At 36.1% G+C, this 139,073-nt stretch overlaps 1 protein-coding gene across 1 annotated transcript; it reads right to left on the bottom strand.

The window, feature by feature from the left end:
- Positions 1–25,672: 25,672 nt before the first annotated feature.
- Positions 25,673–124,537, bottom strand: LOC145676062 (CD63 antigen-like). The gene is made up of 5 exons (XM_081746924.1): positions 124,131–124,537; positions 57,929–58,117; positions 48,241–48,411; positions 36,912–37,112; positions 25,673–26,147 (listed from the first exon to the last, which is right to left on the bottom strand). The coding sequence occupies exons 1-5, from the start codon at positions 124,191–124,193 to the stop codon at positions 26,076–26,078; spliced, it is 696 nt and encodes a 231-aa protein (XP_081603050.1). The 5' UTR covers positions 124,194–124,537; the 3' UTR covers positions 25,673–26,075.
- Positions 124,538–139,073: the final 14,536 nt, after the last annotated feature.

Below are 139,073 nucleotides of genomic sequence, written 5' to 3'. Positions count from 1 at the left end.
AAACAAGTTCACTGCATTACATAAACAAAACAGCACACCAAAGGTCAATAAAACAAAAATGACTAGTGAGCCCATTTCAGTAAAAAATGTCTACTATTAGGGGTCCTAGAAATAATATTTATTCGTATGGTTTTGAGATTACTCAATATTTTCCCCTTAATTAGTCATGTACGGAACGGGCCCAGGGGCGTGCAGGAGGGCCCACAAAGAATAAGAGAAACATGAAAAGAAGGGGCCTATTTCGAATTTTCCGTTAGGGCCCAAAACAACTTTTTTCCAGGAGTACCAAATATTAATGCTTGCCCTCCTAGAAAAATATCTTAGTTATGGCGCTGTATGCGATCAATTATACAAAATTGAAAGTCGCTATGTTTGTGATTTAATAATTCTTGAACCCACCAGACCGATCTCGACCAAATATTCAACATAGATGAAATTCGGGCCTGACACGCTGGCGCAAATCCCGGGGAAATGAGGGGGACGTCCCCCAACCTTGGAACTGGGGGGACTGCCCCCCTCAATAATCCGATTTGAAATGTAGTTTTTGCCTAAGTAGAAACATACCAATTATAAATATGCATGTGTTCAGATTTCAGAATGTGTTCACGGCTCTGATTTGTAATACTGACATGTACGGTCATGTCCAAAATTATTGTCGCATGTTTATAAATATGTTATTGAAGGAATATAATTTGATAACGAATTCGCCCGGTATTTCTTATAATGTTAGTATGTGTATGTGTACAGAGACATGTATGTGGCAAATTTCATGTCAAAAGAACAGTAAATAAAAACAATAAAACAAAAATAAAACACTCTTGTGCATTTAGCAACATTTTGTATTACTTATTCTAATTTTCGTATTTATAATTCTTTTCCTATGAAATTTACCACAAATATACATTTCCCGATTATACACATAGTATCAGTATTAAAAGTATCCTGCAAAATCATTATCAAATTTTGTTCATACAAGAACACAGTTATAGATATGCGACAATCATTTTGGATATAAGTGTACCACAACTTCATCAATATCGCCTGATATATAATATATGGTAGATAAATCTAATTTCTGAGATGAACCTGAGTCTCATTCCCCCTCCCCCCAGAATAAGCCTTAAATCTGCAAGCTTCCCAATGTTGAAGACAACTCTGCTCTCCTGATCCTCTACAAGATTGTTTTTCAACTTCATAAATGTTTTGAACATCGCTTAAAAAAAAGGATTATGGGAACGGTCTTATCTCCCCCCAATTTTGAAGACAGATTTGCGCCAATGTCCTGAGATTGTTTTTGTCATTTCACCTTGACGCTGCAACTTAGGGGAGAGTGGGATATTTAAAAATGATTGCATATTAGTGTCGAATCCATAATTTTCGGGGTCGCTGAGATGAACAGTGACACTTCCGATGCCGTTTAAAACCAAATTCTATTCCGCAACTTGGGAGAGAGGGAAGATCGCATATAGTAATTTTATATCATCCGCATTTAGTAATTTTTCATCGTCATTAATGCAGTCAGAGAAGTCATATCGAAAACAACCGATGTTAGTGCCGGATGCATAGTTTTTGGGGTGACTGAGACTAACAGTGACACTTCTGGTGCCGTTTAAATCCGAATACATCCCACATTGCCCTTTATGTCCAAAATGAAACGCATTCTCTTCGTGCGAAGAACGGGCAATCTGCAAGTATGTAATTATTTGTTTTCCTTTTTTTTTTTTTCAAAGATACTTATCAGTTTGACATGTATGCAGGGTTGGATCCAGGATTTTCTGAGGGAGGGTGCACCAAATAACAGCCAGTACATTTGAATTAAATTTGAGTTTTTTAAATGCCTTTGGGCATCTGTGGTATGAAAGAGGAATTGCCCTGGAAATGCTAAGTATCTGCTCTCGATGAATCCTTTTCCTTCAACCTTCAGAAAATTGACTGAAACTGTTGATTTTTGCAAAACTCACTGCCAGCTTCTCACTTTAGGTAGCGTATATTTACAACGAAGGGGGTAGCGTATATTTATATTTGCACGTGCACCTTTGCACCCCCCTAAATCCGGCTCTGCATGTATGTATGTACGTTTCTGATTATACCGAGAACCATTGGTCATAATTCGGTGTATTTTTCACTAACTGAACAAGCTATTCTAAAGTACTACTTTTATGTATAAAATATTTGAGTTTTTTAATAGTTAATGAATTATAATAAAAAAATAAATAATTCCTGCAACAGCTGATAAAAAATCTTATGAAAGCTCCGTTGTGGCTATATTGATAGCCTACTAGCCTTTTGTGTGGGAGATCCGGGTTCGATTTCCGATAGGAGCTCATCTGGTTCGAATCCCACCCTAAACTTTAGGTCCACGTCTCAATATAGCCCTGTTGCTGAACGGGATGCTAAACTCAAATTTAACTATATAATAACAAAGATATTTTTTCCTAAAATATGCGGTAACCAGACAGTCAACAAAGTAAGGCAGGTTGCATAGATGCAAGGGGTTAATACCTTTTTGAAGCCTGCTATCTGCAAATATTCATTAGTGAAAATAAAATTAAATCTCAGTTTAACGCCTCACGTTTTTTATGTCCGTTAGGCTAAGGGAGACATGATTAAAGCAACTGAAGAATTGGTGGAATGAGAAAGTGGGAGGAGTACACTGAGAAAAGCCACAGACACGATGTTGTCCACCACAAACTTACTCGGCTGGGGATCAAACTAGGAACCCCACGTACCAGAGGTAAGCGCTCTACCACCGTGTGACCTGTTGAAACAACACGCTAAAATGGTTAGATTTAATTTGACTTTGTGTTTAGCGTTATTTTCATCGAAGAGATTGTATAAGACGTGGATCTACAGCTTAATACGGGATCCAAACCACTGAGGTTGCGGCAAGAAATCGAACCCATGTCTCCCGCACCAAAAGCACGTACGCTAACCGCTGAGCCACAAAGGAGCTCACTAAAATGATTAGGGACTCAGGCTTTGTAGGGAATTAGAAGGATATGTGGCGGAAAGCGCGAAAGAATTTTGAACATACTTCAAGAAGAAAGAAGAAGCTAGTGTTTGTTTTAACATAATGTACCGAACAAGGATCTTATAAAATAGAGGATCTGCCCATATGTATCTTCATCCTATAAGATAAATGAAGCCAAAAAAACAACCGAGCATCGGCACGTCTGATTGGCTACTCTCGTTTCCGACATCGTCTCATTGGCTACTTTCGTTTCCGCTATGATTGTTGGCTCAAAACATTGCGACCCTATTGGGCGGGGTGGCGAAACTGTAACGTATGGATTCAAGATTTTGTTGTAAGGGCAGATCCTATATTTTATAACATCCTTGGTACCGAATTGAATATATGCTGTGGGTTAGTCTCGGTAGGCTCCAATCATGCCAAATTTCATCATTCTAATCATACCGGAAGTGCCTAAACATTTTGGGGTGTAGAAGATGTCCCATATAAATAACATGGGACAGATTTTTCTGTTCCCGTAAAACCACTCTACAATAGGAATTTTTTATTTGCGTAACACGAACGAAAACGTGGAAGCATGACGAATTTCAAGTTTTTATTTCAATTCCAAGTATCTAAAATATGGGATTACAAGAAAAAAAAAAAAGATCATTTAAATAACATAGTGAATTTCGTCATTGTTCCTTTAGACCCTCTAAAAATTAAAAATATTCATTTTTGGCAATTTTCCTGTCGGTTAGTCCCGAAAAGCTACAATCATCATAAATTTAAACTTTCCACGTCAACCGGAAGTACCCCTTTATTTTATGTCAGTTCGTGTAGTTTTATACAGGGTGGCCCAAAAATAGGTATACATCCCTGCATTGATCACGTATAACATTCTAGCTTATAGGTTCATTTGCTTCGGCTCTTCCGAGCTTAAGATATAAGAAAAAGACATTAAGAAGAAGTAACATAAAAACTAAGTCTGCCTGACGGATAACCATAAGAAATTATATAAAAAGCAATGAGTTGATCAGCACAGGACTGTATACCTGCTTTTGGGCCACCCTATACATAATTCTCTTAATCATATAGTTTAGTTCTCTAATCAGGATTGTAAATGAGCGCGCTCGTTTTTCCTGATTTTTATCATTACCTAACTCGTTTTGAAAAAAAAAAAGTGAGCATGGGCTGAGTTTAACTCGAAATATAGGTGAGTTTGAACGTGAGTTAACTCATTTTTTACACTCTGAAGATTGAGCTGAGCTAAGCTCGTTTCAAAAGTGAGCGTTTACAACTCTGGTTAAAATCGTTCTCAATCAAAAATTTTAATTATTATTAACATTTAACAAATTTACTTAGTTTGATTTTGTTCTCAATCCACTCCATACTCTTTAGCATGGTTTTTAAAGCAATTATTACATAGACTTTCTTATACACAATAATCCCGCAGCTTGCGATATCTATTAGCGTTAGACAAGTAGTTGATAGCGCACTTAGTGACATCTACTGGCGTGACTGTTTACTATTAGGAATAAGAATGCCACACTGAGACATTTTTCCATTTATTATCAGCCCTTTTCTTTCTACAATCATTATTACACATCAGTTATGCAAGGCTTCAGTGGCGGATTTAAGGGGGGCTATAGGAGCTATAGCTCCCCCCCTTGACGCTCAGGTATACACTGGATAAAATGGACTTCAATCCTGCTTTACACTGGATAAAACAGCAAAATATGGTTTAGCCCCTCCCTTGATCATATCCTGGATCCGCCCCTGCAAGGCTTTATAACATTTCAAGATAACCTAACGCAGAGACTAACATTTTTTCCTTTTATAATTACGACTCTGTTGAAGGTGGATACAAAATTTGAATTCTTATGTTTTGTTAAAAAAAAATCAAAATTGCACGTCTGTTTACCCCTTTTGTGTTAATATCTAGGATTGTGTGTACACCGAGAAAACTCCGTTATCCGGACAGCGGTATATTGTAGAAGTATACGGAATCCACATGTTTACTACGAAAATATGTACAGAGCATACGTTATCCATAAACTACAAACGTAGTGCCCTTTTCCCGCTTAGATTATACATCATCCCACTGAAGGATGTCTGACATCTAACAGTCCTCTGTGTATATATATATATAAACGTATACGTATGTTAGATACTTCAGTTACATTGTTATACTAGTTGAATATACCCATTCTTCGCACGCGGGCTGTATTTGGAAGTCAACGCCTGTGGGAGTATCACCATTAATCTCAGCGACCGCGAAAAGTATAGATTTGATACTAATATCGGTCATTTTGGGTTATTTTTTACATGTCTCGGTTTCAACCTCCCACCCCCACCCGCTGACTCCCGACCCACATACAATTATAACTCAATTTGCAAGTCATCACTAATGGAAGTGTCACCATTGATTTCAGAGACCGCGAAAACTATGAATTCAACACTAATATTGGTCATTTTCTACTACTTTTACATGTCCCGGTAAACGCTCCCCTGAGACTCCCCTGGTTCGAATTTTGACAAAAACGTTTAATTCTGGTCTGGAGCCTGGACCAAGGTATTCGTGACTAAAATTTGGTAACTCTCGGTCAATTTGTCTGATTCCCAAGCCGGTTTCGGTAAACGCCCCGCCCCCTGAGACCCGCTGGTTCGAAATTTAAAAAAAAAACGCTTCGTCTTGATCTGGGGCCTGGGCTAAGGTACCCCTGACCAAAATTTGGTAACTGTCGGTTCACTCGTCTGGTCCCCAGGCCACACGCAGACAGACAGACAGACAAACACACAAACAAACTATTTTATTTTATTTATATTAGAAGATGTGTACGTCCAGCTATATGTGAGATCCTGACCCCCCTATATACACCTCTTTCTTTCGCACGTAAAGTACGTCTATTTGGAATACATATATGGAAAGTACAATAAAACACATTTTCAGTTATACGTATGCTGCGGAATGTTATATATGGTGGTACATTTAGTCCAAAAATTACAGGATTTACGGGTTTCTCAGTGAAGATATTTGATTGGTTTTTTGGTTGATTGGGATCCTAGCATACCATTTAGTACCGAGGCTATATAAGACATGGCCATGTACCTTAACGTGGGATCCGAGCCACATGAACTCCGACCGGGAATTGAACCCTGGTCTACCACTCGTAGATATTTGTAAGATGCGGATGTATCTTTATCTCTTTATTTATTTTTATTATGTGTCGTCACCTTCAGATATACATTCAGTTATTCTTTTATGTATTTTAATAATTTATTTTAAATTCTTTTGTACTTTGGTTCATTAAAACTGTAATTAATCATAGCCGAATTTACACACTTTAGTGTCCTAGACTGTACTTCCGGGCCTCTCCCCTCATCATCACCAAGAAAATGCAGTTCTAGTGTGGTCATTATTATTATTTATACATATTTCTGGCCTTAAGCCCATTACATATGATGGATGACGCACCTCGGTGAGTACACCATCCGGGAAAGTGGGAGGAAGGAACACGCCTGGAACTTATACGTTAGGTACCATTCCGGCATTTGTCTAATGTGAATGTGGAAAACACATGAAAAACCTTAGTCAGGATGAGTGGCTTGCAAAGGCCATTACATCTTTTCGACCGAGTTTCCCCACCGGGAATCGAATTTGGGACCGCTCGCGGTTGTGATGTAGAAAATTACAATTATCAAATTGTCATCGACAGTGGATCCAACTCTCAGTCGTGACTACACAAAATCTCATTGCTGAATACATTTATAAGACAGGATCACTTGAAAAGAGAAAAACATCTGTGGCCCAAAAGTAGGTATACACCCCTCCATTGATCAAGTATAACATTCTAGTTTAGAGTTTATTTCCTTCGGCTCTTCTGAGCTTAAGATGTAAGTAAAAAAACACATTAAGAACAAATAATAAAGAAACTAAGTTTTCCTGATGGATAACAATAATAAATGATAGAAAATGCAGTACAGTACTGTATACCTACTTTTGGGCTACCCTATATAATACAAAATGTGTAATATTATAAATTAATTAATTCCGCAATATATATTAAGCTCAGGAGAAGGAACCAAATATGCCGCCCTAGGCTCGGGAGAAGGAGTCAAATGTGCCACCCTAAGCTCAGAAAAAGCAGCCAAATATGCCACCCTAAGCTTGGGAGAAGGAGCCAAATATGCCGCCTTAAGCTCGGGAAAAGGAGCCAAATATGCCACCCTAGGAGCCAAATGTACAGCCTAAAGTTCGGGAGAAAGAGCCAAATATACCGCTCTAGGCTTGGGAAAAAGGGCCAAATATGCCACTCTAGGCTCGGGAAAACAAGCCAAATATACCGCTTTAAGCTCAGGAGAAGGAGCCAAATATACAATCTTAGGCTACTCAAGCTAGACGGTAATCCGAATCTGGACTACGGAAAATAAAAGTTCTGAAATAGTCGGTCGTGGTCAGGAGTCAAAAGTAGGGAAATGGCATACAGTGTCAAAGCTTAAGCCTTGTTTACATTGGTAGAGTAAATGAACGAGTATATGAAAGAATAGCGATTCTGCCATTGACCCATAAAAAAGAATAACACTGCACACCTCAGGGGTAGATCCAAGACGGACTTCTGGGGGGCGGTGGGTTGTAATACTGCTACTTAGAGCTACATTTAAGAGCCCCAAACTCTGGGATGGGTTTCATTTATATGTAAAATAAGAAAGTTTCCTCTTCTGGGGGGGGGAGGCGATCGCCCCCTCCTGGATCTGCCCCTGGCACACTTCCTAATTGGATTAATGTTCAAGTCGATACGCCATCTTTAAATTGCTTTAGATAACAAGAGGGTCCACGTAGAAGACTGTAATTGCCGTCAGCATCCTTTCATCTTGGTGTCTGAAAAGTACAAAAAATAAATAAATAAATAAATAAATAAATAATAATAATAATAATAATAATAATAATAATAATAATAATAATAATAATAATAATAATAATAATAATAATAATAATAATAATAATAATAATAATTAGCTACACAAAAAAGAACTATAGGTTTTGGAGACAAATTCACTTTATTTTTTGATACACCTTTGTATATTTCATTGTTATGTTTAAGATGTCTTCAGTAGACTTGTTGATGATGTCCCATTTTTTATCTAAAATACCGTTGTTCAAATTTGTTTTAAACTTGATTTATTTACTTTATTATTTATTTTTTTAATATTACCTCCTTGAATTTGTAGAAAATAATTTATTAGCTCTGAAATATATTCTTAGATTAAATTTACCCTTATTCGTTTTGCATTTAAGAATGTAATAATGATTCTAATAGAATTGAATAATGATTTAAGGTAATAGGCCTACATTTGTTCTATTTGCTTTAAATGATTTACATTCAAATAATATGGCATTAATACAGTGGCGGCTCGTACTGTCATTAACAAAGCGTGCTACAATATATATATATGTGTGTGTGTGTGTGTGTGTATTTACCCACTGAAGGCGGAAGTTGATATCTATCCTTCATGCTGGCAAACTTTTCTATCACCCTGGAGTTGAAATCTAGCATGTTGTTGATCAAACTTTTTTCTATCGAGAGCATGGCAAGGGCAGTTAGCCTTCCTAACCTACGGAAATTCCTCACGAATGTCTTAATTCTTTTTAGAGACGAAAAGCATCTCTCAGGCTCTGCTGTGGACATTGGTATGGTCACTATTATTTGCAAAAAAGTTGCTATTTCGCTAAAATTGTCCTGTAAGTTGTTTTTAAAGATAAGCTGACAGAACCAAAAGCTCAGTGCGAAGTCACTGCTTACCTAACATTGAGTAGCTTTCAACCGCAGTGTCCAGAATATGTTCCGGAAAAATCATTAAAATTTGCAGAATCCAGAAGTTTGGCGGCATCCAAATGGCTTCTTTTCTCAAATCGATTTCGCGCATCCGCAGAAATACCATCACATACTTCTTTGGCATTGGGTACTCTGCAAGATATAATCCGCCCACACTTGTTTTCACCAACTGTTGGAAGAAACATATCACTTGTCCTCATATTGTCTGTGTCATTCCGAATTTTCTGAATGGCTTCAATGAAATATTTAAGTGCTGTTTGTACTTTAATGGTACGCCTACACTAAATTTGATTATAGAAAATATTCACATGCGGCATTATTTTGTGAAAGAATTCTAACCAAAACACGAATTCCCTGTGTTGGATTTCTCTAGTTCTGAAAAGCACTCTTTCGAAACATTTTAATTTTCATAGACGAAATTGACGGTTCGTGACTTGAAATTCCATTGAGCAGCTGACCCACTCGGAATACGTCGTACAGCCACTTTTTCCAAAACAGATACACGCTGTGGGGAGCAGGAGGAAAAATGTGGAAAATCCTGAAAGACTACAGCAAAAAAACCCTTGACTGATGTTGAAATGCAGTTCTTTCCATTATCAAATTTAATTGGTTAACAATGGACGTAGTGTACCAAAGGAAAGTGTTCTTTAATTTTAGATTGTACGCCATTAATTGATCCCTTATTACCGATGCCGCATTAAATGTATGTGCTATAATTTTGCTACGATCTGAATGTGTCAAAAATGTTCAATTCATTTAATATACACTCCCGACAATTCTGGGCTCCCGGACCTTTAGGATTAAAGAAAATAAGAAAGAGGAGAAAAGAGAGAACCGAGCAGCGAGCGCCGCCAGTAAGCAAAAGAAGAAAGCGAGAAAGAGGAATACTTGGCGCTTGCGCAGAATGTCTTCGGGCTCAACCTAACTCAGCACGGTGGAAGCTATTCTGGGTGTAAAAAAAGGAAAGTGGACAAGGCATATTGAGATCTTTGCTCCATGCTAGAGATATATTTGTTGAGTAGGCTTGTATAGTTCAAGCGGGCTCCATTCAGTACAGCCCTCTCGGTTCGTTAGTACAACTTCCACACTGCTGAAGGCGCTGATAATCGCGCTCCACGTTTGAAAAAGAAGATCGTCATGGGAAAGTTCTGTATTTTGTTAATTAACGAACAGTTTAAACAAATGAATAGATGAAAAATTTTTGAACTAAAATTAGTCTCACAAATACACAAACATAGGAAGCATGCTGTAGCCCTACGCCAGAAACCGCTACTGCATTAATAGTGTCAATTTCTTTATGTATATATATATTTTTATTATTATTTGAAATAATTTAGAAGGAGTAAGTGCTGTTCCGAATAGTATTCTCTAGTACATAATAATTTCTGCTCTGGATCAATTAGTAATATAATTTATTAAAATTGTGTAGGCGCATGAGAGGATAATTCAAAGTCACAAGAAATAATTGTTATTTACCAATAAATCCTCCGGAGGGAAAACGAAATATTCTCCAGACGTATAGGAACAAGAAGCTGGATCCGTCTTCACTCTTCAGTGGTAAGGTAATATATATATGGTGTTAGAACAGGAATACATATAACTAAATGAACGTAACGTTAAAAAAGAAAAGAATGGATACTGAAATGAACAAGCAAAGTACAGTGGAAGAAAGAGATGGAAAGAATTGTGGTGTCTAAACCATGTCACTGGTGCCACAACCAAAATGCACATTAAAAGTAGGTAGCCAGATTTTATCAGTATTGCCAAAATCCAGATTTAGAATCCTTTTGTATTTATGAATAAAGAGTAATTCTTTAATCTCTCTTTGTTGTTTTGCTTTTCCTGAACCTTTTACATTAACCTGTTTTATATTATGTGTGTAATGCTTTAGGTGAAGTGGCAATCCCGATATACCTTCTTCTTGTGATTCTTTTCATTGTCTAATGTGTTCTTTAATATTGCGCTTGGTTTGATCTATATACATGAAGGGTCACATTCACACTGAGCACGATAAATAACTGGTTAGCTATCTTCGATATGTATTTTGATTCTGGAAACAGTGACGTAGCATAGACATCCATGCTTCTTTCAATCTCTTTTTAAATTCCACGGTGCTTTGCCTGCTCGTTTCATTACCTATTTATTTATTTTTATTTTATTCATTTATTTATTTATTCATTACGTTCATTTGGTGGTATGTATTCCTGTTCCCATACCATATTTCCCTTTCTTATCCTTGTTACCTTGCCACTGAAAACGAAACTAAGTTAGGTTGTTGTTCCGATACGTTTGGAGAATATTTAGTTTTCTCACGGGAGGATGTATTGGTCTTTTTTTTTTTTTTTTTTTTTTTTTTTTTTTTTTTTGTAAAATATAATTTCTTATTTAAAATATTTTATTTTTAGTTACTGACCAGTAGAATATGGCAGGATGGTTTGATTTTTTTTTTTTTTTTTTTTTTTGTTCTTACATTATCTTACATAAGATTAAGATGCTTATCTAAATCAAAAATCAAACAATGAAGATCAAAGAATTCTTCACTACCTGGAAAACTCTATTGGGAAATTCATGGAAACAATACTGCAATCTTCTCCAAAAACCTATCTTCCTGGACTAGACGAGAAGTGATAATATATTATTGCATGTTATTTAACACCGCACTAACTCCCTCTAAGTTATTTCAAATAAAAAGAAAGGATACTTATCATTGTTGGTGCGATAAAGGTATCGGCACCCTGAATCACTTAATATTTGAATGCGAACTATTTAAACCACACCGAACTAATCTACTCCAACAAGTGAACTCTACTCTGGGATATGGACCTTTTTCTTACAAACTGGTTTTGGCATCTAACAACTGGAAAGGAATGAAAGCAATTATACAATATATAGTGAAGTCAGGACTTGATAATTTAAAAAAAAAAAAAAAAAAACAAAAAAAAAAAAAAAACCTTACTACCTTCCTTTTAACTTATTTTCATTTCAAACTATCTTATACAAGGAAGTAATATGCATACCTTGACAAATAAATAAATAAAAATAAAAAAAAAACTTTACAATTAACTCGTAATAACCAACAGAAGACACAAGGAAAATAAGTCTAACATATTACTTCCAAGGAAAAATTAAATAACAATAACGAAATATATATATATCTATATATAAATCTTCCCTTATTAACATTTGTTGCACAATAATAGGAGGGTGCAAAAGTGATGAAACACCTATAAATGGGGAAGAAGACAAGAAGAGAAGATACGTACAAAGTGCTAATATGTCAGCAAACTGTCACCATGAAAAACCACTACCAACTTGTACTAGGCTGCCAATAAAATGCACGACTGGAACCAGTTCATTAAAACGGAGCCCTAAAGACTTAATTCGTTATCATACGACGTCAATTACTTACAAAAAACTATTATAAAAAAAAACGAGCTAAATACCAGTAAAAACCACAAATGCACCCAGTTCGCTGCAGTTGAACACCGAAGGGCAATACGTTATTATCCGATATTTGTATATCATATCTCTCATCTGCACCATTATTCACAGTACCGCCAAGAATATAAGTTTATATATATATATATATATATATATATATATATATATATATATATATATATATATATATATATATATATATATATATATATTTCTGTTACTAATATTACTATTTATGTATGCTATATGCATTGTTTATAATATTTGAGTTAAAGGTTACTCGCCTACATATGTTAGTTCCCTAAATATTATTTACCTTTTGTGAATTAACGCATTTTACCTGTAAAGTTTGCAAAAAGAGGTTCCCATATTTCATATCTACTCCAACTTGATTACAGACTACTATTGGCAACCTTATGAAGAATAATACTTGATACATTCATCCATTCATTGAAGAAGAAAGACGAGATTGGGAACCTTTAGTTTCTACTGATTAATTTGTGCTATTTGACTACAAATCACTTAACAGAAACACTACCTCAATATTGTGCAAATACAAGCTTGATACTGGCACTGGAGTATAATATATTTAAGCTAAATTACTTACGTAGGTATCAAAATTCAACAAAATACAGATTTCAAGTTAAAAGATTATCTTCATTTAGGATCTCTTGCAGAAATATACATATTTCGTTTCCTTCTAGGAATATATTATGAACTAAATTATGTTTTATTAAAACATACACAATCCAGATATAGATACATTTGGGTGCAGATTTACTGTACGGATCTACATAATTCTACAGTTTACAGAAAAAATGTAGTAACATTTTAATAGAACAGTGTGTAAATAATAGAAATATGTCATGTTCTTATCTGTAAAATGCGTATTCATGTAGATATTCATTAATGAAAGTGTAACCTATTATTCGCGGATTCGCCCATAAAGTAGCCATTAACCACAGTATTCCAAGTGAAATGAAGTAAAGTATCTAAAAGTCCGTGTGCTAACTCATGACGCGTAATCATAGTAACGTCCGAGAGTAAAAGGATCAACATATTTGTGAAATTTACGTAAGTAATGTGTTATGTTATTTTGGAACAGAAATGTGCAGGCAATGAAAACATATCGGCATAGCATCTATAACGTCCTTCGTAACGTACAAATACATAATCCAACACTTCATGTATTTTATACCATATATTGTTTTCCACTATCCTGGTTTAAATGTATATCCAACGTTGCTGACGCATCTGTTCTCAATGGATTCACCCCCACGCTATGCTCACACTGATTCGGTTAGGTAGCATTTGTACCTTTTTAGTGTCCACCTAGCCCAAGTTGGTCAGTGTATTTTGCACAATAGTTCTTATTGTATATGTACACTGAAGCCCACCTAAAGTAAATCTGTACACAAGAATGCAAGTCTACACTCCAAAAATGATTGTGTAAGATACACAGTGTCGATTTACTGAAAACATTGTGTATATGCAATGAATCTATGTATGTACGGATCCGTATAATAAATCTGCACCTACATTTGTATTAATTTCAATTCTCGGACTTATTTTCAGCCTAAAATAATATTAAGAAGAAATATTTACAAGTAAATAAATACATGATTTCGACATTCTACATATTTGTCAATAACCTATATACAGATATATAATTCTTTATTTGTCAACCGGAGAAGCATTAGAAAGAATAAAAACATTAATATCTTAATTCACATTTATAGGTACTTGAACAGCTGACAAATTTTACGATTGCTAAATCAAATAGAAAATCTAAACCCAATTCGCACGAACAAAATGATTGTATTACAAGAGTTTGTTACAAACCGTTCTATAAGTTCCCATAATTTTGCATAGTGTAGTTTGGAAGTCTAAAAACTGTTGAGAAAATCTGTTCGAAAACAAAATCTAATGAAACGCTTACAACTTTGGACTTAACTCAGTTTTTCCGTCACGCTCTAGATATGAGCAACAAACAAAATTAAGCTTATCCACTCTTTATTAATACCGGATATCGTTTGTCATTCAAATATTTTCTGCGTAGAATATTCTAAATGTAGATAATTACTACTGAAGCCGAAATATATTTCTCCATCAACAAGAAAGGAAAATAAAGGAGCAAAATATAATTTGAAAGTTGTAGCTTACGAAGACTCCAAGTCTGGAGCAAATTGTTTTCACCGCTGATGGTTTGAAAGAAAGATATTAGAAGAAAATCAAGAGCTGTTAATGTCGTCATAGAAAACATTCTAAATTTTCCAGCCATGGATGTCGATAATATTGCTTATAAAAAACCATTTGCTTTAGTAAAGATTTTAAGAAACAAAATCGCAAGACAGCTTATAAATATAATTGAACAATTTGAACCTTCTGTGAAAACTGGGAAATTGGAACCTGATGTACAGAGTATTAGAAATTACCTTCAACAGTTACCAAGAAATGTTTCTCAAGAGTTGCTGGAAACAACAATTATATTACAACATGAACGTCATTATGAAAAAAATAGGTGGTCTCTTCAATCCTTTCCAAATCATGGAGTCTTTTATATTGCTTTCTCATTATTCTCATCGTATATGGACAAAATATATTTTCCTTGCTACGACAAGCTTCAAGTTCCATTAGTAGATTTGGAAGAAATTCTGCAACTGTTGGTTGATTTACAATTAGGAAACGTAAATTCAATGGTTCTTCCTGCCATAGAATGGCATGAAAGACCAAATTGGTGTGAAACAGGAAGAGTGAAACCTAATACTGAAAAAAAGTGTGAGAGAAGTGTTTTGCTACTACAATGTCTACTTCAGAGAAACATTTCCTTGACGTTTCTTAACCTGAACACGATTACTACAAATGATATCTTATGGACAATTGGAAGAACTTGTCACCATCTTCAGTACTTGAATATATCAAATTCCTTCATAAACGACCATGGTATCTGTTATCTAACGAGAGTTTGGGATTGTCCTAAGTACACTTTCGTCGAGATAAAAGACGCCGAAGAAAAATTTTCTATGAAAGATTTCATCTCACATGTTATAAATATATCGCAATATGGCACAAAAGAATATGCAAGTGATGGCATCATATTCGGTATTCAAAATCACGAATCGAATCTTTGTTCAACATTAAAAACACTTGACTTGTATGGTACTTGTCTATCATCTGAATGTTTACTTATGATACTAGTTGTTTTAAGAAACCTGGAACAGTTGAAATGTGTAATGGATAAAGCTGTAGAATATTTGTCCAAACGTTACAAGGAAAGTGGTGGGAGCTTTCAGTATCCAATCTTCAATCTGAAGTCTATACATCTGACATTTCTATTACCAGAATATTTGGATTTGCTGAAATCTATTTGTCCCAATATAAGTGAATTAAAGATAAACCGTTTTTGTGAGGAAGGGATGAAATGGAATGGACAATTTGAGCAGTATATAAGTGATATTGGAATTAATTTAAGAAGCTTGCGTATGGAAGAAGGATTACCATCGTATGATTTGTGGTTTTATTTGAAACATTGTCCTAATTTGGAAGAATTATCAATTGAGATTAGTATAGGTAGTACCGGTAAATTAATTTGGAGTAAAATGCATGAACTGGTACCACATCCAAAACTAAGAAAAGCTCAGATCGGAGGCATCGTCTGGACAAATATAGCACAACTATTTCTCGAAAGTGCATCTTCATTAGAAAAAGTTTTACTTGAGAATATTATCGAAAGTGATTTCTTTCCATCTCTTTGTGTTAGTAACATATCAAAGAACTTAACACAACTCTACGCTCTCACGAGAACTAATCCAAAAGATGTCGCAATGTTTTGGCAACTCAACCAACAAGTTAAAGTTATGGGTCTTTTCAATTTTAAAGTCGAAGATTTGAATTTGGGCAAAAATATCGACCTTGTTTTTGAAAATTCAATTAATGTAAATGACTTTTGAATGAAATGCATTATCTTTTGTTATAAATTAAGGAATAACGTCTGTTGGAAGGATTCCTATTGTGATTGGACAGTTTAGAATAGTAATTTTAGTTTTCAAAAAGGAATTCAGCAGTGCTTTAAAAAGCATATAAAAATTCAGTTATAGAAATGGTTGACAAATCCTTTGAAATATTTTCATCTATTAGGTAATTGCAATATATGTAGCTCATACAAGAACTTTTCACTCTTACGGTATAAACCATGCTAAGGTCCTTGCCTTAAAGTCCTTAAGGGGTTAAGGTAACCAATTCGTGACTAATTTGGGGGATATATGGTCAGCACATCCCGATCCTCCATTGAAATTTCTTCTAATTTTCTTAACTGTAGTTAGATACTTCTTTTATAGAAGTACATCCTTATTTCGATTTACGATCCTGAGCGAATACATAACACTCAGCCTTGTCAACACTATCTGGTCTTCCCAACGATAACTCATTCAAATATTGCGTAGACTCGGCACTCTTGCTTTTCATGAGTTCCTGAGCAGTTAGTGCGTTTTTTCCATACAATTCTATGTCATATTTTAAGAAATAAGAGCATTGGAACTTCCGCTAATGCAAGTGTTACGTTCCAGATTGGCCCGTCACAATCTGTGGTTATCATGTAGAAAATATTTCATATACGATATATTTCCTATACGGAAGAAAACAGGGAAAGAGGCTTTACCTGTTCTAACGAATGGACGATTGATAGTTGGACGATACAGACGAGGAAATAAAACATATAGATATATATTTATAGTGCAATTTAGTAGATAGGATGGTAGTTCATTTATTTGTTATTTCAAATAGTCGTTTAGTTTTGTTGCATAGAATAGGTTATAATTTTTGGAGTTCAAATATTTTACCTCTCTGGAGGGAAAAGAAAAAGGATGGTTGAGTTTCGTCAAAAGAAATCATCATTTTGGTATATTCAGTGGGTTAACATCTTCAGTAAAAGTACCTTTCATGGATAGCCTTGTTAGCCAAATAAAATTATTTCCTGTGTTTTAATTCTTTCATTATATAATCTTTAAATCATATCCTTTGGGGAGGAATTTTATTCTAATCACACTCATATTTATTTATCACATGTATTTTGAAAGCTATTAATGTAAATTCTTCAAAATCCTCACCTAACGTGTTTGGAAGTATTTTCCTGTTAAAGAATATAGATAATTTGATATTTTGGACCTCCTAAAGTTCAATATTTCCTCTTGGACTAAGTATTTTGCTGTTTATATTTAAATTATTTTGTTTTCAACCTAAGAGTTTCGCTAAGGCACTATTTTCAATTGACAAACCTAGAGATTCGTGATTGCGCATAAGCAAAGTATAGAGCAGTCTATTTTCATTTTATCTTATTGATTATGCAGAAAGTGAGTTTGTTACGAAGCTTGGTTGCCACTTCGACAACTTGAGAACGATTAATTAAGTACAAATAACTGAATAAAATATAAATAAAGAAATGTGATAAGAATACCTTGAGGTTTACATTACAGATGCCTCTATGCTTGTTGCGGTTTCATATAAGTAAATGTTGTTCTAGGTACAGAACATGATATTTTGTGTAGTATTATATCTTTTGTAGTGTTAATTAAATATATTAAATGCATTCTGTTGACTTCATGTGTTGTAAGTAATCATGATTCCGTAAACACATGTCTAAGTAAGATAAAGGATACCCAATATTGTGTTCCATAATTTAGTTTTGTAGTAGGAAAGCATTAGTATAATAATGCTATGAAGAAACCATTTGACACTGACATTTTGTAGTTCCTATTTCTCTATACATTTGAAAGTATACATGTGAATATGTGTGACACGAAGCAAGTAAGATATTGTAGCATGTTGCTTGATGAAAACTTAGTGCATAATTTGTTTTTGTCTGTTTTCCATCTTATTCGCATATGTTATTTCGCAAACTATAAATCCTTTGTCAAAATATCTTTTTTTGGAAATCAATAAAAGTAGAAAAGGTATATATTTATTTTAATTTAACTGATGAACATTGTTTAATATAAATAAGGAAATTGCACTCTAGAACCTGAAGTGCACATCGAATATCGATAAGTTGAACATGAATCAGTAGTGCAAGGGGTGATGTTTGAGAAACGTGAAGAGCAACTTTTGGCTGTTGCTTTTGATAATGTATCTTATTCCATATATAACACAAATTTCACACAGAAATTAAGAAATATTTAAATGGTGATTTTCATTATTACTGGCCACAAAAACATACTGTTATAAAAACTTCAGAATCTTCTTCAGTCTTGGAAAGGAATTTATTTTAATTTCCCAGCTTTCTAGATCGAAGTAAATGTTGATATAGGATGTGGCACAAATATTATATATATATATATATATATATATACGTAATTGTATTGGAAAATTTATTGATTGTCGTTTCATTACAATTGTAGAAGATGAAAATAGTAAAAGCACTTAGGCTGTTTTAGATTACAAGATGGTGTGTAAGGACGTATGGGTGAAGCGTGGGTTTTAATTTTTTACGTTTTATAAGGATTTCGATATGTTTTCATCCAATTTTATCATAATTCATCTAACCAACAATTAATTTTAATATAATTACGAAACATACTATCTAATTATACAGTGGTGCCCCCCCCTTATGTCCATGACGCACCCCCCCAATTGTCTATCCGTAGGTGTTCTTCCATGAAAAAAAATCTTCTTTTCGATTAATTTTACACCCCCTCAAACATATTTATATAGATTTTTACCCCCCCCAATATTTCAATGACGCAGTTTGCGTCATAGCCCCCCTCTGTGGGCACCCCTGAACTATATATAAAAACTTAAAAGCAAGCAAAATGTATAATCAAACCAAAGCACTTAGCGTAACAGCACTTTTGTGGGCCTGAGCCACTCCAACGCCATCTGTTGACAACCGGCTGAACTACGTCAGCCTAGCGACAAACAGATGACCAACGCGTTGCGTCGCCCTGTCTCTTAACAGGCGTGTCAGGAGGTTTCTAGACCTATTGGCTGTCACATCTTTTATACACGTAACTCTCGAGTTTTCCCTCACGACGTTGGGTGGACGCCAAAAATTGGGAAGCACCGGTCGGGACCACGCCAGTCGACTACCGTGTCCTCTAATCTATAATCAACAAAGAATACGTTTATGAAAGGCTAAGAAAAATTTAAAATCCGAAAAACAAGGACTATGAAGACTTGAAAATATTAACTACTTATAACAGAAGTGCCATACGTAGTTACAATGATTTCAAGTATGCTTTCCTCGTGAATTTTGAGAATGATTTTGTATTAGCAAACCAAGATACACAAATCTGAAAGCATCAATACGATTCCAGAGTTGATATATAAGTATTACTAATTACCTAATTCGAGAACACAAAGATTTAGAATTACTTTATGCTTCTCAACCCAATTTACAAATAAAATAGCATCTATTCAGATCTTGACATTGTATAAGCTGCACCAAATATTACTTTCATTGGAATGTAAGAATTTTAGTCGTTTATTGGTAATACTATGATGCAGATATAATCTGGCACATTTGCGTTAACAAAATACATTTACAGGAACTCTACATCATCACCATCATCATAGGTATTCTGCCATTATTGGCAGGTCACTTTCCACAATCGAGAAGCTTGCATGCTTAACGGTCTTCCGCTAACCTGTTCATCTTTACGTACGATTTTCTGTTTTGATATTACGAGTCTTTTTCTCAACTCTTCATTCAAGGTCCTACAAATAGTATTTTCTTCCTCCTAAAGACTTCTTTTGCCATTCCTATCCTTGCTTTTATTTCACGTTCTCACTTGATATCATCATTAATAATATTACCCAGGTATCGAAAACTATTCACTTGTTCTACGGCATTTTCTCCCCCCCCCCCCCTATACTTGACACTGACTTTCCTTTACTTCTATATTTGACAGCGACCACTTCATTCTCTGAGAATCCTAAAATGAACATCATATTCTTAATATGATTTCGATAACCAATCCTCTTACGAGGAGCGGATCCAGGACCGACTTCTGGGGGGGGGGTTGTCATACTACTACTTAGAGATACTTTTAACAGCTTCAAACTCTGGGATGAGTTTTATTTATATGTATAAAATAAGAAAGTTTCCTCTTCGGGAGAGGGGGGACGATCGCCCCCCCCCCCTGGATCCGCCACTGCCTCTTACCTTGAACAGCTAGACAGTAATGAGGAGATTTGGCTTCACAAATATTTTTAAATTTTATTCTACTTGTTTTTTCAGAGGAAACACTAAAATCAGCAACAAGTTTTGGAAATGTTGGTGAACACAACACTAACTCAGAACTTAGCGGTACAAATATTTATTTATTTATTCATAAAGTTTCATACAGCACTAGGCCAATCAGCTGAAACTGTCCAACATAAAAACAAAAAGAAAAAGAAAACAAAAAAGAAAATACAGAAAAAAAGGTTCAGCTCTCAATATACAAGGTTCTCATCAATTGAAAAAATGGAATGAAATCTTTAAGTTTTACGTCCCACGGTTATGGCGGTTAGGCTAAAGGAGACTGTGATGACGAAAGATGAGTGATATGCTGGAATGAAGAAAGAGGGAGGAAACGGGAGAACCCAGAGAAAACCCACGAGCACGGTGTTTGTCCACCACAAAGTCCACACGGCGCGAGCTGGGATCGAACCAGGGACCCCAAGCACTGGAGGTGAGCGCTTTACCACTGAGCCACCGCGCCCCCTTCTCATCAATTGAGTTGTAAAGTTTCTCTCCGAGGTAAGAATGTTATATCGTGTTAACAATGTATTGTAATCGTGCGCGTGTCTGTAAAACAAGGAGCGCTTTTACAATTGATACCTTAGGTGTCTCATAAGTTAGCAAATTGAGAGAGCGAGTTCGCCGTAGAGGTACACGCAAGTTAATTTGCGATAGTTAAAATTCAAGAGTTAATTTCACCATTGACGATCTTATACAGGTAAAGTACATCAGCTCCGCGGGACCGTTTGTCAGGGAAACATAAGTTCATTAAAGACATTAGTTCTTGTTTCGAGTAATTACGTAACTCGGGAATTCTAAATCTAACTATGGCAAGAAAAAAAAAAGTTTAGTAGGTACTGCCATGTTCCATACAGGTGCACAATAGTCAATGATCGGATAAATACAAGCCCTATAAAACATCGTAAGAGCAGGGAGACTTTGTATTTCAGGAAATACAATATAAAAGTAATTTGAGATGTTAATATTTACACACGCTTCATAATAATTTAATTTTCCATCATTTCAATTCAGTTGCTTTCTTCTTCCTCTCGGAATGCTTCCTTTCGGAGTTACAGGCTACCGAAAACATGAAAAAATTAAATTTAAAGACTCATATAGCTCCAAAACTATGGGACCTACCGCAGTCGGATCAAGACTTCACTTAGAAACTAGTATGTGCACTATTCAAAAATCCATGTTTCAGAATCCTAAGGTACTCACGCAATAATTTTTATAGAGACAGTTTGCCTATGGACATATAACTTGAAGTACTCTTCAAATTACCTCTATAAAAGTTGTTGCGGAAGTACCGTAAGATTCCGAAGTATGGATATTTGGTTTTGGAACTATGGACCTTCAAAGTTCATTTTTTTCATGTTTTCGGCAGCCTATAACTCCGAAAGGAAGCATTTATGCACCCAGGTTGGTCTATACTTTTTGTCTTATCTTGGTGTCAGGAATCACCTCCCAAACGTTGTCACTGTTGTTTTGAAATACCCTGTATAAAGCTCTTCTTGCAGGAACATTCTTGAATAAATTGTACGAAGAACGCAAAAACTTGGCAATATCCCAATCTACTGCGAGCATACCAACTTTAAAAGCATTATTTAATGTATGCAAGTCTGAGTCGTATTCTTCTGATTTCAGAAGTGTATTAAACTCCTACAGAAACTTTACATTCACCGTGAGTTCATCCTTAGAAACATGTATGATATTTTTGACATCAACGGGTATCGCAGAGTCCATGAATGCTCTTAGAAGATCTGAGGCTCCACTTCATCCAAGGAAAGCAGAAGTCAGGTAACAAGTACAAACCTCTCCCTTAGTAGTATCCCAAACTCTGACGTCGACGTCCATTTGATTTTTTTTTTCTGAGACCCTTTGTTAAGTGACTCATATCGAACCCAATAACAAATGGATTGTTACAGCATTCTCTGTGTATTATGTTAAGAAGTTCCCTTTTAAAATGTAATGTTAATGCAAATAAAATGATGTAACCTATGTAGAACTGTCTGGGGATAAGTAGGGAAATAATTGTACATCTTTCTTCGCAGAACGGAAAGACTGTGTGTGTTAATTACTTGTGAACACCATTTAATTTCCGCACTAGTAATATTGTTTAACATATACTTCTAGAAGACACTTCAGTGAAGATCAGATCCAATATTATTACTGCTGCCAATCACAGAAAACGCTTGACAAGGAATATGAACAAGAAAGTGATAGTTTCTAGCCTTTTTACACCTAACGAGAATGCTGAACACGAAACGAGTATTACAGGGTGTCTACTAAAATTCTAAAATGAAATTTTGTGACTTTTTCGTGATCTTTTCTTCACCAAATCATAAAATTTCCTAACATTTTCAAGAGCGAATTAGGCCGAATTTTCATCCATGCGATAGAAACTAACTTCGCTTACGATTTGGTAGCGTCTAAAGCCGACCATAGACATTTTTGGAGGTGAATTTTGACGTTTTATAGAACGAAATTTTCCAATCTGTACTTACATTTGTACAGTTAAAAAATCGTGACCCAAAAGCTAAATTTCGTGACGTTTTCGTGACTTTCATGACCGTTTTCTGATTTCGTGACCGAAAGACACCCTGTATTAGTTTCTCGGCTTTTCTCTCCGGATGAAGAAGCTGAACTAGGTGTTTGTAGGTCTTCTTATAAATGTGTGAAGTTGGGCGAATCACAGGCTTTCTTCTTCTCTGTGTGTTTTTTTCCCTGCATATGGCTAATTAACGTTTGGCGTCCCATACTGACAACCGAAATAATAGCCTGAGTGAAAAGCGGCAACCTGCGCTATAATCATCTCTTTCATGTTTGACTAGCCAATCTCGGAGGAGTGGGTCCTGGAGCTAACCTTCTTGAAACGAAGTCTTACTATGGCATTGGAACCTTTTGATGTTCTTCCTAACATCATGAACCTCGAAAAAGTATGTTATACATACCTACTACAAAATCAGTTTACAGAACAATAAAGACTTTCTTTTTGTGTCAAAAATAGGAAACGATTCTAAATATTTGTCCTTGTACCTAATGTACCTAACAAAGAAATTTACTTCAACCAAGGCAGTGTCTGTAAAATATTCCAAAATATTAATAAAACCTCAAATTTGTCGTTTAGTTTATTCTTTAAAAATTGAAGGATCTATAGATAAATTCACGCACTTTTCCAGTTTTTTTTTTTCAAGGTTTTAAAAATTCACGCATAGTTCCCGCTTTTCCCGAAATTCCCGACGCGTGGCCACCTTGTGGCTAAGTAGACCACTACTTACTCCTGTTGTTACGGGGGATTAGTTTGATCTCTGAATTTCACGTGATTGGATAACGTCATGTGAGTGTTTTTTTTTCTCAGCCTAAAGAACATAACATGGGACTTAAATTACTAAATTTTAATTTCTCATTTCAATGTATTTTTTAAATAAAATTTTCATATATTCATAAAGAAAACTAAGGAATTAAAAAAAAAAAATCTTTTATTACATTAAATGATACAAACATACAATATATTCGGTAAAACTGAATTTAAATTTTTTCCAAATATAGTTTACAAAATTGCCTTTTTAAAGTCTAAAAATCTACTTACACAAACTTTATTTCATTATATACTGTATATAATACATTCTTCCTTTTGAGGTTTAAAAACGAAACCGTTGCGACACTTATTCGTACAACAAGATAATGGTTCTAAATTCAGATCGTTGTTTTAAGGTTCGGTTCGCAAAAATTTCGTACACAGAAATAATATTTTCTTATTCAAAGGAACTTGGTTTCAATTAATGGCAAAAACTTGGTCCCTTTTTTTTCTCCCCTCAACTCCCAATTTTATTATATAAAAGAAAAACACTGTTGAATCTTTTTATCTAACATGTTCAAACTTGCATTATGATACAAATGCATTACAAGCTTATCAAAAAAATTCAATATACAATATAATATACAGAACGAAATAAATCACTATAAACACTCTGAAGACAACTGGCCAGATGCTTTTGCTTAAATTTTGTTACAAAAAAAGAAATAAAAAATACAACGCAATTTATATGTGCACTTTATCTGACAACTTTACAATTAAAAATTTATTTTTATTGTCAAACTAACGAGTGTACGTACTCTTGTACGAAAGGCACAGTAATGTTGTACTAAATTATATAATTAGAGAAACATGTAGTAATGTACCGAGAATATGGAAGATTACCAAAAATTATACCTATTCCACATTTTATGTTGCTTCCCAGCAACAGGAAGTGTATTTCCCACTTCTTAAATACAGAATCCACGATGTGCATGAATTAATACAAGAGAATTTCTGTAACACTAATTCTGTTACAAATTTGTGGTACTGGCCAATAACATTAAAAATTTAAATGTTATATTAACTAGTGTATGGAAAAAAAATGATCCTATTTCACTCACTCGACTAAGTATTAACAGATTTCGGTGTTATTTTTTTCTTAAATCCCATACCTGAATATACATCATACCATCATACGTAAGAATATACCATTCTGTTAATTTTGTCGAGAGTCGAGTACGGCGAAAATCAAATTGAAAACTAATAATTTTGTTATATAAAAAGAAAAAGAGAATTTTCCAAAAAAAAAAATACATCTTATTTCAAGGCTGTTATAAAATAGAGGATCTGCCTATATGTATCTTCATCGTATTAAATTAATGAAAGCAAATAACAACCGAGCATCGGCAAGTCTGATTCGCTACTTTCGTTTGCGCCATGGGGTGGCAAAACTGACGTATGGCTTCAAGATTTCGTTGTAAGGGCATATCCTCTATTTTATAAGATCCTTGTCTTATTTCATAAGTATTTAAAGGTTTTCTAGCGCCGACAATTAAATTTGCTATCCTCAGCTTAGATCCAGATTATTAACACTAACGGTAATTATAATTATTGTAAATATTCATATAGAACATCACATACTTCCATTTTCTAAAACAAATATACATCTATTTTTAATGTAGACTAATATTTCTATTAAAGTACAAAATCGATTCTCAAGCACAAAGAATATTTTGAAATATATCGTTGTTTTTATCAGAAAAAAAAATCGTACAGTATAAGATGATCTGTATTTCTTCAATTTTCGTTAATTACAGAGTAGTATAAAAAAAAAGTACAGTTAACAACACAGTGCTTTGGAAACAGACAAATGTAATCAGAAAAATACAAAAGTTAAAACATATACTAATATTTTCGTTTTTTTACACACACACACACATACATACATACATAACAATTAAAAAGCTGAGATCCAGAGTATGCCATCTCCATTTTTGTGAAAACACAAATTTAAGGATTTTTTAAATTGCTCTTGTACAGTGAAAATATATATATATAACGTAAGAATTTTTTCTACGTTAATATTATAAAGCTTTAATGGGCAACAGACTCTGTCAGAACCACTACCCACATAGTATCTCAATTTTGCTTGCCAAATAGAGGTAACTTTCTCTGACTCTCAACCTTTTAATATTTACTATACACCTACTGCACAGGTGTTAGAAAATAGATTTTGTTTTTGTTTCTGACGAACCAAGATTCACTTATACTTTTCTTGTCTTGATTAAATCATCTGTTCTTGTGTTTGGGATTTATAATCTGAATGACTCCTTATCGGTATCTCCTCTTGTATTCACTGTGTATAGCACTAGCCAGGCAGCAGGCAATAATGATGCCAACCAACTGTAAATAAAATAAAAAAAATCACATTTAATTATTTGTTTCTTGATCAGGGAAGGCTCTCCCATATGTGCAACACATGCATTTGGACGGGGCGATAAGTTTCCAGGGGCGGAAAATATGTCACAACTATATTATTTAAAATGAACATTTCTTGTAGGAAACAGACTTCATGATGATGGTAGTTAAATTTACTAAGATGACCTAAGTCAATGGGCAAATGGTCAAACAAATCCCAGTACGAATTGCTTGATTGTTCTCAAATAAAAGAACTGAATTCTCGAACAGTAGCGAACACTTGTTCCATTTAGTTAATTATCACAGTTTTGATATGAAAACTAGTTTTGTCTTTGTCACAAACAAGTTCCTTATTATTGGTGGAAACATTTTTTAAATTTTTTTAAACATATGTAAGAGGAAAATCAAGAAATAAATATAAAAGAGCTAGTTGCACTGGAATTGCAACTGATACATTAGGATTGATTTTGATTTGATTTTTAGTTTAGCGTGTCGTTCAGCAGCGAGGCTATATGAGACGTGGACCTACTGTTTAACGTGGAATCCGAACTACATGAGCTCCCGCCGGCAATCGAACCCGGGTCTCCCACGCCAAAGGCGCGTACGCTAACCGCTTAGCCACGAAAGAGCTCTATATTAGGATTGAATTCTATAAAAAGGATTACCATCTTTCCTTTGCAGGTGTGTGTGCGCGCTTTATCTTTCACTAACATAATAAATTATTATTTAAAGAAAGAAAAAAAAAAACAGAGACTGTATTTGTAATGTTTAGGTCTTCTGACTGCGAGTGCACTTTCCCTCCCCTTCGTTGTTCATGGTGGAGTACAATACTTAAAATTGTGCTCTTTAAGATTTGTTCTTTCTGGAGAAAGGGGGCGTAAATCATGTCATGGTACGGGGACGCAACTGAAGTATTGAAAAAAAAAAAAAAAAGTATTGAAGGAACTTTACAGACATATCGTATTATTATTAATTCAATCAAAGTGTGCTGACATCTTTGTGAAGTCAACTTCATATCTTCACAGATTTTTTATGTTTAAATTCTACAACTAGCATAAAAATTAATTATAGCTATGACGAAAATTATTCCAATTTTTACTTACAGGAAGAACAAATTTAAAGAGTAATAAGAAAAAAAATGCCGTGCATCGTACTTTTTCCCAAGATTACTGGTTTGTTACAGTTCTGAGAAGCGAGGTAAACACTCCTCTCAGAAAGGTTCTACCAGAAGACAGGAAGCTTTATATATAGTTCCAGTTTAGCAATATTTAAAAGTTACCGACAAAATTGTCAGAGCACACAGAAGCAGTTTGATTAAAAGTTCCAAATACTTCCTGATACAAAGTAAAGAGTTCATATTTGAGTTATTCAAAACTAATATTTTGAATCAAACTAACTGTAAGATATTGAATCATAAACTAATATATTGAGTCATAAACTAATTTATGAGAGCTGTCCAGAAAATAGCAAACGTTTTGGCCTATCGCGGTAATAGACGGGGCTAGTCGCCATCTTGATGTCAGAAGGTTGCCACACTCAGTACGCATCCAGAAGCGTGAGGACTGTAAATGACGTGTTACAATGTGCGCTTCAATAGAAAATCCCAAATCTTCTGAGGTGGCGTTTGGCGTTCTGTGATTATGTTTCTGTTGGCAAGAAAACCACAACCCAACTGAAATTCATCGCCAACTGTGTGAGGTGTACGGACATGAAATAACGAGTAAAGGCCGAATGAGGCAATGCCACACACGGCCAGGCGTACCCGAGAACTCTTTGATTGTTTTGGATGGGATGTGTTCGATCACACCCCATACAGCCCGGATTTGGCGTCACCTCTTCCCAACGACGAAGATATGGCTCGCTACATAACGCTTTAATACTCACGACGAACTGCATGCCGGTATAAGCCAGTCGTTGAAATCGCAGACGGCAGGTTTCTACCGCGACAGTATTGAGAAACTTGTGCCACGGCATGATAAGTGCCTTAATTTGCATGGCAATTACGTAGAAAAATAGCTTAAGAGTGCACCTTTCAAATGTATGAAATACGATTTGGCTTGTTCATTCTGTTATTCTTATTTCAAAACGTCTGTTACTTTGTGAACAGCCCTCGTATTAACAATACAAAAACGTAGAGGTGAGTTTTTGGGGTAGGTGAACAAGTTTCTTATAAAAGTTAAATATTTATTTGAACATATATAAGTAATAGTGTCACAAAGACGCATATTGATAGTGTAAAAATTGTACATCGTAAGAAACTGTTACAATTTTGCTGATGAATGCAGAGCCGGTTCTAGACATTTCTTAAGTTTAAGCAAACAATATTTCGGCGCCCCTCGAAAATGATAATAAAAAGATTAGAAAGTTGTAATGGCAAAAAAAATACTTCAATCTATTGTTACAATTGTACTGTAATAACTGTAGTATCCCTACGAATATTAACGAAAAATTGCGAAATTATAATTAATTTACTGTAGAAAATTCTAATTAACTGAACAAAAGTTGCAATTTTAATAATCAATAGCATTTTCTTACTTAAATAAGCACAAGACACAACTAAGATATATACCTAAATGTATTTTGACAAGTACAATTGAAACCTGTAAGTCGAAACAGAATAAAACTCATGAGCTTAGTGTCTAATATTAATACATGTTTGATTTTGACAAAGAGATACGCTGTTTTGGTTCATTACGTGCATATTTACGAAGTATTTTCTAGAGGTATGATTATGATAATTAGCTTAATTTCTCATTTTCTTTGTTATTGTAAAGTCCTGTTATAAAGACACTTTTCTGGCTTTCAATTTGGGAAAATCTCTTATTATATCATTATCCATTGCATTGAGTATGTAATTTTCAATGGCTATCAAAGCTACTCTATTGAATCGTTCTTCAGATATAGTTGACCTCAAATAAATCTATTTTAGCTGAACTTGTTTAATACACAACGAATCACAAAAGTGTGTGCCTTAATCGATATTTATCTTCCACGCTGCAGCAGCAGACCTTCAAAATCAAATCCCTCGCAAAAATTCTTTTCAGGACTCCTTATGCATATAAAACAATTCAGTTGTCTCATGTCTCTTTCGAAATCAGTTCTTTCATGTCTCTTTCGAAATCAGTTCTTTCATGTCTATTTTAAAATCAGTTCTTTCATGTCTATTTTAAAATCAGTTCTTTCATGTCTATTTTAAAATCAGTTCTTTCATGTCTATTTTAAAATCAGTTCTTTCATGTCTATTTTAAAATCAGTTCTTTCATGTCTCTTTCGAAATCAGTTCTTTCATGTCTCTTTCGAAATCAGTTCTTTCATGTCTCTTTCGAAATCAGTTCTTTCATGTCTCTTTCGAAATCAGTTCTTTCATGTCTCTTTCGAAATCAGTTTTCATGTCTCTTTCGAAATCAGTTCTTTCATGTCTCTTTCGAAATCAGTTCTTTCATGTCTCTTTCGAAATCAGTTCTTTCATGTTTCTTTCGAAATCAGGCAATGAGTATCACAATGTAAACAGAAGTAGTGGCGCACCCAATATTTTTCTTCTGGGTTCAAAGATTTTTCGGAGTAGCCTACAAAATGCGAATAATTTTGTGTATTTGCCCCCCTGAAATTGTGCTAATTTTCTTAAAAATTGAAAGTCCTAGGGGATCCAGACTCTCGGACCACCTTGTTGGTTCATCCCTGAACACAAGTTAACTAATAATCAAAACTATACTTTGCATTAGAACTATTACCAAATGTTTAAAACATCGCTCGATCTGAATTTAACACGAGAGAATGGATTAATAATAATTGTTACAGTTATAATACAACGAGCATATGTATACGCTACTGTGAGTTCGAAAAAAAAAAAGAAGAAGAAGAAGAAGTGTTATTTATAGTCCTAATGACCTTTCGATTACAGTTTCGATTTTGATTACAGTTATCCTTTGGAGTTTTATACGCATATACTGCGTGAAAACTAATTATTTTCGAACAAATTTTGAAATTCATTAAGGGTCTTCACTACAGCGAAATTAAACTACCGCTAATTTTAGAGTTTTTCTGTAATATCTTCAAAACAAATAAAAATATTCGAAAAGCGGAAACGTAGTGAACTAGATATAACGATTTTGCGTGTGATACCGTTATCACAACTCATCTATCTGCTTTCGATTTGCAACTGTAGATAGACTTAACATTTTTTTGCGGATTCTGTAAAAAGCGGAATAGCAAAAGCAGATAGGCGAATTGTGGTAAAGATATCACATGCAAAATCGTGTTGTCTAGTTCACTACGTTTCCGCTTTTCGAATATTTTTATTTGTTTTGAAGATATTACAGAACAACTCTAAAATTAACGGTAGTTTAATTTCGCTGTAGTCAAGACCCTTAAATTTAACTCAGACCCGTAATCGAAGAGGCCGTACCCATTCCATTTTAATTTAACAATTAAATTACTCTAATCAAGTAAAATAAACTTAGTTTCAAAAATATGTCGAGTTACAGATGCTCTGTTAACAGTAACTGGTATTGATAACTCCGCCACTTCAACACTAGTATGATTATCGGTTTCGAGATTTTGCCCAGAAGTTGAAAGACAATTTCTCTCTTCGTTTCGTTTACCTCTCATCTTTCAAGTTTCGTAGCTTTCTTTTCCCATAAAATGGTCCACCTTTTTTATCGTTGCCCATCATTATTACATGAGAAACAAATTGAGTTGAGTTGATTTTAGTTTAGCGTCCCTTTCAGCAGCGAGGCTATATGAGACGTGGACCTACTGATTAACGTGGAATCCGAACCACATGAGCTCCCGCCGGGAATCACATGAGAAACAAAATACTATTGAAATAATATATTAAAAAAAAAAAACTCAGGGTAGAATCAAAAATGTTGAATGACAAATGGACTAACAGGCATTAGCAAAGCGAGCATTAGGCAGTGGGCAGCGTTTGTGAGCCAGTGATATTAGAAACTTAGGTTAAAATTTCTCGTAGCAATGATAAAAAGTTCTAGTTTTTTCTTAGTATTTGCCCCCGTCCCTGAACCAATAGACAACAAAAGTCTAATCGCTTGAACTTGGATAATGTGCATTTCATTTACGTTGATCTTTCTCAACCCTTAACTGTGGTCATTGAACCGAAGTATTATGCGAGGTACTGTTTACGACAAGGCGGAGCACCCTTGAAGATATTTCTACTGTAATAATGCTACCCAATCCATAAGCAACACGTGCAGTTGACTTCCTTTTGTTTGTTGATCCATTCTCATTTCAAAGACATATTTGGCAACGTTATTCTCTAGCCTGTCTAGCATATGATGGAATTGTGGAAAGTACGCCGTCTTTAATCGTACAGCCGTAGTGCTTACTGTAATATCTATTGAAAGGATTGATTTCCCTTCATTTTATCTGATACTCGTCCAAAAGAGCCCAGAAAGTTAAATTTTAGTTCCAGCTTATTGTGTTTTCATTTAACTTACATCGATTTAATAGATTTGTAAAATGTCCGAGTATAATACTCGAGACAACAGCTTGACTGTTGATTCATTTTACACATATGCACATCCTAATACAATTCCAAAAATATTATGATTTGCAGTTATTGTAAGACTATAAAAATATATCAAGCAGGCTACTCTCAAATTATTTAACAATCAAATACTAATTAGTTTGGTGTTTTATCTTGTACTAAAAATTAAATTATGTACTGCAATTTTGAAATCAATCCTAACTACTTAAAGGAAAAATTGAATAGAAGAATTACTGAGATATCAATATCAGGTGTAGTCGGGGAGTGATTTGTTTTGGTTTCTCGGAGAGGCAGGGGGGCGCTAGAGCAAGTTCTTGCCCCAGGCGACAACTGGCTTAGTTGCGTTGCTGAGAATCACACCTTTCTATTTATATAGAATTCCACATGACTTGGATGTGATCGGTAAGGCCTCTATCTTGGATTTCAATAGTGTCGCTTTGTATTTTGCATTTATGTCCACTTATGTCCCAAAATGACGCGTCCTACGGAAAGTTCTTATCTGAACAAAATTTAATGAAATTAAGTTCACACCAATTTTTCTGTACCAATATATACCCACTTTTCATTTTCTGAATATAAATGAGCTGTCTTGCAACGAAGGTAATTTCTTTAAGTAATAATATGTGTCAATCATGTCTGATGCATTTGTTTGTGATCCTTGTGTCCCGGGTTCATAGCCTCATTTACTTAACATGAACAAACCGCAATAAGAGTTCTACTGAGACGTCTCCAAAACGGAAAATATGAGATCAAAGATCTATCAAAGTGTATTGTCAGCTGAAGAAGAAAAGGACACCAACTTGTGAAGACGAAAAGGGCGGAAAAGAGTGTGTGAGCACTTCCGATTGCCTTAGAAACAACCTTCTGTACTTATTACTCGTCAACAATCGGAATTTGTGTATCATATGGCGTGTTATCGACCGTACGTACTAAAAGGTGAGTACAGCTAGAGTGAAAGAAAGTACAACAAATGAAGCAGTTCTAAAATAGCGAAGGAATATGTTGCCGGTGACAGTCCCGTACATTGGATATTGAGGGGAAGAACCCAATGTGCGTCATCTGCAATCAACCCATTATCTGTAGTCTTCATCCACAAAGGTTTTGAAACATTCAGTATAAGGAGACAAGTGATCCGTTTACGGAATTGACGTTTTTCTGTGTTTCACTTGCATATTTGGAATCAACAGATGAATTCAGTAGGGCAACTGAAAGCTGCCAGTTATTTCATTATCGCTGAATTTTTGTTTAACAAATGCTAACCATTGTAAGCACAGTTGCTTCTGATAAAATACTGAAACCACTCAACCCTCGTGAATAATGCGTTCCACTTAGAATACTCTTTACAATGTGTGGTCCAAATGTTTCAGTCAACAAAATATGCTTAAGGTAGTCACCAAGACAGATCATGATTTCATCTGTGAAGCGGAAACCTTCCAAACCAATGACGATATTTTTACATTTGTCCAGTAAGAGCTAAATTTCTTTAGCGATTCTGTAGACGCCTTCATCACACCAAAAAGATACGCACTGCTGGTTTGTTTGAACCACACATGCCTGGAAGTTCGCCATGCATAGCATCGCACTGTCTCTGGATGAGGGATAAGAGTAAAATGCTACTTTTGTAAGTATCGGAGTCCCTAACAAAGTGTGAAATGCACTCCAAGACGGTACTAGAGGGCTTGTCTGAATTGTGTATTTTGGTGGTGTTATCTAAGCTGTGATGGAAGTGGACAAAAGGCACTCAAAGTCGGTGTATAGCATAGTGGATGTCATTACATTATTAGGTCTTGGCAATGGACTGAAATCTTCGGGTATCTGACATCTGATACCTGGAGTTTTGTATGACAGCCATTCTTGTCATGGAATAGAATCAAAAAGATGCGACGTCAGTTAACTTCTGAACGTAACATCTCTTCACTTCTTTAGTAGTCCAAATCTGGCAACACTTTTGGTGGAGAATAATCATCCTGTGAAGAAAGAAAAGAAAAAAAAAATTGTCGTGACTGCTGCCAATCCTTGACAGCGTGTCCTCTTCATGATCGAAATTATCCATTGCTGCTCGGATGGAAAAATTTGATGTTTTGTGTCAGGGAAAGGAACACGGTGTAGTTCACTTTGAGAAAGAATTCAATTAGCTGTCATGTCTTTCCAGCGAATCGTAACTCATGCGCAACTCCACGCAGTTGAGCATTTGGATGAGAGTCTTACAATGGGTCATCTCGGATATAGCCTGTGCAATGCTGACATGAATTGGATTTTCATTTTTCCATTATGAATAATGCACGATCTAGAAGATGGCATTACATTTCCGTTTAACTGCTAATGACTTGCAATACGATGGGAATATAATTGAGAAGCCAACAGTCCAAGCTTAAGAACGAGAGCTTTGGTACTGAGTAGAGATTATGATAAACTTTCTGCATCATAGAAGGAATCACTGAGCTGGAAATTGAAATTTTTACACTTCCCGGAGTCTTTCGCCATACGCTTTGTATTCCATGGTCGCTCAGCTAACCCACTTACATTGATGTCATCATTTATGATTCTGATTTATGTTTTCCATATGTGAAACTCTTTTTCGCCGAATTCACCTACCAACATAGCATTTAACTTTCGGTTTGATACATATTAGTCAGGTGATAAACCTTCATTGAATTGAGCGTGTAAGGATGATATTGCATATCCTTTATTTTCAATCTGGCGAGTAGAAACCATTTTTAAATGTGTTTGAAAAAGTTTTCATTGTGATCGTCTTAGTAATCGATTTTATTATGTTCTTCATTGTTCCACATTTACTTTCTAATGCAGTTCTTCCGGAACATAACACAAGTAGTAAACACCTTGTACGCTCCGTTCATAGTCCACACTCGATCAAATATTGCAGCTTGATAATATCGAGCCGCTTTTAAAAGACAGCACGAAACTCTTTACAAATATGATATAAGTGCTCTTTTTTTTTTTTTTAATTTTTTTTTCTGTGGCTTGTTTGCAGATGACGCACATTGGGCTCTTCCCCTTAATATCTGCTGTATGGGAACTGTGTCGCCGGGAACATGATGCACTTTCTTCGTTCTTTTCGATGGTACTAACTGCTTTATTTGTTGTACTTCCGTTTACTCTAGTTCTCTTATGTTTTAGTATGTACGGTCGATAACACGCCATATGATACACCAGGGTGTCTACTAAAATTCCACAATGAAATTTCGTGACTTTTTCGTGACCTTTTCTTTACCAAATCATAAAATTTCCTAACATTTTCAAGAGCGAATTTGGGTGCGAATTAGGCCGAATTTTCATCCATGCGATACAAACGTACTTTGCTTGCGATTTGGTAGCGTCTAAAGTCGACCATCGACATTTTTGGTGGTGAATTTTGATGTTTTATAAAACAAAATTTTCCAATCTGTACTTACATTTGCACGAGATAAAAAAAAATCGTGACCCAAAAGCTAAATTTCGAGACTTTTTCGTGACCTTCATGACCGTTTTCTGATTTCGTGACATTCGTGACCGATAGACACCCTGTACGCAAATGGATTCCGATCGCTGACGAGTAGTGAGTATAGAATATTGTCCTCAAAGCACTCGGAAGCCTCGCACACTTTATTCCACTTGTTTTCATCTCCTTTTCTTCTTCAGCTGACAAATAACCACATTGATAGATCTTTTCTTTTTGCGGGGACTTCTCAGTAGAACTTTTAATGTGGTTTGTTCATGTTAAGTCACTGAGACGGCTACGAATCGGGAGAAAAAAAAACAAACAAATGCCTTAGACACGATTGACACTTATATTACTTAAAGACGTTAACTTTGTTCCAAACAGCTTATTTACATTCAGAAAATAAATATTTAAAAAAAGTAAGTATTGGTATAGTAAAGTTGGTGTAAATTTCATTTCCTTCAGTTTTGTTCAAATGGGAACTTTCTGTAAAACCAGTCATTTTGTGACAAAGTGGATAAAAGCAAAACATACAGGGTAACAGAGTGGAATCCACGATAGCGGACTTACTGACTACACCCAAATCATGTGACCAGTTATTATTATTATTATTATTATTATTATTATTATTATTATTATTATTATTATTATTATTATTTTAAAGAAGTGAACCACCCCAAACATGAATCTGAATTCAAACAGAGAGGATTATTCAATCCACATGGGATCAAGCCAAACTCAACTAAATGATCCGTAGTGATGCTTTCGCCTCGACGAGAAAGACATGATGGGTCAACCCCGATTTAATGATCCACAGAGGTGGTTTCGCTTTGACGGAGGAAGAAATGATGGATCAACCCCGATGTAATGATCCACAGAGATGGTTTCGCTTTGACGGAGGAAGACATGATGGGTCAACCCCGATGTAATGATCCACAGAGGTGGTTTCGCTTTGACGGAGGAAGAAATGATGGATCAACCCCGATGTAATGATCCACAGAGATGGTTTCGCTTTGACGGAGAAAGACATGATGGATCAACCCCGATTTAATGATCCACAGAGGTGGTTTCGCTTTGACGGAGAAAGACATGATGGATCAACCCCAATGTAATGATCCATAGAGGTGGTTTCGCTTTGACGGAGGAAGACATGATGGATCAACCCCGATGTAATGACCCACAGAGGTGGCTTCCCTTTGACGGAGAAAGACATGATGGATCAACCCCGATTTAATGATCCACAGAGGTGGTTTCGCTTTGACGGAGGAAGACATGATGGGTCAACCCCGGTGTAATGATCCACAAAGGTGGTTTTGCTTTGACGGAGGAAGACATCATGGATCAACCCCATTGTAATGGTCTACAGATATGTGCATTCGGAGTACCCGACTCTGTCTGCTGGATGTGTACAGAGTTTGTGATATTAGACGCATGATCCTAGCCCATCCCTGTGTAGTGTTGCTGAGGACAGTTTTTACGTCAGATGTCAAACGGACATTTCATACGCACCAACGCAGTAATAGTAGTTGTCTCCCCACCTTGCTATGCAAACTAACACTCACTCCCAACTCTGTATTGAATGGTTGCTATATTTAACAATAAATTCCAATTTCATTGCTTGCCAAATGGTCAAGTTTTGGAGAATTTATTCTGAGGGTCACCATTAATTAGAGAAGTCTTTACTTACATATATCGTCATCAATATTATGCGAAATTATGGAAAACTAAGAAGTTTCGTTCTCGAGGTATAAATAACTTAACAAGAAACCAAATGAACCCCTAAGTATCTTCTATTTTTACTTACTTCCACGAAGGCAAGGCCGATTGCAACGCCACCAGAAAGAACAAGATATTCAGCAACTCGTTCTACGCATCCTGTTTCATACTGGTTAAGTGCTGTACAAGCAATACCCAAGAAATTTCCGCTACTGTCGCAGCAAGAAGGTGGAGTTACGACGCCCAAGGTCTGCCAATCGGAGGGACCAGAAACACCGCAACATTTGAGCTGAAATAATGAAAGAAAAGACATTTTCAATGATTATCTATACTAGGCATTCGTTAATTAAAAAAAAAATCGAGCTTCATGTTAAATTGCTTTTGGATTTCTGAATAAAAATGAAAAAAAAAATGACCAAAGCAAGATATTTATTATTAAGTTTGTTAGTTTCGTCAACATATTACCATCATCAGATCTTGGTGATTTTACTATATATTATATATACACACACACACACTACCTCTCAAAATTTTCCAACACACCGAATTTTTGTAAGCATTTACTGTGATCCTATTATTTTGGCACGAGAACTTTACAACCTTGCATCAGATGTACTCCTGTCTAAAGCATAGAATTTGACGACAATTGAATTGAGCTCTGAGAGGTACTACAGATAATATGTCAACTTATAATTCTTTAAATTGAAACCAAAAAACACATTTTGATGTATATATTGCATAGTATAAACAAAAGTGTGGAAGGTGGGGCAAGATATTAGTTTTGTTTGGAAAGTGTAGACAGAGCCTCAATGCAGTGACAAAAATTTGAAAGAAACTAGTTTTCCAAATTTTGCAGTTATCTATACCTTATGGATAGGGACGTGAAGTTTTCGTTTAACGATTACATCAAAAACTTGAAAAAGGCAAAGTATATAGATATACCTAAATATATGATAGAAGGCCGTTTTTGGTGTTTTTAAACAGCGAAATAACGCAAATTTGGTACTTTTTCCAAAATAACACCGAAATGCACTGCATAAAGCGATAGATTCGCGAAATCGCCATGTTGGCCGAAAATACTAATAAAATAACAATGATCCATTAATATTTTTGCAAACGAAGCATCTCTTTGTTCGGACTGTCTACTTTTTAGAAAGAGCAAATGATACCTCGTGTGCAAGGTCCATTACGGACACAATACAAAAGTATGAAATACAACATGACAATATACCGTGCATTACATGATGTCTCAGATTCCGCGCATTACATGACGAAGTGTATTAAGTCGCTTCGAGTTCTTTTGGGGGATCACATACTTCATGTGCAGTGCTGGGCTCAAACTAAATTTAGCTGCCAATCTGTTGGGAAAAGAAACAGACAAACTGAATGAAGTTGTGGTGAAAATGAATTCCGCATTCTTGAATACACGAAAAAGGAAGCTTTTTGCATTTTCAGTTCCTCCAGGAGAAATACTAGATTGAAGAAAAAGCTCGTTTTTACTAGCCCCGTCCAGACAAGATGGAATTCGTGGTTTTGTGCTGTTTTTTCTTTGGCAACTTACATAGAAGATTCTGTGGAATTCTTCCAAAGAGAGGACATGAGATGTATTTCAAATACTGGAATGGATTTTCTTTCCAATCTGAGCCCGGAAGAAGTGAGTTCGGTGAAAGCTTCAGCAATTTTTGTGCAGGATCATACCTCAGATCTAATTCAGACCATTGAATTTCTAGAAGGATCGACGTACGCCACTGCCCACCTTCTTCTGGTCAGTAAGCTTCAGGACCTTAAATATGGCTTCCGTTCCGTTAGAGATGGAATCTTCTCCGATTTAACGACTTTAGCATTGTCGAATTTGCCACAATGTGAGAAAGGATCTTATAAGAATATTTACGAGTGTGGGTCTGGTGTTATTGAAGATGAAACTGGAAGATCTCATGGAAACTGACCCTTCTAAAGACACGTACCAGTTGCTACATCAAGTGTTCAATCCTCAGTGTACTCTTAAAAATAGTGTGACACCTGAAAAAATGAAATGAAATCTTTGAGTTTTACGTCCCACGGTTATGCCGGTTAGGCTAAAGGAGACGGTGATGATGAATAATGAATGAAATGGTGGAATGAAGAAAGTGTGAGGAAACGGGAGAACCTCGAGAAAACCCACGCACACAGGGTTTGTCCACCACAAAGTTCACTTGGCGGGAGCTGGGATCGAACCCGGGTGAACGCTCTACCACTGAGCCACCGCGGCCCAGTGTGACACCTGAGTTTTCAAAGCAACTGAAACGTGTAAACGGGTTGAATAAACCGTCACCTCCGCTAAAGCATACTTATTTTTGAAAGCTAGCGTGAGAAGATCTGTAGATAACGGGAAAGAAGTGAACCTCCAGGAAACCCTCCTTGTACTGCAAAGTGGACACAAAGATTTTGCTGCCTGTGCTCTTGAAACAATATTTTTGGCAGCTTCCAACGTTGATTCTGAAATATATTTTTCAGAATACAACTCCGTAGTGAACGGTTAGGAGGCAAAACCTTACAGACAAAAATGTGGAAATATTAACAATTTTCTCCTCTGAAAAATAAGAAACGTTGAAGAAACTATAAATTCGCCATTAAGTGAAAATAAGTGTTGATAATGATATGAATTATACTTTAAGTGAATTGATTTATTTTCTTATTTATTTAAGTGAAGAAAATGTAAAGAAACACTGCAGTGTGTTTTTTAGTCGATAAATGCATTCAAATCATACATCAAATAAATCCAAGTTTAGGAGGGGTATCGAGCCATTTTTTCTCAGATAATAAGTCCAAAAATATAATTTATTGTTTTAATATAATTTATTTTTTAAAATTTAAGATATCAAAATTTAAAACTATTCGTTTAACTTTAAAATTATATTTATTTTAATTAGCTTTCACAGACCATTTTCTCTATCTTTATAATATACTTGCTTTTCCCAACCATTACTCAAAATAAAGCAAATAAACCCCTATTTGCTTGTAGGAAATGGGAAAAATAACAGACTTTGGGCAAAAATAACACCGATTTCAGGGATAAAATAAAAGGAAAACTTCAAATCCCTACTTGTAGATATGCTGGCTTTAAAAGAGCTAGAAACGCAATTCTCTGAAAAAATGTTTACGACGGTCAATATACATTATCCTCTGCTCAATTGTCGCTCAGTAGAAGCGTATATGTTATGCTTGCTGTTACTATTTCAACGAGCAGCAATGAAGCATACGAAACCATCGTAAGCACTTTTCAAAGTATGGAATTTTTGACGTTTTAAACGTAAGCATATCAACAAACCATAAAAACCTGCAAATTTGGAAAATTAGTTTCTTTCAAATTTTTGTCATTGCATTGAGCCTCTGTCTACACTTTCCAAACAAAACTAATATCTTGCCCAACCTTCCACACTTTTGTTTATACTATGCAATATCTATCAAATTGTCTTTTTTGCTTTCAATTTTAAGAATTATGATTCGACATATCATCTGCAGTACCTCTCAGACCTGGATTCAACTGTCGTTAAATTTGATGCTATAGGTAGGAGTCTCTCTCATGCAGGGTGGTCAAGTTCTCGTGCCAAAATAATACGATCACAGTAGATGCTTACAGAAATCAGGTGTTCGAAAACTTTTGAGCGGTACTGTATTATAGGGAGCTAGCTTGTTTACCAGCGGGGGCTGAGGTAAAGGGGGAAAAAATTCAACAATCTTTCTGCCTGACTCTTGCAATACTCCCTTACCCTCCTTCTATATGTCAGCGTTGCCAGGGTTAAAAATTTGTTACATGAATGTCATTCTGAAGAGCTAGTGTGAGTTGGTTATTTGCTGTGTGCTGTTGTGGTTGCGGTTTTGTTGGTTATTAATCATTTGACAAACGCTTCACAGCGTAAGAGGGGGCAAACTATACACAGCGAAGCTAGAGAAGTAATAAGGAAGGCCATAGTGCAGTGCGACGAAGAAGCGAGGGGGAAAAAAACTGAAGCATTCGTTATCACAGCCTAATTTGCGTGTGTCCACGTATACAAAGATCTTCGATAGAGATTGCATAATTGCATAAACTCTTTCAATTAAGTGCGTATTAGCTGACTTTTTTCACGACGCACTGGCAACCCTGCCCAGGACCGTCGAGTGACCGTTTCTTGGCGACGGGGTGGGGAACCTGCCAATCAACTCTGAATTCCTCAGCCTCGCATTAAAGCTAGCTCCCTATAATACATACATTATATATTATACTGTATACACATTATATATAGACGTAAAGACTAGAATATCCATTCCTTTTTAATATATAGGTGAATATACACTTTTCCTGGCAACTGTACTATTTCAGTTCCTTCTTCCTTCTAATGTGACATGACTCACTGAATACACTCAGTTGCTAATGCGATGACGTCAATCAAGATTATTACGATAGCCTTGCCTCAACACCCACGTTACTTAATATACTCACTTGCCTAAGATTTTTCATGCGATTATAATTCTCATATTTCTACGAATGATAAGAGGTGTCCTTACAAGCGGGAAGATATTATAAAACGTTTTTCGTATAAGTGTATTTTCATTTCTAAAAACTTATTTTCATTAGCTTAAATTTCGATGATGAACAAATTCAATGAAAATGTTAAAAGACCCCGTACAACGTGGTTTACAGGCAGTGAACGTTTGTTGAAATCAATTAACTGCGTTCCGTAAGGTATTCCTGTATACTATCACGTGACCCTTTATTTAAGAAACTACGCCCATCCGGACGTTTCACAGATAATTTTGATCTTTACTTTTTGTTTCCTTTTCTCTTTACTTTGCCTCTTCTACCTGATGAAGCGTTTAACGAAAGCGCTTATGTTGAACTGTAAATGCTACAAATTATTGGACATGTCCAATTAGCCAGACATTGTTAAAACAATAGTTTATGGACAGCGAATCAAACAAAAATATTTTTCATTACATCGCTAGATAGCTGAGATGTGACAATACACTCTCCAAATTGCTCCACTTTTCGGATATTCTGCATGACAAATTATTATTTGACATATTTTGTTTTCCTTGGGTTCGGTTGGTAACGCGGTGTCCTGATTGTCTAAAACCATGAATTCCAACTATATTAGATTGGATATAGTGTTTAATTCTTTCAGTTGTTCTGGATCAATGAGTGAATTTTCTGCAAAATAGTTTCTACCAAAAAAAAAAAAAAAAAAAGTCTGATAAATGTTACATATTATATTGACTGACCCATGCAAATAGTTTTTACGTCATGCCGAACAAGCTCTTCTCTTGTGTTGTAATTCTCAAAATGCATGAGTCTCGGTTAGGTGATGACCAACGAAGAAGAATCTAAACGCTTGACAGTTAAGTTCTGTATTTACTGAAAAGAATCCTTGAAAGCTGAATTGTTAGGATTTAGATTTCTGGACTTTCGGCATTTATGGCCATGTTTTCCCGTCACGTATGAGGGATGACATTCCTCAGTGAGCACACTATCCGGGGAAAAGGAAAGAAGCGGTCTAGGACCTATAAGTTAGGTACTACCACGGCCGGGATCCAGGTAAATGAGGAAAATTCAGGAAAACCTCACTCAAGTTGGCTAGCCTGAAAAGGCTTTTACACTTTTTCGACCGAATGTCCCCACTGGGAATCGAACCCGCAACCACTCGCACCAAAGGCGAGAGCGTTGCTGACTACGCTACGCGGGACCACCGAAGGCTGAATTGTGTTCACATCACTGAACGATGAAGTCTCTTACGATCTGAGCTGATGTTCTGTACTCTCTATCGATTCAGCAATCTCAGGAGCTTTTCTAAACATTACATCCCTGGCATTTAATAATTTTCTCCAATTTCAGTATTGTCCTTACAGTGAATGGCTATTTTGACATGTACAGTAATTTGTAACCCTTACTGTCTAACATTTTTAGTGTGTTGCTGTGCTGTGCAGGTTTTGTTAATTTCTCGAAAATTACGCATGAGTAGTGTTGTAAATAGAAAAAAAACCGTTCGTTTTTTTTCAGAAATGTACGTTTTTTTTTAAAAAAAAACATTGCCTCTCGTTTTTTTTCTAAATTTCGTTTTTTTTCAAATCGTCATTTCTAATGCATCTTACGTCTATTTAAGTATTAAATATTTTTATGTAGGTATAATCACCGTAAAATGCAACATAAATTAAACGCTAGATACTGATACGCTACAAATATTTTACAATTTACATGAATACCATACCTATTAACAATTCGGGTTTCAGCCGTTTTCATCAATATCAACTAAGAAATAAAAGTAGAAATGAAATTTTGTTTTTTCGTGAAAGCAGGTCTTTAATAAGTACGAAAATAATGTCACGAACAGTATAAAATTCATATAACTTGTCTAAAGATAAAAACTAATACTAATTTGCCTAATAGTATTTTTCTAAATGTCATATATAAATAATTTGTCGACTAGATACATATGATATGCAGAGCCGGCTCTACCATATATGCAAAATGTGCATTTGCATGGAGTGGCAAGTTTGGATGGTTCGGCAAAATCTGTCATAAGTATATTATTTAAATTAAATATTTCTTGTTGGAAACAGACTTTATGATGATGGTAGTTACATTTACTAAGCTGACCTTCTATTTGAATACTACATTCATAAATTATGTTTAGGATGCAATAGTTTAAGGCCACATGGACAATGCTAAAGCAAATAGTCGAATAAATCCGAGCACAAATTGCTTGATTGTTGCCAAATGCAAGAATTCAATTCTCGAATAGTAGTGAATATCTGTTCCATTTAGTAAGTTATCACAGTTTTGATATGACAACTAGTCTTGTTTTTGTCAGAAACATGTTCCTTATCATTGAAGATAGAAACAAGTTTTTTTTTTTTTTTTTTTTTTTTTTTTTTTTTTTTTTTAGAAAATGTTAACAGATATAGAAGAGAAATCAAGAAATAAAGATAAAAGAACTAGTTGCACTGGAATTGCAAACTAATACGTCGAGATTGAAGCTCGATAGTGAATTCTATAAAAAGGATTACCATCTATCCTCTGCAGGTGTGTTTGCTTTATGTTTCACTAACATAATAGATTAATATTTAAAAAACACACACACACAACGGGATTGCATTTTTAGTGAGTATTTAACCCTTATCCGGGCAACCGGGGCCTCCCAGGCCCAGTAGCTTCATTTTTCTAAAATTTCTCAATAACCATACATATTTAGAAGACATAAATACTGAATTCTTCTATCTTTCGTCGAAGTTAAAATTATGAACATATCGAGTTGGTAAAGCTTTTTTTTTTTTTTTTAAATTTGAAAATATTTTCCTGACGTAACCGGGCAACCGGCGCCTAGGAGGCCCCGTATAACTTTAGTGAAATTCCTGTCAAATATTAGATCAAATTGTCACATAATTATATATTGAACACGTGACTATTGTAACCTTTAGTCGGAACAGTATGCGGCAACAGACATTGAATTTTGAGTGTTCTGCACTTAAAATATATACTGGGCCTGACAGGCCCCGGTTGCCCGTTTACGTTACAAAAATGTCTGGACCGGATACCGGCTTACAAAAACGTGACACGAAGTTTCGCTACTTGACAAAAATATATACTGGTACATTCTAGACTAGTCTGAACAGTAAGTAACAATAGGCATTGATTTTGTGTATTCTGCACTTAAAATATATACTGGGCCTCACAGGCCCCGGTTGCCCGTTTACGTTACAAAAATGTCTTGCCCGGATAAGGGTTAAGCCTTTCTGAGTGCAACTGCACTTACCCTCACCTTTGTTGTTCATGCTGGAGTAGCATACTTAAAATCATGACTTTTAAGATTTGTTCTTTCTGGAGAAAGGGGGAGGCGGCAAATTATGCCATTGCATGGGGCGACAAATTGACTAGGACCGGCCCTGATGATATGTATATAAAAAGACACGAATATAGGATGACTCAAATTGAAGCAATGCAGGATGTTTCAAAATTAATATTAGGGTTTTGAAACTTTGTAGTATCTATTACAATTAACTTACAATTATAAATATTATATAAAATGAAAGAGCAACTCAAACAGTTTTGTACGCACACATGTACATGCATTGTTTCTTCTGTCTGCCGTTAGAAACAGCAAGCAGCAAAGATGTAAACTGGAGAGCAGAAAGTTTTTTGTGTTTTAATAAAGACTGAATCTGTACAGTGCAACGGTCTGTGTGAAGAATATTAAGGAGACGCTTGCAACTACATCCTTATCGTTTGCAGTTGCTACAGGTCTAAAGTCTACAGACTACGGTTTACATGCCAATTTCGCAAGTGAAATATTGCTGCATAACAATGAAGATTTTCTGGATCGTGTCGTCTTCAGTGGTAAATCGACATTTCACCTAAGAGCTAATGTGAACACTCATAATGTTTGTATCTGGCCGTCAGCAAATCCTCAGGAGATGGTACACTTGAAACGAGACTCTCCTAAATTGAATGTGTTTTGTGCCATATGGCAGAAAGTTTATGGGCCTTTCTCGCCTATCAACTAGATGTGTGCCGTGTGACGAATGAATCTCACATTGAACACTTGTAGCAAAGGCTGTTTGAGGTGCTCTTTTACTTGATGCATTGTTTATAATTGTACGTAAAATGTAATAAGTACTACGAAGACTTAAAACCCCAAAATTCATTTTGAAACACCCTTTCTCACCAACAGTGTTGGAACTAAGATGTAAAAAGAAGAAAATTTTCCTTATAAAGTTATTGTTTACAACTACGATAGTATTATTAGTCGAGACTATAACTACAACAACAACACGAGTTAGTAGTAAAACAAAATGTAATCAAATGTATACTCAGTGGCCCAGGTGGCCAAAGTGGCACACACGGGTGTGTCATTTGTTTAATCCACTCCTGTGTGGACACTAATTAAGATATCGGGATATTATTCTTGCAAAATATGGTTGGACTATAGTTTATTATATTAATTTTTTCTTCTGGTGTCGAATTTCCTTCTCAAATTTCACCCCAGTCAAAAATGCGAGAATTTTCTGATTACAAATTTCTTTTACTACTTTTTTCCCTGTAGCTTCCTTCGTTGTAGAAAGACCTCCTTAAGACTTGCCAAGTAGATACCTCGGATGGATACCTAACTGATGACATCAATTGGACGGGCCTGCGCGCAGTGTTGCCAATTAGGGAAATTAAAATTTTCCTAAATTTGGGCAAAAATTAGAAATTTTTATTTATAAATCCGTACCTATACGTCCGAGTGCAAGTCAACTTACGCCAATCGAACATTTGTCCTTACTTAAGAAACGCAAGTTCAGATCGTTACAATGGGATAATTAGGGAACGCACGAAGAATTCATATTTAGGTTCTAACCCTTCATTTTTCTAATTTTTCCCTACTTTTCTGTTTACCGTAATATATTTTTGGTAATTACAAGTTTTGTTTCTTAAATATCGTCATAACACTTGTAGAATATATTAGTGGTGTACCAATGTTTAATTTAGGATAGTTTACGTCTATCTGGTAGCATTATTACCAGATACAGAAAATTTTAATTCCAGATTTTAGGGGGAAATTTTGGAAAAAATTCCCTTTTTTATTTCTATTATTTCCTTCTTGTTGGCTACATTCGAACAAACGTAGCAGTGTCTAGGAGCCTCATTCTTAGCCTAAGCAGTGCACCATCAAAAGTTTCACTAGAATAATTAGGGAAAGTACAGTTGAGGTTTATAATAAACCATGTTCTGTAAGTGGTAAGAAAATGGTGAATTTCTGAGGTAGAATGAGATTTTTTTTAAAATTTCATGCTTACTTTGTTATATATCGCCATGATACTTGTAGGATATATTCTTGGAGTAATAAGGTTTATTTCTAGATAGTTTTCGTCTGTCTGATGGCAGTGTTTCCAGCCAAAACAATTAATTCCCGCTTTTAGGTGAAAAATTCGGAAAAAAATCCCTTTTCCCCTCTAATATTACCCTCTTACTGGCTACATTGAAACCTGACAGCTTCCTCTTTGCCCTACAGAACGCATCATAAAAAGTTTCAATAGGATAATTAGAGAAGTTGTAGCCCAGGCATATTTGATTTTTGCTTGTGAGGCGTAAAAAGTGTCAAAATTTCATGTGTATGACAGAATTTTTTCTTTCTCTCTTTGGATGGAAGCAAGCGACTACAGGATTTCACTGTACCTTGTCAACACACCAAAGATTCTTTTTGGTGATTTGAACCCATATAGCAGGAGTGGTACTAGAAACAAACAAAATTGAAATTAGGTTAGGGATTTTTTTGTAAATTTTCACCCCTACATTTCCCTCAATAATTTCCTACCCATTGGCAACACTACAATGCAACTTACACCAAAAAATAGTCACATCTATTTTCTAAAAACAAGGCCTTAACCATATCAATCGAATGAATGGTTTTTGAGCAATAAGTCACTAACTGGAAATGTAGGAAAACGCCAAAAATGACCTGGGGCCGAAAGGGATAATCATACAATTTTGCTAGTATATAAGTATAAAGAAACAAAAGATTTGTAAGTTACGAGGCCTTCGACTCAAGTTCTGTTGATTATTTCAATAATCTGCAACGTAAATCAATAAATAATAGTTGCCAGAAAAAAAACAGACATTTGAAAAAAAACATGAAAAAGAACGATGTTTTTTATTGAAAAAAAACTTCACAGAAAAAAAACCGTTTTTTTACAACACTACGCATGAGAATTTATCCTTAAGCATATAATTTTGTTCAGTTTGATATCATCTATCTTTGGACAATGTTATAGTTAAACAAAACTTAAAAAGTTCACTAGATGCTCAAAATTTTGAGCTACACGTCATTAGCAATACTGTATAATGTCATTTTGCTTTTCCCACAATTAAAAGCTTATTTAAGGTATAATTCATATCATTTTCACATAAATAGATGGCGTGATTGTCGTACAGCATCAAATTTTAGATTTGTTGAATTTCTCGAAAAATTACGCGTGATGATATACTTTAAAAAAAAAAAAAAAAAATACTGCCTCAATAAGAACCATAGATTGGTCTCATCTTTAGACACAACCTTTCCTGTTAAACTGTAATAATATTCTAGAAGGGGGCACTTGTCGTTCAGTGGGGGAACTCTTTAACTCTGATGAATGAGATTCCTGGTTCGGTTGCTATTCAAGTAAGTTATGGTGGACATCATGTCCGTGGGTTTTCTCGGAGTACCTTCTACATTTTCATTCCACCAATGCTTCCATCATTCACTTGCTTTATCATCATCATCTCTCTTAGCCCAACAGGCATAATCGTTTCAGATTATTGTACGTATTAAGTTATTTTTATTTATTTATTTATTTATTTATAACTTTTAAAACATTAAAATGGCAACCAAACCCAGTTTATTTGTAATCCCTAAGATCTTAAGGGAACAACTAAACCAAAAACTTACATTCTGTTGAAGAGTATCCCAAGTTTCTTTGTAGGTTTCGTCATTCTGGTACTTGGTGTATGAAAGTTTGATTTTTCCTTCCAAGGTTTCTCTGATACTGTCCTTATTCACAACAACAATGATACCCAACACAAGCTCAACCAAGAAGATCAACAACAGGAGAACAGCGTACTAAGAAAGAAAAAAAGTACAAACAAATATAAATAACTGATCAAGTTCACTTATGAACACTATAGGATCCATATTAAACAACCGAGTAACAATGTTATCTTCTTACGAGTTTAAAAATGAAAATACGTTAAATCTTTTCGACATACACTGATGTCTTCATCGGTAACACACTGTCTAGTAACATAAAACTTTTTGAAAACAAAAACAAATAAAACTTTCTCGTGTGAGAATCTTGAAGAAATAGTTTATACAAAATTTCCTGTTACTTTTTCAGATAGGTTTCCATACCACACAGTTCTTAAGTTGTTCCAATCATTATTCAAAGTATATAAAGAGGAAAAACTATTTTATTCTACTACCCACAACAGACAAGCAGTGTATTTATTTAGATCCATCCGGGCTGTTCTGGGTAGCATAAGAAAAATAATTTTTCGTCTATATCCATTACGACAATGACTCGTTTCATTAAGTAACAACGAGAGAACTTAAAACCAGTGTAGTATGGAAATTTTTTCTGAAAAACAAGTACTTTAGAATGATCCCGAAAAATGCATCAAAAGACTGCGATTTTCGCCAATAATTAGGTTTTGGATCAGGGGCCACAAAATTTTTGAACGGTCCCTAAATCGAGTTATTGTATTTGCTACGGTATAAGCATACAATACTGAGTTAAGTGATAGTTTGGGTCTGGCTATATGTAGTTCTCCAGATATAAGACGGACAAGAAAATTTTTGATTGAAATATTTTGGTTTTAATATCACACAGTTCTTTAGTTTCAGTCGTTGCTCTAATGATGCATATAGATGAAAAACTATTTTATTCTGCTATCCAAAACAGATAAGCATAGTATTATTTAAATCCCTCCAGTCTATTGTGAGTAGCATAAAAAATAAAATGATTTTTCGTTTACATGCATTAGAACAATAACTCGTTTAGTTTAGAAAACAATGAAAGAACAACTTAAACCTGTGTGGTATGGAAATCTTTCTGAAAAAGAAGCAGAAGAAATTTTGTTTTTGACGTATACTTTTTTGTATTTCTGGAGTTACCTTCTTAATAGCCTTCCTCAACTTATATCTTCATAATGTAAATTTTGGCACCCAAATTAATTTACCAATTGTTCATTAGTAGTTCTTTTCATGCAAACTGTTGAAGCGCACAAGAAATATCGCGTACACTCCAAGGAATTTTTCAAGGAGTCTGATTTAACTAGGTTATCTGTTACCGAAGAGGTTACAGAATGTCAGAGAAAAGATTTAATCATATTTTCAATTTTAAACGGATATACTGAGATAAGAACATTTTTAATTGGCATGTAGAACCTTTTCTTCTACATACCAATTTTAAGATTTCTTGATCGCTGAAAAAACTGGAAACTACACATGAATCAGTCATTGCGAAAAGGTCATATCCATCCCCACCACATATTAATTTTAATGCAAATTCGAGAGGTACGCGAAGAAACGCACATTCCCTGTGAAAAGATGAATTGTATGATCACATTATGTTACATATCCTACACTATTTCCTCAACATTATGGATGCAATTGTACACGTCGAGTTTGCAATCCAAAGTTCTTTTTCTTTCTTTCTTTCTTTCTCTTTAACAATTTACTTTGGTGCATATATGGCCTTTTCGAAATTACTGATTCAAATATACTAACACGCAAAGATTAAAGTTTCTGAAGATACGAGCGTTGCACTGGAAGTTTCGGGACTCACGTACTGGGAACAATGTAATCTGTTAAATTTTGTTATAGTTATAAATGTCATCATTGTTCACTCTAAATGTAAAACCGTACGCAGCTCGGAATCTTTGTCTTTGCAGGGCACTAAACCCTGTTCGGCCTAAGCTCTAAACTGCGATAAACAAAGCCACGCGAAACTAAATCTCGCTGATTTGCTGTTGGCCTACCGACACTTGTAGTCCTCCGCAAAATAGTTCATATGATTTGATTATTACTTTCACTAATGATAAAAAATATAATACGGATCATCTAATAATACTGCAATCGAGTGTGGTTAATGAAACAATAGAAATAAACACTAAGCATGCGCAGTAATTATGGCGCCAATTTAACTATGGAAGCGTGTTCTGCTTTTAAGTCTAAAAGATGGATCACATGAATCCCGGTTCCGCGAGTGTTGTGGTGAAACACCAACACAGGAAACCTTTACTCAGTAAGCAACAACTGCTTACCAGCTAAATTTATGTCATTTTTCTAAAATTTTCGAGTTTTTTCTTTCTTTTCTGCTGCTGCCCTAAGTATCTGGACAACACGACACAGTATTGTGAAAATACACGTGTATAATTTGCTCCTCCTCGTGGGAAGTGGGGGTGATACATCACTAGCCAATCGTATTTGTGACAAGCGGAAGGATACAAATATTTTGCTTACCGGAGTTTAGAACTTACGCTGAACAGGATATAGTTTGAAGTGAGATAGTGGTGATCAAAAACGGACCTAACAAGAGAACACTTTCGTGTCATGATTTATTACGACTTTCGCCAGGGGTTAACACAGTGTGTTCGTCAGACGACAATTTACAGATGGTTTCAGGTATTCAGATGAGGTCGGGTCAGCCTGAGTAATTAGAATCGTGCACGTTGTCCATCGACAGCCATTGTGCCCAAAACCATTGAATCTGTTCGTGTATTAATTAACACTGATTGACGTGACTTATCGCGAAATTCAGGGGACCTTTGGTATTAACATGAGCCAAATACAAAAAATATTGCATGATCATTTAGGTGTGAAAGATCTTTGCACTCGTTGAATCCCACACAATTTAACTCAAGCACAAAAAGAAGCCCGTGTGAAGTGGTACAAAGCTATGACGAAACGGTTCACGTCTGGATCATCTAATTTGGAGTTTTAACATTGTAACAGGTGATGAAACGTGGATTTATGCATACGAACCGGAAACAAAACGACAATCTGCTGTGTAGTGGAAGTTCCACGATGAACCTAAAGCAACCAAAGTTGTTCATGCGCATAGTCTTCCAACAGATTATTGCATCATTTTTTGGTAAATCATGTTATATTGTAACTGTCCCACTGAAGAATCTTAGAACAGTCAATGCAGAAGGTACACAACCATATGTCCACCAGAAGTACTGAATGGGAGTACACAGTCCAATCCCAACTGTCGAATCATTCTGCTCACGACAATGCCAGTTCGCACACAGCAGCTGCCACGAGTGATTTTCTGGACCAGGAAAACGAAGTCATGACAAATCCCACTTATTTCCCCGATTTAGCTCCCAGTAATTTCTTTTTGTTCCAACAATCAAGAATACGTTGCATGGGAAGTGGTTTTGGACTCCAAAAGAAGCCATCGAAGCATACAAACTACATGTTTCAGAGGTATCTACTTCGAAGTACCGTAACTGTTTCAAGATGTGGTTCTATCGCATAAAACAATGCATTGCTGCACACGGAAAGGACTTTGAAAAGCAATTTTTTTAAAAAAAAAATGTGCTTTGATGTTCTTGCGTTCTATCATTTCCCCGAAACTTTCAGTGCAACTCTCATAAAAATATTTAAACAACTATAAAAGAATACAGTAGAAACAAAAATATAAACGTAACAACTAAAAAGAAAAGAAAAACCTAACAATTAAAAACGAAAATATCTATTTTTAAAAAAATCTTAAATACTTACCAAGTCGTAAAATATACTCTAACAACCAAAGACACGAAAAAAATAAAAACAATAAATCACTTCAGTTTTAAAAAAGGTACGTGGTAAACACAAAAATGCTCTAAATCCTTGACAACAAGATTTAAAACAGCAAGAGTAAAGGAAGTTACCCTAATAACTAAAGAAAAAAATCCTAAAGATCAAGATACTCACCAGAATGTTACGAAATATCAAAAGTAGATAAACTAAATAACAATTAATTTACTCCAGATAAAACTTATAATTATTGCATTTACAATATGTAATGCATCAGTTTTAATAAGCTAATGAATCTTCACTATTTCTGCACTACATCAACTCTCCGTGGTCCATATGCACATTCATTATAAAATACATAGACAAATCGATACATAATTTGTCGACACTGGGTATCGATACTGATCGAAGTCAGAATATAACTACATATGATCATGGGTGCCTGAAGGGGGAGCAGGCCCCCTCTGTCTCACGAAATAACGGGCACTAGGAAAGTTTTGCAATACGACCTTATATCTTATGCTTTTTCAAAGTACTCTCCACCACACATTACACATTTTTCCATTCTTCGAAACCAGTCGTCGAAGAAACTCTGCCATCTTTTGGCAGAGATCTGGGTACACTCATCGTGCCAAGTCTTTAGTAGGGCGTCATCGCTTGTAAAACGCCTTCCTTTCAGTCTGGTCTTCACATGGGGGAACAGCACAAAGTCACAGGGAACGAGATCTAGACTGGACTACGGAGGGTCAGTGGTAGCCAAATACTCTGAGCAAATTTTCGAACGATGCGCTGGAGCGTTATCGTGCTGAAGAGACCATGTGGTAATCCATGCGTTCGGGCGCAACTGTTTGAGCTGTGAAAACTTTAGCCACACTTTCCTCGGTATACCACTTCCCTATGACTGTCATCTGTGTTTCAAAGACAACTCGCTCGAAAATTCCTCGCACACTAAAAAAAATAGCGCCACCATTCTCTTTTTTACTGATGTGGACTTTCGAACTGCCACGGAGGTCTCCTTATCTTCGAACATCCACACTTTGTCTTGATCCTTGGTCGGGACGTCATAGTAATAGAGCCAAGTTTCGTCACCTGTCACAATACTGTTCACAGAGGCAGATTTTTTAATTTAAATTTTTCAACATTTCACGGCACCATGAAACACGGTTTGCAATCTGCTCGTCGGTCAAGTCATGTGGTACCCAAAGGGTACAAAGCTTTCAAACTGGAAGGTCATCGCGGAGAACAGCATGAAGAATACCTTTAACTGATGATATGTAACCCGTCTATCTATCTCAAGCATTTTCCTTACTGTAGCAATGTTTTGTTCAGTCACAGATGAAGATGGCCGACCTGATCTTGGAGCGTCCTTAAGGCTAAAATTTCCTTTTCGAAACTCTCGGTACCACCTAAATATCCTTGTACGATGAGGACAATTCTCTCCAAGCACAGGAGTCATTTCCTCTAAATACTGATTAACACTTAAACTACGTGCAAAATTGTAGCGCAAAATTGCCTGCTATTCAGTTTTTGACCACGACATCTCCGCCTCTTTTCACTAACACAGCTGAAAATTAACTGACACTGAGACAATGACTAGACTGCAGGTTTGGACATGTCTAAACACGCGCCAAGTTGCAAAGTCCTGTGATGATCCGCTCTGTTCTATTGCAGAACTTTGCTAGTGTCCTTTTATACGTAATACAGCAAACCACGCATATTAAATACTAGAAATACCAGACGTAATATAGTAACCATGGAGACGACCCTCCCCAGAAAATTTTCTTCGGGCGCCCATCCACATGACGTAACATGAATATTTCAGTGTTTTACAATAACGAAGAAAAACTGTGCATGTAACATAACTTCACATACACAGCATGTTGAACTGAGTGTACCCTCTGGTTGTGAAAGTGTCTGTTTTGACTAAGATTATGGAAGTTTGCGATGAATAGGCTTGTCATACGTTCCGGTTTGGCCGGGACAGTCCCGGTTTCAGTGTAATCCCGGTGTTCCGTCCGGTTGCGGAAATGTCTCGGTCAGTGCAGGGAAACCGGAAGTGGGAACATGGGAAAGAGAAGAGAAAGAAAAGGACAAAAAGCTATCTAGTGAGGAAAAATGGATGCAACTTTTGAGCCATGCTGAGCAAAATGACATCCCATTGTGCAATCTTCAGCTGATAGTTGAGTGCATCTTTTGCCTTCCCGGAACATTAGCTCCAGTAAGGAGAGCTTTCTCATTAATCAATAACGCTTGGACAGATGACAGAGGTTTGATGCATCAATCAACAGTATGTGCATTGATGCTGTGTAAAGTAAATTTTGGACTTACTTGTAATGAGTTTTATAGCAAAAACAAAAAGGGACATTGAGAATGATACAGTCAAGTGAAAAATATAAGTGGCTTAAAAAACAATCTTAATAGCACTGCTCTAAGTTATTGCGTATCTGTAACCAACAGACAGATAGTCTGCTGCAAGCTTGCTTAAATTTGGCCAAATGGCTGGCAAGCTCTTTGGAATTAGCTTTAATTGGAGATCATATTATATAGATGTACCCAACGCTGTAATGGAAAAAAAAGTAGCAATTTTATAAACAATGTGGGGTATTTTAATCCTCCCCCCTTTTAGTGTCCCGGTTAGTCAACAAAAAAATATGGCAAGCCTAGCGATGAACGTCATGTGATAAGATTTTTTTGGCAACTGTTCCTTTTCTCGATATCTTGATTCATTCCATCAATTCTTTCATTTATTTACATCTACCATTTAACCGTTTAGCATATAGGACACAACCCGGGATATTACAAATCTTAACATTCAATTTGTAAAGTATCTATTGACGCTTTTTAATTTGTAGTTTTATATGCTGCAAAGTGTTTAGTGGACAGAAAGAAAAAGAAAAAGAAAACTATATGCAATAAAATTACCTTTAACAGGGTGTGTATTAAAATTCGAAAAATGGAATTTCGTGATTTTTTTCTTTACCAAACAAACTTTCGTAACATTCGAAAACTAATAACATCTATATTTTTTAATGCTTATCTTCATTTTATCTCTACTTTCAAAGGCTGTTTCCTGGAGAGAGAAAAACTCTTGTGTCTTTTCACATCACTTTTAGTATATTAACTGTATATAGTCTGTTTCCTTCTGTAACTAACCAACAGCAAACACTTACAAATCCACTAATCTTAAAATTACATATCTAAATACACACAAATTGACAAATCCTTAGCAACTCTTTAAAAATGTTACACTGTAAATAGTTGTACTGATAGATTCTATTTCTCTTTTAAGTTGGCCAATATTGTTTTACCCTTTCTTGAGCAATTTTCGATCTCCTTCTGAAGTGCTCCAACTTCCTCTTCGGTCTACTGCAACAATTTCCTTTTCTTTTCCTTCAACTCTTTAAGGTATTCTGCTTCCATCTTAATTTTGTTTTGTCTTTCGTGTTCCTCATTTAATTTTTCATGCATGCGACAAAAGCGTGTTTTGCTTGCGATTTGGTAGCGTCTAAAACCGACCATAAAACATTTCTAGCGGTAAATTTTGCAGTTTCATAGGACAAAATTTTCCAGTCTCTACTTGTATTTGTGAACATTTTTTAAAAATCGTGACATTTTCTTGACTTTCTTGACCGTTTTCTGATTTCGTGACCGATAAGACACCCTGTATTAAGGTTAGGTTACGGTGGATCGCTGCTGTAATCTGAGAGTGGCTCAAGCCCTATCCTCTCTTCCCTGAAACCTTCAAAAAGTTAATATTGTAAAATGAGAAGTTATTCCTTAAAAAAAGAAAGTTAGAATATCTACCAATAAATTGTTCGAAATAAAAGAACACCAGATGTGGTATTTTATACTAAGATTTTGCCTAGAAAAACACGCGATCAAAGTGTGAATTAAGAGGAGGTATGCAGGATAAGAAATCAACATAATCGAACGGAGAGAAAACTCTTCTGAGTGGAATGTTTCGACAGACAGACAGCTCACATACTTGTCCTCTCATAATTATAAACTATTGAAAATCAGGAATACGGCTAATCACGAATTAACCAATTACTCTGAAATACATATTAATTGCATACGAAGTGCTGTAATTACTCTGCGAACTCATCACAGTAGTATCAGTTTATTCACCCTTCCCCCACTAAGCTGTTAGTGAGGGCAAGTTTCTTCCGAAAGTAGGTGAATTCGATATATACACAGTATATCTGACTATATATTAGTAGTCCCCCGATACGGAATAAGTGTGTAGGTCCATGTTAAATTCACACTCCTGCTGTCTTAAGCTTGTGTTGACAGAGAGCTAGTATTATTTTTTTCTGATGTAAAAGAAAACCCCGTTTTATTCAGGCATGTAGAAAATTTTCGCCACTTTCGATGACGCCATGAGTTTATTTACAAAATAATGGAGAGATCTAACAACGCTATCTGTGTCAAAGCCAGATTAAACTGTTGATTATTTAAATATTAAAAGCTCTGAAGAAAAATTAAATTTTAAAAGAACTTTTTCTTGTATAACGGAACCAATCCACACACTAACAAAAGCTCAGAAAAGGAACAAAAACCTCTAAAATTTACATTACACGTGCAGTAAAACTTTCCTTGACCAATTTCCAAAGTCTGTAGCAACTTTCGCTATTAAGAATGGATGACAAGACAACGCGAAAATAGTGTTTATTGATTTGAAAGAAATCACATGGTACCTTTTCTTTTCGTAGGCGACAGAAATTTACTCATGGACCTTACGCAGTCTTATACATTAGTCAGTACCACATATTTTCTGTGTTAAGTGCTTTCACTCAAAACTTATATGTCCGGAAATGTTTTACTTTCGAAGCTAGAAAACTTCGACATGTGGAGTTCCAACTTCCTTAAATACAATGAGGCTAAAGTAGAAGATATTGAATGACTGGCAAACCTCGTAACAAATTTAAGTATATCGGAGGAGTCAGTAACAAACTGACCACTTAACCTCAAAAATACTCATAATATACTACACATTGAAGGCATGCACAAATTACATTTTCTTTTATGAGGGTTTTTGCAACACTGAATATTGTATATGTTAACTAAGTTAATATCATGTTATATTTCATAAACAGAAAAATGGAGACTACTTCTAAAACGTTCTTCATAAGATAATACTCTATACGAAAATATAAAATTTTCTGACTTCAACAGGCTTATAACATTCCCTGACTTCCAGAAAGTTTTAAAACGTTTCCTGACTTATCAAGCTAATAGAGAATTCCTCGACTTTCTATAACTAATTTTAAATTTCCCGACTTTATCAGACTAATATAAAATTTTTAACTTCATCAGGCTATACAAAAGTCCCCGACCTTTTAAATCTATTGTATTTTTTTTTACTTAATCAGGCTAATATATATATTTTTTTGATTTAATGAGACTAATATATTTTTTTATTTAATCACGCTACTATATTGTTTATTTAATCAGGCTAATATTTTTTTTATTTAATCACGCTAATATTTTTTTATTTAATCAGGCTGTATTTTTTATTTAATCAGGCTAAAATTCTTTGATTTAATCAGGCTAATATATTTTTTATTTAATCAGGCCAAAATTCTTTGATTTAATCAGGTTAATATCTTTTTTTTTTTATTTAATTAGGCTAATATAAAATTTCCTCACATCCAAAGCTAATATAAAGCTCACTGATATTCTGGACCTAATACAAAATTCCTTAGCGTTATCAAGGTAATATAGTTCCCTGACTTTCTAAACCTAACTACAATTTCCTAACGTAGTCAGACAAATATAAACTTTGATTCGAATATATCCGGAACAAATTTATAATAATAATACAGCTAATACTTACTGTGATAAGCATACAATACGACTCCTGAATAGCACCACAGCAACCGAAGAAGGCAATGATAAATACAATGGCACCCAAAACCATCAGCGCTACTGGCGGAGCGTAGACTGATCCAATCATGAAATCTTCATTCCCTGACATATGATGGAACGCATAAGCTCCAACACCAATAAGAGCTGCTCCAGAAATCTGGAAAGAGCGATGGTAGAATTATCACACTAGTCAAGAACTTACATTACTTACAACAGTTTGCAAGTAGAACAGTAGAACTTACATTACTAGCAAATACATGAATGTACTTATGACAGAAAAAAAATATGGAGGATACACGAAATGTACAAATGTTACAGAACTAATGCTAATGCCCCTCGTAAAAAGTGCTCACACATGAATAAATTTCTAATTGTACTTTTTATACTAATTAAGGATATTGAATTCAGTTGTTAGATTACACTCTTTCATGTGAAATAGATATATGTGAAGCAGATATGAATCTGTGGATTACTCAACTGTAAACCTGGGTATCTTAGGTATATTGAACCAAATAAAACGCCGGACACTAAGGGATTCCCACAAAAAGAATTCTTTCCTTTTAAAGTAACTCCTATTGGGCCAAATCCAAATTCTTATATCGTCCGGCTTTCCGGAATTGTCATCACTTTTGAGTTCACTGTCCCTGTGCCCCGACAGGTGGTCGGGACGGTTAAGTCAAATGTCCCAATTTTACAAAAGATTTATTTTTATATCATCTATTCAAAGTATTTACCCATTCATTTCTTTAACGATCAAATATGTCTTTAAAAACTTTTAAAAATGAATATATGAAACAGTGAACATTTATAAAGAAAAGATGTGATACTGAAGCATGCTGTTCTATATGCAATGACACATCTCCGTAAAACATAATGGAAAATTGGACATATATCATATTTAAGCGAGAAAACACGAATGTAGCATGCAGGAAGCCTCAACTTCAAGATTATGACAGATTATTTTGTGAGAAAGAGAATTAAAGAAGCAACCTTAGTTGCAGCTATTAAATTAACAAAGAGCTATTATTAAAATAATTTTTTAAAAAAATAAAAAAGGCACTTAAGTGGATTGCTGTAATAATCTACACCCCCTTATTTACTGATTCAAAAAAATGTTGAACAGTACTCAAGCGCACTAAAGCAACAGCAATAGTGAAATATTTTCTTGTTCGTCAAACGGTCTCATCTTGTGTGGGCGATTTGCAGATTCCATTTTATGGAGTGCACCGGATATTTTAACGAGCAGTGTTGTCAACAGGTGCGTTCAAATAGTAGCTAAATGACACTATCTAAAAAATATAAACCTATTTCAAATATTAGCTAATTTATAGTTATCAGACTTTAACAAAGTAAAAAAAAAAAATGCTATTTCCAGTGCATTTACTTTAAACATACTGCAATTCAATAGTGCAATACCACAAAAATCGAGAACGGGAAATATCACAAGGTATGTTAATTTAATATCTAGTCATTCGTGACGCCAGCTTTACACTTTTGTGGGGGAGTCAAGCGAGGGACAGACATTTGGGGGGAGGGCAGCTATATCCTGTGTACCGAAAGGGATAATTTTATATTGCTTTAATTATATCAAAATACATTATGTCTTGGGAGGCAGAATTAGCATCCGGGGGACACCCACCCCCTTTGAACACCTATGGCGTCGTCAGTCTAGTCTAGTTCTCAATCGATGTGTCGTGTGTCACGCAGTCTTCTAAGGTGTGCCGCGAAGTTTTAGAACTTAAAACTCATGATATTAAAATCGAGACAGGCTGTCCCAGTCAACACCTCCAACGGTAGCAAATAATGCTCAGTGCTATATAGAATCATAAAAACTAATTGATTTCATCATTAATTATAATAGATAATTATCATCATTATTTATAATAAAAATATGAAACAAATGTGTCGTGATTGTCCTAGACGTCCATTAAAATGTGCCGTCAGTTAAAAAAGGTTGAGAACCACTGGTCTATCAATGATGTGAGCAAAGCGTTCTGTACATTTTCAATCGTGAATTGATTTTAAATTTATTTCAGTTATATTCTACAACTTATTTAGCTACTTTCTCATAGCTAATGTTGACAAACTGCCAATACTCTGGTTTTATATTGTCTTGAAATAAAAGTAATATTCAATACACCATACATTTATTTTGTCTCCTGACAGCATTAAAAAAAAAAAAAATCTTGCAATCGTCAGCACCAAGTGCTAACTCTACCATAGCAACGCACATAAAAATATACATACAAATTGCTGAGTGACAACATGCTTACAAAGCAAAGCAAATAAACCGTTCAGGTGTAAGTATTAAGTTGCAGCAAAAGCAACAGTTGTTTTCCGCACTGTTGTCAAATTACGTAATTCAAGTAGCAGTTTCTGCACGGAAACAAAGCGAATTATGGTGCAGAATGAAAACAGTTCCAACATAAAAAATTTAATCTTACTGTTAAAATATACTAACACATAATGAAAGAAAGGATCTGAAATTCATTTATACAAGGGGCAAATATGTTAACTATAGTAGTGAGGTCTGAGTGAATCACTGTACTACTATATAAACTTTCTCTCTCTTTCTTTGAACTTTCCGAACAATATTTAGAAAAAAATAAGGGTCTTCACTACAGCGAAATTAAACTACCACTAATTCGAGAGTTTTCTGTAATATCTTCAAAGCAATTAAAAATATTCGAAAAACAAACGTAGTGAATTAGACAAGATGGTTTTGCATGTGATACCGTTATCACCACTTACCTGTCTGCTTTCAATTTGCTACTGTAGATAGATTAGAATTTTTTGCGGGTTCTGTAAATAGCGGTATACCAAAAGCAGATAGGTGAATTGTGGTAAAGTTATCACATGGGAATTTGTGTTGCCTAGTTCACTACGTTTCTGCTTTTCGAATATTTTTATTTGTTTTAAAGATATTGCAGAAAAACTCTCAAATTAGCGGTAGTTTAATTTCGCTGTAGTGAAGACAAGACTGAAATCACTTCAAGTAGCGCGCTTCTTTGCCGACATAACCTCTATGCTACTCGCCTACCTTTGCATCTTCCCGCTTCCTTAAGCCCCTACAATTTCCACTGCACTACCTACGTAACAAATCTTCTCGTGCAACAACTATCAAAGTGGAAATCCATTAGAACAAAATGATAAACAGTTGAGATAATCAACCAAAAATACTATACCCCTAGGGTATAGTATACATTGTTGGCTGGATGTATGTGTGTTTTTTAAAAAAGAAAAAAGTAAAAAAAAGAAGCAAAAAACAAATGAACAAAATTAATGTGGTTGGCAGTTCCTTTAATATAGCTGAATTAGTCTTATAACTAGACTTCGGATTTTTGCATATTTGCATGTTTTTTTCCTGATGTGATATTGATATGCTCTTTAAGCAGAAATCCGTTTCAGGTGTTTTGGGGTAACATAACAGAGTTTTATAGTGCATATATTTGCATATTTCGGAGGTTAGTGCATGTTTATGTCGTTTCTGCATATAAATGCATATCTAAAGGAACGATCAAATTGATAGTTTTTAACGTCCAACAACTTTCCTCATGAATGGAATTTCAAGTTTCTAATATAAATTAGAGTCAAGATCTTAAAATGGTTGATTGTTCTCGGTTTAGAATATCTTCCAAAGTCATATGAATGGAGAATAACAAAAGGGTGAGTGATTCATCCTCCCGGCAATGATGCGTGACTGTCATCTTTTTGGAAGAAGATATAAATAACGGTGTCAAATCACCTACAACAAAATTTCCACGTCATACATCTCAGAAGTTAAAGTTTGCTACTGTTGTTTGTGTGTGGGGGGAGGGGGGGATTTGAAGTTGTGTGGTCTTGTGGCAGTATAAGAATGTCAAAAGAAAAATCTGGGTCCATTTAGTTGTAGTGCGACATCTTCAAATTCGAATTTTAACTAGCTCAGAGTTTTGTCCAATTTTTGTTCACCCAAGAAAGAAATTTGTACCATTCAAATAAACGAGGGGGGACATTTCAAAATTTGTTCTCATCGATCATCTGTAGTGCGGCATATTAAAACTTGAATTTTAACTACCTCAGAATTTTGTCCAATTTTTTGTCCTTTTTGTCCTCTCAAGAAAAAAATGTGTACCATTCAAATAAATGAGGGAGGACCATTTTAAAATTTCCGCCACTTCAATCACCAGTAGTGCGACATCTTAAAATTGGAATTTTAATTAGCTCAGAATTGTGTCGAATTTTAAAACATTTTTGTATCACCAAGAATAAATTCTGAACCATTGAAATAAACCAGGGACGGTCATTTAAAATTTGGCCACTGAAATTACCTGTAGTGAGATATTTTTAAATTCGAATTTCAACTATCTTGATTGTACAAAAATCTACAAAAAATAGATAAAATTCTAAACTAGTTAGAATTCAAATTTAAAGATGTCACACTACTGGTGATTGAAGTGGCCAGTTTTGAAATGACCCTCTTTTGTTAATTTGAAGATACAATTTTTTATGACACAAAAATGTAAGGAAATGGGGCAAAATTCTGAGCTAATTAAAATTCGAATTTGAAAATGTCGCACTACAGGTGATCAAAGTGGTTGAAATTTTAAATTAGACCTCCCTCGTTTATTTGAATGGTACAATTTTTGTTCTTGGGTGGACAAACATGGAAAAAATTCTGAGCTAGTTAAAATTCAAATTTGAGGATGTTGTACTAGAGGTGATCGAAGTGGCCGAAAATTTAAATGGCCCTCTCTCGTTTATTTGAATGGTACAATTTTTTCTTGAGTGGACAACATTCTGAGCTAGTTAAAATTCAAATTTGAAAATATCGCACTAGATGTGATCGAAGTACACAAGTATACAGGTATAACAATACAAACTTCTCCCTTATACCTATTCTGTCTATCAGTGCACAACTTGGTACACACATTTCTTATCCCCTATACTATTTTTCGAGATACATTTAGATTGTCTACTTTTACCCGGGGCCACTGAGGGATCCAAAGTTGATGGGAGGGATTTCTGGAGGGAATTCTCTCACCTGTTCAAATGCATTATGGACCCCAATACATAACACTTCTGGAAATCTTGTTTTATTCTGAAGAGAATGAACTATAAACCATAGTATTCCAATGAATAGTGTTGATGCAATAGCTATTTCACTGCGATTTTCTTTATACCAACAGGGTTAATGGGTCACAGGGACTTACTCCGTTGTCCATGGCACCTAGTTTTTTGTGCATGAACATATCTTTATGTTTATCGAATATACTAGGTTTGATTCGGATGTCCGGATGGAACGTTCATGTCCGTTCCTTGTTAGCTAGTTAAAATTCAATTTTGAAGATGTCTCACTACAGGTGATCGAAGTGGTAGAAACTTTTAAATGGCCTTCCTTTGTTAATTTAAATGGTACAATTGTTTTCTTGGGTGGACAAAATTCCTGAGCTAGTAAAAATTCAAATTTGATGATGTCGCACTACAAGTGATCGAAGTGGTCGAAATTTGTAAATGACCCTCCTTTAATAATTTGAATGGTATATTATTCTTCTTGGGTGAACAAAAATTGACAAAAAATGGACAAATGTGTCGCACTACAACTAAATGGGCCAGAAAAATCTTCTAGAAATTATCTTCTGAAGCAATGAATTGAAGTTGACAGACGTTAACAATTCAAGATGAACATATATTTTGTAAAGTGTATGATAAACAAGTAATACTTTCAAAGTAAGCTTGTTTTCAGAAAAGGACATTTCTATTTTGTTCAACAGCAAAAGCTCAAACTTTAGCAATGTTATTTTATTTATTTTTTATTTTTTTATTTTTATTTTATTTTATTTTATTTTATTTTTTTATTTTTTTTTTTTTTGGCCGCCTTATATTTTCAGTTTCAAGTCTGGTAAGAAGTTTATGCAACTATGAAACAGCCTAAATGAAGCTTTCTTTTTGCATACTTGACAGAGTTCATCCTAAAGAAACCGTTGAAAAATGTATTTCTGGAAGAAATGAACACCCTTTTTAATAATGAGTTCTAAATATGAGCGTATTTAAATGTAAGCTTGTGTTGCTTTCATACACACCTCTGTCTCTCGAAACGTAAATTATTTACTAACTATTCAGGTATGATTTCGATAACTTCACCTTCTTCCCATTTATTCCTTGCTCAAATCACTTTATTCCATTTAAAGTATCAATATTATACATTTGCTGTTTGAGACGGACAATGTTACGGTAGAAGAAAATTGGATTCAGAAAGTAATTTCAGGTGAATTTATTTTCTTTTAAACAAGAACATAAGGGTTTTTAATATAGGCTTTTAATACAGTAAAAATTGCCTTCAATAGGCCCCTTATTAAACGGAAATATTTCACGATCCCATGAATTTAAAGGTAAAATAAAATGTGTTAAATTCTCCTGATTAGGCGAAACCTGTGTTGGAAACAACGGATGTTAAAATACACTTTTTAACGGAAATTTTCAAGTTCCGTAATGCAGTGTTTAAATTTTTTTTAGACATTCTGTAAGAGGTTAGGTATATGAACTATGTTGTCTGTAAAGGTCTTCATTTACTTGTTACCATACACATTTACTCTCTAGTCCACCACCATGTAAGGCCCTAGCAGGACCGTAAATTGTGGGGGGTAGGGGGCAACTGCCCCTCCAGGAAAGCTCCCTGCCGTTCGAGGGGGCCCATTTTGAGACAAAATTTTCTTACTCTATAAACGATACGAACCTGAAATTATAAATGAAGCATCAAATATATTCACTACATTACATAAACAAAACCACACACAAAAGGTAAATAAAACAAAAATGAGTCGTGGGTCCATTTCAGTAAAAAATATTTACAATTAGGGGCCCTAGAAATAATATTTATTCGTAAGGCTTTGAGATTTGTCAATATTGTCCACTTAGCTAATTTATGTATGGAACGGGCTCAGGGACTTAATTAACGGCCCCGCAGACCTTGTCGTGCGGGAGGGCCCACAGACTCCGGGGACCCATAAAGAGTAAAAGAAAAATGAAAAGAGGGGGCCCAAGAATTAGAAAAACAACTTCTTCTAGGGACCCAAATACGCGTATTAATGCTTGCTCCCCCCCAGAAAAATCTAAGTTACGGCGCTGGACCTTAAATACCGTGTGAGTTTTTGAACGAAGTGCAATTTACATAGTTATCTCTAAATACCAATAACGCGTTCTCTAGTGCTCTAGAGACAGGAGCAAGAAGCATAATATACACAATAGATCAAAAGGGAGCCAAAAGTAGAGGGAGGAGCGCTGAAAAGGGCATAGCAACTACTTTTTGTCTTGGCCTTTGAAACCGTATGTAGGCTTTTTTTTTTGTTTGTTTGTTTGTTTACTGTAAGTTTTATGTGTATTAATTCGTAGCATAAATAAATAATATAATTGAATACGTTAGACCTATTTTCAACATTTTATTTTTATCTCAGTATGTCCATTATATGTATGTACCTTATTTATTTTTCTAAGCATTAATTCTAAGAGCTGTTTAAACCCGAAGAAACCAAATTTATTTAAGAAGCCTTGGACGCTTGTGGAGCTGTAAACATTAAAAGCGACCTTGCGTTTATCAATGCTCATTTCAGTTCATAACGAGATTAGAAGAGCGATGATTAGGACTTCGCAGTGTATTTGAGCTGTTTGATTAAATAACGAAGCAGACGCCCTCAAGACCAATTGGACAAACATTTCTTCGAAACGCAGATTCAATAGAAGCGAAAAATTCTGGCATAAAATTCTTGTCTAATGTGAATAAAATGTTCCCGGGAACAACGACGCACGAACTTCAGATTTAACAGCAAGTAACATTGCTTCTTTGAAATACTGTCCCTTAACGACCCGTGACACGGAAGGAACATTTTCGATGTACGGAAGGAACATTTATCAGTTAATGTTTTAACTGATAAATGCAAGTTTTCGCTAGAAAACACCGAAAACTACACAGTTGAATATTGTAACATGAGTGCATCATAGTTATACACAAAAATATGCAGTTCAAGTAATACAGATTTTTTTCCCTAAAGATAAAATTCCTCATTTAACTTCAGCTTTTGATTGCTGCATATTTACAATTTTTAGTGCATATTTGCATATTTTTAGTGCATATTTTCGTGATTTTTAGCGCATATTTGCATGCATATTTTGCCGTTTTTTAGTGCATATCAATCCGAAGTCTACTTATAACATAAATACAGTCAGGAATTGGACACTGAAAAAACTAGGGAAAATTTGATAAGAAAAGGGAAAATTTTATGCCAGTCGAGGAAAATTTTTGTAAGCAAACCTACGAACACTGGAAGAAATGCTTATTTAAAATAAAGGTTTCTGAGTAGAGGGGCACTGGCGCAAATCCCAATGGGGATGAGGGGACATGTCCCCTCCAATCTTGGTACTGGCGGGGACTGTCTCCCCCTATAATCCGATGAGAAATGTTTTTTGGAGAGAAATGTGATGATTTGTTTCTGATTGCCACACAGGAAAGTGAGATAAAACTGATGTCCCCCAGAATAAGCCTCAACTGTGTCGGCCTCCCAATGTTGAAGATAACTCTGCTCCCCAGATCCTCCACAGCATTGTTTTTCAACTTCATAAATATTTTGAACATCGCTAAATAAATAAATAAAAAAAAAGGAACGGTCTTACCCTCCCCCCCCCAATGTTGGTGACAGATTTGCGCCGTTGTAGAGGGGGAATAGGTGGTGACTTAACAAGTTATTATTATTATTATTATTATTATTATTATTATTATTATTATTATTATTATTATTATATTAACTCCTTGACAACAGCTACTGTAGTATACAAACCACGAAGTGTTCGAGAGCCCGATCCGTCTATGGAAACTTTTGATGTCGACATGTGTGAAGAAGAGAATGTTCTTCTCTGAAAATTTATTTATTTATTTTAAATAGAAGTCTGTGGATTATAAGTTATCTAGAAATCTATCATACTGGTTGCCCTGCCCTCTCCAAATGACGCCATATTGTAGGGTCATTCATAACATTTAGGTATACAATAAGAAAAAAATATTAGCTTTGGGGATCACTTATGATCACTAATAAACTATCTTTTTCTAGATTGTTTCTTCAATACAAATTTTTTAAAAAATGATTTTTTTTAGTTTAACGTCCTACGTTTGCCCATTACGCTAAGGGAGAGGATTAATTGAAGGATGCGGTGGAATGATAAGGTGAGACGAAATCGGAGTACCCGTAGAAAACCACGGACACAATATTGTTCGCCACAAATTTAGTTCACCGGAAATCAAAGCACGGACCCCATGCACTCAATACAAGTAAATATCACAGAGTTAGTAATAAGTTCAATTAACAACAGTCATCAAAGTTGATTTTAAAGAAACTTGATATTATTATTATTATTATTATTATTATTATTATTATTATTATTATTATTATTATTATTATTATTATTATTATTATTATTATTATTATTAAACAATCCTTGTTTGATGATGTAAGATCGACGAAGTTCGATACGGAAGGACAATAAAATAAACTTAAAAATGGCTTTGTAAGTGGGAAGAAAATACGCTAAAATAATTTCGATTGCATAACGCTGAAAACTAACAATACCACAATAATTTAGTAGTTTAACTAGTAGCGTTGCACTGTATTTTTCTGAATGTTTGCACTGAATAGAAAAAAAAAAAAAAGTTGAGAGCATTTTGTCCAAAGGCATACTTACGAAACTACACAATCATATACGCAGTACATGTAACCTCGCCAAGAAGTATTTTGTAATTGACATGTCTTTAGATGTATGACTCATTCTTTGGGAGTCTAGCCAAGGATCTGTAGTTTGCTTCATTCAGTAGGTCAAGGGTGTTAATAACATTTTGCAGCCTTTAAGAGTTGATATTCGAAATGAACTTTTTGCTTCTCTTTATATAAGATGTAATCAAATAAAATAGTCTTTGAAAATAAAATACACCGTAGTATTCAAAATGAATTGTAAGTAGCATCTTTTATTTATTCAAAATTGAATCAAATATTAAAAAATAAATTGTTAATGTCAATCACATGTGACGAAAAAGGTGCAGAACATTCAGTCAAATTATAAAAAGCCTTTTTCTATTTTACTTTCTAATGATTCCCTAAGAAGTTCTGGACTGTTAAGAGTCTTCATCCCGGCGAAATTAAAATACCGCTAATTTTACAGTAATTATGTGATATCTTCAAATAGATAAAAGATAATTGAAATATGGAACAAGAGCGCCCTAAACAATATTATTTTGCGTGAAGTACCGTTATCACAAGTCACCTAGTGGCTTTTCGTTTTCAGCTGTTTAGAAACGCGAAAATAAATGCCGATTTTCAAAATGGCTCGAAATCGAAAGCAGATAAGCGAGTCGTGATAACGGTTTCTCATGTAAAATGATATTGTCTAGGGCGCTCTTGTTCCACATTTCGATTATCTTTTATATATTTCAAGATATCACATAATTACTGTAAAATTAGCGGTATTTTAATTTCGCCGGGATGAAGACTCTTAAGGACTAATTTTATGATCCATCAGAGTTGCCATGCCGTCCAAGACAACTATCCCTATCTGGGTAATAAAATTTTAATTGATTATAACTAAAAACGTAATAACGATACGATTATGAAATTCGCTCTATCACTTTTTTCAAAATATTTTTAACATAACACAAAAGCAATATTGCTCTAACTTATTAAATGTAGAAGTTATATCGATCAGAATATCAGAGAAGACCTAAGCTATACTCCACTAACTCTGCATTTCCTATATTTTAACTGCAAAATTGCATTTGGGGGGGGGGGACCTAAAGCAAATCTGCACCAAAAGTAATGAAAAATACTGATTTACTGAGAACTTACAGTACTACCTCATTTTTCCGGGTAAGATTTGAAGACCAAGAACGTAAACTGTAAGTACGCAAAACATTCGCTTCTTATTTTGAATAAATGTACAGTTCCTCCATAGATTGTACAATAACTTAAGGTAATAGTGTATATAAAATCCTTTTTGTCGAGTTTAAAAAAGCACCTCAGTGCTTCATTCAAACGCCACACGTGTTTGAAACAAAAGACAGTGGACAATATTTTTCAAGAAATTGTGTGCAAAGTTATCGTGATAAACTGTTAAATTCTGCTCATTTAAGGATTTCTTTTGCTTATTACCCATATTACCCGGATTATCCGAACTTTCGATTTTCCGGATTGCCTTTAGTCCCAGTTAGGTCGGATAAACGAGGTTATACTATTATCCCTTTCGTGTTCTAGTACCTATTTTTAGGTACTAAAGTAGTGTCTTCATTATTCGATTAAAAAAGAACCAATTTTCGGTTCTTTTTACTTTTTTTTTTCCAAGTCTGGAGGCACTGTAGAACACGTTCCGTATGGTTTCACGCCTTTCTACGTCGAGACATAGGAAGAGATGACGTCATAACGTTATTAAAATATTTTTAAGTATATTTTTATTATATTTTGGCGGGCTTACTTTTGCACCAATATTCAGTCTACCGAGTAGTATTTATAAGATTTTTTCACATCTCTGCGTTAACACAGGAGGAGTCCAGAGAGGCAAAAAGGTAAAAGAGAGGGATATTTTAACAAAAAATCCCTTTCTTCCGCAATTTTTCCTGCCTCAGGTACATGATGGAGACATGTGAATGGTACCGTTTCAAAGCCTGTTCTATTCTGAAGAGAATGAGGTACAAAACATGACTCTAGGATAAATAGGGATGTCCCAGGATTTTCTTTTTTAACCTGAGATCAGGATCTTTCTTATATATTAAAGAAATCTGACGGAACAGTTCTCACTGATACGGATAGCCTCTTAAATAGATGGAAAGATTTCTTTGACGATTTGCTGAACACGCAGCCAAAAACTAATGTGCGTGGAGAAAAGGAGATACACACCGCAGAACCGTATATTCCAGAACCCAATCGAATAGAAGTGGAAGCCGCTATAAAGAAATTAAAGAAACACAAATCTCCGGGTGTAGAGAAAATTCCGGCTGAGTTAATTTTAGCTGGAGGCGAAAAATTGTGGAACAAGATACACAAACTTATTCTCCTTACCTGGAACAAGGAAGAATTGCCACAAGAGTGGAAAGAGTCAATCATTGTTCCAATTCACAAGAAAGGCGACAAAACTGACTGTAATAATTATCGAGGCATTTCTCTTCTGTCAACATCCTATAAAATCCTTTCAAATATTCTGTTAGCAAGATTGACCCCATACGCAGATGAAATTATTGGAGATTATCAGTTGCGGATTTAAACGAAATCGATCAATTATCGACCAAATATTTACCATTCGCCAAATACTCGAAAAGAAGTGGGAATACAATACCCCGGTACATCAACTATTTATTGATTTTAGAAAGGCTTACGACTCGGTTAGGAGAGAAACATTATACAACGTTCTTACAGAGCTTGGAATACCGAGAAAGCTAATTAGATTAATCAAGATACTGTAGTGTGCCACACGCGCCATCTCAATTGGCGCCAAAATTTTTGCCACACTCCACAATTACTCAAACAATTAACGACAATTATTTTTCTAATTGCGTAGACAAGTTTATTTTTTTTCTTAAATCTTAAAACAAGGAAGAACGAGAGAACAGGGAAATGTTAGTCATTCTCTTCGCGCATTCAAGTTCCTTCCAGCTGTCTTTATTTTTTTTGTTGGATGAAATATTATGTCTGCTTCATCCCTCCCAGCCAGCTGACTGTCTGCTCAAGAATCAGTTAAACTATAACCTTTCTCGTCTAGAGAAGATAATATTTTCTCCTACAGGAAAGTAATAGATTCCTACTTTTTGGTTATCAAAATCTTAAATAAATAGAAACGACAGAATTAATCTGAAATTCGTTTAGTTAACTTAAAGGTTAAAAAGGTTATTTTGTTAGTCAACCATATATTCAATAACTATGACACAGAGTCTCATCTTCCCGTAATACGACCACAAGTGTTCGATTATAAATTTGATTATTCACTATGTTTTTGGACGTTTTAGTAATATAAATTGTCACAGACCTAAGTCGTTAATTTTTAAAGCACACTTGCAAAGTTTGAACTTTTGAACTCTTGAAATTTTATTGAAAATATAATGTGTCTGGAGAGTCACGGTGTACTTAAAATTGTCTTAGTAAATTGTACTATCTGTAACCAAAATTGACTCTTTGTACACATGAGGTCAAATGTTAACCTTCTCAGGTTATCAGGGTTTTTGTATCAATAAATTTTTCCATGTACAGGAAGCTTTTAGGATACGCCCTCCGCCTGCTTACGCAGTCGCAGAAACTTAAATTCGTTTCATAAATAATTTGAAATCCAATCAGGTAAAACCCTGACTTACCCCTGCCTTCACACGTCCCTACCCTAGTGCCGTGTGAAAATGATAAGGTCGAACAAAAAGTGAGAACATCTCTCTAGAGAGGATAATTAGTCAATTCGTCAATTCGGGGGAATCATCATCATCTAGTTTCGAAGAGGCGCGGGCCTCCGCCCGTTGCCCCCTTCGGGGGAATTCCGATAACCCTTCGAAGAGGCACAAGCTCCCGCTTGTTGCCCCTCCTTCGGGTAAAGTTCCATCAAACTCCACGGCATGGACTTATCGTCCACAGTCTAACTTGGAACTACGCCGGAACGTTGACACTCTTGTTATAGCCCGTTCTTCGGTCGGGAGAAACTTTGTTACATCCCTCACCGACTTGTGCTATTGTGTCAGCAGTGACTGTTAACTTCCATCATACGGCGTAAGGACGGTATTCCTTCCACCACGGATATTTCATAAAGATCCATCATTGGAGACGAGCAGTGTGTGTTATCACTAATTCCACCTTAAGTGCTCAACTGGACAGTACCTCTGTTCTCACTGTGAGTATACAGTCAACCTACAAACTTAGTTATTACTACTCAAATTCTGCTTACCTAATCTGAACTTTGGCTCTACAAGGATCTCTTTAAGATCTCTCATTAATTCAACTTTTGTGTACCTAAATGCTTCCTAAAACAATATTCGTTAACCTGTGCTAACGCTGAGTTACGTAGAAGACCTCATGTAGGAAAGTCTCCCTGTAATGTATTCAGTCTACGGACTTATTCGAGCCAGCTAATAAAATTCTTCCTAACTCGAACTTGCATTGTTTACGTCATTCCAAAAACATTCTCAATACTTCCCTTTTGGTGAACGTTTCATAATTCTTTCTCAATATCTATATTAACGCCTCGTATCGACGTGCCCATGTTGTAGTCTACTGGAGAAGGCAGATGACCTGTGGAATGAAATCCTGTTGGACGTAGTTCGAATCTGGGAACTGCATTCACCATTCGTCTCACCTCTATTCCATCATCCATCCAGGAGAAGACCAGCCTGTGCGAAGTCCCAAATATTCCGAAGACTTCTAATCCCGTACGAAGCTCAGTGACGACATCGTCTTACATGAAGTCCTGATCATCGTCCGTCTATCCTGTTCTTGTATTTCAGCCGCTCGAAGTACAAGTAAGTTTCTCGTAATAGTGTTCTTAGTGCTTTTAAGTGATTGTGCTACCTGGTGCGTACGAAACGGCTACAGCAGCGTCGAAGATAGCCCCGGAGTCTTCCCATCTCGACTTAGAGTGCCTGGAGGTAGGACCACGGACCTCAGGTGGGTTATCACTGTTTATTTAATGTTTTCATGTAACTGTCATTTGCATTCTCTTTTCATAAAGTCGCTTAACTGTAAAGGGGATCACCTCCCAAGTAGTTTCAAAATTACTTTGAAACCTTTTGTTGCTTAAATATCGTTTGTGTGAATTGCTAATTACTTTTGATTTCCTAGATCTCTATTAATTCGAGCAGCAATCTCGTGTCTAATTATAATGATATAATATGTCTTTGATATGCTAATTTGCCAAGTATTCTGAACTGGCTGATAGCAGTGGTATTCCAACTCGCTGACGCCTTCTCGCTAATATCGTAATACTCGTAATTATTGTTCTTTTGCGTACTGACCTCACTCGTCCTCATTCAGACGAAAACCGCCTTGCTTTTGTTATCTGTATTGTTCCGGGACCCTAAAAGCTGTCCCCTTGACGAGTGGTCATTCGATAGCCTGTTTGCTTGAGATGGACATCTGCGCCTTTGCGCCTTCACTCGGTTGTTATTGAAATTGTATGTCATTTAACCATCTATCATCCGAGCTGCATAGCTCCTCTTTGACACGGACTAATTTGAAGTCCCAATATAAACAGCCTTTTTCAAGGCTACCTCTTGCTATCAATATAAACAGCCTTTTTCAAGACTACCTCTTGCTATCAATATAAACAGCCTTTTTCAAGGCTACCTCTTGCTATTGTTCATTATTATTGTACTAATAACAACCTCCTCCACCAAGACATACTTTGGTGACAGATTGGTGGAATGTGCACGCGCAACATAATTGTTGTCGGCCTGTGACATGCGATACCTCGCGTCACGCACATAATTTGATAACCGAATCGTTGGGATATGTACCCGCTGACTTAAGTTGGTGGCTACATTGAGACTCGAACCCTGGCCCACATAAATAGTGGCCCTGAAATGAATTAATCTTGTTGTGATATAATTATCCTCTGGCGGTATATAAATACTTGTTGTTCTTGGCTATCGTTCTCTATATCGGTGTCTTCACACCCTGTCAGTACGCCCATAAATTAGTTAAGCGCTCGTGTATATAAAACCTATATTTTGAATTCTACCTGAGCTTACTTGGGAGCGTGAACAAACTATTCGTTGTTCTTTAAATGCAAATGATAGAATCGGTGTTCTACAACTTTCTAACACTGAGAATCCTACCAGTCCACCACGAAGGTCTAAGCTTCCCCTTGAGACCGTTCGTGGCCGCGACAGAATTGGTGGCAGCGCGTGACATGCGAACCTGCTTCACAAGAGTAAATTCTGTTAATTTTGGTAAATTTTGGTAACAGCTTGTGATAGCGAAAAATTTAATCTATCTTGTAAATTGTTACACTGTATTGATTTAATCTTGTAATTTTAGTTAAAATTTAAGGAAAGTGTGTTTCAAAGTAAATCAAGTTAATTTGTGTGTTTTTGAATAGTTTGCACACCTCATTCAAAAGATTTTGTTCATTTTTAAATCACAAGATAGTTGTTGGTAGAGACACAACAAATCTCTCATTTTGCTTTGTTGACGTAAACGTAATCTTACATTCTTTTACAAATTTAAAAAGAGAGTTAGGTATAGTTTCATTGCAGAACTTATTGTTCCAATCTTTTTTAAGCTAAGATAACACTCACAGAAACATCTTGTTCGTTTATTCTCCAACCCCCCCCCCCCCCGTGGTAGTTGTAAATAAAGAAAAACAAGATCAAAGAAGGTTCACACCTAGAAAGAAAATAGGATAGAAAATTGACCGCGACAGGAAGTTTTCAATCTTTTGGACAGAAAGCCTCTCCTTTTGCGTTCGCCGTCAACCCACGGCTGTAAAAAAAAAGAAAAGAAGCGAAAACCGCGGAACGAAATACTTGTTTCCCTCCGCAACCTTTCGAAAAACGATCTGTTTTCTTTCAACTGGTGAAGTTTCTTTCTTCTTCCTAGTAACATTAATAAGAAGGTATAATAGTAGTAGTAAAGAAAAACGGAGGCGTGAGAATTCTTAACTCATCAAGTTAATTGCAGTTATTTGATTCATGTAAAACTTAATTACTTAAGTCATTAATCATTGAGAGAAAGTCAATTTGTTTTATGTATGTGACGATATCCACTCGTTCGTTCATTTATTCGTCACTCGTTTGTATTTCAGTAGTTTAGTAGAGAGAGAGAAAGGAAAATTAGTTGTCAAAATGTTTGGCCATCATAAATTGTATTACCCTGTCTATAAAGAAGACAAAGTTCTCATGCAAGATTCTTCATTTAAATACCTACTTGCGCAACGTTCAGTTTTGCCTAAATTTGAATTGTTTAATCCCACTTACGGATTAACAGAACAAGAGGAAATTGTTCAAAATCTAAGCGGCTTAAGATTCCGAAAATGGTATGAATTACATTTCCAGACTAGCCTAGCGAATAGTTCAGAAATTATATTTCACGGCATCAAAACCATGTCTTTACATTATCTCTCCAATTTAATTGAGTATCATGAAGAGTTACGACCTTCAGTTCTTTTCGCATTCTCTGGTCCGAATCCGAGAATACAAATTGTTGCTTTATTACCGCTAGTCGCCAAAAATCTTGTTGTCAAACACCTAGAATCAACTCTTATTGATTTGCGTTTAGTTAAATGTGTCAAAACGGATGACCCTTTGAAATCTTTGAAGTTGTACAACGATTTAGCGTTTTTAATCGTTTCCAAAAACAGAAGCTATCTAAACCTCACGGCAAACGTAGAACTTTTCAAGGAAAATGTATCCATTTATGAGTATTATTAGACATGAAATGAGAAATTGCGTGCATTCATGTATGTTTGTTCAGGAATATTGAAACCTATTAATTAATGAAAATGTAGTATACCGTTCTAGTTAAATCTCTTTGTATTGCAATGGCCGTATAGTATTAAAGTAATGTGGAAAGTATCAATTCGAAAATCTAATTGCAAATGTGTCGGACGTAAAAATGTCGTCAGCCCATGTGACGTAATCATCAAACTCAGGTGTTTCCGCTCAATTTATAATCTCGCTAATTTTCAATTGTAGTGTTTTGGGTTAAGTAGTACTTCCCTCGCATCTTGAAGAAATTCATATAAATTGCGTTTGATGTGTAGAATACATATCTCCCTGTTGTGCTAGATTGCTATTGACAGTACCTTCGAACTGTCCTCGAAATAGCGATTGCGAATTGCTGCCTACTCGCGTAAAACAGCTGTCGTCATCTTTTCGGAGTGACCACACCTCTTTGCGTCAGTCTAGGTCCAGCCATGCTTATGTTGATTCAATAGGTCCGTAAATTTACCGACCTGGGCGCATTTTCTTGCAGCCCCTCTGTCTTCTCCCAGAAGGCAAAAATGCGATTAAAAGGCGAATAAATGCAAGGAAAAGGAGGCCAAGTGTCTTGTTTCCTTTGCAGAAATATGTAAATGTGGTAAAAGTGCGAATTAGCGGCCCTTCTGAACAGGCCTGCTATACTAAGTAAGTTTTCTGTTGTATGAAAGTAATTCCGAGCGCCATCCGCTCCAAGGTTAGTGTCAAGCGAGAAAATCTTTCAGGTATATTGAAGTTAGTATTATGTGTTATTTCATTACGTATTAGTTATCTAAGGAGCACCAATGACAAGTTCCATTCCTTCTTCCTTGAGTAAAAGGTTGTCCGCACCAGAAAGCCTAGTAAAGTTGCCCACGGCCGAGTTAATTGTGTATTTGTCTAAATGTTCTACTAAATTAAGCCATTATTATCTTTTTCTGCGTTAAAATCAGACGCCTCAAAATTGCTAATGGAATTCATGCAATTATTACTAAACGTAACAAGTCATCCAATCTCATTCAAAAAGCCAAGCCGCCCCTCTCAAAAAGGAAAATCTTAATGTAAAACTCTCTCATCCGAAGTTTAATTATCGTTAATTTGTAATTTGAAGATCAATTGTTTGATCTACAACAGTGACTTAAGGATTCTCGAGCTCTCGCCATATGTAATTGAAAATCATTTAATCTAGAGGTTAATTGTAAAGCGAATTTTAGTAAGAAATTCAAGTGTAGCGATATAATTGTGTATAATTTGTGCCCTTAAACAAGGATGAAAAATGTATGAATTTAGTATGATTAAGTACCCATATCTGATGCCGATTAATTGAAAACCTCATATTGATTCAAATAATCGTCTATGCTTGTTTACCATGTAGTTATAATGTGTTGAAAAAGCTTTTAAGGTAATATGTATAATTAATTATAGGCAATACATATAGAAATATTATGATAGTTTAAGGTCTTCTAACCGCTCATCTAGTCCAGTAGCGTGGACGAGCTCACATTAATTAGCTATTAGCGAATTAAAAAACATTAGTATTCTATCGTTAATTGTAAATGTTCAATTATAACTCAAATATTACTATTTCAAACGAGAAGTGTCTATGAATTGCCTAATCATTAAACTTTAGTAGATTTATTTATGTTGAGTCATTAGTACGAAAGGCATCATCATCCCTTTCTAGAATACTCTATTTAAACAAAAATTGTGCAACTTGCGTCCCACGCGCAAAGAATATAATTATTTCAACCATACTAGAAGTCAGTATGTTAATTAATTTTAGAGCTATCTATTGTTTGTTGTTCAGAAATCTCCTTAATTACCCGTAAGTTAACATCATTGAAGTAACAATTAACTTACTTAACTTACTTATGCATCATTTAACGGATTCATAAGATCATAATGAATAAATAGCTTATATTTTTCATATCTGTAATTTCTTGCTCTGTATCATAATATCATTGTGGCATAGTGATTTTATATTTCCCATATAAATGTACAAAAGGTCTTTTACCTGTACTCTAAAACTCTTTCTGTGAGAGAATTAATTTTCATGTTATCTCGTAAGCTTTGCCATTTTGTAAATCAATTATGAAGGATTCATTATCAATTTCTATAACAATTGATACAAACTGATCAAACTAATGCTTGTAGCTATAAATTCGAAATAATTAAAGTAACAAAATGCATAAGAAATAGCCACCATAACATTGTTGCTAGTAATAATAGTATTAATATTGATGTTGCCAACAACATCCATGCTAATAATAATCGTATTGAAAACGATAATGTTTCCAATCAGGAGGTCTATAATACCTCGTACGTTATATTAATTATATAAGAATAAAAGTGTGACAATAGTATTCTGTCTAATCCAAGGCAATGATAATTTGCATCATTAATTTGTTAAACGTACATCTAAAAGGTAGCTATAATTTACGATTACAATATATTAGTCATATGTGTAAAAGATACAATCTCGAAACATCTGTTTCCAAATAGAATGGTTCCGTTAACGTAGGGACAAGAAACAGTTTTTTTAAAAAAAAAAATCTCAAAGGTTAGTTGTGTAGCTGAAGAATATATATATATATACGTCTATACACAGATTCTTGAATTCTTTCATCTTCTGTGGTTTACCCCTCTGTAGAAAATATCATATATCAGCGCGAGGCCAAGCTGAATGTGTTAATGGTTTAGGGTAGTTCTTCTTCTTTTTAAAAGAAAAGGAAAAAGTTAAAAAAAAAAGAAAAAAGAAAACGTACCGTTAGAGTCTAAAAAGTAGGTCAAGTTCATCTCTTATCCTTTAATGGTTTGTTTGGGTTCAGTAAAGTCAACTATGTGTCTACTTCCTTATTATGTTTCCGTAGATAAACAAGAATTTGGTAATTCTGTTTCCTTTTGTTTTTGTATCTTTGCGAATACAATTCGATATTGCTATCGCATGCAAATTATTTGGTCTCATATTATTTTTATTCTATAAGCACATTTGTCAGAAAATCTTAATAATTTTGGAAATTATTATTAAAAGGAATATCATTTAAATTTACATGTAAAATTTTAAGGTACATATGTAGAAATGCTATAAAGTTTTAAAGAATTAACACCTTTAGTATAAGCTCATATACATACTTTGTAAATGTCTATAGGTAGCGTATTGATTAGTATCATTGAGTTTATGATCCAATCATGTAGTTTAAAGTTCACTAATCGTGTCATTTCTTAGTTTTATGTACTTATTATGAAATTGTCACTATATACTATATGAGTTCTCTTATCTTGAGTTAGGGTATGTTCTATTTCAATTGTAATTAACTTTAGTATGTAGTAGTGCTCGAACATACAACAGTGTTGCAACCTACCATAGGTTAAGTCAATGTTGCCAACCCAAAGTAAAAACTCATTTAACATGAAAGTGTTGCCAACTCGGAAATTTAATTTGCCATTAGCCCTAAGTAAAAAAAAATGTTTAGATTTGTCGGAGCAAACTAAATTTTTTTTTTCTTAAGGGGCGTCGACTGTAGTGTGCCACACGCGCCATCTCAATTGGCGCCAAAATTTTTGCCACACTCCACAATTACTCAAACAATTAACGACAATTATTTTTCTAATTGCGTAGACAAGTTTATTTTTTTTCTTAAATCTTAAAACAAGGAAGAACGAGAGAACAGGGAAATGTTAGTCATTCTCTTCGCGCATTCAAGTTCCTTCCAGCTGTCTTTATTTTTTTTGTTGGATGAAATATTATGTCTGCTTCATCCCTCCCAGCCAGCTGACTGTCTGCTCAAGAATCAGTTAAACTATAACCTTTCTCGTCTAGAGAAGATAATATTTTCTCCTACAGGAAAGTAATAGATTCCTACTTTTTGGTTATCAAAATCTTAAATAAATAGAAACGACAGAATTAATCTGAAATTCGTTTAGTTAACTTAAAGGTTAAAAAGGTTATTTTGTTAGTCAACCATATATTCAATAACTATGACACAGAGTCTCATCTTCCCGTAATACGACCACAAGTGTTCGATTATAAATTTGATTATTCACTATGTTTTTGGACGTTTTAGTAATATAAATTGTCACAGACCTAAGTCGTTAATTTTTAAAGCACACTTGCAAAGTTTGAACTTTTGAACTCTTGAAATTTTATTGAAAATATAATGTGTCTGGAGAGTCACGGTGTACTTAAAATTGTCTTAGTAAATTGTACTATCTGTAACCAAAATTGACTCTTTGTACACATGAGGTCAAATGTTAACCTTCTCAGGTTATCAGGGTTTTTGTATCAATAAATTTTTCCATGTACAGGAAGCTTTTAGGATACGCCCTCCGCCTGCTTACGCAGTCGCAGAAACTTAAATTCGTTTCATAAATAATTTGAAATCCAATCAGGTAAAACCCTGACTTACCCCTGCCTTCACACGTCCCTACCCTAGTGCCGTGTGAAAATGATAAGGTCGAACAAAAAGTGAGAACATCTCTCTAGAGAGGATAATTAGTCAATTCGTCAATTCGGGGGAATCATCATCATCTAGTTTCGAAGAGGCGCGGGCCTCCGCCCGTTGCCCCCTTCGGGGGAATTCCGATAACCCTTCGAAGAGGCACAAGCTCCCGCTTGTTGCCCCTCCTTCGGGTAAAGTTCCATCAAACTCCACGGCATGGACTTATCGTCCACAGTCTAACTTGGAACTACGCCGGAACGTTGACACTCTTGTTATAGCCCGTTCTTCGGTCGGGAGAAACTTTGTTACATCCCTCACCGACTTGTGCTATTGTGTCAGCAGTGACTGTTAACTTCCATCATACGGCGTAAGGACGGTATTCCTTCCACCACGGATATTTCATAAAGATCCATCATTGGAGACGAGCAGTGTGTGTTATCACTAATTCCACCTTAAGTGCTCAACTGGACAGTACCTCTGTTCTCACTGTGAGTATACAGTCAACCTACAAACTTAGTTATTACTACTCAAATTCTGCTTACCTAATCTGAACTTTGGCTCTACAAGGATCTCTTTAAGATCTCTCATTAATTCAACTTTTGTGTACCTAAATGCTTCCTAAAACAATATTCGTTAACCTGTGCTAACGCTGAGTTACGTAGAAGACCTCATGTAGGAAAGTCTCCCTGTAATGTATTCAGTCTACGGACTTATTCGAGCCAGCTAATAAAATTCTTCCTAACTCGAACTTGCATTGTTTACGTCATTCCAAAAACATTCTCAATACTTCCCTTTTGGTGAACGTTTCATAATTCTTTCTCAATATCTATATTAACGCCTCGTATCGACGTGCCCATGTTGTAGTCTACTGGAGAAGGCAGATGACCTGTGGAATGAAATCCTGTTGGACGTAGTTCGAATCTGGGAACTGCATTCACCATTCGTCTCACCTCTATTCCATCATCCATCCAGGAGAAGACCAGCCTGTGCGAAGTCCCAAATATTCCGAAGACTTCTAATCCCGTACGAAGCTCAGTGACGACATCGTCTTACATGAAGTCCTGATCATCGTCCGTCTATCCTGTTCTTGTATTTCAGCCGCTCGAAGTACAAGTAAGTTTCTCGTAATAGTGTTCTTAGTGCTTTTAAGTGATTGTGCTACCTGGTGCGTACGAAACGGCTACAGCAGCGTCGAAGATAGCCCCGGAGTCTTCCCATCTCGACTTAGAGTGCCTGGAGGTAGGACCACGGACCTCAGGTGGGTTATCACTGTTTATTTAATGTTTTCATGTAACTGTCATTTGCATTCTCTTTTCATAAAGTCGCTTAACTGTAAAGGGGATCACCTCCCAAGTAGTTTCAAAATTACTTTGAAACCTTTTGTTGCTTAAATATCGTTTGTGTGAATTGCTAATTACTTTTGATTTCCTAGATCTCTATTAATTCGAGCAGCAATCTCGTGTCTAATTATAATGATATAATATGTCTTTGATATGCTAATTTGCCAAGTATTCTGAACTGGCTGATAGCAGTGGTATTCCAACTCGCTGACGCCTTCTCGCTAATATCGTAATACTCGTAATTATTGTTCTTTTGCGTACTGACCTCACTCGTCCTCATTCAGACGAAAACCGCCTTGCTTTTGTTATCTGTATTGTTCCGGGACCCTAAAAGCTGTCCCCTTGACGAGTGGTCATTCGATAGCCTGTTTGCTTGAGATGGACATCTGCGCCTTTGCGCCTTCACTCGGTTGTTATTGAAATTGTATGTCATTTAACCATCTATCATCCGAGCTGCATAGCTCCTCTTTGACACGGACTAATTTGAAGTCCCAATATAAACAGCCTTTTTCAAGGCTACCTCTTGCTATCAATATAAACAGCCTTTTTCAAGACTACCTCTTGCTATCAATATAAACAGCCTTTTTCAAGGCTACCTCTTGCTATTGTTCATTATTATTGTACTAATAACAACCTCCTCCACCAAGACATACTTTGGTGACAGATTGGTGGAATGTGCACGCGCAACATAATTGTTGTCGGCCTGTGACATGCGATACCTCGCGTCACGCACATAATTTGATAACCGAATCGTTGGGATATGTACCCGCTGACTTAAGTTGGTGGCTACATTGAGACTCGAACCCTGGCCCACATAAATAGTGGCCCTGAAATGAATTAATCTTGTTGTGATATAATTATCCTCTGGCGGTATATAAATACTTGTTGTTCTTGGCTATCGTTCTCTATATCGGTGTCTTCACACCCTGTCAGTACGCCCATAAATTAGTTAAGCGCTCGTGTATATAAAACCTATATTTTGAATTCTACCTGAGCTTACTTGGGAGCGTGAACAAACTATTCGTTGTTCTTTAAATGCAAATGATAGAATCGGTGTTCTACAACTTTCTAACACTGAGAATCCTACCAGTCCACCACGAAGGTCTAAGCTTCCCCTTGAGACCGTTCGTGGCCGCGACAGAATTGGTGGCAGCGCGTGACATGCGAACCTGCTTCACAAGAGTAAATTCTGTTAATTTTGGTAAATTTTGGTAACAGCTTGTGATAGCGAAAAATTTAATCTATCTTGTAAATTGTTACACTGTATTGATTTAATCTTGTAATTTTAGTTAAAATTTAAGGAAAGTGTGTTTCAAAGTAAATCAAGTTAATTTGTGTGTTTTTGAATAGTTTGCACACCTCATTCAAAAGATTTTGTTCATTTTTAAATCACAAGATAGTTGTTGGTAGAGACACAACAAATCTCTCATTTTGCTTTGTTGACGTAAACGTAATCTTACATTCTTTTACAAATTTAAAAAGAGAGTTAGGTATAGTTTCATTGCAGAACTTATTGTTCCAATCTTTTTTAAGCTAAGATAACACTCACAGAAACATCTTGTTCGTTTATTCTCCAACCCCCCCCCCCCCCGTGGTAGTTGTAAATAAAGAAAAACAAGATCAAAGAAGGTTCACACCTAGAAAGAAAATAGGATAGAAAATTGACCGCGACAGGAAGTTTTCAATCTTTTGGACAGAAAGCCTCTCCTTTTGCGTTCGCCGTCAACCCACGGCTGTAAAAAAAAAGAAAAGAAGCGAAAACCGCGGAACGAAATACTTGTTTCCCTCCGCAACCTTTCGAAAAACGATCTGTTTTCTTTCAACTGGTGAAGTTTCTTTCTTCTTCCTAGTAACATTAATAAGAAGGTATAATAGTAGTAGTAAAGAAAAACGGAGGCGTGAGAATTCTTAACTCATCAAGTTAATTGCAGTTATTTGATTCATGTAAAACTTAATTACTTAAGTCATTAATCATTGAGAGAAAGTCAATTTGTTTTATGTATGTGACGATATCCACTCGTTCGTTCATTTATTCGTCACTCGTTTGTATTTCAGTAGTTTAGTAGAGAGAGAGAAAGGAAAATTAGTTGTCAAAATGTTTGGCCATCATAAATTGTATTACCCTGTCTATAAAGAAGACAAAGTTCTCATGCAAGATTCTTCATTTAAATACCTACTTGCGCAACGTTCAGTTTTGCCTAAATTTGAATTGTTTAATCCCACTTACGGATTAACAGAACAAGAGGAAATTGTTCAAAATCTAAGCGGCTTAAGATTCCGAAAATGGTATGAATTACATTTCCAGACTAGCCTAGCGAATAGTTCAGAAATTATATTTCACGGCATCAAAACCATGTCTTTACATTATCTCTCCAATTTAATTGAGTATCATGAAGAGTTACGACCTTCAGTTCTTTTCGCATTCTCTGGTCCGAATCCGAGAATACAAATTGTTGCTTTATTACCGCTAGTCGCCAAAAATCTTGTTGTCAAACACCTAGAATCAACTCTTATTGATTTGCGTTTAGTTAAATGTGTCAAAACGGATGACCCTTTGAAATCTTTGAAGTTGTACAACGATTTAGCGTTTTTAATCGTTTCCAAAAACAGAAGCTATCTAAACCTCACGGCAAACGTAGAACTTTTCAAGGAAAATGTATCCATTTATGAGTATTATTAGACATGAAATGAGAAATTGCGTGCATTCATGTATGTTTGTTCAGGAATATTGAAACCTATTAATTAATGAAAATGTAGTATACCGTTCTAGTTAAATCTCTTTGTATTGCAATGGCCGTATAGTATTAAAGTAATGTGGAAAGTATCAATTCGAAAATCTAATTGCAAATGTGTCGGACGTAAAAATGTCGTCAGCCCATGTGACGTAATCATCAAACTCAGGTGTTTCCGCTCAATTTATAATCTCGCTAATTTTCAATTGTAGTGTTTTGGGTTAAGTAGTACTTCCCTCGCATCTTGAAGAAATTCATATAAATTGCGTTTGATGTGTAGAATACATATCTCCCTGTTGTGCTAGATTGCTATTGACAGTACCTTCGAACTGTCCTCGAAATAGCGATTGCGAATTGCTGCCTACTCGCGTAAAACAGCTGTCGTCATCTTTTCGGAGTGACCACACCTCTTTGCGTCAGTCTAGGTCCAGCCATGCTTATGTTGATTCAATAGGTCCGTAAATTTACCGACCTGGGCGCATTTTCTTGCAGCCCCTCTGTCTTCTCCCAGAAGGCAAAAATGCGATTAAAAGGCGAATAAATGCAAGGAAAAGGAGGCCAAGTGTCTTGTTTCCTTTGCAGAAATATGTAAATGTGGTAAAAGTGCGAATTAGCGGCCCTTCTGAACAGGCCTGCTATACTAAGTAAGTTTTCTGTTGTATGAAAGTAATTCCGAGCGCCATCCGCTCCAAGGTTAGTGTCAAGCGAGAAAATCTTTCAGGTATATTGAAGTTAGTATTATGTGTTATTTCATTACGTATTAGTTATCTAAGGAGCACCAATGACAAGTTCCATTCCTTCTTCCTTGAGTAAAAGGTTGTCCGCACCAGAAAGCCTAGTAAAGTTGCCCACGGCCGAGTTAATTGTGTATTTGTCTAAATGTTCTACTAAATTAAGCCATTATTATCTTTTTCTGCGTTAAAATCAGACGCCTCAAAATTGCTAATGGAATTCATGCAATTATTACTAAACGTAACAAGTCATCCAATCTCATTCAAAAAGCCAAGCCGCCCCTCTCAAAAAGGAAAATCTTAATGTAAAACTCTCTCATCCGAAGTTTAATTATCGTTAATTTGTAATTTGAAGATCAATTGTTTGATCTACAACAGTGACTTAAGGATTCTCGAGCTCTCGCCATATGTAATTGAAAATCATTTAATCTAGAGGTTAATTGTAAAGCGAATTTTAGTAAGAAATTCAAGTGTAGCGATATAATTGTGTATAATTTGTGCCCTTAAACAAGGATGAAAAATGTATGAATTTAGTATGATTAAGTACCCATATCTGATGCCGATTAATTGAAAACCTCATATTGATTCAAATAATCGTCTATGCTTGTTTACCATGTAGTTATAATGTGTTGAAAAAGCTTTTAAGGTAATATGTATAATTAATTATAGGCAATACATATAGAAATATTATGATAGTTTAAGGTCTTCTAACCGCTCATCTAGTCCAGTAGCGTGGACGAGCTCACATTAATTAGCTATTAGCGAATTAAAAAACATTAGTATTCTATCGTTAATTGTAAATGTTCAATTATAACTCAAATATTACTATTTCAAACGAGAAGTGTCTATGAATTGCCTAATCATTAAACTTTAGTAGATTTATTTATGTTGAGTCATTAGTACGAAAGGCATCATCATCCCTTTCTAGAATACTCTATTTAAACAAAAATTGTGCAACTTGCGTCCCACGCGCAAAGAATATAATTATTTCAACCATACTAGAAGTCAGTATGTTAATTAATTTTAGAGCTATCTATTGTTTGTTGTTCAGAAATCTCCTTAATTACCCGTAAGTTAACATCATTGAAGTAACAATTAACTTACTTAACTTACTTATGCATCATTTAACGGATTCATAAGATCATAATGAATAAATAGCTTATATTTTTCATATCTGTAATTTCTTGCTCTGTATCATAATATCATTGTGGCATAGTGATTTTATATTTCCCATATAAATGTACAAAAGGTCTTTTACCTGTACTCTAAAACTCTTTCTGTGAGAGAATTAATTTTCATGTTATCTCGTAAGCTTTGCCATTTTGTAAATCAATTATGAAGGATTCATTATCAATTTCTATAACAATTGATACAAACTGATCAAACTAATGCTTGTAGCTATAAATTCGAAATAATTAAAGTAACAAAATGCATAAGAAATAGCCACCATAACATTGTTGCTAGTAATAATAGTATTAATATTGATGTTGCCAACAACATCCATGCTAATAATAATCGTATTGAAAACGATAATGTTTCCAATCAGGAGGTCTATAATACCTCGTACGTTATATTAATTATATAAGAATAAAAGTGTGACAATAGTATTCTGTCTAATCCAAGGCAATGATAATTTGCATCATTAATTTGTTAAACGTACATCTAAAAGGTAGCTATAATTTACGATTACAATATATTAGTCATATGTGTAAAAGATACAATCTCGAAACATCTGTTTCCAAATAGAATGGTTCCGTTAACGTAGGGACAAGAAACAGTTTTTTTAAAAAAAAAAATCTCAAAGGTTAGTTGTGTAGCTGAAGAATATATATATATATACGTCTATACACAGATTCTTGAATTCTTTCATCTTCTGTGGTTTACCCCTCTGTAGAAAATATCATATATCAGCGCGAGGCCAAGCTGAATGTGTTAATGGTTTAGGGTAGTTCTTCTTCTTTTTAAAAGAAAAGGAAAAAGTTAAAAAAAAAAGAAAAAAGAAAACGTACCGTTAGAGTCTAAAAAGTAGGTCAAGTTCATCTCTTATCCTTTAATGGTTTGTTTGGGTTCAGTAAAGTCAACTATGTGTCTACTTCCTTATTATGTTTCCGTAGATAAACAAGAATTTGGTAATTCTGTTTCCTTTTGTTTTTGTATCTTTGCGAATACAATTCGATATTGCTATCGCATGCAAATTATTTGGTCTCATATTATTTTTATTCTATAAGCACATTTGTCAGAAAATCTTAATAATTTTGGAAATTATTATTAAAAGGAATATCATTTAAATTTACATGTAAAATTTTAAGGTACATATGTAGAAATGCTATAAAGTTTTAAAGAATTAACACCTTTAGTATAAGCTCATATACATACTTTGTAAATGTCTATAGGTAGCGTATTGATTAGTATCATTGAGTTTATGATCCAATCATGTAGTTTAAAGTTCACTAATCGTGTCATTTCTTAGTTTTATGTACTTATTATGAAATTGTCACTATATACTATATGAGTTCTCTTATCTTGAGTTAGGGTATGTTCTATTTCAATTGTAATTAACTTTAGTATGTAGTAGTGCTCGAACATACAACAGTGTTGCAACCTACCATAGGTTAAGTCAATGTTGCCAACCCAAAGTAAAAACTCATTTAACATGAAAGTGTTGCCAACTCGGAAATTTAATTTGCCATTAGCCCTAAGTAAAAAAAAATGTTTAGATTTGTCGGAGCAAACTAAATTTTTTTTTTCTTAAGGGGCGTCGACTGTAGTGTGCCACACGCGCCATCTCAATTGGCGCCAAAATTTTTGCCACACTCCACAATTACTCAAACAATTAACGACAATTATTTTTCTAATTGCGTAGACAAGTTTATTTTTTTTCTTAAATCTTAAAACAAGGAAGAACGAGAGAACAGGGAAATGTTAGTCATTCTCTTCGCGCATTCAAGTTCCTTCCAGCTGTCTTTATTTTTTTTGTTGGATGAAATATTATGTCTGCTTCATCCCTCCCAGCCAGCTGACTGTCTGCTCAAGAATCAGTTAAACTATAACCTTTCTCGTCTAGAGAAGATAATATTTTCTCCTACAGGAAAGTAATAGATTCCTACTTTTTGGTTATCAAAATCTTAAATAAATAGAAACGACAGAATTAATCTGAAATTCGTTTAGTTAACTTAAAGGTTAAAAAGGTTATTTTGTTAGTCAACCATATATTCAATAACTATGACACAGAGTCTCATCTTCCCGTAATACGACCACAAGTGTTCGATTATAAATTTGATTATTCACTATGTTTTTGGACGTTTTAGTAATATAAATTGTCACAGACCTAAGTCGTTAATTTTTAAAGCACACTTGCAAAGTTTGAACTTTTGAACTCTTGAAATTTTATTGAAAATATAATGTGTCTGGAGAGTCACGGTGTACTTAAAATTGTCTTAGTAAATTGTACTATCTGTAACCAAAATTGACTCTTTGTACACATGAGGTCAAATGTTAACCTTCTCAGGTTATCAGGGTTTTTGTATCAATAAATTTTTCCATGTACAGGAAGCTTTTAGGATACGCCCTCCGCCTGCTTACGCAGTCGCAGAAACTTAAATTCGTTTCATAAATAATTTGAAATCCAATCAGGTAAAACCCTGACTTACCCCTGCCTTCACACGTCCCTACCCTAGTGCCGTGTGAAAATGATAAGGTCGAACAAAAAGTGAGAACATCTCTCTAGAGAGGATAATTAGTCAATTCGTCAATTCGGGGGAATCATCATCATCTAGTTTCGAAGAGGCGCGGGCCTCCGCCCGTTGCCCCCTTCGGGGGAATTCCGATAACCCTTCGAAGAGGCACAAGCTCCCGCTTGTTGCCCCTCCTTCGGGTAAAGTTCCATCAAACTCCACGGCATGGACTTATCGTCCACAGTCTAACTTGGAACTACGCCGGAACGTTGACACTCTTGTTATAGCCCGTTCTTCGGTCGGGAGAAACTTTGTTACATCCCTCACCGACTTGTGCTATTGTGTCAGCAGTGACTGTTAACTTCCATCATACGGCGTAAGGACGGTATTCCTTCCACCACGGATATTTCATAAAGATCCATCATTGGAGACGAGCAGTGTGTGTTATCACTAATTCCACCTTAAGTGCTCAACTGGACAGTACCTCTGTTCTCACTGTGAGTATACAGTCAACCTACAAACTTAGTTATTACTACTCAAATTCTGCTTACCTAATCTGAACTTTGGCTCTACAAGGATCTCTTTAAGATCTCTCATTAATTCAACTTTTGTGTACCTAAATGCTTCCTAAAACAATATTCGTTAACCTGTGCTAACGCTGAGTTACGTAGAAGACCTCATGTAGGAAAGTCTCCCTGTAATGTATTCAGTCTACGGACTTATTCGAGCCAGCTAATAAAATTCTTCCTAACTCGAACTTGCATTGTTTACGTCATTCCAAAAACATTCTCAATACTTCCCTTTTGGTGAACGTTTCATAATTCTTTCTCAATATCTATATTAACGCCTCGTATCGACGTGCCCATGTTGTAGTCTACTGGAGAAGGCAGATGACCTGTGGAATGAAATCCTGTTGGACGTAGTTCGAATCTGGGAACTGCATTCACCATTCGTCTCACCTCTATTCCATCATCCATCCAGGAGAAGACCAGCCTGTGCGAAGTCCCAAATATTCCGAAGACTTCTAATCCCGTACGAAGCTCAGTGACGACATCGTCTTACATGAAGTCCTGATCATCGTCCGTCTATCCTGTTCTTGTATTTCAGCCGCTCGAAGTACAAGTAAGTTTCTCGTAATAGTGTTCTTAGTGCTTTTAAGTGATTGTGCTACCTGGTGCGTACGAAACGGCTACAGCAGCGTCGAAGATAGCCCCGGAGTCTTCCCATCTCGACTTAGAGTGCCTGGAGGTAGGACCACGGACCTCAGGTGGGTTATCACTGTTTATTTAATGTTTTCATGTAACTGTCATTTGCATTCTCTTTTCATAAAGTCGCTTAACTGTAAAGGGGATCACCTCCCAAGTAGTTTCAAAATTACTTTGAAACCTTTTGTTGCTTAAATATCGTTTGTGTGAATTGCTAATTACTTTTGATTTCCTAGATCTCTATTAATTCGAGCAGCAATCTCGTGTCTAATTATAATGATATAATATGTCTTTGATATGCTAATTTGCCAAGTATTCTGAACTGGCTGATAGCAGTGGTATTCCAACTCGCTGACGCCTTCTCGCTAATATCGTAATACTCGTAATTATTGTTCTTTTGCGTACTGACCTCACTCGTCCTCATTCAGACGAAAACCGCCTTGCTTTTGTTATCTGTATTGTTCCGGGACCCTAAAAGCTGTCCCCTTGACGAGTGGTCATTCGATAGCCTGTTTGCTTGAGATGGACATCTGCGCCTTTGCGCCTTCACTCGGTTGTTATTGAAATTGTATGTCATTTAACCATCTATCATCCGAGCTGCATAGCTCCTCTTTGACACGGACTAATTTGAAGTCCCAATATAAACAGCCTTTTTCAAGGCTACCTCTTGCTATCAATATAAACAGCCTTTTTCAAGACTACCTCTTGCTATCAATATAAACAGCCTTTTTCAAGGCTACCTCTTGCTATTGTTCATTATTATTGTACTAATAACAACCTCCTCCACCAAGACATACTTTGGTGACAGATTGGTGGAATGTGCACGCGCAACATAATTGTTGTCGGCCTGTGACATGCGATACCTCGCGTCACGCACATAATTTGATAACCGAATCGTTGGGATATGTACCCGCTGACTTAAGTTGGTGGCTACATTGAGACTCGAACCCTGGCCCACATAAATAGTGGCCCTGAAATGAATTAATCTTGTTGTGATATAATTATCCTCTGGCGGTATATAAATACTTGTTGTTCTTGGCTATCGTTCTCTATATCGGTGTCTTCACACCCTGTCAGTACGCCCATAAATTAGTTAAGCGCTCGTGTATATAAAACCTATATTTTGAATTCTACCTGAGCTTACTTGGGAGCGTGAACAAACTATTCGTTGTTCTTTAAATGCAAATGATAGAATCGGTGTTCTACAACTTTCTAACACTGAGAATCCTACCAGTCCACCACGAAGGTCTAAGCTTCCCCTTGAGACCGTTCGTGGCCGCGACAATACGTTTAAGTGAATCCCAAAGTAAAGTCCGGGTAGGAAAATTTTTGTCCACGAGCTTCCACGTCGAAAATGGCCTGAAACAAGGAGATGCGTTGTCGCCATTATTATTTAACTTTGTGCTGGAATACGCAATAAGGAAAATCAAAGATAGCAACCAGGGCCTAGAGTTGAACGGCATTCACCAGGTTATGGCATATGCTGATGATGTAAATTTAATAGGGGATGATAGGAGAACAGTAGAAATAAATGCAGAGATCTTATTAAACGCTTGCAGGGACATGGGTTTAGAAGTAAATGCAGAGAAAACTAAATACATGGAAGTGCGTCGGGACCGTAATACGGCAAATTGTGGAGGCGTTAAAATATTAAATAATACTTTTGATAAAGTGGATAGTTTCAAATATTTAGGATCTATATTAACAGACGAAAATCATATTCACGAAGAAATTAAATGTCGACTAAAAGCAGGGAATTCGTGTTACTATTCGGTTCAAAATCTCTTGTCGTCGCGAATTCTGTCGAGGAATTTGAAGCTTAAAATATAAAACACGATAATCATGCCTGTTGTTCTGTATGGTTGCGAAACATGGTCGCTTACTCTGAGGGAAGAACATAGACTGAAAGTATTTGAGAACAGGATCCTGAGAAGAATATTCGGACCCAAGAGGAACGAGAATGGGGAATGGCGGAAGCTTCATAACGAGGAACTACATAGTTTATACGGTTTACCCAACATTGTTAGGGTCGTCAAGTCTAGGAGGCTTAGGTGGGCAGGTCATGTAGCTAGAATGGAAGAAAGTAGAAACGCTTTCAAAGTCTTGACTGGTAGACCCATAGGAAAACGACCATTAGGAAGACCTAGGCGCAGATGGGAGGATAATATTAAGATGGATCTCGCAGAGATAGGAATACAAAGTAGAAACTGGATCCAATTAGCTAAGGATAGAAGTCAGTGGAGAGCTTTTGTGAACGCGGTACTGAACCTCCGGGTTCCATAGGCCATAGAGTTAGTTAGTTTTAGTTAGTTAGATCAGGGTCTTTTGCAGGAAAGGAAGCATTTGTGCACCCAAGTTGGTCTATAATTTTCGTCTTATCTTGGTGTCAGGAATCACCTCCCAAACGTTGTCGGTGTTGTTTTGAAACACCCTACCCTATATATATTCAGCTGACATTAAGCAGCTTGCGCAAGAAATGTGCGTAATCTAGCAACCCATGCAGAACAAATCAACAAAAGACGCGTTTTGTTATACCAACATTCCAACAGAAAGCAAAAGTTTGTATTGTGCTTAAACACTGAAGCGACCTTGTAACGAAAGAGAAAACAAGAAAAAAATAATAATAAAAGTTAATAATCTTCCGCCTCTATGACCTTCACTGTCTGTAGGCACACAAGAAGTTGTTTGTTTTTAGTTTTTTTTTAAAAAAATGAACTGCTTCGCTACACAGAATAACCAACACGACTCGTTTTGTTCCATAATGTGCTAGTTCTGTGGACAGCTTTGTTTTGCGTAAAATGTGAATTATCTGCAGTTCCTAACAATTCAACTTTTTTAAACGTATGCAATGGCCTCCTTTTGTTACGCATAACAACGATTATAAAAAAGGAGAAGTTTAAATTGTACAAATACGACTCAAAACATGCTGAAATAAACAATTGTTGGTTGATAAGAGCGTCTGTCCCTTTATATTTCTTCCTCTTCTTCACTTCCAGTTAAGTAAATTGTTTGCTCTCATAATATGTATATTTAACAGTGTTGCGAATTCATTTGTATTAGGAATATAAGCAGACGAATTACAGTGTACCTTTTTTTTTTTCTTTCTTATTTAACGCGCTCCTGCGTTCACCTAAAGTTTGCTTTCCAGCGTTCTGGAGTTAGAATAATTTGCTTCTCAAGCATGAATTTACCCCCCCCCCCCAAGAAAAACTGCTAAATTATTTGAGTTGAGTTGATTTTGAGTTTAACGTCCCGTTCAGCAGCGAGGCTATATGAGACGTGGACCTACTGATTAACGTGGAATCCGAACCACATGAGCTCCCGCCGGGAATTGAACCCGGGCTTCCCACGCCAAAGGCGCGTACGCTAACCGCTTAGCCACGGAGGAGCTCACTAAATTATTTGAATTCCAGTTCTTTGAAACATTTTCCCATCGAACACACAGTACTTTCTTACAGATGATAATATCTCTGACAAAGATTGTACAAGACTCTTTAAAAACAAGTGTTCTTATACCAGAAAAAATAAACAAAAGGTTCCATAATTTAGCGATATCTCTTCAAAGCACATTACAAAATTCCAACTATTTTAATAGCAATAAATTATTGTATGGTAAGCCTCTTTTTTTTTTTCTTTTTTTATGACAGCCAAACTGTTTGAACCCGAAAATCCAAATATCGGAGCCTTATCACCAAAGGAAGCGACGAAATCACCTGAATCATCCATTACTGTATTCGGAAACGGACACAGGATTTCAGCCCGAGTTTTCACGATTGCAAAGAGACTTTGATTATCAAAGAAAGAATTTATTTCAATTCTTACTCATTCACATGAATTATTATTAAATACATGTGTATATTTGCTTCTTGTTTCCTATTGCTTTTGTGACGAGTTGGCAACACTGTGTAAGTAAACCTCGATGAACGTACTTTTGCTCGTTGCTTCGCAACGCGCTACTTAAATACAACATTATTATTGTGTTGTAGCTGTTAAATATATTGACCAGAAGACCAAAACATGCGTAGACTTGTACTCCGCCACTTGTCTTATAATCTGTTGACCTGCTACTGGAGAAGAATTACTATAGTAAAAAGATGTACACTCATGTCCAAAATGATTGTCGCATATCTATAACTGTCTTCTTGTAAGAATACAATTTGATAATGATTTTGCAGGGTACTTTTAATACTCATACTATCAAGGTGACCTGAATTTTTACTTGCAAAAACGGGACGGATGCGAATCGGCGACGGGAGGGGTGGGGGCTTAATATTTGAGTTTCAGATTGCATTTTGGGACTCGGCAGTGTTTTCAATTTACAAAATACACAAGTAAGAATAATAACAGATTTTCTAACATAAGTACTACCCAAAAATATTTTTAACTACTTGAAAACCCAGAATTCCCACTCAATTCTCACTTGAACCACGAACACTAAATTCCCATTTGAAAATTCAGAAGTTCACGGCTGAACCTTCCCAACGAGTGTTGGTACGGAAGAGTGTAGAATTAGTATTGACCATTTATATTTTGAATAATAATTACGGGACACCTGGGTCATGTTTGCTTAAAAACGGGACATTTAGGCGTCCCGTTTGAGAATCAGAAAAAACTGGGACAACGGTTGAAAATAAGGGACTGTCCCGGCTAAAACGGGACGTCTGGTCACCTTGGATACTATGTGTATAATCGGGAAATGTGTATTTGTGGTAAATTTCATAGGAAAAGAATTATAAATACGAAAATTAGAATGAGTAAAATAAAATTTGCTAAATGGACAAGAAAGTTTTATTTTCGTTTTATTGTTCTTATTTACTGCTTTTTTGACATGAAATTTGCCACATACATGTCTTTGCCGATTATACACATACTAACATTATAAGAAATACCGGGCGAATTCGTTGTCAAATTATATTCTTACAACAACATATTTATAGATATGCGACAATAATTTTGGACATGAGTGCACGTTGATGTTTTATTTCACAGAAAAAATCTTCCTACACAAGTGGCTTCAATATACAGAGTGGTGGAAAGTAACTTCCTATTTTTAATATCTTTTCCTTTTAAAATATTAAATTATAAGAGGTACAAACAAGACTTCAAAAATCTTGCTTGCAAGTACTAGCCAGCCAAAAAAAAAAAAAAAAATCTAGCGAAACCATTTTGCAGTCTCAGTGTTTATACAAATAAACAATCAATTTGCGACACAGTAAACATATCAATATATATATATTAATTTTGTTTATTGGTATGTCTCTTACAAAGAAAAAGAGTGACACCTGCTATTTATTCTTGAACATCCTATGGAGGTCTAGCAATGTGGTGGCCACTGCTTTTAAAATACCAGTGATCGATAAACGGCTTTGGATCAAATAATTCAAGGTAAGGTCTTTTTAGAGTTAAGAGCATCAGCAAATCTAAATTAGAACTTCTAATGATGAACGTAGTTTAGTTTTGATTAAATTCATGTTGCTGAAACCTTTCACAACAACTGGTGGAAATTGACAGAACACTGATTATATTAATACTTAACAGTTTTGGAAGCAAAGAAAACCTGTCTGTATAGCACTGTCTTCGGCAGAAGTTCGGGAAGACGAAAGTTTTTTTTTTTTTTAATGGCTTTCAATGAGTACCGCTCGCTTAAGAGACCGCGAAATTAAAATACCTCTAATTTTACAGTAATTATGTGATATCTTCAAATCGATAAAAGATAATCGAAATGTGGAACAAGAGCGCCAACAATATCATTTTACATGGGATACCGTTATCACGACTCACTTATCTGCTTTCGATTTCAAGCCATTTTGAAAATCGGCATTTATTTTCGCGTTTCTAAACGGCTGAAAACGGAAAGCCACTAGGTGACTCGTAATAACGGTATCTCATTCAAAATTATATTGTGTAGGGCGCTCTTGTTCCACATTTCGATTATCTTTTATCTGTTTGAAGATATCACATAATTACTGTAAAATTAGCTGTATTTTAATTTCGCCGTTACCAGTTCACCCTCCTACATTTTTTTTTCGTTGTATGAAATAAAATATGCTTTTGATTGATTGGACTTTATTCGTCAAATGTAAAAAAAAAAGTACTCGCCATTGGCGAGCAGGCAAGTTGATTTTTCAAGCCCTGGGTATAAAATCAATTTTTTGCAGATGTAGTTTATTATATAGCATTATCTTTCCAAAAATTACAATTCAACGTGTTCACATAGACTATGAAGGCCAATAATGAAACCGGAAATGGTAAATTTCTACCATTTCCGTTTTAGTAAAGCAATACGGATGAAGATAGTGTATTTTCTTCAAACGCTGAATAGTTTCTTCAAAAAACTTCTCAGTAGGTGTTAACCGTATTTTTATGACGATCAAATTTGAAACCGGAAATGGTTAATTTATATCACTTCCGGTCTGAATAAAAGGTTAATGGATGAGATGGAGCCTATTCTTGAGATTCTCAATCAGTTCCAGAAAACAGCTAGTCGACCGTTTTTGCTCTGATAACTCTCAGACTGACTGACTACCGACAATTATGATTCTATGACTTTCGATACTTATGCATAACACAGTTTAGAACTATCATGGGGGGCGCGGTGGCTCAGTGGTAGAGCGTTCACCTCCGGTGCTTCATTCCACCATTTCACTCATTTCTCATCATCACCGTCTCCTTTAGCCTAACCGGCATAACAGTGGGACGTAAAACTGAAAGATTTCATTTCATTTTTTAGAACTATCATAACGTGCGAAATGAGAGAAAACCGACTGACATGATACTGTTCACCACAGGTTCACATGGTCTGGGATCGAACCTAGGACTCCCTAGCACCACAGATGAGCGCTCTACTACTGAGCCATCGCAGAAAGCAATCAGTTTTGGTCTTAATGTTGATCGATAACGAGTAAAAATGGTTAACAGATACAGAAAGAGTTTTTCTGCAATCGATTAAGCATCCCAAGAATATATATTCCATATTCACTCTAATCTCTCTACTAAAACCGGATGCGGTAGAAATTTCTATCACTTCCGGTTTCAATATTCAAAAAATCACGTCATACCAATCAAACTACTTCACGCGGTGTACACGTGACACTACTATTTTTTTCTATTGGTACCGTAACAATATTAGGATTCTGTGCCTTTTTATAAAGCATATTATGTAACAGTTTTGGATTGCAGTATTAAGAAATAATATTTTCGTATTTTTTTCTATGTATGTGCCAAATCCTAAGTCATGGTAAAAATGTGACATACATCAAGTTTCCACTTACAGAAAGAGGTTCTGAATGATCTATTTACAGAAATCGAGGACTGTAGTTCAAAATTTGGACCTAAACTATTATAATGCTTTCGATCCTCTACTACTGGGATGGTTAGCGTTATGTCCCTTCGGCGCGAGCGATCCGAGTTTATTCCCGATGCGAATTTATATGCGAGTTGGATAATACAAGTACGTTAAGCTGTAAGTTCCACGTCTCGTATAGTTTCGATACGCGTAACTTCCGAGCAAGCAGTTAATCAACTAGATAGGGTTGTCAGATGTTACGTTTTTCCATAGTTTTACGTTTTTGTGGCACGGTTATTTTTCTCAGTAAAATTATTATTTCATTTTTAAAAAATAAATAAATAAAAGAAATCTTGGTCCTGGACACTTTCAAATGGTTTTGTAAGTTATTGAGTTTCTTTAATGATAGGAAGTGTTTTTACAACACTGTTAACACCGCAACCTAACGACGTAACTTAGTGTTCAGAGAGACCGCTACCCCAACAATACGTTTAAAAACACTTCGGTTTTAGCATCTTAGCCTTCGTCTGCCAACCCCCGTCTATTATGTTAGCATCTTAGCCTTCATTTGTCAACCCCGTCTCTATTATGTTAACATCTTAGCCTTCATTTGTCAACCCCGTCTCTATTATGTTAACATCTTAGCCTTCATTTGTCAACCCCGTCTCTATTATGTTAACATCTTAGCCTTCATTTGTCAACCCGATCTCCATTATGTTAACATCTTAGCCTTCATTTGTCAACCCCGTCTCTATTATGTTAACATCTTAGCCTTCATTTGTCAACTCCATCTCGATTATATTACAGTTTCCATCAATCGGGATATACTATTTTCAAGCACAGAAGCGACTGAGACCTAGTACAAGCAAATAATAATAATCCGAGTAGTTGTGAATTTCGATGTCCTGCGATGATTTTTTTTTTTTTTTTCAACATGCGTATAATCATTGCATTTACATAGTGAACATATACTATTACAATAAAACTTTATTTCGGAGTTTCATAGTGAAGAAAAACTTGGGACAAAAATACTGTTTGAAAGGAAGTAATGTTAATTACTCTAAACATATTTGCTTCTTGAAATCTCTCTTGTATTCAATAAATCTACAACTATAATTCTCAAAATTTAAACAGGTAAGAAAAACAACCACGGATGATTATTCTCCTGTACATATATTTTAATCAACTGTGTATTAATACAGTTATAAAAAACGTGAAACTCTTATGTCCGTGAAGAACCTTTGACCCCCGCGCGTCCTAACATTAAAAACTATATTGTCATTATATGCTGGCAGTGGCGAAAAGTACACTCATGTCCAAAATTATTGTCGCATGTCTATAAACATGTTGTAGGAATATAATTTGATAACGTATCCGCCCAGTATTTCTTATATTAGTATGTTTATAACCTGCAAAGCAGGGTTGGCAAAAACCATGGTTTTTATTAAAAAAACAAAAAAAACGGTTTTTTTTTGTTTAAACCAGGTTTTTTTGGTTTAATTAATTTGCTCTATATATTCATATCATATATGGACAGAAATAAGTTTGTTTCGCCTTGATGTTATTATGCAACAACCGGGTTATGCTGAAAGGGGTCACATAAGCTTAAAGCGGAATAAAAACCGCTTCTCGAGTTACATCCGAGAGAAATTGTCCTCCATTTGAACTCGGAACCAGGACTAATTGGCCACAAATGCGATACGTCTACCGACTCACTCACGAAGGAATCCTGATAAAAAAAAGAAAAAATAAGTTGTACTGATCTTTACATGCTTCTTAATATAACTGTCAAGAGTCATTTGAGAAGGACAAAAAGATAAACAGTTGCACAAGTGAAACCATTACACAGAATTACATATGAACAATTTCAAAGTACTACGGAGTACAGAAGAACTAATTTAGTTCAAGTTAGTTAACAACGACTTTTATTGGTCCAAATTAAAGAAATACACCGACTTAATCTGCATATCAATCAGAAAAAAAATAAATAAAGATACGAATTATTTGAGTCCACTTTGGCTCGGACTCATTTATACATAAATAGATACCAAAGATACTTATTTCACTAATGCCTCTCGTGGGGTCTGTATGACCCCCCCCACACACACACACGCACACACAAGAAAAGTACGGCATTTTCGATGTATTTTATCAATAGTAAACATTGAAACGAAACAATATTTAGAATTTTTCTTCGATTGTAATTACATGACAATAATAAGTACAAAAAAAATCACAAAATAAATATTTATAAACTTATTTTTAAAAAAAGTTGCTTTTGTAGTATAATCTTTTTGAGTAATGAATGGGGAATTTAGGTCTGAAAATACGAATAATATACGGGAGTGAAACGTGATAACCCACAAATGTATTCATCAAGATTTTTAAAAACACTTACACTTTTACGAACATTTTTTTGGTTTTTGGTTTAAACCAGTTGTTTTTTTTTGAAAAAACCAGCTGGTTTAAACCAGCCAACCCTGCTGCAAAGACATGCATGTGACAAAGTTTATGTCAAAAGAGCAGTAAATAAGAACAATATAACGAAAATAATATTTTCTTGTCCATTTAGCAACATTTTGTTTTACTCATTCAAATTTTCGTATTTATAATTCTTTTCCTATGAAATTTACCACAAATATACATTTCCCGATAATACACATAGTAGCAGTATTAAAAATACTCTGCAAAATCATTATTAAATTATATTCTTACAAGAAGACAATTATAGATATGCGACAATCATTTTGGACATGAGTGTACATTGCTCTAACTTTCGGGATTCTTGAAATTCTAGATCAATTGAGCACTTACAGTAATTTATTTTTTTTAAATGTAATAAATGATAAATATTTTAATTTCAAAATAGTGTGTGGTGGACAGCATCGTGTGCATGGGTTTTCTCGGAGGTAATCTCGTTTTCTTCCATATTCTCTAATCATTCGTCTCCCTTTGCCTTAGTTTCGTGACGAACTTCGAAAACTTATTTGAACATACGAAGATTAACAACATACCACACAGTTTAATTTATTGCCTGCTTTCAAAACTCCGTGTAATAAACTGCGAATCAGCATATTTACTTTAGACACGTTTTAATCTATCTGCACGCTTCCCCCTTTCCTCACAGTGACTTGACAAACATCGCTGACGTGCTTAGAAAACAGGAAATGAGGGGGAGTCCACTTCCTATGCATCCACCTGCTGCAGATGTATGGCTATGCTATCAAAGCACGTACAATCAACAATATGACTAAACAATCTACACCAGACTCTGAATCAGCAAGTAGAAAATTATACGCGACAGATCCCTCTAGGGACGTTTTTGGATATTAATGTAATTGCTTCGTACAGCAACATGCAAAGTAGCATGTGCAAGTGACAATGCGGAAACAAAACAAAATAACTACTGGCAATATGTTGGAAGCAACTGTCGCACTGCATCTTGCTTCACTTCAAACTATAATATAGACTTTTATATTATACTATATATATATATATATATATATATATATATATATATATATATATATATATATATATTGTTGCCAGGTCCTGGGAATAGATTTTTTTCTTTTCTGCAATTGGTACTTCCGCAACAATTTTTATAGAGGTAGTTGAGTTGGTAAGTACAAATTTAGGCCTATATGCCCGTAGCCAAACTCCCTCTATAAAAATTGTTGCGTGAGTACCTTAGGATTCTGAAACATGTATTTTTTTTGGATAGGGCACATATTAGTTCCTAAGTGAAGTTTTGACCCGACTACGGTAGGTCCCATAGTTTTGGAGCTACGACCTTTAAAGTTCATTTTTTTCATGTTTTCGGCAGCCGAAAAGGAAACATTTCTGCACCCAGGTTGGTCTATACTTTTTGTCTTATCTTGGTGTGTGTTTTTTGAAACACCCTGTATATATATATATATTTTTTTTTTTCGAATTAAGATTTCCAATACTGATGAAATGGTTCCTTTCAGGTTCAGAAAACAATAAAAATGTTATTCCTTGAAAACTATATTTTGAAGTGCCGCGATGGGCTCAATTTGAAATGGGGGGCGCGGTGGCTCAGTGGTAGAGCGTTCACCTCCGGTGCTTGGGGTCCCTGGTTCGATCCCAGCTCGCGCCGTGTGGACTTTCTGGTGGACAAACACCGTGCTCGTGAGTTTTCTCGAGGTTCTCCCGTTTCCTCCCACTTTCTTCATTCCACCATTTCATTAATTTCTCATAATCGCCATCTCCTTTAGCCTAACCGGCATAATCCTGGGACGTAAAACTCAAAGATTTCATTTCATTTTTTTTCAACTTGAAAATGTTTAAGAATTAACCAAAACTTAAAAATTTGTACAGACTTGTACATAGGTCTTTTTTTAAGCTTATTACACATATTGCGAAATAATGCGAATAAGTTGAGATTACAAAGCTTATGCAGAATGTAAAAATCGTTCTACACAAAATAAACAATAAAAAAAGGTTTAATCAGCAAATCCAGCGATTTTTTTCTTTTTTGCCTCAATGTGCTTCGTTAACGCTTGCTTGAACAACAAAAATAAAATACCGTGAAAATGAATTACACTGTTTATACATGCCTACACATATAATGGAAAGAATTCTATAGAGAGAGAAGCAACATTAACGAAATTTAATCCTTTACAACATTAAAAAATTCTTATTTGAAAATGTTTTGTTTTTCAGTACACTGGCATACTGAATATTATTATTATTAAATTTTGGCATAATCTTCTGATGTGCATTTTTTTCTTTAACAAAGCCTTGTCTTGAAGACGATCCGCAAATGAAGATAATTCAATGACCCCTTTGACAACCAGGGTTACCAAAAAAGTTTTTTTTTAAAAAAAACTGTTCTTTCGGTTTAATTTTTTTTTTGTTTTGTTTTGTTTAAATAGTTTGCTCTGTATATTTATATTACATATGGACAGAAATAATTTTGTTTCGCCGTGGTGTTATTATGCAAGAACGGGGTTATGGTGGAAGGGTCAATAAACTTAAAGCGGAATCCAAACCGCTTCTCTGCTTACATCCAAGAGAAACTGTCCTCCTTTTGGACTCTGAACAGCAGAATGGAAGTTCCACCAACTTCACTCGAACACCAATAGTATATTTCCTTATTCGGAATTCCCCGTTTCATTATAAAGTTGGGAAGACTTAGGTCTGTAAATTTCTTAAATCGGGAAAACTCCCGCCTTAGCCACCGGAAAACTCCAGCTACGTAGGCAGTCAATAAGTTTTGCCCAATTTCTATTAACATATTAAAGCAACCTTGGCTTCTTTATAAAACAACATGTATTCAGGCATACAATTTGGTTTCGTTTTGTATGTTTTGGATTATCAAGAAGACATTCGCTTAAAGTGACATGTATAGTGAACCGCTACTTGGTTTACACTAGGGATGGCCAGAACCGGTTCCTAGTGGAACTGGTTTTCGGGTCTGAACGGATCCGGTTCTAGAAGATCCGGTTTTTCGGATCCAGGTCTGGAACCGGTTCTTCGGATCCAGGTCTGGAACCGGTTCTGAAACAGAACCGGTTCCGCTGGAACCGAAACTTTGTGACCATCCCTACGCTAAACCCGAGCTGCTGGCAAGCTGTGAACAATATGCTAGATGAAATGGTGGAAGCGACAGGCAGGCGCCCAGGCGGCGGCAGCTTGTCTCATTTGGCTAAATAAACTGGGTAACTGGCAAACTCATTGGTTAAACAGGCAAACTGGCCAACTCATTTGGCTAAACACCCACTGGTGGACCAAAATTTTTTTCTGGGGGCACAAGCGGGTCTGGGCGAGGAAGGCACAAGCGCATGGTCCTCTTATTATTTTTGAAGGTGAACTTTATGCCTCCTTTACGGGTCTTTGGGGGCTTTCGGATCCAGGTTTGGAACCGGTTCCTAAGATCCGGTTCTGGAACCGGGTTTTTGGATCCAGGTCCGGAACCGGTTCCAGAACCGGTTTTGAAAACCGGATCTCCAAGTAGTAGCTTTCTGTTTGCAGCCATTTAGAAAAGCGAAAATAAATGCCGGGTTTCTAAATGGCTGGAAATCGAAAGCAGATAAGTGAGCCGTGATAACGGTATCTCATGTAAAATAATATTGTCTAGGGCGCTCTTGTTCCACATTTCGATTATCTTTTATCTATTTGAAGATATCACATAATTACTGAAAAAATAGCGCTATTTTACTTTTGCCGTGATGAGTTATCTTAAACTAAATATCTACCCCTTCTCCATAATGAGACAAAAATTTCCTCAAGCTTCTTTAGTCTCTCATTACAGAAGAAGTAGGGCTCTTTTCTTTCTTGACATTTTCTGCTACAAGATCATCAAGGATGTTGGTATTGTGCATCGCGTGGAGGAGTAGGGAATATCCCTTCTGTCCAGTCACAGAAGATCTTTGGATAATGTCAGGACTTAATATGCAAATGTACACTTTTCTAAAGAAAATTCCTTACCAGATACACTTCTATGATTTGAAAGAAAATTCTACAACAATCAAGCAAAAAGTATTTTTTCAAGGTTTTCTTTTTTCCCACATTTTCTTTTCAAAACAGTTGCTAACTTCCCTCAGTTTCCCATGACCGAGGAAGTATTTCTCTGACTTTCCAGGTTATAGGAACCCTACTACTGAAACCGGAAATAAACATTACTATTTGTAGTTTCAATATTGATAGCCATAAAGCGAAAATGGCAATAAAAAGCGAGAAACTTGATACGAACTGAGTGACTCCCATCTACGCTCGCCATTCTCAACGCCTTTGAATGTAAGATGTTCTGTTTTTACGTCCTTTATGCAACACCACAGGAATGAAGGATAGAGTCACGACTTGGGCTACAAATCCGGCTGGCTGCTCTGTACGGGCCGTAATTTTTAGCCCAGGCCCGGCCCGGCCAGCGAATTTATAATTTGAGGCCCGACCCGAGTCCGAAATATGTTTTAGCATTTAGGCCCGAGCTTGTGTGAAAATCAAATAAGCCCGAATTACAGAAACTTAATAATTAACGCTAAATTGTATTTTTATTTACAGCAATTAAGAAGTTTCATTTTGCAGTTGTGCTTTAAAAGTTCCCCACAAAGTACTGTCCAGCATCCAATAAATATATCACTGTACAGTATATTTACAAAGGTAGGCCCGAGCAATATGGTTGTACATTTAAAAATTTACGGCCCGAAGTGATATATGCTTTGTAGGCCCGAGTCCGGCCCGAGCCCGTGCAGACCTCTAGTTGGTACACAGAATATTATGCAAGACCGAATCCCTCCTCAGAACAGGTCTTTCCCTACTGCTTTATCTTGTCTCCAAGAAAAAACTGAAATGAATTTTTTTTTTGGGGGGGGGGTTATTTTAACGTCCCATGATTATGCCCTTTAGGAGGTGGATAATTACAGCAAATGAATGGTAATGAAAGAACTGGTGGAATGATAATCTTGGAGGAAGCGAGAGTACTCCCGAGAAAACTCATGGACACTATGTTGACCTCCCACAGTGTTGGTGTCCCTTTTTGCTTCATTTCCCTTAAAGTTTAACTGCTCACTCACTGAAGTGAATGAAATATGTGATATATATATATATATATATATACACTTTTAGAATGGGAGCGTCATTTGATTAAGGTGGATCACCAGGTGTTCTCGGTGCTATGCTAAATGCTGGTTGTATAGTATGGCGTTCTCAGATAGTGTCCAGTGTTTACTTATAACAGATAATAAAAGAAGTTATCATGGAATTCTGCTTCTATACTTACTGGAGAAATTAACTTTAGACCCTTACCGGTATTTACAGCTAATTTTTGTTTCTCGAACTGCAACGCTAGCATCCAGGAATTAAACGTACAAATTTGGCAACAACGCATTATGGCGTTCTGCGCAAGTTTCTTTTCAAAACCTATTTCCTTAAATGTAAATTAATATTTAAATAAAATGTGAAACACAACACAAGAAACGGTCAAACAATATATCTATTTCATAATAAGATTGTTACTTCAACATGTTTTACATATACAAATAAACATTTCATAAAAATGAGTACTTCTAGTAAGTAAAACGAATGTAATATTTTCTTTTATTTGCTACATTTTTCGATATCAGAAGACACAACCAAATGAATCAGTGTCTTGTATTGTAGCTGAAACATTACTCTATCTTGTAGTACAAGATTTATAATATGTAATGTTTCATTGCGCAGTAGTTAAGGAAATAAGCTTAAAATATGTACTGACTTCCGGGTGGTGATCCACCTTAAAATACTGTACTTTAAACAAACAAGATATTTCAAGTTCTTTCCAGGAAAAGTTACATCATATCAATACTGTTGACGTCTTTAAGACAGATGTGCCATGTCTGAACACAGCATTACCAACTTGTTCAGTAGATATTATTGTACATAGCGCATTAAAATTAGTTTCCTTGTAAAACTATCGTATATTTTGTATGCAGTTGCAATATTAAGTGTTGCTGTGTTACTGCTACAATAATAATAATAATTATCAATCGTGGTTAGGAAAGTGAGTGACGCATGCAACTATGCAATTTTAGTAACTTGGGTGTAAAATGGGGTAGAAGCAAGGTGACCAGAACTTTTACTTTCAAAAACGGGACTCATACGAATCGGCGGCGGGAGGGGGGACTTCCACATTGCATTTTGGGACAGCAGTGTTTTCAATATAGAAAATTGATAACACAGCGTTTTTAACGTAAGTACTAGACCTACCCAACAATACTTTTAACTACTTGAACACTCAGAACTCCCACTCAATTCCCAATTAAACCATACAACACTCAATTCTCATTTGAATATTCGGAAATTCTAGGCACGTCTAAACCTTCCGAATGAGTGTTGGTACGAAAAAGTAGAATTTGCATTGACTATTTATATTTTGAATGATAATTACGGGATATCTGGGTCATTTTTGCTTAAAAACGGGACATTCAGGCGTCCCGTTTGAGAATCAGAAAAAAACAACAGAACAAGTTAAAAATAAGGGACTGTCCTGGCTAAAACGGGACGTCTGCTCACCTTGGGTAGAAGCTAAAATCCTTACCAGTCAACGGAAAAGTTTTCCTCGCATCCTTCTTGGACACTTCGTATAGACATATTTATTTGTATAAATTCTTCTAGTTAATATAGCTATTTGTATGCAAATTTTTTATATCCCTTATGAAAAGTCCAATATTAATCCGTAACCTGGGACATGGTGTAGATACTAGCCCAGCCCCTCCCATTATCTGTTGTCATTCCGATGAAATTAAAATCTTTCAGTTTAACGTCCCACGTTTATGTCTCCTTTGGGCTAAGGGAGACGGGTGATTAAGTGGGTGATGATGGAAGAACTGGTGGAATGAAATGTGGAAGGAAATGGAAGTATCCCGAGAAAACTCACGAGCATGATCATGTGCACCACAAACTTACTTGGTCGAGGGTCGAACTAGGGACCCCACGCACCAGAGGTAAGTGCTCCACCATTGAGGGACCGTCCCCCCAATCATTCTGAAAAAAATGAAATGAAATCTGAGTTTTACGTCCCACGCTTATGCCGGTTAGGCTAAAGGAGACTGTAATGATGAGTAATGAATGAAATGGTGGAATGAAGAAAGTGGGAGGAAACGGGAGAACCCCGAGAAAACTCACGCACACTGTGTTTGTCCACCACAAAGTTCACTTGGCAGGGGCTGGGATCGAACCCGGGACCCCAAGCACCAGAGGTGAACGCTCTACCACTGAGCCTCCGCGGTCCCCCCAATCATTCTGATGCTTTCGACATTAGTCTGTTATTGCTTCCTCTCAAGTACAATACTTTCCCTGCCCCCTTCGAAATATCGGATATTTTTAATACTAAGTGCAAAATATCCCACACCCAAGGTTGTGTAACAAAAAAAAGGAAAGGAAAAAGTTTCAGGTGAAGGATTACATTGATTTTATGGTTTGAAAGTAACATCACAAATAACATACGAAGTATTACATTTTACTGCCCTATAAATTTTAATTTAATTGTATTATTATCTACCCTTTTGAGAAGGCTACTTTTTAATTGTTGGAATAAATTTATCACATGTTATAAAATCAATAATATTATCTTCACCCAGCGAATAAAATTACTTCAGTTCTAGAGTATTTCCAGAACCATTTTCGAATTTCAACATCATTTACGTTATTATATATACATCCTATTATCGGGCGTTAGTTACTGTATATCGTACTGGTGGTCAAAATCTGCTCATGCTGACAATACTGTTTGTATGTCTTCCTGTTGTTACACAGTCAGTTTTCTAAGAAAATATGGAAGCTCTGTATCCAGGTCAACAGTGTTTTACTTTCACTTATTCTTCCTTACAGGCAACAACGGTTAACAGATCAAAAAAACCTAAGAGAAAGGACAGATTCTCACGTGCATGAGGTCATTCTTATTTTGGTCAAACCATTATATATATATATATATATATATATATATATATATATATATATATATATATATATATATATATATATATATATATATATATCTTACTTTATCAATCACGAACTATGGTTAATGTTTCAAAGTACGAAGTTCATGCACTGTTGATATGATGCTACGATAATATAATGTTTATTACTTTGGTGACTTTTACTTCAGAGCGCTGACAGGAATAAAGTCTAACAGGGCCCACTCACGGTCCACGGTTTGCGCAAACATCATGTTTGTGCAAACATCGTGTTTGCGCAAACACTCGGCCACACACGATACAACTGTTTGCACAAACTTCAGTTCAATTTTGAGTTTAATCGCGTAAGCATGTCCACTGAAGCAGCTTGTTTAACGTTAATGTATAGTAGGCTATATAAATAACACCTACCCTCAGTGGCGGAACTTCAAAATCAGCCCTCCCCCCCCCCCACACACACACACACAGATACAGAAAAATCTTGCCAGGACTTATTAGGACCTATAAAACAATTTAAGCATTTCATGTTTCTTTGCAGCACAGACATTCAAAGTCAGGCAATGAATGACACCATGTAAACACGAGTAACTACATGTAATAATCAGAATATTACCGCTACTTTGAATTAGGACTATTTACTAATTGTTTAAAACTGAATATAATATATGTGAATGGAGTTTTCATGATTGTTACACTGTTATAATTCAACGAGGATATGTATGTGTACACGGCTGATTGACAGTGACAGTTCTGGAAAAATATTATGTTGCTTATTTTCCTAATGATCTTTTGATTACGAGTTACATACGCATATACTGTTGTGAAATCTAATTTGATTTCAAATAAATTTTGTAATATATTAAATTTACCTCAGACTTGTAGCCAAACGGACTGTAACTGTTCCGAAAGTAGTTCTAAACTTACTCAGAAAAATGAAGATATCTTTTTCCCCAACTTTGATCACATCAGGAATGACAAAATCAGGTGTTATACCCGCTCAAAACCAATAATCTTAGGGTAAAATAGTGCGTATAGTTTTCAACGGAAGTAACAAAAATTATTTTTCTTGATTGCGATTTTATGTCTGACTAAAATAAAACACATATAATCAGGGTCTCCTTACGTCTTGGGTCCCCCTGCCGTTGCAGAGACAGTAGCTCCGCCACTGCCTACCCTACAGTTTTTTTTTTTTTTTTCGTAAGATTGCTCTAATTTAAACTTTAGTCTGGCAATGTCAGCTTATGACCTTTGTCTGACCAAGTTTTTCACCCTGGCAGATGTTATTGGGTACTACAGTAGACGAAATTTGTCGCTTGGTGTTGGTGAGCTCATTGCTTGATGAAATGACAAAGCGACTGTTTGTAACAAGCTGCTTGCAAAATGGGTCTGCAGTCATTCAGTCAAGGATTTTTTTTTTTTTTAATCTTATCAACTAGAACACAAAATCTTTTGTACGAATGCAACAAAACTCCGCGTGCTGCTATGCTCAGTGGAGGTATGATCGGTGGCGTTGGGCGCTGAAAAATGCCTATTACGTGATGTCATGCAGATTATCAATCATGTCATTGCTGGAACTCCCGCGCTTCGGTGTTGATCCCACCCCCCCTTCGGCCCCACCGACGGCCGCGAAGGCGCGAACTCCAGAAACTATTGAAGTTAGCAGCACAACGACTGTTGTTACCAACATGCACGTTTAAAATGGTGCGGTGTGAAGAATGAAGACTTTTTTTTTTTTTTTTTTTTTGAGAACAAGGTCACAAATGAAAATATCTATCATAACATATGCACAAATTTACCACTACTTATATTAAATGAAAGTGTTTCTTCCACATCAATTATTTCATCCAAGGTCGAAATACCGGATAATTGCATTTCCTGGTCTCTCAGAAAGTCCATATGGGAAAAATACCACAACGAGGGTACATACACGTCATCTGTTCTACTTCCAGATCTTGTACTTGCATTTATCTTCTTTAGTTCTCTTCGGTATACAGAACGAAGTGAATTGATTTTATTCCTCACTGACTCTCTGTCCGCCGTTTGATCTATTTCCTTCATTTTATTCACTAACTTCTCATATGCCGCATTTTTCAAATTCCTGTTTTTATAATCTTCACTCTTTACCTTCCACAGTTCAGGTAAATTTCTATAAAGGTCAATAAATTCTCGCCAGAATTCTTGATTCCTATTCATTGACGCCATAGCGCAAGAAATAATCGTCTGTACACTAGGATTCCTACTCGGAAATAAAGCTCGTGTTTGCACAAACATGCCCATACACGGTCCACGTGTTTGCGCAAACATCATGTTCGTGTAAACAATTTTCGAACGAGTTCGATGTGGAAAATATTTGCACAAACGTTTGCACAAACAGTTCATACATCGCCACACACGGTCAAACTGTTTGCACAAACAGCCTTGTTTGCGCAAACCTTGGACCGTGTGTGGGCCTTGTAATATACATTTTTTTAAAAATATGTGACATTAAATTTCTCGTTTTACGTCCCACATTTATATTCTTCAAGTTAACGGAGACTGACAAATTCGCGCGGCCAAATAATCAGAGGAGGAACTCTTCGCATCAGAGGTGAGCACTTTCTCATAAATAAATAAAGTGCTCACCTCTGATGCGAAGAGTTCCTCCTCTGATTATTTGGCCGCGCGAATTTGTGGTGGGTAACATGGTGTGGGGTTTTCTCGGAGTTTTAGTCTTAATCTCACATTCGGTTTTATAAAATTTAACGTTCCACGATTATACACTGAGGCTAAGGGAGACTAAGATGGAATGATGAGTGGAAGGAAACGGGAAAATTCCAAGAAAACCCACGAATATGGCGTTTGTCCGCCACAAACTTCATTTGGTGGGAGCTGGGATTGAATCAAGATACCTTGCACTGTAGTTGAACGCTTCACCACTGAGCTACTATTCCCCTTCATGCAGGGGTAAGTGAATCTGAACAGGTAGGGGGATGGAGGACGTAAGGCCGTCCGTCCCCTGTGCCTATCTTTGTGCCACTGGAAGCTTCAAAGTACAGTACAAAATATACACAACGAAAGAAACGATACAAGATATGACGGAAGACTACAGCGGATATGCGGTAACAGCAAGTAAACAAAAATGCCGCGACGGTACTAAACGACAACGAGCCTCGTGAATTACCGACGAATCGGGACAAGTGGGGCTCGAGCACGGTCGGATCAACTGGAATGGCGGACCAGCCGAGGGTAGACGAGAAGGGTTTAACTGTGTTTTGGTTGTGAAAGCACATTCCTACGTAATACTAGAAGCTAGTTGGAAAGAATTAGTCTAGCCTTTAAATTATTATTATCATGAATGTCCGTTTTTCGCACAGGAGAATAAGTTTCATTTTGAACATAAAGAGCACCAAAACTCTCACTAATCCACTTTACCTTATGGACCCGAAAAACTATTAATTCGACATTAATATAGGCCATTTTCGATATTTTTGTATATTTTCCCCTCTTCTCCCCAAACTGCGGGATCGGATTTGGATTTAAACGGCATCGGAAGTGTCACTGTTCGTATCAACGACCCAGAAAACAATGGATTCCACACTAATATCGGCAATTTTCGATCATTTTTATGTATCCCCTCCCCTCCAATGAGATGTGCCGTCAAAGTGGAATGATAAAAGCAATCCTAAGCCCGAACTTCATCTAAGGAAAATTTGATCGAGATTGGTCGGGTGGTTCAAGAATGATTTTCATTTTAATATATGGAGATTAAAGGGATTACACATAGTAACAAATAGTAGTGTAAAGTGATGTTTGATTTGTATGAGTGACTTTTTTCCAAAACTAAAAAGCGGAAGTTGTGATTTTCCCCACTTCCGGTTTTAGTAGAGCGATTAAATTTGAAATGGAATGTATATATATTCTTGGGACACTTAATTGATTGTAGAAAATCGCTTCTCGCTATCTATTACAGTTTTCACTCTACAGGAAACAACGTTTAAACCGGAAGAGGTTGATTTCTGACACTTTTGGTTTGAATAGATGATTTTATCCATTCGTAGAACATGAAGTAGATTATTATAATATTTCTCTTTAATCTTGCTCTTTCCTATCATTATTGGTTTCCCATGTAGGTCAAGATTGAGACTAGACGTTATAATGACTGTATCACTTCCGCTTTGGTGTGGAGGTTAAAATGTATTCTTCGAATGCTTAAATCGAGTGAAGAAAACCGCTTCTCGCTATTGCCATTTCTGCTCTATGTCAGTCAACGTTAAAATCAGAAATGGTTTATGTCTACCACTTCCGGTTCGAATGTCGGCTCAAGAAAACAATACGATTTCTAAATTTTGACACACTAATTTAGGATTGCCAACTCTGAAAAAAAAAAAACCGCACCCTCTCAAAATTCCTTATGATATAGGTCCAAGTGTGAAGTATCTCTGTTCGGAGACATCCATGAGAAGGAAATGAACTATCGTGAACAAACGTGCATTAAGCACTTGTATTCTGCATATCCTTATAGTCCGCGTCACCCGAACTGGCGTGTGGCATCAGCCAATAAGCTCGCAGTGCGCTGTTGCTAAACCTTCAGGAAGGAATCTAATCATTCATAATTTATTTTGTTCATATTTGTGGACAATTATGAATGATTAGATTCCTTCCTGAAGGTTTAGCAACAGCGCACTGTGAGATTATTGGCTGATGCCACACGCCAGTTCGGGTGACACGGACTATAGTACATTCACGAATAAGCGTAAGATACAATGTGCTATAAATGAGAAACTGAAATCGGCTTTTATCATTTTATTGTATTTGCCAGTAACTGCCATTTCAGATGAAAATTATTGAAACAGATGAAAAAAGTATATTAATCTTTATCTGTCAATTTTGGATTTGGAAAATGAAAATTATTCTTCAAACTAATACTTCAACTACAGGAAGCTGCGTTACGAAGTCCTTTTTCACTCGCAATAAATGTATAAAATTCCTTACAAGTAAATTTCAAATTTTCCTTGATACAGTCTCTCTTACCTTTAAAATTATCTAAACAGATGAACAAAATATATTAATCGTTGATAGTGAAAAGTGAAAGATTTGGATTTATAGAATGAAAGTTACTTTTAAAAACTATACCTCGAACTAGCTAGAAATCTGAAAAAAACCGGTCATAAAGGAGCTGGTAAGAAGTTCGTACTGGTCACCGGCTTTAATCAAAATAACAGCAATATTTCCGGCCAGTTGGCAACCCTGCTCTACCTCCTGATCAAATTTTGTGATGATTGGTCGAGTGGTTCTTGAGATCTTTTTTCTCGGACGGACAGCGTAAACAGTATACAAAGGAGTTTTGGTGAACCAAACCGCTTAGAAAAGCTATACAAGGTAGAGACCTGCACGGGCCGAATTTTTCGGCCCGAGCCCAATCCAGCCCGAATGTACGTAGGCCCGGCCCCGAAAAGTTTGAGATTTTCGGCCCGAGCCCTGCCCGGCCCGATAAATTTTTGAACTTTCATTTTGTAAAATTTTTCACGGGCACACTTCTTCAACGTTTGCCTTTATTCTTATTATCGTTTAACGAATGTCAATAATTATTGAAGAACTGCAATTAATCGGCCCCAGCCCGGCCCGACCTGAAGATAAATCAGTGTCGGCCAGCCCAAGCCCGGCCCGCAGGTCTCTAATACAAGGTTGTAGTTTCTCTTAAGCCAGCGAAGTGTATGTAAATAACCTATATATATATATATATATATATATATATATATATATATATATATATATATATATATATATATATATATATATATATATTTACTTGTATAGGGATTATTAAATGGAATTCCAGAATAAAATAAAAATGTAATCTTTCAGTACTATGTCTCAAGTAGGCTTTAAATGGGATGGATGATAAACTACGATGAAAATGTTGGAATAGCCCGAGAAAACTCACGAATAGAAAGTTATCCATCACAAACTCACATCGGGGATTGAACCAGGAACCCCTAGGGTCAGAAGTGAGCGTTCTACCGCTAAAAACATATATTCCATCCTCAAGTCATCGTGATGACACCAAATTGCAATCACCTGTTGATTCAAATTTTCGGCTCCAAACTTTTTTTTTTTTTTTTTTTTTTAATCCAAAGCTGAGATCAAAGTGAATACTTTAGTTTTAAAGTTATGTATGCAAAATGCCTTAGTCATCTTGGATACACGTGCAGTAAAGATTCCTGCTGGTTAGTGACCTCTGGCGGAGGGACAAAAAAAGCTATGAAACGTCCAAACTTGGGCTGTGCGCAGTCTTCGCGATCAGCAACGAAAACAGTACAACCACTAAGAAAAGGAGAGAGAGAGAGAAAAAAATACTGAGATCAAAATGTTTAGTCAACCATTTAAAGTACAACATATGTTTTAAGAGAGTTTTGTAGCAAGCTTTCAATTACTCTATTTTCAACATTATACTGTAAAAGTACAAAAGGTTAGGGAAGGGCAACTTAGTGCTTGCCAACCAGTGAGCCTCCACAAATTGTGTCATTAGTTAAACATTATAAAAAGTGATAAAATAAAGTAATTAAAAAAAAACATTTTCATTTAAAATAAAATAAACTTGCCACCTTTCCCAAATGAACTTCTCCCACCCCGTTCTAAATGACGTTCACCTGTTACGACTTTTATTTTATTTAACTTGCTCTTAGTATGTGTGAAAAGGCCCAACCTTATTAAAACTGTTATCTCCGTTGAAAAAAAACTTGGCTGGCTAACCAATGGAATCAGTCATTATGTCCGTGCCATGAAATAGGACTCATTTTCTTCGAGTAATAACGAAGGTAATAACGATATTATATTAAAATAATATGCGACGAAAAGTTGCGGCAAGATTTATATATCACTCTACCCACTTGAGCCTCCTAATCGCAGAATGATTATTCTTACACAGACAGAACAATGTGGATGACTCAACCAACCCACACGTGTGTTGAAAGATCCGGGAAGTTTTGTGTGATGTGATCCGATCTGAAGGCACTCACTGCTTGGCATTCAACTGTCAATGGCAAAAGCATTTTTATTACTTACAGTACCTTTTCCTCACAATACCATAGCTTCGCTTACTGTGTGTTCCGAAATCAAAATAAATAAAAAATATGAGAATAAATAAATAAATATAAATAAAAAGAAACAAAATCTCGTTAAACTCTACAGAGCAGTTGGGGTCAATGTAATTATTTCCAGTAAAACACACTTTGTTTTTTACTGAAGAAATCTGGAAAGTGATACCTTTGCATATGTATAGCTTCTGTTCAGTATAGTGTGGACTTTTAAAAAGAAAGAAAAAAAGGGAAGTTCGTAGGCTCTCAGTTGTATAGAAAAATAAAACGGTTTCGGTAATAAAACTGTTTCGGTTTTTCCATCCAAAACAGATTTAGTTTTTTAACTCGTTCGGTTTTTCTATCCAAAACCAGTTTCGTTTTTTAAACTTTTTTTTAAAATCCAAAACCGGTTTCGTTTTTTTTTTAACTGATTCAGTTTTTCTACTCAAAAGCGGTTTCTTTTTTAATTGGTTCTGTTCTTCCTATCCAAAACCGGTTTCGTTTTTTAAATACCGGCTCTGTGTTTTAACAAACGTTTCGCTTCCTTGTTAACTTGTTTCCAAATTATTATACAATAACAAGGATATCATCGGCTTCAATAAAAATCACATTACTTTCAGTAGAAACCCAAAACTATATTGGAGAAAAATAAAACCGGTTTTTAGGAAGACTGCAATTTTTTTCTGAACAAGACCGAAACCAGTCTCAGTATAAAGAAACCGGAGCCACTTTTGCAGAAAACTGAAACCAGTGTTTACGAAAAATCGAACTGTGTTTCGGAGAAAACCCAAATGTCGATTTTTGTTTCTTTCTAGAAGCCGGTTTTGCTCATCCCTAATTCAGTGGCATCGTGTCACTAAGACTATGCGTTACTCTGATATATCGATTTTCCTTTCATAATAATGTTCAATATCGGATGTCAATATCTGTCGATATTTTTGATAGTTTCGAATATGGCATTTTCATATTTCCATATTTCAATGCCTGCTATTTCGATATTTGATTTATTAATGAAGTTTCGATGTTCTATCGATATCCAAAATTCGAATATCGCACAATTCTACGGCGTCACTAGAAAAAACGCTGATAGCAATGAAATACAGATGCTAATAAGAACTATCTTAGATATTCCGGTTCATTTCGTAACTTCTCTGTACTCGTTTCATGTAACTACTGATTGATTGCAGTTCTACGCCCTTTTCACCACCAAGGCTATATCACACTTGGACATACAGTTTACGATGGATTACAAACAATCGTAATGCTTTAATATTTCTAAGCTCTCCTACTGGAAATTGAACTCGGGACCCGGTGCACCGAAGGCGCGCTCGATAGCTACCAGATCAGTGGTGAGGACTTTTTATAACTATAGTGTAACGGACTGGGATAGTGGAAAGTTACATTCTGTTTGTTGTCATGGTCACACCTTTTTTTCTTTCTATATGGTACGCCTTAGGCCGAACGCACATTGACAAGAGACAGGATAGCTAAGCCGAGGGGGCGGAGACAGGCCTAAATGCATTGACCGTGTGTTTCAATCACAACGTTGGAGAGGCCTTTGTTTAGCACGTGCCTGAGTGAACATGCTGAACGAGGCTTTGTTGTATCTCTCAGTATTGTACTTTGGCTCCGCTGCCCTGTCTTCTGGTCAATGTGCGGCAGTCCTAAGCTTTCTCTGAGTATTCTGGACATTCTAAAAGAATGTAACGAATACTCAGAGGTGTGATAGTTCCTCAATATAAATCAATGGGCTAAAAACAAAGGTGGTGCAGGTGGTCCGTCAAAGTTAGGCTGGCCGCACATTACCCAGAGGCAGGACAGCCAAGCAAAGACAGAGGGAGGCACAAGAGGATGCAGAGAGACAGGCCTGACTGCACTGATCGTGTCTCACCTCTGTCTAGCACGTGATCGAGTGAATATGCCGAATGAGTGCTTTATTGCATTGCTCATAGTACTGTAGTGTCTGGTTCGAATGTTCCGTTCTCTGGATACAGGAAAGTTCTTAGGTTTACAATGGTGGAAAGACGGAGAAGACCAAACCAATGCCAGTATAAAAGCTATGATGTCAAGCAATAGTAAAATACAGGGATATGAATCTGAAGTAAGTTGCATTTGATTTGTATGCCTCTGGGAATAGGAAATGTGTTTATGTGTAACCTAGGCTACCGAGCAAATTTTTTTTCTAGTAATTTTGCAAGTCATCTGTCGTTTCTGATATGTATAATTAGCCATTATTCTTTCCTGAACTAACTCCTTCAAGAAGCAGTGGGTTTCCCTTCTACCATCTACGAGGGATATCCACAAGCTTTAATTTATCATATTTATTTATTTGCCTGTTTTGCATACAAATGAGAGTATTCTCGAGTACACATACAGTTAAATAAGTTAAACAGATATTTACATGAAACTCTTTGTGCATAATCAGTGTCATTTCTACGCATACTTGTGCGAATATCAAATATAAATCGAAAGTATTTTTCTTTCCGCAGCCTATAGAAGACACCAACCTGCATGATGAACAAAATTCAAGCCCCAAGTGTCAAAGTTCCTGCATTTGAAAGGCAACAACGCACGACAAATCCATGACGAAAACTGTCAATGGGGATCAAAGTCCATCATGACATGGTTGCGAAGCGGAAGCGGAACTTTCAAAGTGGTCATATGTCCCTCCCAGACGAACTATGAGCGGGGAGACCCTCAATTAAGGATGGTCTTGCCGTTATCCTTGCAAGAAATTGGATACCGTTATCCTTAAAGACAGAAGATCGATCATGGAATTAGTGATGGCGGAGACTAGATTAAGTTACGGAAGTACGTGGAGGATTATTCATGAGGAACTGCACATGAATAAGATGTCTGCAGGATGGGTTCCTCGGTTGTTGACACCTTTTCAGAAGCAAACTCGCCACGACTTTGTGAAAACCCATCGGTCAGACTATGAAATTTTGCCGCATCCACCTTATTAACCTGATCTTGCACCGAGTGAATTCTTCCTCTTTCCCGAGAGGAAGAAACCACTTCGAGGTCGGCGATTTTACGACAGACAGGATGTCATTTTCGAAGTGGAACAGTGGTTTTCGAGTAAATCGGAGGATTTCTACAAAGAAGTCTTGAAAAAGGTGAAGAAACGCTGGTGATGTAAAATGAAATGAAATTAAATTTTTGAGTTTTACGTCCCACATATATGCCGGGTAGGCTAAAGGAAACGGTGATCATGAGAAATGAGTGAAATGGTGGAATGAAGAAAGTAGGAGGAAACGGGAGAACCCCGAGAAAACCCACGCACACTGTGTTTAAAAAAAATGAAATCTTTGAGTTTTACGTCCCACGGTTATGCCGGTTAGGCTAATGGAGACGGTGATAATGAGTGTTGAATGAATGGTGGAATGAAGAAAGTGGGAGGAAACGGGAGAACCCCGAGAAAACCCACGCACATGGTGTTTGTCCGCGACAAAGTTCACTTGGCGGGGGCTGGGATCGAACCCGGGACCCCTATCACCAGAGGTGAACGCTCTACCACTGAGCCACCGCGGGCCCCCCTGGGGAAAATGTGTCACTCTGCAGGGAGACTATGTGGAGAACTAACTTTGACCAATTACAGTGAGTATTGTAAGTTTTTTCTTTCATGGGGATAATTAAAACTTTACGGTACACTCTCGTATCTACTATTTGTTACTAACGATTCAGAACAAAAACAGAAGATCAGATAATTGTGGAATAAGACCTGTTTAGGGTACGAATCGTTACTTCACAATTAGTCTTTTTCATTCTGATGTTGGCATTTACGATAAGACTTTCTTTTTAGTACTGATTTAATGGTTTCTTGAGAATGAGAGATATTTACTGTCTCAAAGAACCTAGGATCAATAATGAAGAACAGAGGACGGCATGTCTTTATAGAAAGAATGTTTTAATAACATTTAACAGAAAGAAAACAACCCTTCCGATTGATTGTATGACAGAAAATAGAGTAAAAACACTGGATTCCATAGCAATGAACACAATAGCACTTGAAAAACAAAAAACTGATGTTAGTACTTTGTAAATTGAGTTCAGCTCAATTGTTATATGGCCTTCGGAGACTGTCACATAGCTACTTTGTTTGTAATTATCTACGGCAGAACGAACAGCTGAAACGTGGATGAATTCAAAAGAATTTTCTCTTTTTTAGTGCTAGAAAATAATCTAAAGTAGTACATGTTAAATAGACGTAGACCTTTTTAATTTTCTTTAATGGATGTTTACAAATCAATCACAAATTCTTGCATTTTTTTTAAACAAGTCCAATACACAAGTGGTTCCCAAACTGGGGGCGTAAAAGCCCATTAAAATGAACTGTAAAATTGGGGATCGCGGTAGCTCAGTGGTAAGAGCGTACACTTCTGGTATGTGGGGTCCCTAGTTCCATTCCAGCTCGCGCAAAGTGGGCTTTATGGTGGACAAACACCGTAAGCATGTTTTCTCGGAGTTCTTCCGTATCATCCTATTTTTTTTCGTTCCACCATTGTATATATTATTATATACTCTCCTTTGGCACAGATTTTTTGTCGTAACAAAACGCCATGTATACAACTACACGAACACTTATTTCAAATTTCCCCTTTTATAGTATTATTTTATGAAATATTATTATTATTATTATTATTATTATTATTATTATTATTAAAGAGTATCACTCTTGGCTTTTAAATTTATGGTCTACTCAGGGCTCATGCTGATCTGATCTCTTGTAAATAGTTGAAAAGTGACCAAAAGCACACGAAAAAGTGACCAAAACCTCATCATGCCCCCTTTTCCTTTTGTCAATTTCTCCATCACCTCCCTCTTTGTTTTGTTTCATCTTTTCTTCTTTACTACTTCTTTTTGAGCTTCCCCCTTTCTTAGGTTTTCTAAGTATGCTTTGTAGTTACGGTAAGCAGACTTAGCTGATGTAAGAAGCTTCTGAGTAAGTGGAACCAGTTCTGGCCTATTTCAGAATTTCTTCATCCCAGACATTATATTTAAATTAGCATTGAGAGTTCTCAAAGCTCTGAAATATTCAAATTCATCACCTACTCTTAAGAAGAATATACATGAAGCGTAACACAAGACGAATATGATGAACCACACAAACACACACACAACGTTGAGCGGAGCGTTAACTATTACGAGAGAAAACTAAAAGATTATTATAATAAAAGAAAGGACAGACACAGAAGGGGTCTCATAAACCCCACCTTGAGAGCTTAAGCATCCACCAACTATCCACTGTGCTTTAGAAAGAATAACTGTTTCACATGTGGCAGCAAATAGTGAAGGTTTCAGCAGGGGCGGATCCAGGATCGACTTCTGGGGGGAGGGAGTTGTCATATTGCTACTTTTAAGGGTTCCAAACTTTGGGATGGGTTTTATTTATATACATAAGAAAGTTTCCTCTTCTGGGGGAGACGATTGCCTCCATCCCCCCTGGATCCGCTCCTGGTAACGAGTAGCAAGTTTTTGCCGTTTTCCATTTATTTTTATATTTTTCTTAAAAAACTACAAATGCAAAACATAAATCACACGAAAAAGTCACTTTACCTCCCAAAAAAGTAACTTTTAGTTAAAAAAAAAAAAAAAAGTGACTCGCTATAAGCCCTGTCTACTGATAGTGGTAAAAAGTACTGTATACGCACAGCGTATTAAATAATTTTCTAATACTTCTGTCACGATGTGATATGTGACACATAGGTAGCTGAATCAACTTCAATAGACATTAACATTTCGCGTTGATAAGTAGTTTACTTATTTGCTTAAATTATTCATTATACTAAAGTAAATTACATATAAACATTACACAAATCATATAAAGTCGGGACGATATTACGTGTTCTCAAAAACGGGACAATCCCGATTCATCCGAACGTATTATCGTCCTATCCTTCCGCCCCGCTCTCAGGAAACAACTGTCATATATCCGCCGATATGGTAATCTGCAGAAATTCCAAAACATGATTTCGAGTAGTATCGAGTATAGTATATTAAAACTACGAATTTTCTATTTGAATCAGCAACGGAAAAAAAAAATAAGATGCCATAGTCTTCTGAAACGTACATCGGGATTTTCCCGAACTTCTTACCTACTATACTTGTAAATATGATTACATAATATTGATCTCAGTTGCTGAACTGGAATTTTGCCCACGGTTACATTATATCAGAGATCCAATAAAATTATGCAACGTCTACTTTCATCCAGTTATGACAACATTTTTTATGTATAAATTCAAAAATGAACATTTATGAGGCTTTATGAGTTATTAAACACCATGATCAAGGCTTTACATTCTGATTCAAATCGAACTCTTGAAGACGAAACATGACACTTGGCAACAGCGCATTTCATGTTTTCTCATGTGACGTCCTACATTTGGCCTCTTCTGGCAAAATAAATACACACACATAAATAAACATTACACCTCTAGTAGCTATGAGAAAGTGACAGAATCGAAGTTTATGAACTGAAATATGTCACGCATTCAGATTATAGGTATATATATATATTTAGCAAATTAAACAACCATTAACGTAAGAAGTAACTTTTAGCAAAATTAGATATACATACATGCAAACCAAATATAGGCCTACGTACGTTTGAGTCATGAACATAAAGACTCGGCTGTTACTTCGTCACACCGAATCCCACGTTATAGATCTATGTTTCATTTAAGATTACACAATACATGCAATCAAGCAGCTATAGTACAAACACAACTACGTAGTAGTCATGTTAGTATGATATTAAATTATCTTTTTGATCAACTTATTATGTTCTTACGTCACTTCCCAGCAGCGACGCTATATGCTGCAACACCTACTCCTCGAAAATTGAAACCCGAATTGCTACTCAATTCTATACACACTCATCACCCGGAGAAATCGAACCCGGTATCATCTCTAAGCATTAGTTACAAAGAAGCACATCTGAATACATGGCTTGTCAGAAGTTTCCATAAGTAGAGAAAACATTACGCAAACCGGAAGCGAATTAATTAATGTAGGAGGGTAATAGAGGAAATAATGATAACCCAGACTGAGGTGGATCGGATAAGTTCTCGGCGGAGGGGGTAATTTCCCTCCAGGTCACTCCTTGTAATCATCACTGCGAGGGTGACGATTAAAAATTGGAATGTTAGCTGCTACAAAAAGTATATAAATAGTATTGTAATTTACAGGAGGAAAATACTTTTCGATCCTGATCTCGGGCTGTGCGATATTATTAAGCATTCTTCCTTTCTGCTTCTGGTCCTGGGACTGATGTTCATTTTCTCACCTCAAGGGTTTATTTTCTTTCTTTTCTTTTCTTCTTAATTTTCAGTTTCTGCCTGGAAATAGGCTATTTCTTCCATGTTTCTCGATTTTCAGCTTGATCATTTAATTTCCAATATTTTATTCTTATTTTTCAAATCATCGATCATTTGTGTTATTCTTCCTGTTCCTCGCTTTCCTTCCATCTTTTCTTCTTTGGCGGTATAAAGAAGATAACTTCTTCGCATGATGTGTCCAAATCCAATTAGCCTTCCTACAAACGATGTTGGCTAAAAGCGTCATCTTCTTTCCTATCCGTTTTTTAAAACATCTTCGTTTATTACTCTTTCTGTCTATTTTATCTTCTCCATCTTCCTCCAACACCACATTTCGAAGCTCTCCAAATACTTCCTCTCTAACTTCCGTAATGTCCAAGTCTGAACCATAACGTCCAATGCTCCATATATAGCTGCGTGATATCCGCACTTAAAATATCATAAATCGATGCTGATAAAATACCGAAACTCGATCGATACATCGAAGTACCGAATATCAATGATATGTTGAAAAATCAACATATCGAACATGAAAAATATTTATCTAAAACAGCTTTTCCAATTTAAGTGCCACACTCCTGCACTGTGGGCTAAAGCAGGCGGGGAATTAATGAAAGTTTTTGAAAGTGAATGAGAATGCCGGAGAAAACGGGGAAAAATCCGAGGATCCTAGGCACTACCTAATGTCAAAATAACTACTAACTCGAATGTCAAAATATCCAAAAAGATTGATCGACCGATATATCGAAATGTCGCACAGCCCAAAGCCTGTAGATAGGAGGGTGAGTCAGCATTCCATAAAACTTTTAGTTGTTAGTATGCATGTATGAATGTAAAGAGAACTCGTCACACACACACACTCTTCCTGGTCTCTGTCTCAAATGTTCTAGCTACCGACCTACACAGCCCTATTCTGATCTATTTTGTTGGAGTTTAACGTCGTACTTTTACTTTTAAAAAAATAACATGGAATACCAACCACCACAGTGTGTTAACATGCTCTTCCACTATAAAATCGAACATTGGACCACATTTAACAAAGGTGAGCGTGTTAGCCACTAGGGACGTACGCACGGGGTGGGTCCTGGGGGTCCGGACCCCTCCCCCCGAAATTTCGACTTTTGTGTAAATTTAGCCTAATTTTAGGGGCAATTTTAGGAATTTTAATATAAAATACCCTCATATTTAGTTTGCACCCCTCCCGAAATAAATTACTGTGTACGCTACTGTTAGCCACTAAACCAGCAGAGAGATGTCTAAATCGTCAAACTTAAAAACAAACTTACCTTGACATGTTACGGGCGCGGTTATTTTGAGATTTGTCCCTCAGACCGTTATGACTTTGTAGATTTATATGTAGGCCCTATAATACAATATTACTGCAAATGTGGCACGAAAATCCTTCCAAGACGTTAGGTCAGATATCTTCTAGAATGGCAAAATATCGCCTACTGTACCAGATTGACATCTCTATTGAAGAGCCCTGCAAAAACTTTACGGTAGAGTAGATCCCATGGACATGGGCGCCCGAAGGGAAGGCCAGGGAGACCCGGGCCCCCTGGCTCACGAAAATTTATTAACCGTAATATAGCAACCAGGGAAATGGGCCCCCTTAAAAACTTTCTTCGGGAGCCCATGCTCATACGACCTATGCGACGCTCAACAATTGTCAAATCTACTACTCCATTATCATTGCAAACATCCCTTTAGAACCCATCACTGGGATGCGAGTCAAATGTTGAGAACCGCTGAGAATCTTTTCCGAGCAAAGATTCTCGTGATGGGATTCTAACTCAAGTGATAGAATGTTCGCTTCGCATTCGGCAGGTAGTGGGTTCGATTCCTGCTGCCGACCATCCTAACTGGTTTTCCAGGGTTTTCTTGTCCTGGCAGACAAATGCCGGGATGGTACCTACTAAACAGGCCCTGGCCGATACATTCCAAGTCCTTATTATTGTTGTTAAGATATCCAGTATAAAATGGCCTCTGAGCTGTATCTGGTGATTGTTAAATAAATAACTTCACCTCCAAAATATTAGGGTCAGGAGAGAGTATTAGAATTCTATGCCAGGATACCCCGACTGTTAACGTCCCGTTAAAAATTTCGGAACCAGTTGGTCTGTTGAAGAGTTTACTAGAACGTGACAGGGGTTAACTTTACAATGGCCGCTTCTGTTGGTATCCCTACACAAGAGACGAGAAATTACACTCTATTTGTAACAAAATAGGTCCAAAACTTCCCTAACCATACGCTAACCCGACCCCATCCTACCCTGCTCTACTCTACTCTACTCTTTTAAAGCAGTCCTACTTATCGATGCACAGCTGGAGCCTCCTATTGTAAAGTTTACCTCATGAAAAAGTACAATAATTTTATTGTTCAATGAAATAAATTATTCACAATGTGCTGTATTCTTTGTTTTCATATCTCATGTTTTCCTTTCGGACCACAATAATTCCTTTTAACGCAACAATAAAAGTGTTATTTTCACATCACACATACTAAATCAATTAGTTGCTATCAATACTTACTGCAAACAGAAGGTTGAAGAAAAATAACATATATTTTGCACAAGACATTCCACACGACTCCATGGTGGCTGAAATTTGAAATAACACCTGTTGAACAAAGGATTTTTCACACCGTCACACACACAACAACAACACTGTTACAAAGTCTATGGGAATCTCCTTGGATTAGGTTTTCACACTACACACAACTGGAACAGAAACTGTCTGCGCTATAGAGTATTACACAAGCACAAGTTCCTGCGAGGAAACCACACACCACTTGTACCAAGTCCAACTGCTTCTTACCAGTTCGTCCCGCGCCCTCGCAGTCTTTTTCAAACTGACTGGGATGAGAGCTGGCTGCGTTTGTTGCCTGGAGTGGAGAGAGTTTCCCGCCAGTAACGTATGCGTATGGATGGATGACGTATCATGAGAAAGAGTGAGGAGGTTAACAGCAAAAACTTCTGCTGCCTACCTGCTTCCCAACAAACCATCGCAAATTGGCAACATTTTTCGTCGTCAATTCTTAAGCCTTCAGCCAGTGATGCCAATTGAAGGGAAATTTCCCTTGGCGCAGGGAAATTTTGAGTAAATTTTGGAGAAATGGGAAAAAGGGAAATTGGTTGTAATCTCTCAATATTGCAGGGAAATTTGAACCTCTCTTGAATCATTTATAGATTGAATGTATTTACGTATCTGATTAATCTCATTAAAATGCAGTATAAATTCAACACCCTATTTGTCCCAAACATAATCCGTTGCACATATTTCACATAAATTCTCACAAGTTATCTTGCTTTGCATTCGTTAATATTTATCAACATTACCCATCGATCAACATATTCAGTTAAATTCGAAACATTACAACAATTCTTATTTAAAATCTTTTACCAAAATTAGTTTTCCCATTGTTGAATTAAATGCAATGCAATAAGATGAAATATTTCTCAATTAAATTATCACTCCAACTATTATATCAGTTTGGTTTTCCCAACCAGAAAATTGATTGTGAAGAGGATTAATCGATGTAAGAGAAGAAAATCTGCGTGTCGTGAATGTAATTATGTATATATGGGCGAATACTGGGTCATTAGTGTATGTGTGTTTGTGAAAGTTTACACATTTTCTGGTGACTGTGCGCACAGAATTACAAATTCTTAAGAATTCCGCATCTCTAAACTTAGATTTAGTTTGTATTGTGCTTAGGAACATTCCTCGAGCCAGAAACAGTAGCAGCTAGAGTTTTCTTTGTAACTGTTCGTTTTAGTAAATATGGGAATGCTGTTCTTAAGTAAGTACATTTCAAATATATACTTAATATTTTCTTTGTACCTTAGGTTACATTAATATTAAAATCTATCATGATATCTAGGATAAAAATTAAATTTACATAATATTTATTTTATATTTTTTATGATTTATTTAGGTTGTCCATCCTGACAGAGTTATTTATAGGGTTTTTCCTCAGTCACACCAGGTGAATGCAGAGATTGCACCTTTAACATAGGTCCTAGTATACACCTTTCTATATCCTTTCCCCTCCTGTATCGCGACGCCTTAGATGCCTAAAAAACGAATGAAGTTCAAATTCTGCGTAAGCTAAAAGGAAGGCTGTCAGATATCTGCTTGTATGTGGTTATAAGATTGGGGTGAGTGGGTAGAAGCGAAAACGATTAAAAATACGTTTACTAAATACAGTACTTGAACGGTTTGGATGAAGGGAAATTTTGCCCGGAAGAGGGAAATTCTGAAGCTTGTGAAGGGAAAACGGCTGTGAAGGAATTGGCATCATTGCCTTCAGCAATGTATAACCACAGAGAAAATAACAAGATGTTATTTTCTCTGTGGTTATTTTTTTCTTGTTATTTTTTCTGTGGTATAACCAAAGCGTTGCGAACAATAAAAGCCTAATTTCCTAAAGGCTGTGAGACAATGTCAATTGCGCTAATACCCACAAAGAGAATGGATGCATGTAATAGCGTACACAGAGTTTTATGAAAGGAGGGGATTAGGTTCCAAAGCCAATTGAATTTCAGGATTTTTTTTAATACAACATAACAATGCGATAAATGTTTGTTTTTTCATAGTATTTTGGTGAAGGGGGAGGGCTAAAACTTACTTTGTGTACGCATGTGGACCGAATCATGAATTTAAGCTTCGTAAAGACTAAGAATATGACAAAATTCTAAATGCGTCGCTAAACAGCAGTTCCAAAAAACTTAGGACATCCGTAGTAGATTAATAGATTGATATAGGGCCTAGTATATTATCCAGGCCCGTCCCTAAGCAATTTGCTGAAAATGCAGTCGCACTCAGAAAGCTCTAAACACTACAAACACAATCTCGTATCTGTTTCTACCTTTAAATAGTAATCTATTATGTTAGTGAAATATATGCAAACAGATCTGCAGAGGAAGGATGGTAATCCTTCTTATAGAATTCAATATCGACCTTCAATCTAAATAGGCCTATATGAGTTTGCAATTCCACGGCCTTCTACATTTGCCATTTTATTATTATTATTATTATTATTATTATTATTATTATTATTATTATTATTATTATTATTATTATTATTATTATTATTATTATTATTATTAAAAACTTATTTCCACCTTCAATCATAAGAAACTTGCTTGACAAAGACAAGACTAGTTTTCATATCAAAACTATGATAACTGACTAAATGGAACAGGTGTTCCTACTGTTCGAGAACTGAGTTCTTGTATTTGACAACAATGAAATAATTCATGCTGGGATCTGTTTGACCATTTGCTTTAGCACTGTCCATGTGACCTAAACATGATTTATGAATGTAGTATCCAAATAGAAAGTCAGCTTAAGTGAATTAACTATTTAACTACTATCATCATGAAGTCTGTTTCCAACAATAAATATTTATTTTAAATAATATAGTTACGACAGATCTTGCAGCCTCTCTAAACTTGTCGCCCCGTGTAAATGCAGATGTTGCACATATGGTACAGCGGGCCCTGTAATTATCATCATCATAAGTACTCCCTTATTATATGCAGGACACTTTCCACAACTGAGAAGTTTCCATTCACCTTGGTTTTCTATTCATCCACCGTCCATAAAGTACAGCTTCTTGTCGCCCCCTCCTCTTTTTCTTTCCACCATACTTTCTATCACGTCCTTCATGATACATTTTCTTCTCATCCAATGTCCAAATCGGTTTCTCTTCATCTTTCTTATTAGCCTACATCATTGCCGGATTAAGGGAAGAGTTTAGGGGAGCTATAGCCCCGGATCTCCATTCTGATCAAAATCTCAACTGGTTATCTAAAAAGAATCATGAAGATACGATCATGATCATAAAATAAAGTATGACCAAAAATGCGAAACATATTCTCTTAACTTTCCTACAGTACTTTCAAAGAAATGTATTGGGTGAAGTCAGTGTTGACGACAGAAGCGGCTGTGGTTCATTAAACATACCTTGAAGGAAAGAAAAAGAAGAAAAAGAAGTCATGAAGTTTCGGAGTGTTTCTGATTATATCTTTCTTTCAGTGGATTCTAATTGAAAAAGGTTTTTTTGTTAGTAACCTATAATTATGCAAGTAAAAAGTTAAATATATAGATATTATTCTACGGTAAGCTGATTTTTAATTTTAATAATAAAAATGTGGCAAAGAAAATAAAGAGAAAGATTAATCTTAACAGTCAATAGGGGCCACAAAATTTTTTCTAGCCCCGGGTCTCAAAATCGGTTAATCCAGCCCTGGTCTACATCCAAAATTGTTATTTTCTCCCCAAATTTTCCTAATACCTTATCATTCGTTTTCAGTTTGACCCAGCTAATTCTCTCAGTTCTTCTCCACACCCACATTTCGAAAGCTCGCAGTCTTTATTTTTTCATTGCACTTGCTCTATGTTCCTGCTTCATACAGCACAACACTGCACACGAAGAATTTTATGAGTATTTTTTAAAGTTCTTTATTCAAAGACCATAAATATATTTTTCTTCCTTCTAAAGACTTGTTTCGCTACTCCTGTTCTTACTTTTATTTCACATTCACACTCCATATCCTCACTAATAATACTACACAAATATGGAAAACTAGTCACATGCATTTTCTCTCATCTTACCTTTATCCCGATCACCATGGGTTTTTTTTTCTATTTCTTACGTTTATTTTCATCTCGTATTCTTCACAGTTTTTCTCAGCTCTTCTATCATCTTATTACTTTTCTTTCCAACTTTCGAAAGAAGCGCCATATCGTTTGCTTCTAGAGCTCCTCCGTGGCTAAGCGGTTAGCATACGCGCCTTTGGCGTGGGAGACCCGGGTTCGATTCCCGGCGGGAGCTCATGTGGTTCGGATTCCACGTTAAGCAGTAGGTCCACGTCTCATATAGCCTCGCTGCTGAAAGGGACGCTAAACTAAAATCAACTCAACTCGTTTGCTTCTAATATGTACCGTATATGCCTAACCATTCGGACTCTTACCGAAATATCGGGGCCACGGTGGCTCAGTGGTAGAGCGTTCACCTCTGGTGCTTGGGGTCGCGGGTTCGATCCCTGCCCCCCGCCAAGTGAACTTTATGGTGGACAAACACCGTATACGTGGGTTTCCTCGGGGTTCTCCCGTTTCCTCCCACTTTCTTCATTCCACCATTTCATTCATTTCTCATAATCACCGTCTCCTTTAGCCTGGCAGGCATAATCGTGGGACGCAAAACTCAAAGATTTCATTTCATTTTTCTTACCGAAATATCATTTTTGTTATGTAGGTCCTTTTTCACTATCTCTTCTAGGTATGTATTGTAGCATAAGAAGCAAAGAAATTAAAATATCGAACAAATGAAGATCAAATTGAGTCATGTCAGTAACAAAAAGGAACAAACAATAAATTTGTAAATCAAATTAGAGAGTCAAATTAAACGAGTGGTGGTTATAATCACTAATTGTCATGAATGACAATATTTTATTGATGAACCAAAATGATTTACAGAGGAACTGGTACATGTAGAAAGGAAGTACAATAGTATACAGTACAACTCCTCAAATCCGAACCCCGGAAATCCGAAAACCCGGCAAATTCGAACACGTTCTCAGGAGAAAAAAAAAAATAACTACAGCTGGAAAATGAAAAAAATAGTTTTCATCACACAAATTTAGTTTTTTTAAAGGTTTTAACATTTTTAGACTTAATGCTTATTCAAAATAATAATATAATTATATTCTTACAAGAAGACAGTTATAGATATGCGACAATCATTTTGGACATGAGTGTACACTCGCCAGTCAAGGTCACTGCCCTTTCGACCACTGGGCCACCCTGTCTAACCTCAGTCGTTGTTTTACTGCCAATTCAGTGACGAAATAAGTACGTAATATTATTTCCCGGGTAATCCGAACCCCCCGAAATCCGAACAGGCTTCAGCCCCAATTAGTTCGGATTTGAGGGGTTGTACTGTAGTGGATATCTTTTGTAACAATGTAGTCATTTAACTGAAAACATTTAATAGAATTGAGTTTGACATTTGACACATTATGTAACCTTAATTACATAATGGACAATTTATAAACTTACTCAATACTGAATATTCAAGTATTTAAATCCGTCTGTCTCTTTAGACACCTCCCAGCTGAGACAACTTGCAAACCGCTTGCTGCAAGCTTGCATTGGAAGTCAGCAAACTTGCATCCGGTTTTATTAAAAAGCGTGCAAGCATACCGCAAGCTGGATTCCAGTAACGAAGTTATATGGGGGTAACCTTTACATTCAGTATTCCATTTAAGCTTGATGCAAGCGTTTTACGTTGGAGGAAAGTGAACAGCCAATGAACGGCCACTGATACTATGACGCTCTGCGAAGGATCTAAAGTATCGCTTGCAAGTACAACAAAAGGCAGATTGTATGAAAGCAAGCATTGAAAGAGCAAGCGTAGGGAACCAAAAGCCAATCACGCGCCAACTAGCTAAAAAGCTTTCTTGCTACTTAGGATATTACATGCAACTAGACAATATACGTTTTCTATTGTCATACTTTACCTATTGCAGGGGTCGCGCTGGCTCAGTGGTAGAGCGTTCACCTCTGGTGCTTGGGGTCCCGGGTTCGATCCCATCCCTCACCAAGCGTACTTTGTGGTGTACAAACACCGCGTGCTTGGGTTTCCTCGGGGTTCTCCCGTTTCCTCCCACTTTCTTCATTCTACCATTTCATTCATTACTCCTCACATCATCACCGTCCTCGATATTTCAATTTCAAACCAATGTGGACGAAAAAAAGTAATAGACACCGAAGTATTTTTATTGCATTTAGAGTTCTTAAAAACATCATTACGGTATAATTAAAGTTCTATTGTGTCATTTTCAGTGAAAAATTATGTCTCTCTCAAAAATCTCATGACACGGCGTAACTTGAGTCTTAAAATCTTCCTGTGAGTATCCTTGTTACTAGAATACAATCTTTGAAGGTATTAGGATACCCCCTAAAAGTAAAAACACTATTTTTATAGAATTTATATAAGAAATCATGTTAGTTTACGTAGAATTCATTTATTTAGATGCCCATTGTAGTTTCATGAATCATGGAGAAAATGGTGATTCTTCTTATGAAGAAATAACTAACTCTATGGCCTACGGAGACCAAAGGTTCAATCCTGCATTCAATTCATAAAAGTTCTCTGATGACTTCTGTCGTTAGCCAACTGGACCTAGTTTCTACTTTAGACTCTCTATATTCCTATTATTGTAAGATCCATCTTGATATTGTCCTTCCATCTGCGTCTAAGTCTTCCTAATGGTCCTCTTCCGATTGAGTTTCCAATTAAAATTTTGAAAGAAGTGGTTTGATCTTTTGTCTTAGGTGAAACAATCCACCATTTATGACTGGTTAGTTCCGCATAAGAGCCACAGTCGGTAAGACACAATTGATTTGCACGTGCTCTTACCAGAGTCCTGTTAGTAGGACTAGCTCAGGAGAGTAATGCTCCTGGCAGTACGAACGAAATACACAGTTCTGATTGGTTGACGTTATCCATTTCTTCCCATATAGCATTCAAATAGCAGAAATCAAAGGCTTACTGTTGTTGACGCTCGTAGCCGAGCGTGCTAGCGCTATGTGCTACTAACAAACATCGCTTTCGACGTGAGTTCAAACCCGTCCCAAGTAAAGTTAATTTTTTTTTTAATTTTCATAATACGTTTTTTACTAAAATAGGATGAAAAGAGTACTCAAAAAAGAGATTTACTTACTTTTGTGCAGATAAAAAGAAGAAGAAGTAGGAGGAGGAGGAGGAGGAGGAACGGGTTAGAAGCCCCGCAGGGCCCATTTTGTTCCACCTTGACCCCCATTATAAAAATTTTGTGGCAAAACAGCTGGCTAGAATAGCGCGTGAGCAAAATATTACCTCCTGTAGTAGACCTACTTAAGGATATTGGCTAGTTTGTACTAGTAATAGATTCAGGGCAGATTGTTGGTCTAATGCTGATGCAAAGGATGCTAATTCAAAATATACGTTTTTTTTTGGGGGGACGGGAGGGGAATTGTATTGAAAGTTTAAGCATAGTGGTGATTTCTTAAAGATACCTCAGAGTACACAAATTCAAAACTTTGGCACAAGTTTGAATTTGATTTAGCCCTGTATACACACACGTGTAGAGATTTTTTAATCTTTCGAGTGATATTTTTCTGGAAAAATGAAATATTTCAGTTTAGCGTCCTACGTTTAATGCCTGTTAGGCTAAGGAAGACGATAATTACAGCAAGTGAATGATGATGGAGGAATTAGTGGAATGAAAAAGTGGGAGGAAACTTACTTGGCTGGAAATTGAACCAGAGATCCCACGCACAGAGCTAAACGAGAGTCTCCCGATACTTTTCTGGAAGTGACTGGAAAATGAAATACAAACACCCGAGATACATTGACACAAAAATATCTTACTTATATGATATCGTTCAAGTAACACAGAAAGGAAAAAAAATGAAATGAAATCTGAGTTTTACGTCCCACGTTTATGCCGGTGAGGCTAAAGGAGACGGTGATGACGAGAAATGAATGAAATGGTGGAATGAAGAAAGTGGGAGAACCCCGAGAAAATCCATGAGCAGGTGTTTGTCCATCACAAAGTCCACACGGCGTGAGCGGGGATCGAACCATGGACCCCAAGCACGGGAGGTGAACGCTCTACCAGTGAGCCACCGTGCCCCCGAAGTAACACAGAAAGGGTTAAAGGGTTATGTTTTCTCTTGAGAGAGGCGCATTTAAAAAAAAAAAAGAAAGAAAAGAAAGAAAGAACCGCCACTGGGTTACGCAAGGATTTTATCCCTCCATTCATACTCAAAATGATACAAGTTTCGGAGGGAGCATTGTCATATTTGGGCATAGAATATTAGTTAACGTTGTGTCTTTAATTTCTGTTTGCGTATATAAAGAAATGCTATCACGCATCAGAGCACGGCGTGACAAATATCTTGGCATTTGAAGGCGGCGTTCTAAGTTCCCTTTAAATGCTGATAGCAAATGAGAGGCCAGCGGTATTGCCACGTTTATTTTGTACACATCCACGTCTATCCCCAGTCACCTGATCGCGCTGTAGTTCGTCTGTTTAGCTATAGCCACACCCCTTTACCACTTGGCAACGCCGCGCCAGAGCTTACCTTTTATTCATTTAGCTAAAATGTCAAGATTTTTGTCACAGGCTTTAATTTAAACATTGACCACTTTAATATGTATTACAAAAAAATCTTTCACATGATTTTCTTCTGATCACATAAACTGGAAATTGTTCTACTAATGAATTATACTCCTGTAATTTCTTTTCAAATCCTCCATACTTTGGCCCCCTGCTATAGAATAAAACCTCAGACAAATTTGTACCTTATATTCCTGGATGCAAAACGATGTTTCTTGTCGCATTTTATTAGCCAAAAAATATGAGATCGTCTTGCTTTCGCAACATGTGATCTGGGGTTTTTCTTTCATTGAACATGATCACAAGCTTCCATTAGGTTCCCCTCTTCCTCACGTACCATTTTAGCCTTGAGCGTTCCCAGATGGCGCAGGACCCTTCCAGTCAGGGAGATTAAAGCAGATCTCATTCGATTTTAGTGCGGTTTGATCGTAAGATCTGAAAATATGCCCAGTATGTTCTGTAGAGAATTTTTTTTTTTTTTTGGCGATCCTTTGTTTAAGAAATCGGGGATCGAATTGGCTTCAGAAACATAAAGTATTTACTTAAGTGAAATGAAATCTTTAAGTTTTACGTCCCACAATTATGCCGTCTAGGCTAAAGGAGACGGTGATGATGAGAGATGAATGAAGTGGTGGAATGAAGAAAGTGGGATATAACCGCGAGAAAACCCACGTACACGGTGTTTGTCCACCACAAAGTTCACTTGACGCGAGCTGGGATCGAACCGAGGACCCCATGTACCAGAGGTGAACGCTCTACCACTGAGAAACGTATTGCCCCGAAGCTCAATGCTCTTTTCATAACGATGTTGCAACATTTCTAACCCTTGCAAATAGAAGGTCTTGTCCTGCTGTGCAAACCAGCCCTCCACCTCCGCAATGAGTGTTTCATCGAATGTGAAATGTTTGCCTTTGAAATGTTTTTTGAGATGTGGGAAGAGGTGATAGTCGGGGGGGCCCAGATCAGGTGAGTAGAGTGGGTGAGGTACTCAGGGAAAGCCCAGATCCTCCAGCAATTGCATGATTTGATGAGCCTTGTAGGACAGTGGCGGCGGTTGGACGTTAAAAGTGGGGGGCAAGACATGATCTGAACAATTGTGTATCAATGTTAGATTTTGTGGTTGTTTCTAACACTGTTTGATGAAAGGTTGTATAACTAATAGGATACTATCTTTTTTCACTTAAAATGCCCTATCTCGTATTTCTATTTTATGTAAATTCGTAAGAGCAATACAGGTAGGTACTAGCACTTTATACTCAAACATCAAAAGTGTAAGAAGAGATTTGAATTCTTGCTCATGAACATCTTAAAATTCTGTCTGGAAAACTGTGTGATCAGATTATTTAATAACAAATTTGCAAAACAAATAAATCGGAAAGATAATATTAATCATAGTAATGAATAATGACGTTTGTTTTGCAGAAGTTATATTGAAACTGAGAATTAATGAACAACTTATACTTTTAATTCCACACATGTCATTAATGGATTTTTTTCTCTTAGAAAATGAAATACAGTAAATGCTGCAAGCATATGCTATTACATTTAAAGAAATATGCTATTGCAATATTAATTGCTTTTAACTGCAATTAAAATGCAATTCCTGTAGCTTTCTTAACTCCACGGGAAGATAAATATCCAATACGTACTCACGCAACGGCAAATATCATATGGCAGCATTTTTTTCTATGAAACAGTAATACATACAAAACCTTTACCAGGGTGTCCACATTCTGGAAAATAAGTGAAAGTCAGGGAAAGGTCAGAGAAGTAAAAATGTGTCAGGTGAAGTCAGGGAAATGGCAGATTGGTCAGGGAAAGTCAGGAAAATATCGATTTAGGTCCATTGTTCAATTACTGAATTTATGAAATAGGGTTGATTTCTTTTCTGTTACTGGATGCAAAATGTGGTGTTCTCAATGATGATATTGAGGGAGTCAGTGTTCTCTGATATATTTTTTGAAACTAGTTTTCTGCGAGAAACACATCTAACTGCATCCTGTCATATTTGCTTAATATGGTAGACGCTATTCTAGAGGAATTGCATGGTGCCAAGAGGATATCTGCACAAGTGGCTGAGAACGCAAAGAAATAATATCTCCAGCTCACAGTGAAATCTCAAACTGAAGAATTTAAGGAACACTCGAATAAATTCATAGCCAATGACAGAGATGGTATTGGACGTGATGAGTTTTTTTACTTAGTCTTAGGAAATGGGAAGAACTTCGTTGACTTATGGTCAGATATGAAATTGTGCTTTATCTTCTTTCACGGAAACGCATTTTTTGAAAGTGGTCTCACAATAAATAAAATTCTCATTGTTGAGAACTTACAAGAAGAATCTCTGGTTGCTCAACGGATCATATATGATTCTGTGATGAGAATAGGTGGATCATCAGGATTAATAATTACAAGAGGTATGATAAATTCAGTGAGAAGTTCAATGAGACAATAGCAGGTGTGCTTGGAAAAGAAAAAAGAAATAAATGCTGGAGACGAAAAGAGGAGAGAGAAACGGAAGATTCAGCAACAACTAAAGGAGCTGGAGGAAGAAGAGAAGAAAATTAAACTGCGGAGACAACAAGAAGGATATTCAGATCAATGAGAAGAAAACTGAGAGAAAGGATGAAAACAAATTTTTAAATGGGTTGCATTTAACAACTGCACCAGCAATAGTAATGTGTGTGTGTTACATAATGCAATGTGTTACATAGTGTGTGTGTGTGTTTTTAATAATCAGTAAAATCATATATGAACTGTTTATTACTATAGGCAATATTATAATGCTGTGTAATTGGTATTATAATATGTAATTTTTTTCATGTCTTAAGTACCCTGTATATTGCACATTTTCATTTCTAACTTTACGTTTATGTAATATGTAGGCCTAATCATTATCGGCCTAAGGCACATGTTTGTAAATTTACATTCCTTTGGAAAGAAATTGAAAAAAGAAAGAAACAAGCGGAAGAGAACAAGGCCAACTATGGGGAGTGTGGAGGCTGGCGTTTCTTTTTTACTTCTGTATTTTTAAGTTATTCAGGGGTCAAGGAAATCTGGAACTTTCGTCATGGAAAGTCAGGGAAAAGTCAGAGATCTTTTCTCCAAATTGTGTGGACACCCTTTTACATTTCCAAATGAAACTATATAAATTAGGTCTCCACTTCAAAAAAGTGGGGGGCAACTGCCCCCTCTTGCCCCCCCTAATCGCCGCCCATGATTGTAGGAGGATGCATTGTCCTGGACAAACTGAACACTACTGCTAACTTTTCCCGAGTTTTTTCTTCAGAACCCCCTTCAGCTCAATCAAATAGTTGGAATAAAAGCAAACATTGATGGTTTCACCCTTTTAAAGATATTTGATAAGGATGACATCATCCTTATCCCAAAACACCGATGCAAGCACCTTCCCAGCTGATCTTTGGGTTTGGAACTTCTTCGGTCGAGGAGATCCACTGTGGCGCCACTCCATGGATTGCTGTTTAGTCTCTGGATCATAGTAGTGCAGCCATATTTCAACTTCTGTCACCAGACTGCGCAAGAACTCACCAGGGTTTTGAAACTTTTGCAAAATTTCCCGTGACATCTGCACCCGTGTTCTCTTCGGGTGAGCATTCAAACATTTTGGGATCCATTTGGCACTGACCTTCCACATGTCCAAATATTCTGCTATTATGACACCCACAAGCTCACGCGATATCCCCACACACGCAGCAATGTTTTTGATTGATATATGCCTATCCTCCATAATCATGTCCTGCACTTTGTCGATGTTTTTCGTGGTCACTGCACTTGAAGGCCTGCCTAAGTGAGGTTCATTTTCAGTCTCACGATGACCACTCTTAAAACACCTCACTTGCTTCGCTACTGTTGTGTATGTATCCAGGAGCGTGTTCCCCCAAAGTATCCTGCAAAACTTTATGAGTTTCCATAGAGGATTTGTCTTGCAGCACAAAAAAAAAAAAAAAAAAAAACCTTAATGACACTCCGAAGCTCATTCTTCTCGAATTTTCTTAGATCCTCCGCCATATCTTCTTACAGAACCTGTGATAAAGGAAATAACAATGATAAAATGATCGTATACGGGATGAGAGGTTCACAATATATGACTTTTCTAATGACTTCAATGATATGTTTCACTTTTTATTTCTTCTTGGTGACTTCATGAATTTTCCAGGCCTCCCTCGTAGCCTCTTCTACTCACTAAAATCTTCTCACCATGAAAATACGTTTCAAATATATTTATTGGTGAACGATGAAGAACTCTTTTCGTGGGAAAGAAATTGAGTTATTAGCAGTTCTCATCGAAGAAAGAAACTATTTGCGTCGCAAAAATAAAGTAAAATCGAAGAATGGTTTCTGTTTTTCCAAAATATACAGAACGTCCACAAAAATTACTTATATAACCTGGTGACGGTTATAAACTGACAGTGTATGGACCCCTATAGGCAAAATCCAGTGTACACAATTATATACGTACATTTTAAGGCATGATGCTAATTAAGCTTCTCCTGCAAGCAGTCCCGTATTCACGGAGGTCTAGGGGGCCGGCCCTCCTAAACATTTACTGATCTCCCTAAAATTTTTTACGATAGGCTTTATATGAACTATAATATTGTTGGATCGCCCCCTAACTTCTACCGGCCCCCCAACATTTTTGGACTGGCTACCGTCCTTCCGGCAAACACAGGAGACTAAAAACTGCGATTCCTCAATTACCATATTATAATGTAAGAGTTTTGCTCTTTTCTGTCTAATATAATTAAAATAAAGAGCTTGTTTGTGTGTTTATTTGTCTGTTTGTCTGTGTGCGGCCTGGGGACCAGACAAGTGGACCGAGAGTTACCAATTTTTGTCAGGGGTACCTTGGTTCTGGCCCCAGATCAAGACGAGTTTTTTTATATATATATAAATTTCGAACCAGGGGTCTCAGGGGCCGTTTACCGGGACATGTAAAAGCAGTAGGAAATGGCCTATATTAGTGTCGAATTCATAGTTTTCGCGGTCGCTGAGATCAATGGTGAAACTCCGATCGCATTAACTTCCAAATTCACCCTATTCGGCTGCGGGACGGGGGTCATCGGGGGGAGGTACCGAGACATGTGAAAGTAGTTCAAAATGACCAATATTAGTGTCAGATCCATAGTTTTCGCGGTCGCTGAAATGAATGGTGATATCCCCACAGGCGTTGACTTCCAAACACAGCCCCCACTGCGAAGAATTGGTATATTCAGCTAGTTAACAATATAAACAAAGCAAAAAAGAAACAAAACAAAAACAAAAAAGCAATCAGTCAAACACGGAAATATCGCCAGTCACGTGCGCGAGTGTTTATCTGCTAGCAAAATGAAAGTACACAATTGTTGACGGGAGAGGGAGGGGGGATAGAGGTTGTGTATCGGTCGCAAAAACTCCTGAACTGTAACGTTGTTTGACCCATAAATGCAACCAGTGAAAGGAGTTCTATACGGAAGCACTACAAAAATAACCTTGTTATTACGTTGTCATTGGAGTAAAATGGTGACATAAGAGAGAGAGACTACTACATTAGTCATACTCTTTTTAATAGGTTTGCCCCGAAGTTTGAGGTCGATTACTTCCATATCAAATAATTTAACGTAGCCATTAACGTTCTCGCATTTGGTGCAAGCGGTTCCGGGTTCGATTCCCGATGGGAAGACTCGGTCAGAAAGGTATAGAAGTTTTTTTCAAGCCAGCCATTCTAAATGAAATTTATCCTTTTTCCTCATATACATCAAGCAAATGCCGGGAAGGTACACTCATGTCCAAAATTATTGTCGCATGTCTATAAATATGTTGTTCTAGGAATAGCTATAATTTGATAACGAATTCGCCCGGTATTTCTTATAATGTTAGTATGTGTATAATCGGCAAAGACATGTAGGTGAAAATTTCATGTGAAAAGAGCAGTAAATAAGAACAATAAAACGAAAATAAAACTTTCTTGTCCATTTAGCAACATTTTGTTTTACACATTCTAATTTTCGTATTTATAATTCTTTCCCTATGAAATTTACCACAATTATACATTTCCCGATTGTACACATAGTATCAGTATTAAAAGTGTCCTGCAACATCATTATCAAATTATATTCTTACAAGAAGACAGTTATTGATATGCGACAATAATTTTGGACATGAGTGTACCTAAGATAAGGTCTCAGGCCGCTTCCTTCGTTCCCCCTTCCTCAGACAGCGGAACGTCATCCCTCATACGTGAAGAGTTTAAGTCCATAGGTGCCGGTAATACCCAGAAATACGTATGCATATGATAAATCAA

Source organism: Thermobia domestica, chromosome 18, assembly GCF_964235325.1.
Source record: "Thermobia domestica chromosome 18, izTheDome1.hap1.1, whole genome shotgun sequence".
Classification (NCBI taxonomy): domain Eukaryota; kingdom Metazoa; phylum Arthropoda; class Insecta; order Zygentoma; family Lepismatidae; genus Thermobia; species Thermobia domestica.
Note: the sequence above shows the minus strand (reverse complement) of the source record. Positions and strands in the feature narration are given on the sequence as shown.

Excerpts from the sequence above, each read along its gene's own strand:
- LOC145676062 (XM_081746924.1), bottom strand. The coding sequence starts at position 124,193 with ATGGAGTCGTGTGGAATGTCTTGTGCAAAATATATGTTATTTTTCTTC. Across the intron at positions 58,118-124,130 it reads TCTTCAACCTTCTGTTTGCA|ATTTCTGGAGCAGCTCTTAT; the intron begins GTAAGTATTGAT and ends CGCTCTTTCCAG. Across the intron at positions 37,113-48,240 it reads GGGATACTCTTCAACAGAAT|CTCAAATGTTGCGGTGTTTC; the intron begins GTAAGTTTTTGG and ends TCATTATTTCAG.